At 32.1% G+C, this 144,179-nt stretch overlaps 3 protein-coding genes and 1 long non-coding RNA gene across 4 annotated transcripts; all 4 read right to left on the bottom strand.

Moving 5' to 3' along the window:
- Positions 1 to 12,889: 12,889 nt before the first annotated feature.
- Positions 12,890 to 40,408, bottom strand: LOC132734633 (uncharacterized). Its single transcript, XM_060721426.1, has 2 exons — positions 39,955 to 40,408; positions 12,890 to 15,296 (listed from the first exon to the last, which is right to left on the bottom strand). The coding sequence occupies exons 1-2, from the start codon at positions 39,958 to 39,960 to the stop codon at positions 14,325 to 14,327; spliced, it is 978 nt and encodes a 325-aa protein (XP_060577409.1). The 5' UTR covers positions 39,961 to 40,408; the 3' UTR covers positions 12,890 to 14,324.
- A 305-nt stretch (positions 40,409 to 40,713) lies between these two features.
- Positions 40,714 to 42,567, bottom strand: LOC132734634 (uncharacterized). The gene is made up of 4 exons (XR_009626349.1): positions 41,987 to 42,567; positions 41,368 to 41,445; positions 41,100 to 41,199; positions 40,714 to 40,876 (listed from the first exon to the last, which is right to left on the bottom strand). It is a non-coding gene; the product is annotated as an uncharacterized LOC132734634 (long non-coding RNA).
- A 19,367-nt stretch (positions 42,568 to 61,934) lies between these two features.
- LOC132734641 (nicotinamide phosphoribosyltransferase-like) lies at positions 61,935 to 88,940 on the bottom strand. Its single transcript, XM_060721432.1, is given in 11 exon segments — positions 61,935 to 67,632; positions 67,932 to 68,057; positions 69,831 to 70,091; positions 70,674 to 70,896; positions 72,311 to 72,441; positions 73,192 to 73,350; positions 75,298 to 75,426; positions 85,357 to 85,416; positions 85,419 to 85,523; positions 85,525 to 85,590; positions 88,884 to 88,940. Coding segments are annotated over 11 exon segments (1,443 nt in total). The 3' UTR covers positions 61,935 to 67,506.
- Positions 88,941 to 97,106: 8,166 nt separating this feature from the next.
- LOC132734640 (atrial natriuretic peptide receptor 1-like) lies at positions 97,107 to 120,359 on the bottom strand. Its single transcript, XM_060721431.1, has 23 exons — positions 120,089 to 120,359; positions 117,756 to 117,882; positions 117,071 to 117,237; positions 116,662 to 116,799; positions 116,200 to 116,335; positions 115,988 to 116,079; positions 111,917 to 112,052; positions 110,552 to 110,633; positions 109,141 to 109,243; positions 107,834 to 107,896; positions 106,891 to 106,968; positions 106,049 to 106,153; positions 104,859 to 104,930; positions 104,378 to 104,522; positions 103,784 to 103,948; positions 103,252 to 103,423; positions 102,290 to 102,442; positions 101,525 to 101,648; positions 101,122 to 101,190; positions 100,254 to 100,428; positions 99,521 to 99,619; positions 98,591 to 98,682; positions 97,107 to 97,517 (listed from the first exon to the last, which is right to left on the bottom strand). Exons 1-23 carry the CDS (start codon positions 120,356 to 120,358, stop codon positions 97,452 to 97,454), a joined length of 2,829 nt encoding a protein of 942 aa, XP_060577414.1. The 5' UTR covers position 120,359; the 3' UTR covers positions 97,107 to 97,451.
- Positions 120,360 to 144,179: the final 23,820 nt, after the last annotated feature.

A 144,179-nucleotide genomic window follows, 5' to 3' on the forward strand; every position in this document is an offset into this window, starting at 1 on the left:
GCGAACCCTGGTTTGCAGTACATGAGCATGGTGTGCCGAGGCCTTAAAAAGTACATAAAATTACTTCTCATGCTGAAAAGTACATGTGCTTTAATTCAGTGTTGCCATAAAAAGCCAAAAACAAATAAACAAACTTTAATTTCATGTTTTTTTCTTTGAATTTCTATAAAATGGCAATGAATTTTTTATAGCATTGAATTTTCATTCTTTTGAAATTGTAAATGGATTTTGATATGGTCTTTATAAGGATGATCTTTGTCACAGGTTTGACAGTAATCACCTTGAGGTTGTAATCTTTATGAAAATTGTCACTGCTTGACGAACTAGATATGCTGATTTACCTAGCAAACATTATGTATTTCATCTGTGTCATCAATAATAGTCCATTGCTGTGTAGCTGGCCAATAATGGTTCAACATTGTGGAACAGACTAATAACAGTCAAATATTGTGTATCAGGCCAATAATGGTTAGACATTGTAAATCAGTCCAATAATAGTTTAATACTGTGTATCAGGCCAATAATGGTTCAACATTGTAGATAAGACGAATAACAGTCAAATATTGTGTATTAGGCCAATAATGGTTAGACATTGTAAATCAGTCCAATAACAGTTTAATACTGTGTATCAGGCCAATAATGGTTCAACATTGTAGATAAGACGAATAACAGTCAAATATTGTGTATTAGGCCAATAATGGTTAGACATTGTAAATCAGTTCAATAACAGTTTAATACTGTGTATCAGGCCAATAATGGTTCAACATTGTAGATAAGACGAATAACAGTCAAATATTGTGTATTAGGCCAATAATGGTTAGACATTGTAAATCAGTCCAATAACCGTTTAATACTGTGTATCAGGCCAATAATGGTTCAACATTGTAGATAAGACGAATAACAGTCAAATATCAGGACAATAATGATCTTGCAATTGGTTTCATACCAATGATATTTCAACAGTTTTAACCAGACTATAATTTTGTATACGATCAAGTGTGGTTAACCATTGTGCACCAGACAGTAGGTCTGTCCTTGTGAAACGGACTAACTATTGGCCAATAGAATTTACCAGAGTGAGGCCAACATTGTTTACCATTGGGCCTATACTCATTGAATGTAGTGCAATTGACTTTCATATTTAGCAAGTTCTTTGGTTGTTTCTTGGCTTCATTATGGATTTTACATTGTCAAAGATTCGAAACTTTCTTGTCTTGTCTTTAGTAGACAAGTTAACTGTTAAAAAATTTCTAGCTGGTCTATAATGCGTTGTTGATTGAAGAAACTTCCACATGTTTTGCTGGATAGATTATTTGAATGATTTTTTAGACTATATAATAGGCAGAGTGAGAATATTTTATGTACATGTATACGTGTAGATTGGTGGTTGCAGTAGTATAGTCAGATTGTTACAACATGTATATCACTGTTATGTTTTGTTGTACAGGATTGAAAAAAAAAAAAAATATTATATATTCATATCATTATCATATCATTTATCACACAAAAGACATACTGTTGCATTGTCAAATAAAGAAATAAATCATGTTTTTTGAGTTTCCTTATTTTTCATTAGCTAACTTGAGCATAAAGTGCTCAGAGGTGAAATTTTGTGATATCAGTAAGTCCGTGGTCAGTCGTTTGTCACTGTCCATTAGTAATAGATACAGTCCTGGTTGTTAACTTAAAAATCGTCTTCTTTCATAGGTAAGAAGAGATTTCAGTAGGATAACCAACAAATTGTCCGAAAGGAAGTTGAGGATAAATTGTTGTTTGTCCATAAGCAGACAATTTTGAAGAAAATATGACTTACATTGGTATAGGTATATATACAACTAAAGCAACGCGATGAGTTTTTTTCCTTTTAAGTTCGCTATGAAAATTAAAAAGGATATTTAATTTCTGGAGAAATCTTGAGTTAATAATAGTAAAATTTTAACTCCTAATTATCATATATAATTTCTTGGGAAATCTTGAGTTTACAGTTTTTTCTTTTTTTTAATTTTATATATATAATAGAATTATTTCATGAACGTTTTATATGCACGTGGGGTATATTTCACACAGTTCGCAAATATAACATGTAACCTTGGGGCATTTTTTGCCAAATTACACATTTGATTTCTGAACTGACTTTGTATAATATCCTACTTGTAAAAGGAAATGTTAATTATGTGATAGCCTGCAGGCTTGAGAAGCCGGCAGTACTGAAGACCTTTCAGATTTGCAAACTAGCTTTAACCAGCTGAATTCGTGCAATGAACTTTCAAGTTGTCATTTTTGGATTTGTCCATTATCAATCTGGAAATATCAAGACAGAACTATAAAAGTAAGTCAACAGTACAGAGCCTGATCAGACTGCACGGATGTTCATTCTGGCTCTGCTATATACTGGTTAATGCAGGGTAAAGGTGAAGTATTACTTTGATCAAACGCATCGGACTTGTAATTTTTAATGTTTTGCTGACTGTGTGGGAAATATTTTGAACAGATACACGCGCGAGCGCGCACGCAGCAACAAAACATTTTCAACCCGCTCAAATGATTTTATTAAATCGGGAAACAAGTCCAAAATTACAGTCAGATATCTCTATTCAAAGGTAAGAACAGTTAGCAATGAAATTGACCTTATTTGTGAATATATAGATTTATCAAACAACTTAGAAATTTTGGATTGCTATCATCACTGCACCGATCTGTTATCAGTAGCGCCGGTAATATGCTGTGCATATGTTTATATGTAACTACCAAATTGTGTGGTTTGTTTGCATAGCATTATTCGTATATTAAAGAGGAATAAGTCATATAGGATACATCTGTACATTGTACATGTAGTTGTTTGCAATATAGATAGTTCAGCAATGTGTGCATGTATTATTGAATAGCTCCATTTTGAAGAGGGAGTTTATTCGGACCAGGTCTAATATCAATAATTCATCTTTGTTTTGTCTCATAACAGTGTCTGAAAATTGATATGTCTTTGTCTGGAGAATGTTTGACGCATTTATGAATTTGAACTACTTTATCTCGCCTGTCCTTATTACCATGAACTCCGGAAAATATCTTAAACCACATTTCTGCCGATGGCAAACAATAATTCAGTGAAATATAAACAAGAAACATGGCAATGCCATGAAACCAGGTTTTCAATTATCACCATTGTAGATAAATATGTTGAAGTTGAAATACAAATACAAGCAACAAAGAATGTAACTATGTGCAACGTAAATCATGAATAATGTAGGAGGAATTGCACACAGAAGAATTGTTCACTATATATTCTGTTTAGGTGAAAAAAACAAAGGGCCATAATAAGGTAAAAAATTATCCAATCACAAAACCCCGACACTATAACCAGGGCACTTGATGAAAAGCTTCTGTGAAAGTTAGAACAAAATCCATTGAGAAATGTAGGAGTTGAGCATAGAAAAAAATTGTTCATATATATATTCTGTATAAGGAAAAAAAACAAAGGGCCATAATTAAGTCAAATATTATTCAATCACAAAAATCCCGACAATATGCGCCAGGGCACTTGATAACAAAGCTTCTGTGAAAGTTTGGTCAAAATACGTTGAGAAATGTAGGAGGAGTTGCGCACAGAAGAATTGTTCACTATATATTCTGTATAAGAAAAAAAAAACAAAGGGCCATAATTAGGTCAAATATTATCCAATCACAAAACCCTGACATTATGTGCAAGGGCACTTAATTACAAAGGGCTTGTGTGAAAAGTTTGGTCAAAATCCGTTGAGAAATGTAGAGGAGTTGCGCAAAGAAGAAATTGTTCACTATATATTCTATATAAGGAAAAAAAAAAGGGCCATTAATTAGGTCAAATATTATCCAATCATAAAACCCCGACAATATGCGCCAGGGCACTTGATGACAAAGCTTCTGTGAAAGTTTCGTCAAAAATCCATTGAGAAATGTAGGAGGAGTTGCGCACAGAAGAAATTGTTTACGCCCGCCCATCCGCCCGCCCGCCCGCCGACATACCTCAATCTAAAAACCAGTTTTTTCCTTCGGAAAAACCTGGTTAAAAATGAGAATAATTTAAAAAAAAGATGATATGACCTTTGACTGCCAAATCAAGTTAAAATCATGTAAACAGGATTTTCAATGTTAATGTCACTGTGACCTTGACCTTGGAGCCAGCCATGCGGAACATGCGTTCTGCACGTCATCTTGATGTGGTAAACATTTGTCTGAAGTTTCATCAAAATTCTTCAAAGGGTTTGAAGAGTTACAGAGCGGACAGGATTTTCAATGTAATGTCACTGTTGACCTTGACCTTGGAGCCAGCCATGCGGAACATGCGTTCTGCACGTCATCTTGATGTGGTAAACAATTTGTTCTGAAGTTTTTCATCAAATTCTTCAAAGGGTTGAAGAGTTACAGAGCGGACACAATTTCGTTTGACCGCCCGCCGCCCATTCCGCCCAGCCGCCCATCCGCCCATCCGCCCGCCATTACCCCAATCTAATAACCAGGATTTTCAAAATTGAAAACCTGGTTAATAAAAAGAGTCAATTTCCACTAGCGAAGAAGATACTCATTGACCAATTACCTAAGCCATCTTTTCACCTGTTTCTTTTTGGCAGTATGTACAGTTATACTGCATAAGTATTTTGTTAGGATTTACATTTTGCTAAATTTAAGCTTTGTTTTATTTTGTTACTTTTATGACAAAATATTTCACATTTATTGCTACTCTTTTCAGGTAACAAGCATCTAATATTCTCTAAATTATTATTTTAGCATTTAAAAATTCATGTTTGACCTTTCTAAAAGGTAGAAAAAAATGCTTCTAAGGCATTATGTGTGAAAAAAAATCCCGGAAAAACTGAAACTATTGCTGGCTAAATTTGATTCAACTTGTTCCCGGACGTGAGTGGAAAGTGCAAATGATAGAAAAAAGGTACAAAAAAAGATTATTACATACATTAGGGCTATTAACGTCAAATGTAATTGAATTAAATTCCAAACTTAAATTAATAGTTAAAGGGAAAGACAAGGTTAAAATAAAAACTTGATTTCAGAAAAAGAATACTATAAATAATAAGTCTGCAAATTTTCTGCCGCCAAATAATAATATTAAACGAATGATAACAAAATTTAAATCGCTAAATCACCGATTTCTACAAATCGGTAAGCGCGGCCATGTTTGTGTATTGGCCGTATAAAAACAGGTGCGCGTGATGTCATTTCCCCACATCTTTTAGATTCATGATAAATCTAGTTGAATCGTAAAGAAATATTAATATAATAAAGTATTGATCAGACAATTTAATTTTCACAGGAGGTGTAGAGGAGTTTTTTTATGGTTCAAAATACGTAACAATATCAAAAAAAAAATAACAATAAAAAATAAAGAAACGTACGGCTAGCCAAAAGTTCTAGCCGTACGTGAGTCACGAACGACTAGCCAGGACGCACTGTATTGTCTAGCCGTACGGCAATTTTCAAAATTATATGGAAGTCGAACGTTATAAAATTGTTGATTTTCATGCTTATCATTTGTTGTTTAATTTGTATGAATTATTAAATCATTTTTGTTAATTTTAAGCACATGGATCGAATGAAAATTGATCGGAGTGGAATAAATAAATAAAAAGAACATTGAATGGGAAAAAACGGTGAAATGCAAAAATAATTATATAATTTTCAAAACAGTAGATAAATATCGAACATAAAAGCACAGTCAATCAATTAATTAGCCTTAATTAAAACCTATCCAGGGACTGACAATAGAATTTTAGAATGCCTTTCACGGAACATGCAAACTTTCCTTGATACAGTACCGTCGGTAATTGTCGCAATTATCAAGAGCCTAACAACAATCATTTTCAGTGTTTGTTGTTGTTGGTTTTTTTTTACATATAAAAGGTGTCGAAAATTAAACTTAATGAAACAAAAAAGGATTATTATCAAAAATTTGTAAACTATTTCAATTGGTGTAAATGCAAGCAAAGGCTATTTTTTCTCGACATCTTGCGATGACAAAGATCGATATATATAGCGATCAAGGCGATTAATCTCTAAAAAGTTAACATCCAAAGACAATTAATGCTGTTTCTTGGTTAAAATCCTCGCTTAAAGTCATAAAATAACATATGCATTTTCGACTTCCATAAAATTTTGAAAAGTGCCGTACGGCTAGCCAATACAGCGTGTCCTTGCTAGTCGTACGTGACTCCAATCTCCACACAGTGATCTCCCCTTAATTCTTCGGCGTAGATCTCTTCCACCAAGGTCCCAATATATCAGAATTTCTGATATACTATATTTTTTCAAAAATTGTTTTATCTACTGCTTTTATCTATCAGATAAGTTTTCTCTCATTTATTTAACAATGTTTATGAATAAATAATATGAATATTTAGAAATAATTTTAAAAATTATGAGATTATTTTCTACCGAGGCGATATTTTGATATTTTATATTTTTTAGCTTTTGAATTTATTTTTCGTTATTTTGTATACTTTCGATAATTTTTTAATAAACTATATGGAACGTAGGCACTAAAAGTAAAAAATAAAACAGAAAGAGAAAAATAACGTTAGATTTTCTTTGTAACGGTCGATATTTACATTTGAATTTCGACGTTACGTCATGTGACTTTCATCATCATGTGACGTCTTTGAAGGCAGTGATTACAATTCTGCCAAGGGAGGTAATCACTGTGAGGAGTTTGACGTGACTCACGTACGGCTAAAACTTTGGCTAGCCGTACGGGCCCGTACGCTAGCCACTTCCATTATAAAAACCCTACTAAAACGTGTTCTTAATAGTACATATAATTAATTTTTTGCAGTTTGATTCTGACTTTCAAATTTAAAGGTGTGAACATATGTTATAATATGTACACATTTCAAAAATATCAGCAACTGTTTTGAAAAGTAAATTGTTAACATGTCTGTCAACGTAAAATGCTGCGCATCGTTATCGTAGCCTAATATTAACTGCAGGCAAATCATTTTTATTGGCTGCTCAAAAATCTAATTTGCATAATTTATTCACACAATTGCTGGTTCTTACTACTTATGTCTAATACTGCGCATTGTCCATTTTAATTGTTCCTAATTTGCACCAAATGCTCCTGTCACACTGTGTACTGACGATTTTTATTGCTCCTTATATGCCTCTGTGCCGACAGACCTTTTGATCATGCACAATGTTGCCCTAATTGGTTAATCACCCTTGTCAAATATTCTAATGACGAAATAGACATCTATTTTTTTACGCTTCATCAGTGAACTGAATGACCTTAGGGGGAATTCGGTTCCACACCTGTCAGATTGTACTGTAGTAAATTACAGCACGTCATAAAATAGCAACACATTTTTTTTCAGTTCCCAATAATCATTTTAAATATTAAGTAGATTTATGATTTTTTGTTTTATTGGATTAAATTTACGGTAGAAGAAATGCGTATCTGTCGGGGAAAAGGAATTTGGTAAGTAGATAACGTGGAAAAAAGCTTTGGGGAACTGGATAAACCCGAGAATATGCGTAATTATAGGGGAATGGGCAACCTGTTGCTGTTGGTACCAGTTTTTGACTGGGTGCCTAAATAACTTTACGGACAGTTTTGTTTTCATACGATATAAGTCTGGCTGCCGATTTTCCTGCGCCTTTCTCATTTTTAGCGTCAATGGCGGAAAAAAACGCGTCCTCAGCATATTGGATTTAGTTGATATTTTACTTGAAGAAAGATATATGACCGGCGATGTACCCTATTTGGACAGCTTGTATAAGTTTCTCATAGTTACCCAAAGTAAATTGATGGTTTATCTTTGAAAATTAAGCAGTCATTGCTTAAATCATGTGGTGGGATCATCAGCAAGCTTGAGTATCGGGCAAATGATAATTTATGTCGCGGCGTCTTCAATTAATTAATTAAAGCAATTCAGTTCCATATGATGTTTTCATAAATAATATATAATGTACGCAATTAAATTAACAAGTTCTTCATCAAGATATATTTCAGTTGTACCAGCGTGTACAACTATACCGGAAGTGGGTATTACACGTCACAATCTCGGTCTCGTCTGTCTTGCGAGAATGACAGAACGCCAAAATGGCGGCGCCCATGAACTTATTTCTCAAGTAAAAAATAGTGTCTTTAAACACGAATTTCTCTCTTATAGGGTTGATGTCAATAGGGAAACTGTCATGGTTCCTCTTTTTAAATGATGAATATTTATATTAGTCAGACATCAATCCATCCATTCTTATTCCTTTAATCTTCTGATTTTTTTTATAAAACACTTGATTTAAAATAAAATATGGATAAAATAATTTTTTGTTTATTAAACTCTAAATAGTATATTGCTTAACTCATAGCCTGTTTTGGACAACAGTTTCTACCCATTTGAACAGACGGTGTGGATTGAGATCAGAATGCATACCACATCCGTCTGTACTGTTCGCTTTTCAAACTGTATATATTTTAAAATTATCACTTAAAGTTATGGCTTGTTTTGTCCACATTACAAGATAGGCAAGTCCAGTTAAGATATATAGCGTGAAGCAGGCTTACAGTCAGTCAGTCAGATTGTAAGCAAAGTGCTTGAAATATAATTCTTAAACGTGCGGAAGTTTCATTATACACTACATTGACTCAAATCGTATTTATTCACTAGTACTAATAATTTACCCTTACAACACAGCATTACTTAAATGAACTTATCCATCTTTTCATTAGGATACAACCATGTTTATTCTTGAGAAAAAATATTCATAACTGAATTAGTTACCTGGATCTCTGACATATAAAGCAGTAAACTTACCGGTATTCCGATCACAATTCTCTATAACAGCACACCCCCCTCATCGCCAAGAATATTTTGAATTTATGAGAGTCTAAAATTTGCATCAGGTCGATCAGAAGGTAACGTGTAACCTACGTTGAAAACAACATCCTAATATGTAGGACAACGCCATACAAACACTTTGTCAGCAAACCAAAGTTTTAATTGCCTCTTTGATCCATTTTGTGTCTAATGAATGTTTGATATACTGCATAGTTTTGTCCTCTGGAAAGGCAAAATACGCAACGCTTCTTTTGAAAATAGATCTTGTTCATTTCTTATTAGAAAACAGCAGAACTGAAAATGTATAACCTGATGTAAATAAGAACGAAAAGCGATTTCACGCTTTAAGTTTAAATGGAGCTATGAATCGCATAAAATTTAATTTTCAATATCAGTTTTAGTCTATTTCTTAATTTTATTTGGCATGTTTTGCCGTTTTAAGTGTCCAAATTGATCTATATAACAATTTTAAATTCTATGTTTTTAGATATTTGAATCTCAATGAAGCTCCATTAAGAACACTCTTCAGATTGAAAGCTATATGTGACAAATTGACGGATATGTTTGCAAAATTACAATTTAGAATAAGCTAGCATAATGTTTAAATGATCCTTAAAAGTCGTTCAGCACGACACAATTGTTGAGTTTGCTGTAAGTTTAGTTTCTTCTATTTGATCTTTTTCATATTAGATGGTTTCATTATTTCTTGAATTGAATCACGTTTAATCACCCTTACTTGCCTTAGAATATGTTGCCTGCTTTATAAATTTGTCCCTTGACGTCTGTCTGTGACATGCAGGTTTGATAATCTCTTTTCACCATTATCATGTTTAAATGTTGAATAACGTTTAAGCGCTTTGGCCAGTGTAGGGGCGTGAGCTGAGCCTTGCATTTACCACTTACGTCCATGAACTGGCTCTAACAAAAAAAGCCTGTAGTATATTAAATTTCCCATTTGAGGCGTTATTAGGAATAGTGTTCTTTCATTTTGGGTAAATGAGTATGCTTAAAGAATCGGCAAATGTTTGCAAATTAAATCATACTACGAGACTGAAGATATTTTGCGAAATATTCGCAAACTAGTGACAATATTTGCATGAAAAAATGCAATAGACAAGAAGTGTATACAAAAATCAATAAATTCTTTGTTAACTTTAGCAGTCAAGGTTCAGGTAAATATCATCAAAAGAACTTGCAGACGTTTTCTGTGACAGCAATTATAAAATATGCATATGCAGTGTTGCATATTTCTATGTTTTAGTCTGACCTGAAATAAGCAACGATTCACTCGTGAAATAATTGAAGTCATGAAGGTGAAATTTCATTTGATATTTCTAAAAATCTTTTACTTAGAATTAGTTTTGTGGTAACTATGATATTTACGACAGGGTTCTTTAAGGTTTTGCATAAAAGCCCCAAATTGAAGGAATGCGCAGCTCAAATTCGTTCCAAGGTAAGAAGAACAAATTATCATATTAATATACTTGTTTTTGAATTTAATTTTATTCATAAATTTATTAAGCAAGCTTTGATCATCATGTTTACTGTGCTGCATATTAAAAACAACCGGAAAAACGAAAGTGAAATCATAGTAAGTCTACTTATTCACATTATACTTTCGTTTTTTCCGGTTGTTTTTAATATGCAAAATAGTAAAAATAAAATGTCTAGCAGTCGAATGCTCTAATTTACTTTTTTAAATTTGATTTTAATAAAAAGTAATTTGGTCCGTTTACTTACCGTTTTTCTTGTTTCGGATATTGGGCGTTATTTTCGCACAATTCCTGGTTTACTATGGAGACATCTACGGTATTAACGAAAGTCCGAGATTAAACCAAGGTTGCATCGAATTGACCAATCACAATGATCCATACATGTATCGTACAGTCCGTATCGTTTTTACATTTTTTTATATGATATATTGTTTAAATCCAGAAAATTAATGGTGCATCTGAAGATAAATACGAGCATTTTTCTCCGTCGCATGAAGAAATGATGGAAGAAGGTTAGGGATATGCAATATTACACTCGAAGAACGAGATTTTCCAGCCATCGGTAGGTACATTTTGTTTTTTTTTACCAGTTGTAAGGTATGTTTCGAAAGATATATTGTTATTTATTCTTTGATGGCCTACTGTAGATAAAACTTATCATACAATGTTACATAATATTTCTTCATGGTAGATATTTTTTTCTTTTACACATTGCCCTTATTGTTTACGAAAACCGAATACCTAATATTGAAAATTGAAAATATTGCAGGCTTAGGAAACTAAGTATATATATAAAAAGAGGAGAAAAAAGGTTTCAAGAAAAAAAAAATCTCACCTTCTAAAGTGAGTTTGATTTAAATGCAAAATGATGTTCAAAGGTCAAACTATCAGAGAAATTTCAAATTGAAGAAAAACCTGATGCACCGATATCGGGCGCTGCTACTACTATAGCACAAAGTTCTACTATTTTTATCACTTCAACCATTCAATATGATTTTGGTAATGTTTATAGTTAATGTTAAATTTCCTGAATGTAAAACATTCATCGCTCGGATAATTTAGTTGAACTTCTAAAAGTCGAATTAACAATTTCAGCTTCACGAATTCAAGATTTCAACTTCACGAATTCACGATTTAAACTACTTACGTTTTTGAACGCGAGTCGTTCGTCTTCAACAATTGCTCAATACCTTTAAACAACATCTCTTCCGAAATTTTAACCAAACTCTTGAGTTGATCAAATGGTTGTTTGATTAGGTCAGAGAGCAATAAAGGAGTTTTAATTAAAAACGAAATTTCGCTTCCTTAAATCTACATCGCCAATATGTAGCATCATAAAGAGCTTCTCTACAACAGTTGTTCATTATTCCTTGTATGTATTAAGCAAAATCTTACAAAATCTTCTTGCATGAAAGTTTGATATTTGACATGCAACAATATTACCAAGACTGTTAAAATTTGGTCTCAGGATCAAATCTAACTCTGTGGTTCTTTTGCATTGCAATTCTACTCATCTACCTACAAACTGTCAAGTTGATACCTCTTGTTGTTTCAAAGTAATATACCTGACAATAATAGCAGGCGGACGGACGGGCAAAGCGGCGACTATTTGCTCACCCTTCGGGAGCATAAAAAAGGAATAAATGAACATAATGCGATTTCGATCCAAGACCTTTTGTTTCAATGCAGTTGACAGTATTTGTAGCATATCTAAATACTCGTCAAAGCGCTACATGCTAAATATCTAAGCTATAGGCATTGCGGTGTCGCACAATAAGTCTGAAATATGTTCCTCTATAAGTGTATATTTTTTGTTTATTTGTTTGATTGGGTTTTACGTCACACAGACACAGTATAGGTCATATGGCAAAATTCCAGCTTTACTGGTAAAGGAAGACCTCAGGCGCTCTTCCGTGCATTATTTCATGCACGAACAAGTAGGACCACCGGCGTTCCGTAAGCTAGCTGGATAGTTTCCTCACATGAAAGAATCCAAAGTCCCTCTCGGGATTCGAACCCACAGCGGTGAAGGGCAAGTGCTTTGAAGTCAACGACTTTAACCACTCGGCAACAGACGCCCCTGTAAGTCTATATAGATCAGATAACCCCTTGGGTGGAGCCAATGTTGAACCCAGGGACAATAAGGCTATATGCTAAGCTGTAGATATATTAATATCACACATTGAGACATGCATGTGTTTTAGTATAAAAGTCTATATAAATCAACTAATCCCCCGGGGGTTAATGTTGATCACAGGATGCCCAAACCTGTTTTTCTGCATATCGACTAATTATAAGTAATAATTAGTTTTTCTTCAAATAATTGTAATTTCTTTCTATTGGTTAAAAAAACAGAGTAGACACAGAGTAGACATTTTGGAATTAATACAAAATGACTAAGTTTGACCATGTCATGAGGAAGGTCAAATCTGCGGTCTGTACATCGTATCTCTATGGTCAACCTTTCTGCCAAGTTCATGTAGTTTTAATTCCCTTCCATCGGTTCAAAAGATATAGACAGGACAAGAAATTGGTTATTGACGGACGGACGGATCAGGTGCATAACAATAAATGCAAATTATTTTTTTATTAAATGTCTGAAATGATTTATTAAATTCTTTGAGGATCTGAGACATTTATGTCTAATTAGCTTTCAGTTATAGAACAGCTTTAAGGTACTTATCACTAATAGTTCTTGCAACTCTCCATCCATTCATCAAGGTATTTATTAATCTTTTCTCATGGAATCTCTAACATGGACCCTAGAACAACGACGCAATAATATAGATATGTCTCATTTTATATTCAGAACAAAATGACATTAAGCCCATCAAAGGGTAAACAGTGAGTAAAAAGATGAAAGTGAAAATAAGTTTCCATTTTAAATTAAAGAATTTACTTCTCATAAACGATAGATAACTTGCGTGGCCTAAGAAAAAAATCAGTATCCATCGGAAAAAAACAATAAAACTGTAACGTTCTGTTTACAAAGAGTAGGGCAGCCTTTTTAACTTTAAGGTAAATCATAAAAAAATCCCAATATTAACTATTTGTCAATCATCATTTTAACATTTAATCTTTTGAAATATATTGCTAATTCATCTCAACTGGACAATGAATAAATGAGTATAAAGTTACTTTAACATGACACAATTATGCATATCAATTAAACATGCAACAAGAAAACTTCTATATACTTCTAAACATAAATCAAAATGTATGCAAATAACTAACTGGACAATGAATAAAGGAGTATAAAGTTACTTTAACATGACAAAATTATGCATATAAATTAAACATGTAAAAGAAAACTTATATATACTTCTAAACATAAATCAAAATGTATGCAAATAACTAACTGGACAATGAATAAAGGAGTATAAAGTTACTTTAACATGACAAAATTATGCATATAAAATTTTTATAAATTAAACATGTAAAAGAAAACTTATATATACTTCTAAACATAAATCAAAATGTATGCAAATAACTGCAATTCGTCATAAACTATTATAATAACGTGGTTTTATTATTAATGTATCTCAATTCCAAACCAAAAACACCTTTACCAGAGAAATCATTCAATACATATAAATAATAAAGATATACAAATTTACACCAATATAACGAATATTGTCTTAACCATGTTTTATGATCATCTTGATTCCCATCACTTATAATACACACATAGAGAAAAAGAATACAAAATCAATTTTATGTTATACACATGCATTACAACACTTAAGGAGTCAGTAAGCAGTGATGCAAAAAGCATGTAAAGTAATTCTGCAAGGAATGTCCATGCAAATGATATGTGCTTCTATACAGCATAAAAAACAACAAAAAACATAAATACAAAAAAAACAAAAAAAAAACAAAAAAACAAAAAACAAACAAACAATCAACCTCTTTGTTCTCGACGAATTGAATTACCAAGTAAAGTGACGAATGACAAAAACGAATTTCCAGCAATAATGCACAAACAAGACTTCATTTCAATTATTACCTTTACCTACGGTTCCCCTCTCGCTTCTCTTATAACGGCCATTGAATATTGTAGCCGTGTCCACTTCTCAGCGTCTCCACCTTTGTCTGGATGGTATTGCAGAGCTAAACGTCTGTACTGTGAATTCACAACGCTATTTGAATCGTTGGATGATGTACCGAGAAAGGTGTATGCGTTTTCTAATGCCTCAGATTTTGGCAGGCCAAACACCCACTGTGTCAGCCGATCACAAAGTGACTCAGCAGTTGTTGCAGCAAGAACTCCACCTGCGACGGCACCAACAACCATTCCAACACCTGTTCCTATCGGTCCGAAAATGGAACCAACGGATGCACCAATAATTTCTCCTCCAATTCCGCCACCAATGCCTGCAGCTACCCCTACGCCACAATCTATTATATTCTTCGCGCATCTTACGCCAGTTATTTCCCCAGTCCACCATCGCTTTATATTCAAGATGACATTCCATGCAAGAACTACTGTCACAAGAGCAACTCTTACGACAGGTTGGGCCTTTCGTGCGACGGTTATGGCTCTGCCTCCATAAAGAGCCAATGGTCCACCCATTGCACTGACGGTAGTTGCCAGAGCTCTAAAACTTTCAGGAGGAAGACGAGAAACTGCTCTCATAAAACAAAACTGTGCAACAGTACAATTAACGTCTGATTGGATGGCTAACGCCAATCTTTGACCACCGTCAGGATCATTAATATCTATGTCTTTCAGAAAATTATTCCAAACGTCATACATCATTTGTCGATAATGTGGGTTTTCATCTGCAGTTTTTGTATCTTCAGCCATCCTTTCTGCCACTTTCTTGAATACCATCGCATTGGACATCACGCTCTGCAGTGACCTAACAAATGGCTCTGCACAATCTGAGGATTTCGCCAAAAAGTAAATTACCCGTGCACACGAATCAGCGTCATATTTAAATGCCTCTAGAAGGGCATTTGATATATCGTCTGGTATCGTCAACTGAAGAAAAGAATTATTAATGCAGTAATATCTTATAGGATACTGTATATCAAATTCAAAGAACATCATTCAAGAAAATTTGAATCTGGAATTTTCCTAATATATTAGAATTGAAACATTTTGTTAAAGTAGCGGTATCATCCTCAGACAATTCATTTTCTAAAATAAGTTTTAATGAAAGACAATGGTAAGTTAATTATCCAAATTCAACAAAAACGCAAAAGAAAGAATAAACATTGCCTAACATCGCTCAACCAAGATCTATTTTCAGAAAATTATTATAATTCTTGAATGCAGAAGTAGGTAGTGTGGTCAAGTTTTGGCGTTTCAATTTTGATCCCAGGGTTTTTAACTTATACAACTGCTATGTCAAATATTTTATGGTGAGTGATTTTACAATTCTCTAACTCCGCTAAATTGCTCAATATCTGAACATAAAATAGAGAAAATAAAAATCCATAAAGAAAGTTCAAATAGGCAAAATTGAAAGTGTTGCAGGCTCAGTTCTATTGAGCCTGTGCATGGACGGTACTGTCAAGTGCAAACTACCGTCCAAGAACCCTAGCACCGGCTTATTCAGAGTTCAACATTTTTCGTGTCATTCCATAAAAAGTGGCATATGGTCCCCAAGTAAAAGAAAGCGTTAACGAGAATACCATGAGCGGAACTAAACAAAATGAATTTTGAAAGGGGGTCACAGGTAAAGAAACCTGCATATCACAGACAGACAAACTTAAAAAGTTGGCAACATATCCTAAGGGTGATTCAACATTATTCAAGTAGACATATTGTAAGCACTCAAATAGAAAAATGCCAAAAATTAAAAAAAAACAAAAAACAACAAAACTAGGCGTACCACAAAAACAACGATATTGTCGTGTGAGCGATCTTCAAGGATCAGAAAAATAACATCTCTGATTGAATATATGGGGCAATTTTTACCGTCTCCACACGGCACAAACAACGCTGATGTGGTGATTGAATAAAGAAAATAAGAATCCCTAAAGAAAGTCCAAAATAGTCAGATCGGGCTATATATGATATATATGGTTTGGTTAATGCTGTTTCAGATAAGAAAACGATTATTATTTCTAAATATATTTATGGAAACAGAAATACGACCGTATGGTCATATGCCTTATGTGTTTTCAGCGAAGGTCCATTTTAACATGTGGGTTGGGTCATATTACAAAAAGGCAGCGATCGATCAATGTTTATTGTTGAAATTTGTTAAAACTGATATGTATTACGTTCATGGGTTATTTTTAGATGGGGTCATAATTAAATGTTACAACGGCGCTTTTTCGTAACATGTTAAAATCTTACTATCATGAAGGTGTTTATTTATGTAAGTATAATGAATAAAATGTTTTGATCTTAGAAACACAATTTTTTTTTAATTTTACTTAAAAAATGCATGCATCAATTAAAGTGATAGTTGACTAGAACTAATCAGCATGCGGAAATTGACACAAGCGTTTAAATCCAAATTCTAAATTTTATTAGTGTTTATTCTTTTAGTTGAAAACAGCTTCAAAGTCTAGAACATGTTTCGTAACTGAGCTGAGAAACTATTTAATATCAGTAAAAAGAGAGTGAAAAATATCTTAAAAAGGTGATCCCTCGGAAGCGTTAATCACAACAGAATTACAAAATAACTGTACACTCGGTTTGATTGAATCTGTATATGAAGGATAATGAAAAGTGCAACAGAAGAGCATGGGGCCATTGGCTCGAGAAAAACTAAGACTGAATTATGTTTCAGCATAACTAAAGATTTGAGAGTAAGCCATGAGTTGACCAGTATTCAAATTGTTATGTGAACATTGTGCCACATTTCTGACCCTACAAAATATTGGGGGAGCTGAAAGAAAAAAAAACGAGAATAAAGATCAACAAGACAAAGGCAATGTTTACAGGACGTAGCCCGTCGACACACTCAAGTACAAAAATAAACAAGAGGGCCTAAATGGCCCTAGATCGCTCTCCTGTCCCATCGAATTCAACCGAACAAGGTCTTAGACAAGCATCCTGACCACGTTTGATGCCAATTGAGTAAAAAAGTGACCTCTAGAGTGTTAACAAGGTTTATGCATATTTGGGCAGTGTGACCTAGTTTTTGACCCAAGAAGACCCATATTTTAATTAGGCCTAGAAATCATCAAATCTAACTTGCAGACCAATTTCAAAGATATTTTGATAACAGCAGTAGCCACTAGAGAGTTCACAAGATTTTGCTAATTCTAGCTACAGTAACCTAGTTTTACATTAGATATGACCAATGCTGGATATCTTCAAAGCAATTACCTAGATAAGCATCTTGACTAAGTTTGATGACAATTGAGTCAAAAATGTTACCATTAGAGAATTAACATGGCTTTTCCATATTTGGGCAGTGTGACCTAGTTTTTGACCCCAGATGACCCCTATCCATATTTATAACTTGACCTATAAATCATCAAAAAAAATTTCCTAATCGATTTCCAGGATATTTGGATCAAAACTGCAGCCACTAGAGTGTTAACAAGAATTTTTTGCTATTTTTAGCTCCTATGACCTAGTTTTTGACCTGAGACGACCAATATTCGAACTTGTCCTAGAAATCATCTAAACAAATTTTCTGATAAATTTCCAGAATATTTTGATCAAAATTGCAGCCACTTAAGTGTTAATAAGACTTTTCTACTTTAAGTCCATTTGACGTAGTTTTTGTCTAGAGATGACCCAAATACGAACACTACCTAGAAATAATCAAAACAACCGTCCTGACCAATTTCCATGATATTTGGATCAAAACTGCAGCCACTAGAGTATTAGCATGTTTTTTCCATATTTGGGCAGTGTGGCCTATTTTTTGACCTCAGATCTAGACATCATCAAAACAACTTTCTGACCAATTTCCAGAATATTTGAATTAAAACTGCAGCCACTAGAATGTTAACAATATTTTTTTATATTTTTAGCTCCTTTGAACTAGTTTTTGCACTGATATGACCCATATTCAAACTTCACCAAGAAATTATGATAACAACTTTTCCGACCAATTTCCAGACTATTTGAATTAAAATGCAGCCACTAGAATGATAACATTTTATTTGTCATTTTTAAGCTCCTGTGACCTAGTTTTAGACCCGAGATCACCCAATTCGATTTTTTCTGTATTTCATTCAGACAAACATTCTGACAATGTTTGATTATGATACAATTAAAACTGTGACTGCTAGAGTGTAAACAACCCAAATGCTGACGACTCGCGACGCACAAGGCACGATGTACGACGACGGACATAGGCCTATCACTATACCTCACCTTGACCACTTCGTAGTCAGGTGAGCTAAAAACGCGATTCTGATTTTGTATTGTATTTTTTTCATCTTCCGAAGAACATTCATGTATTACTAGAGTTACTCTCAAGGTATTTGTGTCTTGCATAAGGTATTTGTGTTACCAGCCATAAGGGGAAAATTGAGCACTTTCATTAAGTCATTATAAGTTAGGATGGAAATGGGAATACTAAGTGACACGCGCTCTTGTGCAGCAGGAACGAGGCAAATGATATTGAAATGTTCATTGTTTTTTTTTATTTCAAGTAACTGTTCGTGACTATGTTCAATACCTAGTTCTTGAATCTAATTGGTCAACTTGATATTATTAGTCTTGACTGAGATTAAAAAAAACGAATCTTTTTGTCGAATATCGAGATAAATTCATAACAATTAAACTAACTTTTTTCATGTTTGTAGTGCAGTATGCTATGCTTGTACTTAACTGATAGCATTACGCCTTTAACCAGTAACAATTGAAGTAACTTTTTTATTATACGCTCGAAAGGATTTCGGCGCATATTGTTATGCAACTGTTGTCCGTCCGTCCGTCTGTCCGCTCATGCGTCTGTTAGAACCGGTGAAAGGAAATTGAAACTACTTGGCAGAAATGTTAACCCTAAAAATGCGATGTGTAAAGCGCAGATTAACCTTTCTAAATTCATGGTCAAGGTCACGCTTAGTCATTTTGTTTCAATATCAAAAGTGTGTGTCAGCCCTGTATTTTTGAACCGTGGAAAGAAATTAAAACTATTTGGTAGAAATGTTAACCATAATTACACTATGTGCAGAATGCAGGTTTGACCTTTCTCATGTCAAGGTCATGTCTCATGTCTCATTTTCTGTTGGCAGATATGTAACTTATATTGACAATTTTGGACTTTCTATGATCTAAGTTGGCCCCGCCCCGGGGATTAATTGTTTATATAGACTTACATAGGAGTTTTCCTGTGCGGTCTGTATCTTTTGAACCGGTGGAAGGAAATTGAAACTATTTGGCAGAAATGTTAACCATAATTAGACTTTGTGCAGAGTGGAGGTTTGACCTTTCTCATGTCAAGGTCACACACTTAGTTATTTTTCTAATTTCAACATTTTTTGTCGACCATTTAAACCGATAGTATGAAATTAAATCTATTTAGCAGAAATATTTTTATTACTGAGATGATGTACAGAGCATCGTTTTGAACTACCTCAGGTCAAGGTCGATTTCTCCCAATATATGCGTATTTCTCCTTTTAGTTTCCAAAATCTTTTACTTTATACTGTTTTTTTTAATCAAACTTCATATCTTAAGATTATTTTTCCTCTTAAGACGAACATAGTTGAGGAGTTTTTATAGGTCTATATGATTGAATTATTTTGAAATAAGACAATCTTATTATTTGACATTGATGTTACTTAAGATATTTCTTAATTCTTTAAATAACAATAAGCTGTAAATGAGTCACATAAAAATTATCTTTTCAGGTAATTTATTAAAACTTTGGACATGAATACTGTTTTGCTATATTGCGGACATTCTCATTCTAATTGAAAGACTGATATTGGTTGAATGGCTTATGTAAAGTAGCCGTACATTTTTATTATACACTAAAACAAATTGCTTACTTTAAACAATGAAATTTTGTGCTATATCACATTTGTATCAGTCAAATATATTTCATATATGTGAAAAATAAATATGAAATATAATATGGGCGGAGTCAAAATTCATATTTATTTTCAGGGACCCCTTTCTCATGTTTCTGTCTGCTCCATTTCTGACAGTTATTATTTCAGTTATTCACTTTATTATAGAAATAAAAACGAACATAATTTGTAACATAGCATTTTGATTTTTTGATTATTTTTAGGGCATAATATTTTGTGCTTACTGGTATAGTTTTATTGATATGTTTCTTTGATTTTTTATCATTTAACTAATTTCTTCATATTGGCCATACAATTATGTCATTGAATGAATAAATGACATAAATGAACTCAAAACTTCTTGATTTGTGTGTATCATAGTAATCCGTTACGTTTCCCTATCTAGTAAGAAAATTACGTTAATAGAACCAATTTTTTCATGATGAATACGTATAAGTTACTTTTCTCTATTTAAAGTAAACTAAATTTGTTGGAAAAGATCTTTAAAAGTGAACTCAGGAAACAGGTTTTAGGAATGGACAGACAGACGGACTGAAAGACTCTCCGAGGGTAACTCTTTGTTATCCGAGTATAAGATTTTTAAAAGCAATTTTTAAACAAAAGAGGGGGTAACTTATATTAGATATTTTAAGAAATAAAGAAGTAATAAAAAGGCAACATTTGTCATAAAAAAATCAAAGTTCAAAGGGCTAATTCTGATATTTTTGTGTGCAAGACTTGTAAACCTTGCCGTTTGATGATCAGAAACATGTATTTGAAGTTTTAAGTAAATACCTAAAGAAATAAAGAAGGTATAGGCACGAGGAAATACAGGACTTTGTATAGTAATACAAACGAGTAATGGCGACTTTTGAGCCTCGGTAAGTTCATTATTTTTTATAAATTTAGGATTGGTGAGAAACGTTTCATAAATCCAAACTAGATCAGGTCTATCATAATTATGCAAATTAACTTTCTTCAAATATCAATACCAAGTGCATTGTCCTACTTTTATGGTTTTTGAGAACATTGTTTGAATTTTGCAAAAATTGAAAATGCAGCTTAAGTAAGTTTCACGAAACAGTATAATTTTGTACCAAAATGAATGAAAATTAGTTTTCTTCTGCTGGTGCAGATGTATAGTAAGTAAAACGAGCAATGTCTTGACAGTAAGTCTAACGAAATCAAAATAGTAAGTTTCATGCATGGTTTCTATTTTTTAAATGTAAATTGAAAGGAAAAAATGTATAAGTAAAGAGTTAAGAAATATTATTTTAATTCATAATCAAATTTCTTCTTTTGTTTCGTAATAAGAACGTCGTTTTTAACATGTCGTATCGATACATCGTTTTGGGACGCCATTGTTGAAAATTATGCGATACATTCTTGAGATTTATCTCCTTCATTTCTATGTTAAGTTAACGCTACAATCAATTTAGATAAGTCCATAAGCTTTTATATTTACAATTAGAGATTGTTCTCAAATTATCAAAAGTAAAAACAATTTAACAGGAAGGTGTGTTGCAATCCTACTTAGGTGGCTAGAAGTATTTAAAATTGTTTACTATAAAAACAAGCAATTATCACAGTATTGCAAGCAATCCATAAGTCCCCTACCGGTTAGAACCCCAGCAACATTCTGATTTCAATTTTACCAGTGAATAAATGACACGAATGAATTTAAATCTTTCTAAGTTTGTCTATTTCACAGTAATGTGTTAAGTTTCCCTGCCTAGTAAAGAAATTATGTTTATACAACCTTGTCATATTATTACAATGTGGGATTTTAAAGTGAATCCTATCAGGAATGAAGGAGTAAAAATACAATTTCTCGAAAAAAATCTAAGTTCAAGGGGAACATAACTCTGGAAATAGTCTTGCTAAAGTATTTAACCTTCTCAAAAATGGTGAGTGATAATAAGAAACATATATATGAAGTTTGAAGTAGATACATTAGGAAATAAAGAAGTTATTTAAAAAAGACGGTTTTTTTTTCATAAAAATTCTAAGTTCAAGGGAGGTAATACTGATAATTTTTGTGCTAGAGTTGTAAACCTTGTCACATATGATGTGGTTGATGACCAGAAACTTATATTTAAAGTATGAAGTAAACACCTTAAGAAATAAAGAACTTATAGTGAACAAGCTGAAAAATTTAAATCCGAAATCTTGAAATTCAGGCTATTTGTTGTCATAGCAACCAGAATTTTTATCATAGGAAGAAAAGAAAAAGTCGTGCATAATCTGCAGACTGCTATCTATCCATATTTCAAGTTTCATAAAAATATTTCAATACTTTTTGAGTTATCACTGGATCCAGTTTATGTGTTAAATTTGCCATATTTTCAGACTATTTGTTGCCATAGCAACCAGAATTTTCAACATAGGAAGAAAAGAAAAAGACATGCATAATCTCCATCATTTGTCCATACTGCCATCTACCCATATATCAAGTTTCATAAAAATATTTTCAGTACTTTTTGCGTTATCGCGGGATCCAGTTTTGTGGACGGACGGACTGACGGACTGACAGACGGACGGAGGGTAAACCTAAAGTCCCCCTCCGGTTAAATCGGTAGGGGACAATAAAGACATATTGTGTTTTATTTCTTTGTCTGTAAAATAACGAAAATGATGGGGTTGTAGTTCAGTTTTAAATTCTCTAAATATACTTAACATATTTTACATTGTTTTCAGAATTGACTGCCAGTACATTTGCAAAGTTTCTCGATAAGGATAAACAAGTTTGTCAGAGTTATTAGCGCATTAGAGAGAAACACGGAACCTTAGGGTTATGTGCCCGCTAGTTTAGCATATGGTGTCTACGTTGAAACTGTTCTTACAACCATAATGCGCCAAATGATTTACGGACACAGGTTAATAGGATAAAAAACTAAATGTAATTTTGTTCTTTTTCGAATAAAATGGTGACCCATACATTTAATACACATGAATAACATGTAGCGTATAAAGTCTGCATTTATAGTCGTCAAAATAAAGTGAAACTGAACCTTAAAAAAGTATAATTTTTGTTCTGACAAAATGACAGAATAGAAAATACTCTTTTCTCGAAAAAGCAGTAAAATACAAGTGAACTTAGAATGATTCATAATCAAATTTTAAAGATCTATTTCAAGTGTCTTATTGGTTTTGTGATGTTGCACATGTCTGTGTCTGCTGTCGTTGAGGCCGACTCGCGGCTTCACCAGAAAGTAAATGGTTCGGTCGCATACACATGTGACACCTGTAACATGAGCATTTACACAATAAAATTATTTGAAGACTTCGCGGTTATGAACGATGAGGAGAAAAACGACAGGTCTGTGTGTGAACCTCAAACGCATGTGTTGTTTCTTTCCCCTTTGTGAAAAACTACGTGATCTTCAAATGTTTTTTTTTCGGTGAATGTTCATGTTGAAGGTTACTCTTGTTTATGCTGCCGACCAATGTAAATTTTCTAGTGAACCAGCAAGTTGGTTAATCTGCTTCCATAATTGCAGACGAACTGCTTTATTTTTTTCTTGTGTTAATAACCCCTGCAACATCACAAAATAGATAATTACTCTATATATAGAGCTATAAAACTTACTTCATAAGCTTTTTAAGTAATCAGCGGTATTTGACTGCTACTACTTAACTATTCTATTCCGTCGTTTGTATTACTTAACAGTCACGTGATTCCCTCCCGAAAAAGGCGTAAAAACTTATCTTGACGAGGTCGCCGACGCTTGGCGAGACACTCGGATTTATATCTCAAAACGCATCCTATAGTCAAGATCAGAATGATGTGTATAATCTCCATACTATAACATATCAAGTATCATAAAAATATTTTCAGTACTTTTTGCGTTTTCACAGGATCCAGTTTTGTGATAGACTGACGGAAGAAAAAAAACCTGAAGTCCCCTCCGGTTATACCGATTGGGGGCTAATTTAAGTTATAAAAGGGCAAAAACTTTTCAAATCATAGGATTCAGATAAGTCGACGATACGTACAACTAGACTTAGCCTCTGATCCCCTTTCAAAATTACATATTGTGTTTAGTTCCGCCATTTGTTTTCTCGTTTAGGACATACGCTTTCTATTACTTGGGGACTATACGCCGCTTTTCATGGAATGGCACGGTAATGCCACATTGAAGGTACCAAGATAACCGCCGTATGAACGCATCTGCGGATGATTCTAAATTCCAAATTTTACCATTTCATATTTAAATGTTGAATTCTGTTTAAGCCGGTGCTAGGGGGCGCCGGCAGTAGGTTGCTATTGACAGTACCTACCATGTACAGGCTCAATCAAACCGAGCCTGCAACATTTTCAATTTGGCCATGTTGGGCTTTTTTTAGGGATTCTTATTTCTCTATTTGGTACTGATCATTACTGTATGAAATTGCAGTTTGGATGAAAATGCACCAGAAGTTTTTGAGGAGGACGGACGGCCAGACGGACGGACGGACAGACAGACAGACAGACGGACAGACAGATAGATAGGAAGACAAAAAAGAAGCAATTCTTATCAGTTTTGGCTATTTTGTAGCATATGTATCAGCTACAGTGTAGCAGGCACACCCAGAAATCTTTAATTGGCCAAAACGCCTTATAAATTTATTCAAGGGCAATTACTCAAAAATAATTCAACCGGAAAACCTGTGTGATATGCGCAAGTACTTAAGGGGGCAGGGGACCTAGAAATGAAAATTTTTGTATTTCAGTGTGACCATAAACACCATAAACACAATTCCAAATATTTCAAAATCTGTTTCACAGGCAGATAACCAGTTGCACAGCATTATTCAATGCTATATGACATACATTGAAGAAAATAATAGTTTGCATGTATTGCTCCTTCGAAAAATGACTGACAGCAATTTATATTTACCCCCACCCAGCCAAAATCACAACTAAAATATACCAATTATATGGGCAATCTTCATGAAGGTACATCATACTCCAGAATTCGCCCGATTCCTTTAAAAATATCAGTAACACGCAGTGCAAGCTATGGCATTTTCAGAAATGACCAATAAAGCGTCTGTCATACGTTTAGATTTTTCACAACATTTATCTGAAATTTCTTACTTGTTTGGCCCCAACTGTCAAAACTTGATTTTTAACTTTTTCACCTCCATTCCGAGAGTCAGAAATACATACAAAAGCTACCAAAATGCTTAGTTTTTCGGGTAAAAAACCCAAAAATACTTCTCATTTCCTTCACACAACAAGAAAGAATTACTAATGACAGAGAAATATCAGAAGTTATCATTACCTTCAAAACACCATGTCTGAGTTATTAAAAAATTTGACCGGGGCCATCATTCGAATATGTCCCCTGCCCCCGTTAGATATCAATCCAATCCTGTTTTATATAGAATATTTCGGTCTCGTGTAAACAAATAGTAATAACTGGGAGTTGTCCAATACAATTAAAATAAGTGGATTCATAGATACAAAAGCAAACAATACATTATGAAATCGTAATTTATATCGCAGAAAAATTCGTTTGTATTTTATTAGTAACCATCACCAATTTCTTTAAGATATTTATTTGAAGCCTATACATGTACAGTAATGTTAATTAATCTGTTCCATATATTTGGAATTTACATGATCGTATGACTGCACAATAAAAGCAGCAGGCGCGCAAATTGTACACTTTCTTATGGGAAGGGAGATGGCTTGGTTTGATTAAGTTAATTGTAATAAATCACGCAAAACCCTTTCATTCTTTGAAATGCGCGCTATTGACAACTTCTATACATTATTATTTTATTTGAAATGGAATAACATTTGTAGTTAAATACTGCAATACTTATATTATATTCTTTATTTCTTCCCTTACCTCCCATGCACCCACCGGAACTAGAAATGAGATAAATAACTTCATTTAACTTGGATATTTTGTATTTTAATGTAATGGTCTTTTGTAGTCTTTATATATCACATTGGACTTTATCTGTATAATTATGTTTCCTTTACTTTATATTTTTGCATATTATCATTTTGTATTCAAAATGCATCAACTTAACTTTTATGTTTATCAGCAGTAAACAGGGTTTGTAAAATATTTTTCAAGGATGTAGCCCTACATCAAGTGGTACTAGTCACAAGATAAAAGGGCAAAGGTTTTTAGACTATGGTTCTTCCTGCCGCCTGGGCGAGTCGCCCATAATTTGCAAAATAATTTATGAACAGTAGATATATATATCTTTTGATTATATCATAATCTATTCTTAGACAATAAAGACGTCTGGCGGCTCTGCCAGACATTATCAATCAAAGTTCTGTGTTTGTATTAAATCTACTGATTATGACACAAATTAACAAGAAAAGCATTGATGCAAAGCATCAAAGGGCGACGCCAAAAGAATTTGATCCAGATTTGCACCTAAATACTTAACAAAAGATGTGTACTTTATAGCAGTACCATTACATGTGACCTGGAGGCTAGGGCCAGTTTAAGTTGAAACTTAAACCAAAAAAGAATAGACTCTGTCTTGCCAAGATGCAAAGACAATTTATAGTCAATTAAGCAATCTTATAAGACTCATGCTATAAGAAAGAATTTCTTCAGATTTATTTTACGAGACACAAGGATTCCTGAGTCATCAGCATATAATCACAGGCACGAGTATCGGACCTTGGAAGAAAAAATATGACCAGATGACCAGATTGATAAAAAAACTGTGTTTATAAAAACCAGAAAAAAAATGTAAATAATGATCCCCTTTAAAAATATACTATCAACTTGAAGTATATTTTTAAGTGGGGTCATTATTTACATTTTATTTTGGTTGTTGACACTTTTAAGATGAACACATGTTTTTTATCAATCTGGCCATATTTTTTCTTCCCAGGTCTGATACTCGTGCCTGTGCATTATAATAAAAGCTTATTGCTTAGGGTTGAAGACATGTCATTGACATATATTAGACATAAAAGAGGACCTTAAATGAACATCAGGGGGACACCATAGGTACTCAGAGCAGTAGTAGAATGAGTACCAGCCACATCCACCAGCTGCGGTCTATCAGAGATAAGACTTAAACCATGTAAGAAGGTCATTATATATGGCAGATGCTTGAAGTTTCATGAAGAAGAAGAAAAACAACTTCTTCATGTGCAGTATAATGTGTTCAACTGTATCAAATGCCTTTTGTAGATCTAAAAGTATCATGCAATACTGCCTTTGTCCATTTCAAATAATGCAATCTGTTAAATGAATCAAACATGTGTCAATTGAAAAACCACTTCTAAACCCTGACTGAAACTGCCTGACCATGACTCGAACCCATGACTTTCAGAAGACCAACTGAGCTATCCGGCCGGCTACACATTTTCTCTTTAATAATGAAACAGTTCTAAACCACAACATATTTCCCCACTATATCGATTTGTGTCCGTGAATTTCTTATGTTACAGAGCATAGGTAATTGAACTCATGCTTATAATTGCAGTCACAGATTGAGAAACACTTTGAGCTTGACCAGAACTCAAACCTGTGACCAACATAAGAAATTTTATGAAGGCTGATTTGTATTTTGCATCAAGGGCACCGGGCAAAAACATGAAAATGCAACAAACAAACCAATTTGTGGTAGATTGTATTTTCATGTTTTCATCTGGCGCCCGGTTACTTTTTGTACTATGTTGGTTTTCATGTGGCACAAATTACCCACTATAAATTTAGTGCACAAATTTATTCAAGGGCAAGTAACAATCTACTCTATGTAGTCTGTTGTCGGGTTGACTCAGGAGACCTGAAGGTTGAGACCGGTGTCCCTTCATTACAAATAGATAAGACAGAAGCAGTCCTTTTCAAACTATGCACATGTTAGAAAAAAAATAGAATAACTATTCAGAATATGATTTTTTGAGACTTTATTAATTATATTGCTTGATCCAAGTTTAACTTTAAATGAAAGTCTCATCCCTTTAAAAATAATGACATAACTGTATCTCTTTAAATGCAGAAAAATTATAAGTCTCAACATATTAATATACTACAGTCTAAGATATAAATGTATGCACATAACATTAATAATTCCCAGTTTATATTAAATAAATATGAAATCCTAACATTAACATTAACATGCTTTTGATGACCTTACAACTGGTGAATTATATACAACCAAAATAGTATTATAAGTAATACCTAAGATAGACAGAAAACAACAAATAATTTAGTAAACATGAGTTACTTCCCCTTAAAATAGAGAAAACCTGAAACCCAAAAAGAACACCCTAAACAGCAAAATTATGAAATGCTGCATGCTCAGTTTAATTAAGCCATGCAAATTAATGGTAAAGTATTCATAAAAAATAGATGGCCATGTGACAGCAGTAATTGCAGAAAATCGGATAGCTTTCAACATCCGGATACTGGTACACTTTGTAAAAACAACCATTCTGCGCAACAGATAAATGTAATATGGATAAAATCAATAGGATAATCGTTTACAACAGTTCCATTACCTATCCTTATACTCAATTGCAGGTGAACTTTCTTCTTGTAGGAAAATTTTGAAAATGTATAAATGAATGAATGAACTGATACGGTCTCAATCTAGACCACAACGATATTCGAAATCCGGGTTTTAGTATTGTCAATAAAACTAGGGGACAAGCTGTTAAACTTAACCTGCAATTTCGTGAAAATAATATCACAATGTACATGCTTTTTACATAAATTTATTAAATACAAATATAACAACACATTTGTTTACTTGATTTTTACGAATCAAAATAAAACTAATTAACACAACATGAAATTAACTGCTAATAATAACAGATCCTTCCATAGGCAAAAATAAAAAGCATTCCATAACAGACGACGCCGCTCACCGGCGTCGCCAACAAGGAGGAACAGTGGTAATAGTAAAACATAAATATATATATATATATATATATATATATATATATATATATATATATATATATATATATATATATATATTATATATATATATATATATATATTATATATATAAATAAAACAAAAAACACAGTCCATGAGTTAACTTATTTAATTATTTGCCAACCGGTTTCTCTTATGATCATCAGGGCAAATGTGACGTCGTCGCATAGTAACGACAACGTTTTTGTGTACACATGTGTACGCATAATCTAAAAATAGTAACGTCATTATATAGTATTAAGTTTTGGATTAAAAACATCAATAAAATAGCGTTCTTTAGATAACCTAGCTGAAACGTTTTTACTGTGAAATTTATAAAATGGGAAAATACAAAATTTCGGGTCTTTTTTAGAGCATTTATCTAAATGCTCACTTAAAGGTAATTGTCTGGTTGATGGGTCTCTTATCTGCTTAGCATGAACAGTTTTTTCTGTTTCTGAGTTTGTCACCTGTTTGGCCTATGTAAAATTCTTTGCAGCCGTTGCAAACTAAAACATATAAAACATTTTCAACAGTACAGTCCATATTTTCTTTTGTATGAAATGTTTTATCCTAAATATTTAAAGAATATCCTTCTATTAAATAATCACAGAGGCCACACCTCTGTTCGTTGCATTTTTTAACACAGGGCATTATATGGATGATCATAAGAGAAACCGGTTGGCAAATAATTAAATAAGTTAACTCATGGACTGTGTTTTTGTTTTATTTATATGTGACTTTTTTCCGGCACTTGTTTTCATTTTTTGTATATATATATATATATATATATATATATATATATATATATATATATATATATATATATATATATATATATATATATATATATATATATATATATATATATATATATATATATATATATATATAATCATGGTTGCTGAAACCGAAAGTACAAAATGCCAACTGTTGGCATTTACTCGGATTTGTTTAAAATCGTACATCAGTGGTTATATTTAAATAGAATATTTGGTTCATTACACGTAAAATGAATGAATGTTATCATTAAACCTGTAATATGGTTTATTGTACATGTACTTAAAGAACCATGTTATAAATAATGTACGATACATAAACAGCAAAAAAAAATCGTATAAGCCATTTAGAAATTATTCATTTGATTAAAAAACAGAATTTAAGTATCAAAACAAAAAGCAATTTATTTTTTTTTAAACTTTTTTTTATAGAAGAAACTTCAACATTGGTTTCCCCCCAAAAACCGAGGAAACCATACAAGCTCAACATTTTCTTTAACAAATGTTTCTTAATACTTGAACCTTCGAGTGCCTCATGTACAGCTATAAATAAATTCATATATTTGAGGTTTTACTGAAAACCATTTTCTGATATTTATAAACTGATTATGTCATAATTATGTAGACCAATTTGTTCAGGTTTAATAAATGAAACTAATCAATGGGATATTTTAGAAAATGGGGCTAGCAAGAATTGTCCGGAACTATAGATAGTATATCGAATATAAGCGATAATTCTTCAGATTTTAAATGATAAAAAAATTCCTTTATATGCAAATTTACGGATAAAAAAATACATTTAAAATACTGCAATATATATTTGAAGTCAACGACCTTATCCATTTGGCGTCGATAATCTTCATCATTACGAAATAGTCTTTTAAAAGATGTTAAGTTATACCGCGTTAATGTACATTAATTGATGAAAAGATTCATATCATTTTTTTTTTAAATTTTATCTTAAGACTTAAATACGAAAACAGCTGCCAGTCATCATCATTTGTATTTGGAGATGGGGTGCATCGTAAAATATATTATTCTTATAAATACAATCAATTAAATAAAACACCTCGCCGACTTTTCGTAAGAATCCCGGAAAAAATACACATGGAAAGAAGTTCTCCGTGTCACTTTTAATGTAAACGAATACAGAGGGTTTACTAATTGCATAATGAGTTTCAAGGTATATGTATATGTTAGTGTTCATCCGTGCTGTTCTACAGAAATTAGAAACTTCGACGGGAGCGATACAAAATCAGAAATATCGTCCAGAGGTATACATAAATTATGAATTTCTTTTACTTTTACCGTCAGTAGCATCTGATACACACGAGATTCGAGTTTCAAACATTTACACGGTCTTTCAGTCGCTTTCTACGCCATTAGTGAAACGTTGCGATTTTCGTTGCTTTTGGCCAATCAGAAGACTCGTTACAAAATATCGAACAGCTGATTGACAATGGCGTAGAAAGTAATCTAAAGACCATGGAAAGGTTTGAAATTCGAATTTTGCGTGTATCAGATGCTACTGACGGTTGTGAGTGGTCCAACTTAATGTATTTAGTAATATTATTTAGTAAATTCAAGTGATTTTGACCCATACTCAGCTGACATACATGTATTAGTCTATGTTTACGTATCGAATTGCTGTGCCGCAATTCTGTCTACCAAGGATTTTTAGCACGGATTCGCTCGTTTCCTGATAGATATTTAATGAACGGGAAGGGCTAGAGACTTGGGGTTGGTCTCATTTTGAAGCTTAATATAAACGTGAAATAGTGATAAAAGTTTTTTTAATTGTCTGGCCAATTGTTTTCACAACGGCCCGGGAAATGAATCCCTTGCTCGTAGGCTCGAATCTGGAGTTTCCGGCCTTCTCTAAACTTATAGTATATTTTTAAAGGGGGTCATTATTTACATTTTTTTTTTGGTTTTTTGACACTTTTAGGATGAACACAGGTTTTTTATATGCCCGAAAGAATTTCGGACATATTATGTTATACCCCCTGGCGTCCGTCCGTCTGTCCGTCCGTCCGTCCGTTAGCAATTTGGTTTCCGGAGCATAACTTAAGTTCCATTTGGCCCACAATATTCAAACTTCATAGGATGATTGTCCATATTGGGTAGAAGACCCCTATTGATTTTGGGGTCATAAGGTCAAAGGTCAAGGTCACTATGACCTTAAAACTGAAAACGTTAGCAATTTGGTTTCCGGAGCATAACTTAAGTTCCATTTGGCCCACAATATTCAAACTTCATAGGATGATTGTCCATATTGGGTAGAAGACCCCTATTGATTTTGGGGTCATAAGGTCAAAGGTCAAGGTCACTATGACCTTAAAACTGAAAACAGTTTCCGGAGCATAACTTAAGTTCCATTTGGCCCACAGTGTTCAAACTTCATAGGATGATTGTCCATATTTGGTAGAAGACACCTATTGATTTTGGGGTCACAAGGTCAAAGTCACTATGACCTTAAAACTGAAAACAGTTTCCGGAGCATAACTTAAGTTCCATTTGGCCCACAGTGTTCAAACTTCATAGGATGATTGTCCATATTGGGTAGAAGACCCCTATTGATTTTGGGGTCATTAGGTCAAAGGTCAAGGTCACTATGACCTTAAAACTGAAAACAGTTTCCGGAGCATAACTTAAGTTCCATTTGGCCCACAGTGTTCAAACTTCATAGGATGATTGTCCATATTTGGTAGAAGACCCCTATTGATTTTGGGGTCACAAGGTCAAAGGTCAAGGTCACTATGACCTTAAAACTGAAAACAGTTTCCGGAGCATAACTTAAGTTCCATTTGTCCTACAGTGTTCAAACTTCATAGGATGATTGTCCATATTGGGTAGAAGACCCCTTTAGATTTTGGGGTCACAGGTCAAAGGTCAAGGTCACTATGACCTTAAAACTGAAAAACAGTTTCCGGAGAATAACTTAAGTTCCATTTGGCACACAGTGTTCAAACTTCATAGGATGATTGACGATATTGGGTAGAAGACCCCTATTGATTTTGGGGTCACAAGGTCAAAGGTCAAGGTCACTTTACCTTAGAACTGAAAACAGTTTCCGGAGCATAACTTAAGTTCTATTTGGCCCACAGTGTTCAAACTTCATAGGATGATTGTCCATATTGGGTAGAAGACCCCTATTGATTTTGGGGTCACAAGGTCAAAGGTCAAGGTCACTATTACTTAGAAATTGAAAACAGTTTCTTGAGCATAACTTTAGTTCCATTTAGCCCACAATATTCAAACTTCATAGGATGATTGTCCATATTGGGTAGAAGACCCCTATTGATTTTGGGGTCACAAGGTCAAGGTCACTATTACCTTAAAACTGAAAACAGTTTTCGGAATATAACTTAAGTATCATTTGGCCTACTGTGTTTAAACTTCATAGTATGATTGTCCATATTGGGTAAAAGACCCCTAATGATTTTGGGGTCACAAGGTCAAAGGTCAAGGTCACTTTTACCTTAGAATTGAAAACAGTTTCTGGGACATAACTAAAATATCCATTTGGACCACAATATTGAAACTTCAAAGGAGGATTGTTATTTGAAGGAGGTAATACTTTATTTTAGTTCCATGTCTTACAAATGCTTCATTTTTACTAAAAAAAAAAAACACTTTCGGGCATATAATGCTCCGCCTGGCGGTGCTCTTGTTTATCAATCTGGTCATATTTTTTTCTTCCCAGGTCCGTAGTCTCAATTTTTCGACGGCAAGACAGACCGATTTTATAATCTGATATTTCATAGATGTCTGTCTTTACGTCTCAACCAGTTACGATCAAAACTGTGTCGGAAATCAAGCCGAGCAAAATTTCAATTTTTTCACTGCAACATGAAAATTTTCACACTGGCATGTATATTTGTTGTTATAAACCATACATTGTCTTTAAAAGAATCATAAAATGACAAAAAATAACTTAAATTACCTAAAAAACTTTAAAATGGTACCTGTCGCTGAAATGTAAACAGCGAACGTGATAACCAATGACATTTAAACATATTAGTACACCCGAGGAGGCTGCACGCGGTAAACACATACAAAAGCGCTATATATCGTAAACATTTTTAAAGGTGTTATAGTAAATATTTTGAATTCATTTAGATTTAGAAACCACTGGTGATGAATATATCCTTCAAAATTATATTTTCGTACGCTTGTCGCCGAAAAAAATCACATAGTTTTTATTGCGAAAACCCGGAAGATCCCTCCGACAAAATTTCAGCAAAAGAATTAATTGACATCAAAACATTTATAATAACAGTCCACATAAATGATCAGTATTATCAAAATAAAAGTATCTTTAAAGAAACAAATAAATAACAGGCAGATTCTATGAATGTGCCTAACTATAATAGAACGACTTAAGTTAACTACGCTCTCTCTTTTTTTATCCCGACCTTTAATATACGTACCTGTCCCGACAGAAACATTTAAATATTAAAAATTTTGTAAAAGAAAATTAAAGCATGGTCCAAAGTACCTAGTATTCGTTTACCCGGTTGTGATTTAATTCAAGAGATGTTGTAATCATATTGAATAGAAAAAACAAATGAAAAACAAGCGCCAACAAAGTGCCCTTTTTCCCCCTTTCCTTCCTGTACAACTAGAATTGAAGTAGTCAATAGTTTAATGACAGAAAGTCATGCAGATCCTTTTGTCTACAGCGGTCAAATTTTGTCCAGAGCAGGGAAATAATTATTTCATGCGGAGAAAGACGTACAGAAATGAATGACGCTTGCTTTGTTCTAGCGCAACGTATCGTAAGTTGATCAGATAATAAAATCGGTCTGTCTTGCAGTCGTAATTAATATCTAGACTAAGTCCATCTGTGATAAAAGTTATGAAATTCAAATCTTGGATACATTAAATGAAAGAGAAATTTAAAGAATAATCAACTAGTTTTTTTTGTAAATATTAAAAGCACATGTATACAACATGACTTACAGTCGAGGATCGTATCGTATCGGGGGAAAAACACAGATGGTTGTAGTTATTCGCTCAGCGCGTAAATTGTTTACGGCATGGCTTCAGTCATGCTTTAAATTATCAACAGAATTTACGAAAATCTTTATAATTTTTAGGTGATATTTGCCTGTGAAGTGATTGATGTTTATAATATCTTTCTTCCAGTCTAATTTATTGAAATAAATGAAATGGAAAATTATAAATGAAAAAAAATCGCCGAAAAATCGTATGTTAGAGCTCTTGAAAGATAAGCAAAGAAAATGTAAAATTTCTCCGCATAATCTTCGTTTACATCAAAAACTGGAAAAAAAACTCCGCTATTTATAACACAATTCATAGAACTTATACTTTGGTTTTCTTACATATATGCGGAAAATGATCAGACGTAAATGATTGAGGGGATATTCCTACGTTATCGCGTGAAAGAGCGGATGAAATTACCGATCGCGTTACTGGAAAAAATGTATTTCTAAATCACGTTTTCTTGATATTAGGAAATGATATTCTAATTTTAAAATGTTTATTATTATTTTCATTTCCCTGTAATGATTTGTAGATTGTGTAAGAAAAGAAATAGATATTAAACAGCAAACTCCTTGATAAACGAAACATTGGAGGTTGATACACTTTGTGAAATATATAGTTATTTATCAAGTTTCAACAGTGGTTTGAAATCTTCGTATTAATAATGATAATAATAATAATTTTAATTAAAATAATAATGATAAAAGGAAAACGTGTATCTTTCCCGGGGATCTTTTATTTTTAAGGTTGTTTTGTTGTTGTTCTTTTTGTCTTTTTTTCTAGTAGCCCCATTCATTATGTTGGTACTTTTTACGAAGTGACATACAGTAACTAACAAACTTTCTAAGAAATATGTATACATTCTCGTCAGTTTTAATATAATATACATATAGATAGCAATTGCAAAATGACAGTATCAATGCCCAGGACGCGTGTATTAATCTATACTAAACGTTTGAGTTATTGCCTGGGTACCCTAGTTAATTTATTCACTAAAGGACTAAATAAAACATTTGCAGACGAAACAACCACAAAACCCGTTTTCATGTGTACAACGGAATTCCCGCAGTACATACTGCAAGCTAGTGAGATTTATCAATACACTACCGTTAGGTAGTTTTAGCGGTGTAAAACAAAAAACGTTGATATGAGTAGGAATTTGTAACCGTTGTCAGGGGCGTAACTAGGCGTACTCCTGTACGCCCATGCGTACAAATCAGTCCTGTATTCCGAAAACTCACATGCGCTAAAAGTTCTAAAAAAGTGATAAAAACAGAGGGGGTAGTGTGGTCGGGCAACATATATTCATATAGGCCTACTAAAATTTATTATCATTATATAAAAAAAATCATAACATATACAGTATTTAATATTATACCTCATTTGCATACGCCCTTCTATATTTAATATGACGTCATCCGGTCCATAAACCGCATACAGACCGGGGGCGGTCCATAATTTTATATGGACCGGATGACGTCATATTAAATCTTAAAGTTCGTGTTTTTTTGCCTGTTTAATTTGATTAACAAAAATTGAATAACAAAAGAAGAGCATGATTTTTTTTTTGCTGTATCGCTTGAAAATAATTATTCCGACTAGGGTTTGAAATATTTCACACACTGAACAAATAAATTATTATTTGAAAGTAAATTATAGTAAAAATGTCAGCAACAAAAGGGATGAAAGGATTTAGATTCGGAAGGTATATGTCCCTCAGCTGCGCTTCGGGCCATATACCTTCCTCAGTCTGACCAATCCGTCCGTAAACTTGCATATTGCCCTCAAGGCCATGCATTATTTGTTAAATATAATTAATATCTTTTAAAATGATCTATATAGCGATATCTTATACAGATTCAGCGGAGAAAAGTTACGAAAGGCTTAAAGTGCTTGGTTCAGCGACGACTCTTGGCCAAGATATTCCCCGAGCGTTGGCGGCATATGTTTTGCGCATCGTGCTTCTTTTATTCGGCGAGCAGGTCGCCCGCAGTAATTTTTCCAAAACCCTTTACCCTTTATTTCCCATATTGGCCCTTTTGTGTTCTCTATTGGTTTTGGTAGGGTGCTTTCTGGGTACCCTTTTTGTGTGGCTATATTGTGTAGGGAGGTTGCGTTCTGCCAACGTCGCCTTGTATGTTTGATTTATTTCTCATCTTTTAATCAGAAAACATGTAACAAATTCTCAAAGTTAGGAGATTTTAAAATATCTTTGCGTGTACTTTTTGATATATTAGCGGCGATGTCTATACGCCGTATAAGAGGGGAAAATAGCCATTTTTTTGCTATAATATACGGTTAACGCACGTTTTTCCGTGTTATAACGTCTGCAGAGTCCCGAGGAACGGTAGTAGTATTTGGATAAATACTGTTCAAGCACAAGGATTAAATTTATGTGTTTTGTACTTAATATATATCATGAATCTGTTTTAATATTTTATGTTATAATAGCGTCAACGTACGTTTATTTCGTGTTATAAAGTCTTCAGAATCCCTCGGAACGGTTGGAGCCCTCGTCCTACAGGACTCGGGCACCAACCGTTCCTCAGACTCTGCAGACGTTATAACTCGGAAAAAAACGTGCGTGAACCCTATATTAAAAAAGTAATGAAACATTTAACAGTGAACTTAGTCACAATTTCACAATATTATCATTCTTAATACAGTAAACTTCACTTATAGCGAACACGGTTATAGCGAACTTTCGGTTATAGGGAACAATTTATTTTGGCCCGAATTTTGCCCTTCTTTATTTAATATAAAAATATGGTTATAGCGAACACGGTTATAAGGAATTATCGCTTATAAGGAACTCATTTCTTAGTCCCAATCTAGTTAAAAGTACAGAAAATTACACTTTTATAACGAACTCCAAAATATTGGCTTTTCGTTTTCATTGGCACGGATTAAAACTCGGCAGAATGTACCGTTTATCGTTGTATGAACTTCAATACATCTATTAAAATGAATTTGTATAGCTTTCTATTTAGGATATTTTTAGCATGAGCTCTTTTCACCAAGATAAAACGGTTATTTATTTATTTTCGTCAATAGTTTTGCTCGCGTAAAATAATTATAATAATCTATAATCGGTTTTCAACATAATCACGCATGCTTGCAATCTGCAATGTACGCTTGATTTAAATGAAAAGAAATCTTTATCTTCCATAAGTAAAAGTCACCCTTCAATTATAATAGAAGATATTCAAAATCTTGTTTATTCTCAATCATGGAAAGAAAACGAAAAGACAGCCGTAGACAACTTTGCATAACAACAAAACAGACGTCTAGTGTTTGTTTTTGTTTGTTTATTTATTCATTTATTTTTAGTTTAAAATTTATTGAATACGGGAGATTTTTTGCTAAACATCATTTTGAAGGTCGCAAAATAACAAATTTGTGCTGCAAAATATCAATTATAAATATAAGAAAAGTTTTATGGTATATATACGTATTATACATATTTTAAAATTTATAAAAATTAGTTTGAAATCATCACCAATATGTTGTCAATGTAGCCTCTAGATAGTCACGAAATGCCAGGATATCGCTCCTTTTTTCAAAAATTTTCTCGGGGGAAGCATGCCCCCCAACCCCCCTAGTTAAGGAGTACATAGCAAAATAGCTCAGTTACGCCCCTGGTTGTGCATTAAAAACATATAACTTTCTGATCAATTTTCTTTAAATTAATTCTATTTTGAATAAGCTTTGCAGGTATTGTAATTTTTTCCAAGAAATGTTGAGTTTAAATAAATATTTGAAGCTGTCAAAGTTAGCGACGAGATTCTGGTCGCTGGCACATACACAAAGAAGGAAAACTTTCCGCATTGTTTTGAATCGTAAGTGGGTTGTGCGCGAAGGGCGACCATCTTATATATAAAAAAAGCCCTAAAGCGCACAATTTGTTGGGCTACCCAGGTCCGATACTCGTGCCTGTGGTTTTAATTTGTAAAACTGAAGACTGAGACACTGTTGTTATTTTTGTAGAGCTGCAAATAACAATTTCTTGCTAATGTAAAGGAAATGTACACTCTGCTCTAGCTAATTTCTATTTAATGCTGAGAATTAAAATCGAAAATGAAACAAGTTTAATATTATTGAATTTTGCGAGTCGAAACCGAAAGCATCGTCGGATACCCACGATTGATAAACATGTCACATAACATGCATGAATGATAATGGTTCGGCCGTGGGTATCCGACGATGAACCGAAAGAAGCTGACATTAGATCTATCTGGATTGTATGGCTAAAGATAGCTTTCTCAGGAAATCCAAATAATTATGAAATGAAGCAAAACAAAAAGATCTACATGCAAGATGAAAAAAAATGTAGATCTGGACTTATGATTATATTTCTTAGATTCCCTTTGCATATTTTTCTAGGTCATTTACCTGAGTTTTCGGGTATTACAGCTTTAATATGTCGTCATGTGATGTATACACAAAATATAGAAAAATATTGTTTTAAAAAAGTGAACGAAACTTAACTATGGACATTTTTTTACAGAAGTGATTAAAAATTTGTTTGTAAATTTTTTTTTTGATTTGTGAAGATGCAGATATTTTAAGTTGGAAGAAAACGGAAACCGTAACCAGATTATAATAAACACATACATTTACTCAATTTGGAAAATAGTTTGCCGAAACCAAAAATACTTCTATACGATTGTAAATTGTTGTTCGTGTAGACCTTCATCAAATGGAACATTACTTTTGAAAACTTATTTTCAGCCCTGTCTACGTAAAAAGCCTCAGTGGAGTATCTTTTATAAGATAAGCGCATTTTTAGCTCGAAACTTCATTTACAGTAGCATAAGTATGAACAATTAGTATTTGAAAAGTTTAATCAAGAGTTCTACTCCAAACTTCCAAATTCTATCTTGGAAGAGTTAGACGTAGGATTTGCCAGATTCTATTTAAAAATAAATAAATAAATAAATAAATAAAAATAAAAAAATGAAGAAAACAATTAGATCATAAAAATTAGATTAAGAGTTCATAGAAATATAATGATACTTACTGCCATTGTCGATGGTGGTCGTTTATCTACTCAAATAATCTCAAACGTTCTGTTCACAATGTTATATATTTTGAGCATACCCTGGAATATAAGACTAGGATTCCCACAACCTTCACCTGTTGCGCATTATTGTGAAACCAGGCAGTGACGTATACAATCATACAGGGGCGCTCACAGGGCAAAAATACCAGTGCATAGCTAGACCGGGTAGATGTTTGAAACATGAAAGTGAAAGTAGACATTATGTTTTTGTAAAGTACATTACGTAACAACCTGTAAACACATGTATAAATCATATAATATATAATGTATTGGTTACTGAGTATGAATTGTCCAACGCATAAAAAATGTTTGTCCAATATCGAACAAATGAAAACTGGCATAAGTCATATGACATTCTCCATAATACAAGGGTGCATGCGTTTTCGAGCGCAAAGTGATGAAAACCGTGCATATTTATAAGGTCAAATGTAAACCCACCATTCAAGTAATTAAGCGGCAGACTAGTAGCCCAGCAGGCACATCAACGTTGTTTCAACGTTGAATTATGGTCAGATTTCAACGTTGAAATAAGGTTGAATTTATATTCGGATTTGAAAGTTGAAACAACGTTGAAATTTCAACGTTGATACAATGTTGCAGCTACAACGTTGGCACAACGTTGAAGTTTCAATGTCATTTTAACGTTGAAAACCCACCATACTTTAATTTTTGGATATAAAACAAAGTAACCAAGTTTAACAAAATATCAAGACAAAATTAAATACTTCAGATATTTTATTTCAAAAATACAGTTCAAGTGCAGCTTAAATTCACTTTAATAGTTTTAACAATTAAACTACAATCTGTTCCAATCTTTTCTTCTAGATCTTTCTGGGTATGTCAAGTGTTTGAGTACTTCTTTGGCTGTCTCTTACTGCTTCTGCAAATAAAAATAAGAAGTTTGTAGTAAAAGTGACTTGGTCAATCTCAAATTATACATATAATTACTCAACTTAGTGATTTGTTTTTATCTTAAAATGCTTTTCTCTAAGATTTACATCATAAAACAGCATAGAAATTGAAACATAGCTAAGTTTCATATTGACAGCAAATACTGTATATAAGACAACACAATTTAAAAAGAAGCTATTTAAAAGTCTCACCTATGATTGGTAAGAAAAACTGCTCCCTGTCAGTTCCTTGCAGCATATTCCCAAGAAATTAACAGTATAGGCTCTAGCTAAGACCATTTTATGCAGCATCCTGAAATCAACAAACATGTAAATTTTATATAAATAATGTTACACGAATATTCCAAAAATAATATATTTTAAGACAAGATAAATATCCAGTAGTTGAAAAATTTATACTTTGTATTGTAAAAAAATTCAAATATATAAATTAATAAGAATAAATTTCAATTTAACGAACCTGACAGTCCTTTTCATGCTGAATGTATGGTATACAGGCTACAGCTGCAATACTCTAAATTTCAACCAGGACCAGGATCTAGAATATAAAATAATACATTATAAAATAGAAATAGATTTATTATTCCCCATAAATTTACGACTATTGTTAAAGTTTAACTCTCAAATTTGTTATTTAACTTGATAATAATGTATTTTTTTTCAAACTTATTAACACTGTATTATACTTTCACTAAAATATAAACATAGTTATATATATTAACGAATCGTCTTGGTACGTAAATTATGTGGGCCGAACTACTTTATAGGTTACAATTTTATAATTGATTAAATTCTAATTAGGATATAGTACAGACAAATGTTTAATAATATGATAAATAAATTTAAAAAAAGACAAGATTTGTAACATCATAAATTGCCAAGGACATCAATAACTCCATGCTTACAAGGCCTACCGATCCCAAATCTTTCAATTAGGTCGCGAAAATGTGTCAAATCAACTCAATCATGTGTTTTCATCTCTCATTTAATTTATAAAGTAAATTAAAGTAGAATTTTAAGAATAAATAATAATATTTTAGAAAATAATCAGTAAACTAAATAAAACATTACGGTAATACCTCCGAAATCCAAATAAATTGCCAATCGTGTTGTTTTCAAATTTTCCAAACAGCGCCACCATTTGCACGAACGATAATCATAGACAACAAACAAAATCATAGACCGCAACAATTACTTCCCCTGACCAGCGTTATTTTATAAACAGGGTTTTGACTAATATCAATTTATTAATTAATATTATTCATAAAGAACTAAAAAATAAAACAACAAACAACAAAACATATTAACTAATATTTAAAGCGTTATTAGAAAGTGAAAAATTATTTCCAACTTTATTTGTTTCAGCGCTAATTTTGAATATATACGGAAAAAGATTGTAACGCAAATTTTCCTGACAAAAAACACTTACAGACTAATTCAATAAAAAAAAAAAAGGAATAATAACACAAAATTAGTGGTATAAAAGTTTATATAATGATTAAACTAAATGTAAAACTTCGACCATAAACAACGTTGAATCAACGTTGTATATACATTGGCTATATATCCGTATGGTCGTCCATAGTTGAATATTGGTTGAACAACGTCACGACCATATTTCAACGTTGTTTCAACGTTGAAACAACGTCGAGTGCCTGCTGGGAGTGACGTAATAAAGTGAATATTAAAGAGGCCAAATAAAGTTTGACACTAAATATGTTATTATTCATCTGATTTTGTCATTTGTAAAATCATTCTTAAGACAATTGTTTGGATACTTAATCAAAATATTCTGGTATTTTTCGGCAGTTTTGTACTTTTTATACGCCCGTTTGAAATACATGGTATTTTACTAGTCAAAACATATTGACGTGCCCAAGCTTGATTCTCAAATATTTTCGTTCTGGGGCAGAGGTCAAAACCAAAAGGAGACCTTTCTGTGGTGATATGTCTGCGTCTGCAATTTTGGAAGCACACTTGCCGTTGAGGCTGACTCGCAGGTTCACCAGAAAGTAAATGGTCCGGTCGCATATACATGTGACACCTGTAACATGAGCATTTACACAATAAAATAATTTGAAGACTTCGCGGTTATGAACGATGAAGAGAAAAACTACAGGTCTGTGTGTGAACCTCGAACGCATGTGTTGTTTCTCTCCCCTGGGTGAAAAACTACGTGATCTTCAAATGTTTTTTTTCCGGTGAATGTTCATGTTGAAGGTTACTCTTGTTTATGTTGCCGACCAATGTAAATTTTCTGGTGATCCAGCAAGTTGGTTAATCTGCTTCCATAATTGCAGACGAACTGCTTTATTTTTTTCTTGTGTTAATAACCCCTGCAACATCACAAAATAGATAATTACTCCATATTTAGAGCTATAAAACTTACTTCATAGTCTTTTTAAGTAATTGACTGCTACTTCTTAACTATTCTATTCCGTCGTTTGTATTACTTAACAGTCACGTGATTCCCTCCCGAAAAAGGCGTAAAAACTTATCTTGTCGAGGTCGCCGACGCTTGGCGAGACACTCGGATTTATATCTCAAAACATCCTATAGTCAAGATCACAATGATGTGTATAATCTCCATACTATAACATATCAAGTATCATAAAAATATTTTCAGCACTTTTTGCGTTTTCACAGGATCCAGTTTTGTGATAGACTGACGGAAGAAAACAACCCTGAAGTCCCCTCCGGTTATACCGGTTGGGGGCTAATTGAAGTAATAAAAGGGCAAAAACTTTTCAAATCATAGGATTCAGAAAAGTCGACGATATGTACAACTAGACTTAGCCTCTGATCCCCTTTCAAAATTACATATTGTGTTTAGTTCCGCCATTTGTTTTCTCGTTAAGGACATACGCTTTCTATTACTTGGGGACTATACGCCGCTTTTCATGGAATGGCACGGTAATGCCACATTGAAGGTACCAAGATAACCGCCGTATGAACGCATCTGCGGATGATTCTAAATTCCAAATTTTACCATTTCATATTTAAATGTTGAATTCTGTTTAAGCTGTAGCTAGGGGGCATCGGCAGTAGGTTGCTATTGACAGCACCTACCATGTACAGGCTCAATCAAACCGAGCCTGCAACATTTTCAATTTGGCCATGTTGGGCTTTTTTAAGGGATTCTTATTTCTCTATTTGGTACTGATCATTACTGTATAAAATTGCAGTTTGGATGAAAATGCACCAGAAGTTTTTGAGGAGGACGGACGGCCAGACGGACGGACGGACAGACAGACAGACAGACAGACAGACAGACAGATAGATAGATAGGAAGACAACAAAGAAGCAATTCTAATCAGTTGTGGCTATTTTGTAGCATGTATCAGCTACAGTGTAGCAGGCACACCCAGAAATCTTTAATTGGCCAAAACGCCTTATAAATTTATTCAAGGGCAATAACTCAAAAATAATTCAACCGGAAAACCTGTGTGATATGCGCAAGGACTTAAGGGGGCAGGGGACCTAGAAATGGAAAATTTTGTATTTCAGTATGACCATAAACACAATTCCAAATATTTCAAAATCTGTTTCACAGGCAGATAACCAGTTGCAACAGCATTATTCAATGATATAAGACATACATTGAATAAAATAATAGTTTGCATGTATTGCTCCTTCGAAAAATGACTGACAGCAATTTATATTTACCCCCATCCAGCCAAAATCAGAACTAAAATATACCAATATGGGCAATCTTCATCAAGGTACATCATACTCCAGAATCCGCCCGATTCCTTTAAAAATATCAGTAACACGCAGTGCCAGCTATGGCATTTTCAGAAATGACCAATAAAGTGTCTGTCATACGTTTAGATTTTTCACAAAATTTATCTGAAATTTCTTACTTGATTGCCCCCAACTGTCAAAACTTGATTTTTAACTTTTTCACCTCCATTCGGAGAGTCAAAAAGACATACAAAGCTACCAAAATGCTTAGTTTCGGGTAAAAACCCAAAAATACTTCTCATTTCCTACACACAAGAAAGAATTACAATGACAGAGAAATATCAGAAGTTATCATTACCTTCAAAACACCATGTCTGAGTTATTAAAAAAATTGACCTGGGCCATCATTCGAATATGACCCCTGCCCCCGTTAGCTATCAATCCAATCCTGTTTTATATAGAATATTTCGGTCTCGTGTAAACAAATAGTAATGTAATGCTGGGAGTTGTCCAATACATTTGTATATCAAATAAAAGTCCACTTAAAATAAGTGGATTCATAGATACAAAAGCAAACAATACATTATGAAATCGTAATTTATATCGCAGATAAATTCGTTTGTATTTTATAAGTAACCAGCACCAATTTCTTTAAGATATTTATTTGAAACCTATATACATGTACAGTAATGTTAATTTATCTGTTCCATATATCTGGAATTAACATGATCGTATGACTGCACAATAAAAGCAGCAGGCGCGCAAATTGTACACTTTCTTATGTAAAGGGAGATGGCTTGGTTTGATTAAGTTAATTGTAGTGAATCACGCAAAACCCTTTCATTCTTTGAAATGCGCGCTATTGACAACTTCTATACATTATCATTTTATTTGAACTGGAATAACATTTGTAGTTAAATACTGCAATATACTTATATTATATTCTTCTTTCTTCCCATACCTCCCCTGCACCCACCGAAACTAGAAATGAGATAAATAACTTCATTTAACTTGGATATTTTGTATTTTAATGTAATTGTCTTTTGTACTCTTTATGTATCACAATGGACGTTACCTGTATAAGTTTCCTTTAGTTATTGTTTTACTTTATATTTTTGCATATTATCATTTTGTATTCAAAATGCATCAACTAAACTTTTATGTTAATCAGCAGTAAAGGGTTTGTAAAATATTTTTCAAGCCTGTAGCCCTACATCAAGTGGTACTAGACACAAGATAAAAGGGCAAAGGTTTTCAGACTATGGTTCTTCCTGCCTGGGCGAGTCGCCCATGATTTGCAAAATAATTTATGAACAGTAGTATATATATATTTATATATATACTTTGATTATCTCATAATCTATTCTAAGACAATAAAGACGTCTGGCTTTGCCAGACATTATCAATTTGTATTAAATCTACTAATTATGACACAAATTAACAAGGAGGAACATGAACCATGGTAATAGTAAAACATAAATATATATATTATCATGGTTGCAGAAACCGAAAGTACAAAATGTCAACTGTTGACATTGTTTAAAATCGTACATCAGTGGTTATATTTAAATAGAATATTTGGTTCATTACACGTAAAATGAATGAATGGTTTAGTGTATATGTACTTAAAGAATCATACATAAACAGCAGAAAAATCCTATAAGGCAGTTAAAAATATTTATTTGATTAAAAACAGAATTTAAGTATCAAAACAAAAAGCAATTAAATAATTCGTGTATTTTTTAAAGTTTTTTTTATAGAAGAAACTTCAACATTGGTTTCCCCCAAAAAACCAAGGAAACCAAGCTCTACAGTATCTATAATTAGAAACTATGACAAATGTTTCTTAATATTTGAACCTTCGAGTGCCACAGATTTCAGATAAATAAATTCATATATTTTAGGTTTTACTGAAAACCATTTTCTGCTATTTATAAACTGATTTTCACTATGTCATTATTTTGTAGACCAGTGTGTTCAGGTTTAATAAATGAAACAAATCAATGGGATATCTTAGAAAATGGGGCTAGCAAGAATTGTCCAGAACTAAAGAATGTATATCGTATATAAACGATAAATCTTCAGATTTTTTGTTTAATAAATATATTAAATTATAAAAAAAATCCTTTTTTTTTTTACAAATTAACAGATCAAAAAATAAAAAAAAAATACATTTGAAATACTGCCATATATTTGAAGTCAACGACCACATCCATTCGGCATCAACATTTTTCTCGATAATCTGAGTGTACAAAGATCGAAATGTATGTTCTGCACGAGCTAATTTCTATTTAATGCTGATAATTAAAACCGAAAATGAAACAAGTTTAATATTATTGAATTTTGCGAGTCGAAACCGAAAGAAGCTGACATCAGATCTATCTGGATTGTATGGCTAAAGATAGCTTTCTCAGGAAATCCAAATTAAATGAAATGGTATGAAGCAAAACAAAAAGATCTACATGGAAGATAAAAAGAAATGTAGATCTGGACTTATGATTATATTTCTTAGATTCCCTTTGCATATTTTTCTAGGTCATTTACCTGAGTTTTCGGGTATAACAGCTTTAATATGTCGTCATGTGATGTATTCACAAAATATAGGAAAATATTGTTTTAAAAAAAGTCAACGAAACTTAACTATGGACATTTTTTTACAGAAGTGATTGAAAATTTTGTTTGTAAATTATTTTTGATTTGTGAAGATGCAGATATTTGGAAGAAAACGGAAACCGAAACCAGATTATAATTAACACATACTTTTACTCAATTTGGAAAATAGTTTGCCGAAACCAAAAGTACTTCTATACGATTGTAAATTGTTGTTCGTGTAGACCTTCATCAAATAGAACATTACTGTTGAAAACTTATTTTCAGCCCTGTCTACGTAAAAAGCGTAAAAAATAATCTCAAACGTTCTGTTTTCACAATGTTTTATATTTTGAGCATACCCTGGAATATAAGACTTGGATTCCCGCAATCTTCGCAGCTCAGTCGATCTGTTGCGCATAATTGTGAAACCAGGCGGTGACTTATACACCGTATGGAACGTGTTACAGTATCGCGTTTTTCGGTTACAGTATAGAATTTTCAAGATGGAGGATTATTTGTTGGGAGGGCAGGTAGGTGATTTTTATTCCGGTCCATACTACAAGTAGTTTAGTTTCTAAAAGATGTTTTGTGCTTTACTTGGAAGGAATAGAATCCGGTATCTAGTCATATATTTCTTTAGACCCTGCACCGCAGATTTATCGCTATATTGTCTCATAAATATGCAGATTTGACAGTTTGAAAATTTGAATCGAGAGACCAACGCATTTTTCTCCCATTCCGACATTATTTAAGCATGCCTAGATAAAATAAATCTACAAAACGTTAGTCCTTTATGTTTAGAAACGTTTATAAAAGTAAATGAACAGTTGAACCTATTTTCCTGTTGGTAAAATGCGTTTGAAAAAATAAACAATGTTACAGTATAGAGCGAGGTTAATTTTGAAGGGTTACAGCATAGACCTAGCGACTTGTATCCGATTTTGTTACAGTTTATACCCAAATTTCTGTTACAGTTTAGATATTTGCCAAATTTCAAACAAAGTTCGTGTATCCATTATTTTTATGAAATAACTCATACATTTCTATTTAATACATTCTTGAAAGGCTGTATTACTATTTTTCAGCAGAAAAGTTATAGTTTGCTATTTTTCTTACTTTAAGTTTCAGATTGAGACTTTTTGCAGAATAAGTAATGTCCTAAGTAAGAACTGTTTTCACGACAATAACAGTAACTTTTATCGAATTGTATTGAGAGAAGAAAGATTATTGCTTGATATCATTACACATTATAATAATGCCTATTGGTAATAAAATAGAGAAAAATAATCCTTAACAGAAGTCCAACACGGAAAACATGAAAATGTTGCAGGCTCCATTTGATTAAACCTGTTCATGGACGGTAGTGGTAACTGCAAGCTACCGTCCACGCACCGGCTTCAGCAGAATTCACATTAAGCATGAACTGGTACACTTCAGATTTTTTAACATCTGTGGATGTGTTCATATGGCGGTTATCATGGAACCTTCAATGTGTCATGTTATTGCCATTCTGTGAAAAGCGGCATAATACCCCAGGTTAAAAAGTGTGTGTGCCCTAAACGAGAATACAATGAGTGAAACTAAACAAAATGAAATTTGAGAGGGGATCGGAGGTCATGAGGCTTGCATACCATAGATAAACTGTCAAAAGACACAATTAACAGGCAGGCAATACCCTAAGAATGATTAAACAGTATTTAAGTGAGCAATACTGCAACCTTAAATTTTATTTTAAGTTGGAATTTCCATCTACCATAATGTATTTTGTAAGTATTTAAAAGGGTTTATGTATATTTTCAATTTTGTTGTGTTGGAATTTCTTTAGGGATTCTGTTTAACTCTATTTTGTTACGTTTGGCTTTCTTGGATTTTAAGTTTTAACGACACTGAAGTCATGTGAAAACATTTCTGCTTTAGTGTAAAGAAAGACCCCAGATACCCTTTGTGAAACATTAAAGACACGAGCAGGCACCTGACTAGAACCACCAACCTTCCGTAAATTAGCTTGATAGATTCCTCACAAACAAAGAATCCAAAGTCATGATTGGATTTCAACTACAGCAGTAAATGAAAGATGATTTGAAGTCGACGGCCTTATCCCGACTCTGCCAGTATTATGTACCCCCATCAGGCTCACTAGAGAAAATATTGTAATTGTCTGACCTTAATTTATACTCTTTAACTTTCAATATTATTTTCTTTTTCAGAAAATTTAAAACTGCTATACAGGATGTATAAAGAAAAACGACTTTTAATTTAATAATGACAAAATAATCGTAACTTCAACAAAGACGCATTCGAAATGACGCCATGATCAAGATTTGATTCGAATGCTTTTGGTTCGAGATGAGTAGGGTCTTTAAACATTGCCTTTTTTCAAAATCTATGTTTTGGGTTTTCGTGTCCCCGATTGCAACCGAAACCATTTGAACAACTTAATTGGTAGAAAGTCATGTAAATGTCATCACATTTAGTCAAGTAGTTACTGAGCGGATGAGATTGCACACACATATGTACGACAGACGGACGAATAGCCATCAGGCCAATAAGCTCACAGAGATTTAAAAGTCTATGTAACATTCATACATTTACCTAGTATATATAGAAAATATCGAAGTCTAAACTGTAACCGAAATCTGGGTATAAACTGTAACAAAATAGGATACAAATCGCTAGGTCTATGCTGTAACCCTGCACAAATTACCTCGCTCTATACTGTAACATTGTTTATTTTTTCAAACGCATTTAACGAACAGGAAAATAGCTTCAACTGGTCATTTACTTTAATAAACGTTTCCTAACATAAAGGACTAACGTTTTGTAGATTTACTTTTTTTAGGCATGCATAAATAATGTCGAAATTGCAGAAAAATGCGTTGGTCTCTCGATTCAAATTTTCAAACTGTCAAATCTGCTTATTTATGAGACAATATAGCGATAAATCTGCGGTGCAGGGTCTAAAGCAATATATGACTAGATACCGGATTCTATTCCTTCCAAGTAAAGCACAAAAACATCTTTTAGAAACTAAACTACTTGTAGTTTGGACCGGAATAAAAATCACCTACCTGCCCTCCCAACAAATAATCCTCCATCTTGAAAATTCTATACTGTAACCGAAAAACGCGATACTGTAACACGTTCCCTACGGTGTTATACAATCATTGATAAACATGGAAACAGGGGCGCTCACAGGGCAAGCAGACCAGTGTTATAGCTAGAAAGCAATCGAAAGACCGAGTAGATGATTGAAACTCGAATTAATTTCTAAATTAATATTCAAAACGGCCCACGAAAGCGCATGTCCAAATTTATGCAAATGACTTTTTTTACATATTTTCTTCCGAATGGGTCACGTGTGTCTATTTCGGTAGACAGAAAGTGAAAGTAGACATTATGTTTTTTGGAAAGTACATTACGTAACAACGTGTAAACACGTGTATAAATCATATGATATATAATGTATTGGTTACTGAGTATCAATTGTCCAACACATCAAAAATGTTTGTCCAATATCGAGCAAATGAAAACTGGCATCAGTCATATGCATGACTAGCCTAATTAATTTGGCGTGAACGGTTTGACCCATTTTTCAGACTTTTTTTTATTACTGTCAAACCGTTACGCCTAATTTTAACTGTCATTTTAACGCACGGAAAATATACCGGCAACACTAGCGATAGTTTGGACTGATTTTTACTGTTTTAACCTGAAAGTAACTTCAATATCCTCTACAGATCAATAGAATATAAATTCTAGTACTAACTTCTCCTAGAAAAAAATATTAGATTGTACCTGTCTTAACGCATACATGCGATTTATTTCAAATTTGTACTGTCTACTCTATCTTTGGTGGACATGTTATGACGTCATCGTAAAAAATCGATTCCGTGAAAGCTGGTAGTAGCTACCAGTGTGTCTAGCAGGTAAGTGTGGGTTACGCATGGAAAATTAAATTAAAAAAAAAATATCGGGGGAAATAAATCTATTCATTATTTTTTAATAAATGTGTGCATTATTAAATACTATTGAAAAGTATCAATGTATTTAACCTAAAATGCAATGGTAGCAAATAGGCTCCGTACATGTACTGTTGTTTAATATTTTTTAAATATTTTAGTACATGTACTCAACATTTATCAATAGGTGGTTTGCTGTTCTTGTTTACTGCTAAATGACTGCCAAATGTCACTCTCGGATACAATACTGACTTCATTTATACATGCATATTTATATGACAATTGAGAACGTAAAAGAAATATTGAAGGAAACTATTTGAAATACACTTCAAATTATTCAGTATTTGTACAAATATTTTAAGAGTTCTTTTTCACCGATTGCCGATATATAATACCATATTAAACTTACTGATAAAGTTTAATGATTTCTTGACATACTTTATTAATTTACTATAAAGGAACTTTATTGTGATCCAGTCATATGCTGTGTATATATAAGGGAAAGGTCACATATTTTAATTGAAATAAATTTTATGTAGAGGATATTTAAAAAAGTCATTGAGAAGATCAGAATTTTCAAATGAACAGATTAATTTTTAAAATTAAGAGACTTATACATGTATAAGGTGTATGTCTTGTTGTTTCATACCGTTTTGTATCTTCTTTTTGCCCCTAGTTTTATTTCTTTATTTCGCCCCCTCCCCCTTCCCCGAATTTCCTTTTCCTTCCCCTGTGCCATTTTTCTTAGTGGTCCTATTAATCATTCATTTATATTTTTTCTTTGATTTCCTTCTCAGTTACATTTTAATGATAAGCCTGACCGTGCTCTCCCTTGCGCTCTGGTCCGTTTTTGTTTAGGATCCTCCTGGGCTCCTTGCCAATGGTTCTTGTTCCTGGGTCGTGAGGGGGTTGCGTTCATTGAACGCCGCCTTTCCTTGTTCATCTTGTTTATCATATTGTATACATGTATACCGAACCGTAACAAAACAGATAATGATTATCAATACAAGGTTCGGCAAGCAAGCAAAGAAATGTAAAGAAAAACAGAAAAAACTTATCCATATATCCACCCGAAAAAAAAAACACCAAAAAAAACGCCTGAAACTTCAAATTCGAAACATAAATACACACGAGCTCCAAATACGGCTCTGGTAGGTGCAAGTGCTCCCTTCCGCTGGTTTAAACAGAATTGATCACTTAAACATAATTAATGTTGAAATTTTTTATCAACACCCACAGATGTGTACAAATACGGCAGTAATCATGGAACTTTCAATGTGGCACATTCGAGGTGCCGTTCAATGAAAAGCGAGAACTAGATAACATGGAATTTTAAATGGGTCAGAAGTTTGGTGTCCTTTTGCGACAGTCCGTTCTAACATTTCCCCATCTGTCTTACATTGTTATTCAATTCTACGTCTAAATAAGGTATGATAAACAAGATCAACAAGGAAAGGCGACGTTCCCCCATATGACTCCAGCAACAATTAAGAACCAATGGCAAGGAGCCCCAGGCGGACCCCAAAACAAAAACAGGACAGGGCAAAGACAGAGCACGGACAGGTTAATAATTAAATGATAAATAATTTGTAACTGATTTAGGAATTCAAAGAAAATAATACTAGGCCCACTAAGGGGAAGCGGGAACAGGAGGAAGGTGGGCCGGTGGGGTAACTCAAAAGAAATAAAACTAGAGTAGAGCAATGGGGGAAGATACTTTACCGTAGACGATAAAACAACAAGGGACACAAGCAAAAGTGTCACCAAAACAGTATGAAACAACATAGACATACATCTAAGGAACACAGTGGGTCACTAAATTACCACTTGCTGCGTTTTTATCATAAACCACGGATTTATATTATGTAATATAAATCCGTGCATAAACCCAGTCAAATCTGTGCGACAATTGCATTTTACTGAGGCCTGTCTGAAATTCCATTTTATACTATAGTTTGAAATTATAAGATTTTTTTTTCTCAGAATTTTAAGTTATTTGTGGTTGTTTTGAACTTCTTCCCCTACACAACTGTCCCAATTTTTTTTATAGATAATAAACTAGAAATTGATATGGATTTTTATATAAATTGAAATTCTTCTTTGCTTCATCATGTATAGTATAATTATAATTCATTAAGATGTACCTACAATTACATTGTATTTTCATATGTGCGAAATCATAGCAGGGTTATAAAATAAAAAGGCAGTTCAGAAATTTCACCTAATGATCACAGATGTTAAAAAATCCGACTTTACAATTTCTAATTTGACAATTTAAATGGACATCATAAACTATTTAATTTGTAAGTAAGGTTATCAGAATTTCCTTTTCACATTTTATTTTTAATGCTGAAATATTCGTGTATGAATAAAAGAGTTATTCCTGCAATAATTCATATAAATAACTTAAACAAATTGTATAATAAAGCTTGACAAATACAATCGATTGCCACCGATACCTGTGTTACACCATGGAAATTTTAAAATTTACCATGTCACCGCTTGCGTCATTTTTCAAAATGGCCGCTTTCAATGATTTTCAACGATTTAAAAAGTTAAAGTGGAATATTTAGACTTGTGTTCGATTTTGAAGTATGATAACTTGGAACCTTGCATAAAAAACGGTTCTCTTTCAGGTAATGTAGACCGTTTCTTCGAAACTTTTTTAGTTTTCGCTCCCAACAACTTCTAATTGGGAAGCGTCCGTGCATAAATATGCAGTTCGTGGTTGGACTTGGAAAAAGACAGCGCCCGTCCAAAATTATCTCGGTGTCTCTTTGACAAGTCTAATTTGTTGGACTAATGCATGACGTTCTCCATAACACAAGGGTGCATGCGTTTTCGCGCAAAGTGATGAAAACCGTGCATATTTAAAAGGTCAAATGTAAGTAATTGTTTAATTAAGCGGCGGACTAGTAGTGACGTAATAAAGTGAATATTAATGAGGTTAATCAATCAAGCAATAGACTATAGTGGGGCCGAAACGTCTCGCGGAAAAGGGCCGAAACGTCCAGGGGCCGATTTTTCGACTGGGGCCGATTTGGTTTGGGGCCGAAACGTCCTGTTTGCCTTTTTAACACCCGTTTGAAATGCATGGTCTTTTACGAAGAAATACCATTTTTGTTATCTATATTATTTGAACACAAAGGAGCATATCTCCTACAGCCATTGAGGAATTTTAATGAAACTTAGAACTTAGAAATGTTACCCACTATGAGAAGCCGTGCCGCACGCCTGAACCAGGCCTCTTGGTCAAAGGTCGCACGTAGAGGTCATTGAAAAACGCTTGTCCGGAACAAAGCTTCTACATGCATAGAGGGATTTCAATATCCCAAACAAAAAAAAGATAGGAATGAATCAGTATAATAAATGATAAACAAATTTACCATTTATTCCCAATTTATTATAGATGGAAATGACATGCAAATGAGCCAATGTATTATGAATAAATTGTTAATAAATCAGTGAAATGAATTGGTAATGAATTGGGGTCCAGTTTTACCAACTTATTATAAATTGTTAATAAATCAGGTTAACAAATGGGGTAATGAATTTGGTCCTTTTCTTGACTTAGTCAATGAATTATCAAACAAATCAGGTTAATCAATTGGGCAATAAATTAGGTTTGCTGACCAACTGATTCATTAATGAATTGCAAATAAATTGTTAATGAATCACTAATAAATTGTATTTTTCTCTTCTTTCCATAAACCGAAATTCAATGTATAATGAATCATTAACAAATCAGGCTTGCCTGCTTATATTCATCTAAAGGATTTTTGAATAAATGCAGGTCCCAATGATGGTATCAATTCCGGAGAAAAATATGAAAATAATAATAATAATAATAATAATAATAACAACATATCTTGATAAATTTTAATTTATTTTTCTTTTATTTTTTACAAACAAAAGCTGACTAGATTAATCAAGAACATTACAACAAGATTAAAATTTGTGAACAAATCTATGCCACCACATCATAACATTGAAAAAAATCATAATGAACGTGCATAGCTCATTTCATAAATATCCCTGCAAATAAAACAGGTAATGTCAGGTAAACAAGTAAAGGGTTATAATTCTGGAAATATTTCGTGCTTGCTGTTTGGATATATATTTCTAGTTTTAGAAACTATATATAGGGCTTTATGTCAGTCTGAAAACATCTTTGCCTTCCTTTTCAGTAGTGTCTGTCTGGAGCTACACCTTTTTTATTCCTATAATCATTAAATGTTGAATTTCTATACTGAGGCAATGAATGGCATACTCTGAAATAGAAAAGAAAATTCTCATAAAAAGTATCATATTTATAAATAAAATTTAAACTTAGACTTCTCACATATCACTCTGAAAAAAGTATAATATATTTTTGTTCTATTTGCAATACAATCTGAACTGAACTTGAATTTCAACTCGAGCCAAATACACTAAAGTACTCAACCACTTTGGACTGTACATGTTCTATTGAATAAAAACCAGCAGTATATTTCACAAAGTCTGATGATAGATAAATATTTGTCGATAAAACAAACGGGTGAATGTTCGATTTCATTTTCAACAGAGGAATGAACAAATATTTTGTAGCAAGTCCAGATTTTTACCATTTGCTTCAATTAAATTTAAAACGAAATTGAAAGGCTATGACATTGAATTACTATATGTACATAAACAAAATTCAGATTGAGAAGTATTATTTTTTATCATTTACTTAATATTTAAAAAAAACACATTGTCATTTTTAAAATTATTACTATATGTAGCCCTATACTTACGCTTCAAAGACTCATATATGTCATTTCCTTGGAATGCCCTCGTCCCATAACTAATAGCAAACTCTTCACGATCAAAGAAGCCGTCCATCTGCATTTTATTATCTCCCGTTCATCTGCTTTTTACCATCTCATCAGAGTTGCTGATTTTTACGTTCTGTCCTTTCTTTGCTGCTCTTTTCTCTTGTTACCTTTTCAGTTTTCTGCGAGATATTAAACTAAGTAAAAGAAAAATAGTCTTCTGAAGTCACTTAAAATAAAAAAGAACATCATTTTTCAACGCATTCAAATGTGCAGATGAGCTCAGTGTGAAACAATGCAGATTTATGTTTTTAAAATAGGCTGTACATAGATATCCTCATAAACAATGCATGTACATGTGTGCATATTTTAAAACTTGTATCTTGTATAATAAATATTTTTCAATCCAAATCAAATGAATAAAAAATGTTTAAATTAAGGTGGTGCCATTAGGGTGGGACGAATCGATCGTCACTAAAATGGGGCGAGTCATTATGGGGCGAATCGATCGTTATCCTAATCTGCACATTACTCCAGTAAATTTTATTTTTTGTCAACTTACATATGATATAGATCTAGAAGGTTTTTAAAAACGCTATGTAGAACAAAAAGAAAATTTTGAACTTACAGTCTATCAGTAGTCTAGATGCCTTGATATTGTTTTTTATCCATATTTTTGTGTAACACCACAAGTTTTCATCTTCCAAAATAACCGCCTTTTTCCTATGCATAGAATTAATGCAAACGAAATGTTATTCCTAGCTACTATATAGTATTGTATAAAGTTCCTAATTTTGCAGCTGCAATGACAAAATCTGTTGTAAGTTAGTTTGTTTCTGACATTAGTTATATCCAAAAGAAAGAAAACTGTTTGTATGGTAAAATATCTTTTTTCTGAAATGGCAAAAAAATTTCGTTTCCTATTAATCTTGTTCTGTTGTCGGCTGATAGGGGGCGCTCGATATGCTGCAGTTCCCTGCAAGATCTTATCGTTTAATCGCGCGGCTGGGAGCCATGCTGTTCAAAACAATAAACTAACAACAGATGTTAAGTCCGAGAGAATTAAGTCGCTTTTTTACGACATTTTACCTTTTTACGCATATACGTTAATCTATTCGACAGTTTTTTTTAATGATAATGATAGATCTAATCATAAAAAGCCGTGGGTATGGATCAGATTGCGTATTAACAATAAAGAAAGACAAAAACTGATCTTGATCACTCAAAAATAAAATCTACATGCAAATTAGTTAGACATATTTAACAGTAAAACGAGATTGTATAATTGACTCTTTTTTACGTTTTGCGCTGAGCATGGAATTAATAATATGGTGATGCTTAAACTAAGAGACTTGAAAAACCCATATATATTTTCCAGTGACTGATTAAAAACAAGTACGGTAATGAGTAAAGGGAAATTAAAAAAAAATATTTGTATAGTTGAGAGGGGTTTAGTTGTTATGAACAGTAAAACAAAAGGACCTACATCAATGAAAATTTCTGTTATAATTAAGCAAATTATGAACATCTGAAGTACAATGAATATGTTATGAATAAATCCTCGAAAATCTCTGATTTTAATGAATCATGAACAACTTGTGATCGAATATCTCAGAACTTTAAAGTGTAATGAATTTGTAATAAATGGTATTAAATGCAGTCGGGAAAAGTTCTATTTCCAATAAATCATGAATAAATTGTATACATTCCAGTTCAAGTGTAATGAATTTACAATAAATTGTATTGAATATATTTCATGTTGGTAATCAATGGTTAATAAATCTGTCTTTTGTAATGAATCTATAATAAATGGGGTCTTTTCTTTCCAGTAAAAGCACAATTTATTTATGATTCATTTAATGAATCATGAACAAATTGTATTAACAAATCAGGAAAAAAATGATTTACCAGATTTTTTCACAATTTTTATATAATTTTTTTGATTTTTTGTTTGGGGTAAATTTTCACATGTTTATATGTGAAGGAGTATTGGTGAAAAAAAAAAAAAAAAAAAAAATAAAGTTTTTTTTTTCTAATTTAATTGTATCAATTATTAATAAACTTACCAAAATTTATCTATATACTGCAATAAAATATTTTTTTTTATTTATATCAATTATTTACAAACTTACCCATTTAGTTAACATCAATAAAGTATTTTTTCTCTACTTTATATCATTTAATAATAAACTTACCCATTTATGTAACATTTAAATACTTCAATAATAATGTATTAATAAAAATATAAATGGGGAGGAACTGTCTGCTTATTTGCAAATATGCAGACGGTTCTCCCCCAAAATAGGGAGAGAACCGTCAGAGAGGAAACGTCAGGGCAGGAACTGGTAAGGGAGAGAATAGTCTGACTACCCTTGCGACCTAGGTCAAGGTCACACATAAGGGACAAAGTTCAGATAAAAATATGAAAATGTATATTGGGACCATTTAGACGGTCTCACTAAAAAGCGTCCCGAAGAAATTTAGTGTCCCGAAGCGTCCTGAAGCATTATTGTTAATTTAAACAGTCAGAATATGTATTGTACATGAGCTATATTATTACGTACTGAGGTATTTATGGTAGAAAAAAATAATCTTAATTAACATTTTTTCAATTTATATAAAAAAAAACTAACATACCTTCGACTCCAGTTACTTATATAAATATCCAGAGCATATCTCCTACACATATGGAGAGATTCTAAAATAAACTTCATACAAATGTTCACCACTATTAGAATCCATGTCGTGCGCATGAACAAGGCCTCTAGGTCAAAGGTTAAGGTCACACTTAGAGGTCATCGAAAAATGTTTGTCCGGTGTAAAACTTCTACATGTATAGAACGATTTCTATAGAACTTGGCGCTGATGTTCACTATTGCGAGGCAGTGTCGCGTGCAAAATCCCTGTAGGCAAGGTCACACATAGGGGTCAAAGTTCAGATAAAAATATGAAAATGTGTATTGGGACCAATTAGTCATTATTTATTGAGGGATTGAAACACAAATGGAACCGCCTCCGTGGTCGAGGGTTAGAGTCGATGACTTCTAATCCAGTTACCTCTCTGGCGTGGTTTCGATCCCCGGGAGATGCTTTGGTAGTTTAGCGCGGAAGAAGGTAGTCTAGTACTGGTATAACTCTCGAGGAACAATGGTTAGAAAATTACCCGCCTATATGACTGAAATACTGTTGGAAAATGAAACAAACAACAAACAAACAAATAAACGAAACACAAATGGACATTATCATGACTACTGGTGTGAAACATGTAATTTAGTTCCATATTTCTACATGCATAGAGGGATTGCAATATAACTTGGCAAAAATGTTCACTATTGTGAGGCGGGGTGTTGTGCGCAAAATTTAGGTCCCTTCGGCCAAGGTCAAGCTAGGTCACACGTAGGGATCAAAATTCAAATAAATAATCACTTAATATGATAAAATATCGATATTTTCTGGATATTGCCCAGATAATGTCTCTTATATGCTTATCGTTAATGCCCACATTTCTGTCAAAAGCTTCTGTGATGGGCGTATATTGCGACAATGTTGCTCTTGTTCAACACTGTTTTAAACCGAAAATTATAATCATCTTGTAGGCCGCTCAGAGTTGGACCAACGCCATTTCATGCGCTTTTATTAGCATGGCATAAAGTAAAAGGAGTACTGTAGCTATGTGTCACTGGTTTATAGGGTTTTATGGAAAGAAGTAGTTGCTATGGAAGTCACTGGTTGCTTTGGAAAGTCGACACTGTTGCATTATTGGTCACTGATTGATTTGTTAAGTTAATGATTGCCATGGACAGGCACTGGTTGCTATGGAAAGTCAGTGGTTGCTAAAGAGGCCTATGATTGCCTTGGAAAGTCAATGGTTTCTATATAAGTCATTGGTTGCTATGGTTAGTCACTTGTTGCTATAGAAGACAATGGTTGCTATGGAGTCACTGGTTGCTATGAGAAGTCATATACATGTTTAACGAAAATCTATGTTCCCCGGGGTGATGGCAATTTTTACACTAGAGTTATAATTTTTGTTGAGGTCCACCATACTTTGTTTTATTCGTAATATCTAAGATATAACCCTTATCATTTTCAAGAAGATTTTTTACGTAGAAAATATATATGTAAAAGCCATGACTCCTTGGGGAGGGACCAATTTTGACCCAATGGTAACAATTATTCCCAGACAAACAAACTGTTTCGGTACACTGGAGTCAGCTGGTGGTCGGTCCGTTGCAGATTTCTTGTGCGGGACATAACTCAGAATGAACAAGAGATATCAACTTTAAATTTTGTAGGTAGATAGATCTGAAGTAGTAGAAATGTGGTGCATCAGACGATAACCCATCCTTCCCTAATCTTGGAGTTATTGCCCCTGTTCATTTTCACACTTTAAAAATTTCCGGGACATAACTTCGGAACTTTTAAAGGTATCAACTTAAAACTTTGTAAGTAGATAGATCTCACTGACTAGAAAGGCTGTGAATAAGAACAGTAACCCTCCCATCCCAAATTTTAAAGATATTACCCTTTGTTCATTTTTACACTTTTAACTTTGTCCCGGACAAAAGTATGAATCATTTTCATAAATAAATGACACAATAATTAAAAATCAGCAGAATTCAATCATTTGACAGTCAAGGTCATTTTGAGTTCAAGGTCATAACAAAATTATTCAACATGTTTTTTTGGTCACTAGTGTTGTTTTGTCCACATATAAATCAAATTAATATATCAATAACAAAATTATGACAACTTCACCAAATTTTAATAATTTGACCTGGACTGTAAAGGTCTTTTAAAACTCAAGGTCAGATCATTTGTTTAGAAGGTTTTGTCAAAAAAGTTGTTTTGTTCAAATATGAAGATAATCCATTGTTTAATTACAAAGTTACAGCCAATTACAGCAATAATTAGTAGAAATTCTATAATTTGACCTTTAAGGTCAAGGTCAATTTAAGTTTAATAAACATGAAGGTCTTGACCTAAAAGGTGTTGTGCCTAATATGAAGTTAATCCAGTTATAAATAAATAAAGTTATAACCAGTTACGGAAAAAGAGCATTTCATTAATTTAACATTTAAAGTTGTGGTCAATTAAAGATCAAGGTCACATCTAAATCATTCAAAATGTTTGTTTGGAAACAGGTATTCTTTAGTCCAAGTATAAATCAAATCGTACATAAATAACAAAATTCTGACAATTAAACCAAAATTCAATAAGTTCAACATTTAAGAAGGTCTTATCCTAAAGGATGTTTTGTTCAAGTATGACCATAATCAACTTATAATTTTCATAGGTACAGTCAATAATACCAAAAATCAGTCAAATTTCAAGAATTTAACCTTCAAGGTCAATATCATTTTGAGTTTGATATACATGAAGGTCATATCCTACAGAATGTTGTGTCTTATCAAAGTTATAGCCAGTTACAGCAAAAATATGAAAATTTAAATACATTGACTTTCACGGTCATTTATGAGTGAAGGTCAAGGCCTGTCTGGTTAACTTAAAGGTCTATCCTAGAAGATTATTCTGTTCAAGTTTGAAGGCAATCCATTCTAAAGCAACAAAGTTATAGCCACACTAATAACAAATATCTGCAAAAATTAAGCAAAATTTAGACATTTTATCTTGAAGATCAAGGTCATTTACAAACGAAGGTCAAGGTTAGTGTGGTCCGCTTAAATGTCTTGTCCCAAGGGTTGTTGTGGCCAAGTATGAAGACAATACACTAAGAACTTAAAATGTTATGGTCAAGGTTAATGTTTGCGGACGGCAATGGCAACGCCACCATTGACTGTAACAATACCTCTATATTTTTGTTTTCAAAAAAAGTAGAGCTAAAAATATATATTATTATAAAACCTCTGTCTTTGACATTCTCTAAACTCCATGGGAGCTAGCGAAGTAACAAATTTTGTGACTATGATTAGCTATACAGCAACATCTTAAAAGTCAATCTCATGCAAAAGAAAAACAAAACAAACAGACAAACCCAGTAATTAAGATTAATTTTATTAGCATAGAGGTAATCGCCTAACAATCTGAGAGACGGAAAATGTGAGTATCCTATATAATGAATCTATATTACACCATAGGCTACAGAAAATAACAATAAAACATTTTTTAACTATTTAACTGATTTTAGGCAGTGCTGACAAAATATTAGTGGCAAGCATACCAATTTTGGTTTCCAAAAATCAAAAGCATCATATTCACTTTTCTGCACTTAAATGGAGTTGTAAGACCTTATGAAATAAAATAAAGACTTCAAGAGCCTAAATAGAATACCAAAGTGTCACATCTGTACTTTTTAAGGAGCTCGCTTCCATATTTCTGTTAATTTCAATGGAACTTTATGAAAATTGTCCTCATATGTAAAATTTTGTACAATTGAAGTATTTTAATATAGCCCAATGCACTGACTACCCTAAGAAATTAGACGAATTTCTTGCAAGAAAAACCTAACTCTGTCAGTAAAAGGTAGAATCATAATAGATTTTGGAATATTTAGATATTTTTTTTCTAGGCTATACATATATTTTTCTTCAATTTGATTTTTGAAGATTTTAACTAAAAGTGTACTTCTTTAAAAGTATGTCATAACATGTTAACAAAACAGTTCAGTAAACATATATCATACAATTATGAGAGTAAATTGTATAAAAAAATAGGAAAAAATATTATAAAAATGTGTATGAAAATAGAGAAAAAATAAAATAAAATACATGTTCAAAATATTTTGAAATTTAACTTTAAGGCAAAAAGAAACTGTTTGTTTCAACATTCAGAATGCTCCTATTTCCATATCCCTAAAATTTTACAACATCATATACATATGTTTCAGGAGTTCAAACTATTTTTTTAACCCAAATGTTCTTAAAGGTACTCCACTGAGGTTCAAAAGCATAAAAGCATAAAATTTCAATTTCTTACACAGATCAGCTGGGGTACTTAAAACAGACAGAAATGCAAAAGTTAATAAGAAAAATACTAAAAAATAAAATGAAAATTGTATTGTTGTGTTTTTCTAAGCCCAATTTAAGTGAAAAACATTGCAATGCTTTTCAATTTTGGGTCATTTTTCATAATAAAAATAATCATTCTGGAAAAAACAGAGCGAGTAAATATTCTGAAATTTTGCACATAAGTTTTTGGTTTTGATCTACATCAAAAGGAATATTGATCTCAAAAACAGTAATTCCAGTCCTGTCACTTCAAAAACCTCAGTGGTGTCCCTTTAACAAAAAAAATTATATCCCACCCTTTTATTCTAATTCTAATACATAAAAAATGGCTACAGACAGATTCTTTTGGCCAACAGTTAATTCTGGTTACAAAATGTGCAAATACATAGAATAGAATGTGTACTTTTGTCATAACTTTCTCTAACCAATTATATATATAAAGGCAAGTATTTAGACAAATATTACACAAACATTTATACATCTCTCTATTCTTTATAACAAATGGAAATATATTAAACTTTTATATTATTTCAGGACATAAACTCCTTACAAACATAATAGAACTGTTCTAAGCACTTCAAACTTAAACAATTAAGTAACATCGGATATACTTAAAATATATATTCCATGAAGTGGTACATGTACAATTTTGTACACTTTCAAGTTTTTTTTTAAAAACATTATTAACACATACTTGTCCTTTTCAACTAGGAAAAAATGTATTTATTTAACAGGCACAATGTGCCTTAAATATGATCAGTTATTAAAATACACACACATATATATATATATTACTATAAATTACCAAATATATACAATAAATAGGCTATCATATTAATTAGAAGATGGAAGAATTTTGATACTATTTCTGTGGCTAAGAAATACGGCTATGTTTGTAGGACTTCACAAAAATATATATTCAAAACAACAATATATTCCTGCACACCAGACCTCTCAGATTACGTGATAGTTAACTGATAGATAAAAAATAGATATAAGTTGACAGAACAAAAACAAAACATAACTCTGCATAGTTTTTCCCCTTTACTTTCATATATAATATTTGTTAATGTTGTTACTTTCATAGTTAATGTTAGTTAATATTTTTACTTTCATAGTAAATGTTGATTAATATATTTACTGTCAATTTTAGTCAATGTTTTCATTTTCTTTGTTAATTTTTATTGTTTTCATAATATTCTTCACTTTTTAGTTAATTTTCTTTACTTTAATAGTAAATTTTCCTTGCTTTCATAGTAAATTTTCTTTACCATAAAAATTTATGTACTTGACTTTCGCAGTTACAGTTCCTTCTTTTATTAAACTAACAATAAAAATTAGAGTAACATATATCCAAAAATTACAAGTCTTTACCCATTCATGAATAATTTTTCATTTCAGGAATGTTATACTTGGAAAAAAAAGCACAGGAGTTATTTAACCTCAAAAATCAAATAAAGGCCCATTATGCCTCATACATTCTTTTATTTCTATTTATCAAAAGCCTTTTAATGTTGGTGAACTTTTATTCTGTTGCTTTATGGCAATTAAAGTACATTTTAGTGATTTAGTATTTTTGCACGGAAGTCAAAATACTACTTTGTTTACATTTTGCTACTTTATTGACAAATTATTTCACATTTATCACTAATTTCTTCAGGTAACAAGCATTTAACATTCTCTAAAACCGTGATTTAAACATTACAAAATTTATGTTTGCCTTTACGAAAGAAGTAAAATAAATTAGTTTCCGAGGCATAATGTGCCTTTAAACTGTGCTATAAATGTATTTCAGGTAAATTAGTTAAAAAAAAAAAAGATACTCATAACTAAGGTAATAAGAAAACATAAAGTAGATAACTAACATAATATATAAAGTAGAACTTTGTAAATTCAAAGTTGAAGGTACTTGCTGACATCAGGCCTTCGACTTATGAATTCAGGTCTCATCTCAATGACAAAATCTCACGCCATCAACATTTACCAGTGAGTTACAAAAGGCATAACAAAAAAAATCTTCTAATCAAAGTTGGACACATAGAAGTTCTACTGTATATAAATAATCCATCTAAAAAAGACCCTGTCAACCTTGTAAAAAGGTTTAAACTAACATCTAACGATTTAAAACAATGTAATATTCAAGCTATAAAGCCTTTACATTTTACTTTCTAGATGTTCAATTTTCTTCATGGTAATTGGTAATGTAAGAATGAAAACAATATTTTCTTCAGGCATCGTACTAATGGCGTGTATACACACATGCAAGTGATATATAAATGTACAGTTTATGATTAAAAAGGGGGGCAATATAATATCTATAATGGCATATTGCAAGGTTTGGACATGTGAACTACAGGGTGCTGCCATATTTTGAGCATATGATAAAAAGACGTGAAACAACACAACTCCAGATGTGTGTCGGGACATTAGTGACAGGAAAAAATCTGGTGATAAAAATACAAAATTCTGTCAAATATTTTAGATAATACAGTCGAAGTTTTGCCTGAATTTTGAATATTTGTCAAACATTTCTTCAATCTCATTAAAATCAGATCATCGTTTTTCGCTCCGTTACTGTAAGCAAAGTGTAGTGGAGCGACAATCATGATTTTATGATTTTAATTAGATTGACATTTGTAAGACTGTAAATAATATTTTTCTCAAAGTGATTTTTTCGAAGATTTATTTTACACACATCTGGAGACTTGCTGCTACATCCAGCAATATCTATCTGACAATGTTTAAGTGTAGAATGATAACAATGGCAGGGAATTTTCAATGCAATGGTAGGAGGACTTTAGAGCAAATATACAAAAAATACACTTTTCACCACAAATATGCTTAACAAAATAAAATTACTTTGAATTTAAAAGCTTGTTTGAGGCTTGTTGTTATATCTTGGCCGTGGGTCCGCCTAATTGGCTTTCCTGGATAACTGACCAGTAATCGCCAATTTCTCTGCAAGTGACAGCAACAAATCACATGCTCTCAATATTATGCTACGCACATGGACAAAATTGTCTAAACACAGGCAATTTTCCTCATTCGTTCAACAAAAAAGAACCTTAAATGGTAAGCATTATTGACAGATTTTTATTTTATTGGCCTTTCTTCACAGAAGGCTTTTAGAAAAAACAACTGGTCATATTTAAGATCAATATAGAAATTTATTTGGAGTGTAACAAATGACAAATTCTTATCTCTAGATGTCCCTGATAGTAGCAGAATCTCCAAGGAAGTGCAAAACCACAAGTCCGTACAATGAAAAGAATGACACATATATGCGTTTGAAAATATATCATAATACATGTACATGTATATGAATTTATAAATATATGGCTTTTTATTTGTAAATAAAACAATTTATGATTCATAGGCATTTACTCATACTCACAAAGGCATGGTGCTCTTATGTAGTTGGTCCTGAAAGAGATCTTCACAAAAGTGCTTGCAGCAAGACTGCATTACTAAAATTGGAAACCAGTCTCTTAATGCAGCTCTACTATTGGCCAATTTCAATTCAAAATTCAAAAATTAGCCAATCAGCTGCTAGAATTTAAGACTGGTTTTCAAATTCAATTTATATAACATTGGCTCTTGTTAATGACAATAACTATATTCTTCACTCACTGTTCAAGAATTTTTTTTTCAAAAAAGACAACAAAATATTACAACATGTTTTCTACATACCATAACAACAAACTGACATGTACAACAACAGTAGTGTCTGTATACTGGTCAGTATCATAGCAGTACTAGATTATTCATACAAGTTTATTCATACAATAAAATTCTTTATACTACAATTACTATTCACGTGTTACTATAATAAGAAACAAACATTTTTTCCTTATTATTCTCTTAAACATTTGTAACAACTCTTTAATTTTGAATTTTAATTACTTTCATTATTTTGAAGACATTAATTTTGCTTTTTAACCTGAACAAAGATATTTTTTACTTAACTTGCCGATATGGTAAAATAAGAAATTTTCGTAAGGGATTAAAATTTGCTAAATTCACAAACTGAAGTTGCAAAAAAAGTGTTGATAGGTATTTATGTTTCATATTAGTGTTTGATTGGTATTTATATTTCATATTAATTTAACTGAACTGTAAGTAGAAATTTGCCAATATTTGACCTTGTCAATAAATCAAAAATGTTGATTTAACACAATTTTGACACCACAAAAATTACTTATTTTACAGTATAAATGAATTTTGGACACCACAAACAGTTACTTTTTCTAGATCGCTTCGAGATGTATACCATATTTTTCAAAGTTCATAAAAGCATAAAAGCAACAGTTACAATATATATGTATTTGAATAGAAATTATTTTCAGAAATCTAACTTAAGAATTTCATCCTGAAAGGGTAAAACGTTTTCCCTTTTGTTGTACTTGTTCTAAAAGCATGAAAAATTTTGCATCCAAAAGTGATATGTTTTGATATTGTTTCACATTGAATAGGGCATGTTTCAAGATGGTAGTTTTTTCTTCATTCATTCATAACTTGTTCACAATTTCTGGCATACAATCTGTTGATCTCTACATGAGTGTGATGTTACTATCAAGCTATCGAGGCATCATTATATAGCTTGTTATTGACTGTCCGACTTTTCTTTCTTTCTCTGGTTAACTAGGTCAATCTCGGCGTTAGCTCTAACTTCATCAAATGAGAAGTCTTTTAACAATTTACCATTCTCAAATACAGTTTCTAGAATATCCTGGAAAAGAAAAAACAACAATTTTCAATCTTAACTAACATTCTAATATTTTGATTTATTAAACAAATATATTGTTAACAAAAAGATCTTACATACAAACCCCCCTTTTAAATCTCATAAATGTGCAGTTAGAACAAGGAACCAATGTCAACCAACATAAAGCTGACCTTGACCTTTGACCTACTGACCCAAAAAAGGCAAATATGGACCCCTCTACAATTATCTAACCAGGGTAACCACTCTATGAGTTATATAATTTATTTACGCACAAAGTTTTACAATGTATGTTTACACAATACCTTTTTGACATCTCCTGCCCCTTCTTCTACAGTGACAAAATTCCCATCCTTCGTCTTCTCTAATGTCAGACGTCCTTTCTTGCTCTTCTTACCAGGATCAGTAATTGGAGCTTTGTAGACGTTCACCTATTTGAATAATACAGGTAAAGAATATATAATTTATACTGGATAGACAAGAATAATCTATTTCTTTTATTTTTATTTTTTTTATTGTTTTGGGGTTAGGTTTCAATCCACAGCAACACTATTAAGGCCAACTTTCCAGCTATACTGGTTGAGGAAGATCTTTGGAAGATCTCAGATGCCCCTCTATGTATAATGTAGGGAACAACCAGGCACCCAAATAGATAGCCAGTTGGACGGTTTCCTCATATGAGAGTATCAAAAGTCCCTGGCCGGAGTCCAACTCATACAGCTGTAAGGGCTAAGAGATTCAAAGTCAGTGACCATAACCTTTTAGTCTCAGCATTTTTTTATGCAATGAATAAACTGTATAACCTCTGCAAAGCAGTCTTCTTCAAAGTAATAACCTCCTTATGACAACAACAGTAATATTTCTTCCAAAAAAAACATTCAGATTAAATTTAACCTCTCTAAAATTTAACCTCACCAAACTTTAACCTCACTAAAATTTGACCTCACTAAAATGTAACCTCTAAAATGTAACCTCTCTAGAGCCACACCTCTCAGAAACAACCAAAGTCTTTGTCTCCCAAAGGATGTTAATCTACACAGGTTATACTGTATATCATAAAATCCAATTATATTATTTCACTGCCAATAAGATGTGTATGCTTTTACCACTCAATATACCATGCTAATCTGTATGGTAATGAGGGTATATACCCATCTTTCTAATAAAAAATTATAACATATAACTTATTTGGTTTTATTGGGGACATTTTAATCATAATTTTGTTTTAAGGTTGGAAGAAAAAATCAATTTTGTCTAACCATGATACATTTTCTTCAAAAATAGTAAAGATTTTCTATATTCTTTAAACATAAATTGAAACATATGCATCCAAGTTTAATAGTAAATTCCTGGAATTCCTGGAAATATCTCAGGCACATAAAATGTAAATAAACAGTTAAGCTCTGGCAGAATGATGCTTAAATGAATTAATGTTTATAAAAATTCTTTAATTAATAACAGCAGTCTTTATTGATGTGAATTGATCTATGAAATGTTGAAAACCATATTGTTTAGACAAATATCATATCAAAGAAATAAATTGGATCCACATTTACATTATATTCACTACTCAGTGTAAAAACAGACACCAATTTTTTTATATTTTTTTATCAAGAAGCATCATAAAGAGAGCCTGACACCTCTCATTTGTATTATTTCTAAAGGGAAGCAACTCTTCATTTTTTTGCAAGACTTCTTTAACAATTTAGTAAGAGTTAAAGTACTTAGATATTTTTTCATAGTACATTATCTTCACATCTAGACGTCATAACACTATTGCAGCTATTTACTGGTTGAGGATCAACTGGACACGTTTTTAAAACATTTTTCCAACCAGATTTCACAATTTTAAAGCATTTGACAAATAATAGCTAGGTTCTTCTTCTAACTAAGCAACTAGTTTGTTTATTTCTGACTATGTTTACATTTATATCTGAGGTTCATCAAGGAGGGTATCAAAATTACCTAATTTGTCCACACTTCAGTATCATGTGTCCAGAAAGATATGTACATGACATTGATTAAATCCAGATAAAAGCTTGGGTGTTCTATTTTTTATTTTTAGCCTGATATGGAAAATTTTAACAGCAAATGCTAAAAATTAAGATATTTTATTGTTTACTCAGCAAATGATTATAGAATTATTGTCAAAAGGCCATGGCAAAAATATCTTCATATCAAAATAATCCCAAAGTATACCATACCTCTTTTCCATTACACACTGCGTAACTGCATTTAAAAGCACATTTCTGTGTATCCCTATCCAATCTTTGCAGCAATGCTCCACCACTTCCAAAGGCAAGATTCTCTGCGCTCCATTTATTTATTTTCATGTTCTCTAAGATAGCTCCCAAAGTCTCGTAACTTATCCCATCTCCTTGTATCACACGAATATATGGCGGCAATAAATAGTAACCCTTCTTGTTCAGCGACTTTCCGAAACATTTCGCTAGTATATCTAAAACCTGCAAAATTATTTTGATATAATACAAGTAAAGACAAACATATGACAAAACCTATCCAGTAACTAAAGTCACTGCATTTTAAAATGGTAAAGCATCTAAAGCCCAAATGCTGTAAATTCAAAAATATTGGGTTTTTTTTGTTGGGTTTTACATCACATAAGCACAGTATAGGTTATATGGCAAATTCCAGCTTTACTGATGGAGGAAGACCCCTGGCAGGTGTCCTACTTTGCATTATTTCAGGCATGAACAGATAAAAAAGATCCAAAAGTCCCTGTTGGGGTTCGAACCCACAGTGGTGAGGGGCAGGCAAGTGGTTTGAAAATGTGTCTAGAAATATCAAAATCTTCAAAAGCAATCTTTTAGCAAATTCTAAATGCTCCCAATTTAGGTTTTGCTCATGGTTAACTGTTTTATTAACCATCATAACTTTATATTTTAAGGCTTATTCTCCTTCAAACTGTCCATCATTTAACGGATTTCCATATCAAAATAACAACTAACAATACTTAATGTTGTTCTTTACCAAAATAAAGTTGTAATAGGGATTCCCAAAATCATTTTTCAATAATTAGTGCTTACCTGAACAACAACGGTTGGAGGGTCACCAGAATCGGGGCGCACCACCAGGGAACCATTTTTTCGCTGTTCAACCAAGCTCTTCAGTTTACCTCCCCAAACTTTCTCACAGGCATCCCAGATGTTGTAACTGTCACTTACACAGGCTACCAAACCATCAGGAAATCTTGTCAACATATTGCGGAATGCTTCAACTTCACCATCTTTACCCCAAGTAGTAATAGTGCTGAAATACAATACAACTAGTGCTGTAATACAATCATATTTAGTGCTGAAATACAACAAAAATAGTGCTGAAATACAGTCATATTTAGTGCTGAAATACAACACAAATAGTGCTGTAATACAGTCATATTTACTGCTGAAATACAACACAAATAGCGCTGAAATACAGTCATATTTACTGCTGAAATAAAACACAAATAGTGCTGAAATACAGTCATATTTACTGCTGAAATACAACACAAATAGTGCTGTAATACAATCACATTTAGTGCTGATTCAGAATCTCATTTATGAAAATTTAGTATGTGATAGATTTAAACAGCTGTTTCAATTTTCTGTTAGGAATATAAATTAAGGTATAATCGAGTGGCACTTGACAAAATGCTCAACTTTGAAGCACTGTCTCACTGAAATATCTTGACTACACTGAGGTTTTTTGACATGATGGGAGTAGCGATAATTTTCTAAGAATAATGTTACATTTGATGTAGTTCTCCACGTAAAATTTCAGATTATTCACTGGCTATGTTTTTCCAGAATAATTATTCTAATTTTGTAAAATGACCTTAATTAAAAAGAGTTGCAATGCTTCTCACTCAAATTTGGCTAAGAATAACACAAATATAGTTTACAATTTTCAATTTATTTCTGAGTAATAAACTTCTAAGAGACTGGATCATATTTATGCTGCACCATCATACCAGTGAAGGGACACTACCCTAATTTAGTCCTGATACTAAATCTATGTAAAATATTATATCATTTTCAAAAATATCATTTTCTAGCATAGCAACAGCTCACACATATCATTTAGACAGGGGTCAGATGCCTAAAAATCTATTTTAAGGGTAATTAAAAACTAATACAATTTTCATCACACTTATATTGTGAAAGTTGTATAGGTCACTTTCCAGCTTTTACAGGTAACCAGCCAGCATATCCCTGCAGTCTGACCAGGGCAGCCCTACGGCCCGAGTTCTGTCCTAAATTTCAGGATTTTCATCGTTCAGTGAGTGTTCTGTGGCAGTTTCTCATCAATAAACTACTTCAGACCTGAATTTGAGCTCTGGGAATTTCTTTTATAACCTTGGATCCAGGTTGTATACTCTTTGTTGCTCAGTTTTTGTATATTGATATTGAAAGTCTCTAAATCTGATAGTAGCAACTGATTCGACCCACTCAAACAGTGCAGACAAAGGTCAACCAGCACATCTGTCCCATCTGATGATAATCTACACATTTTGTTATTCTCATTCAATACCTATTATAAAAACTTCCCTTAAATGATAAATGGTTTAGTCATGAAGGAAAGATGGAAACAACCATTTAAGATTGAATGGACTGTTCCAAATTCAAAACTGGACAAATCCATTACACAGATTTAGCAGGTAAAAGGGTAAGAAAGGGTAAGAAACCTGTGTTCAGCAGCTGGTATAGAGAATCCAGCGATGTCACAACCGTAATATCTTCTGGCCGTAGTAATCCCAGCTATCGTATCTGTGCCCATAAAGTTTACTAAATGTGAACACCCTCCGATACCTGCAGACTGAAATATATACATAATTTTTTAATCAGTTGTTAGAGATAAAATTGAGCCGTGTCATGACAAAATCAACATAGTGGGTTTGCGACCAGCATGGATCCAGACCAGCCTGCGCATCCACGCAGTCTGATCAGGTTCCATGCTGTTCGTTTACAGACCCTATAACAAGTAAAGAAACTTATAGCAAACAGCATGGATCCTGATCAGACTGCGCGGATGCGCAGGCTGGTCTAGATCCATGCTGGTCGCAAACCCATTATGTTGGTTTTGTCATGGCGCAGCTCAAATTATCATTTGTCTCGATGTCCGAGATGACATAAAAGAAAAATGTTGTCATGCCTGAGGATTAAATCAGCAACCCCTCGAATACTTTAATACTAATCCCATGCTCACCCTATACATATAAGGAACCTAGTATTAGTAACAAAAGCATGAACATAAGTGTCAGAGCAATGTAATGTCACTACCTACTGACGTTGCCTACTATGGTCAAACTGAATCAGTGAGTGTCTAAACCAAGTTAAATTTGTGTACTGTAAAATCAAACCTGTGTTTTTCAGAAATACCCGTGACTCCTAGAAAATGTATCATAAACAAAATGAATTTTTAAAATGAATGCATTCCAGAGCTTGTCAAAAATGTAACAAATTACACTTAATTACAATCAGATACAACTAAACAATTTTATTTACATGTATATCCAATGCATAAATAAAATATCATATAAATACTATTCATAATTCATGTATATACCTCTACAGAAGACGATCCTCTGAAACCAAAGTCATGTAACATAAATGGCAGTTTCTCGAGAGTTTCAGCAGTTTCATCAAGGTATTTGGCAATGATCTCTTTCTGGTACCTAGAGTTGGTGGCAACAGTCATCGGGTACCAGACCTGAACCAACAGTGTCTAAAAATAGAAATATCATAAAAATCCTTCAGTATTTGTTCATTAACATTTTTAGTACTTAATAAAAGGGGCAGATAATGGTACATGTCTAAACAAAGCAGACAAAATAATCTCAATATTAAAGGGACCCCACTAAGGTTAAAATCGAACTCAGAATAGCACAAAAATAAGATTTTGAGCTTATTTCTGATATCATTTTCTTAATTATCTTTTGCATACCTTATTGTTTTGAGTGTCCCAGCTGATTTATGTAAGAAATTCAAATTAAATATTTTAAGGCTTTATTAAGACCTCAGTAGAGTTCCTTTACAAAGGTTAGTCAAAAAACAACTTCAATTTTCTAAGAAATTAAAGGGTAATCTTAACATTACCATGCTTTATATTTCAAATTGACCTGCCCATCTTTCGTATCAAACCATTCATCATTTTAAGGGAAAATTTCAAAATATGAACTAACTGTTTGCTATCAATTCAGTCAGTTCATATTTCAAAATTTTCCATAAAAATGTATATTGGTTTTGTCCAGAGTTCAAGATGGACATTAGTCAGTTTAAGAAATCTAGCATGGTCAGGGTTAATATTATTATCCCTTGAATTGAACAATGATTAGAGAAGGTAAAGCCCATTATTTATTATATACTTATATTGAAATATTGATGAAATAAAATGCACTTTTTCATTTTTCAGTATTTTCATCGTAAAAATTAATTTTTCTCTGCAGTGAAACATATTATTTTCCGTATTTTCACTGGAATCTTTCCAGGCTTACTTTCTAATAAATTTAGCCAAAACACAAAATGTACGGCGTTATGAGTCTTTCAAATTAAAATGTCAGAAACTATAAATACATGATTTATTTTCATCTAATGATATGAAAATTATCATATTTACACTCGTACTCGTGGCCTACTGCCACTGGTGAAATATTTATTTTCATACCACTCCATGAAAATAAATCCTGAATTTTAAGAAAAAACTTGAATATCCTCTACTGTACATATATTTAATATTTTTGTAAAAATATTTCAACGTACACATATCTTTGGAACAGTCTGTATATATCAAGGTAAGCCGTGAACCACAGTAATTGGAAAATCATTTCAATTGAACATGCAAACATCAAAGACATCCCTGTGCAGTCCAATAATTACTTCTTGCAATCAGGCAAAAATCAATGAATTTCTAGTCAAGGACATTGACAATTCCATACAGTACAAACCAGTATTTCACTACTCCGTACTTGTACATGTATATTAGATTTTCTAGAATAAATGCAGAATGATACAGTGTTTGCCTATTGACTTTCTTTTTCTACAAGTTTTGACTCTTGGCTGAATGAAATGGTAGTAACAAGAGTTAATATTGACTGCACAAGCAACAAGAGTTAATAAAACAAGCAACAAAGTAAATAATAAACAACAGTTAATTGCATCACAACACCGACGTCAATTTCATTGAGACGGGACATTATTACTTTTGAAAATTGGGGGAAAAAAATATTATCGACAAATTATCAACAAGCTGGTAGCTCAGTTGGTAAAGGTGAGGAATACATTATGTTTAAATCTTGGTATTATGCTGGGGCTTGGTTGTAAATTGCTGCCTATTTTTGTTCACCCTGTGAATTCTAGAGCCCAGCAAAATTAATGACCTTGAAATTATAATACAACTTCAAGACTGTTTTCGCTAAGCTCAAGAATTTGGAAGCACTTCAGGCCTATGTAAAAAGGAATGGTCTGAAAAGGGGACAAAAAGGAACTATATCTTACAAAAAATACACGCAAAAATTATTATATACATGTATATAAAACATGTATATCCTTCCTCTGTTGAAGCAAAATGCACTTTTTGTCTCACATATTATATTTCAAACCAATTCAACCCATTTTTATGACTAATTCATGCATAATTTATAACTGGAAAAAAACAATGTCACAAGCAATTTACCTCAAAGTAATTTGTTAGCCAATGGCATTTAGGATCTGTATTTTCTACTGTGAACAGAACATTTTTATATGGGACGACCATTCCTTCGGGTACAGATTTAATCCTTATTGGTAGATGACCGTCGTATGTCTGAAAGAGACAAAAATAGAAAATAATGCAACAAGACCAAGAAAATACAAGTTTAACACAACAATTGTCTTTGCAAACTGGGCAATATTTCTTTTAATGTAACTTCTTCCTCATCTTCTTCTTATTCTTCTTCTTTCCCTATTTAAGGTACATGTAGTTAAAAAAAACATTTTCTGACACAATGGAAGATTGCTATAGTTCTACAATTTCATTAACATGAACTGAATAATTTCATTAACATGAACTGAATAATTTCATTACATGAACTGAATAATTTCATTAACATGAACTGAATAATTTCATTAACATGAACTGAATAATTTCATTATATAAACTGAATAATTTCATTATATAAACTGAATAATTTCATTACATGAACTGAACAATTTCATTACATGAACTGAATAATTTCATTACATGAACTGAATAATTTCATTAACATGAACTGAATAATTTCATTAACATGAACTGAATAGTTTCATTACATTAACTGAATAATTTCATTACATTAACTGAATAATTTCATTACATAAACTGAATAATTTCATTATATAAACTGAATAATTTCATTATATAAACTGAATAACTTCATTACACTAACTGAATAACTTCATTACACTAACTGAATAACTTCATTACACTAACTGAATAACTTCATTACACTAACTGAATAACTTCATTGCACTAACTGAATAACTTCATTACACTAACTGAATAACTTCATTACACTAACTGAATAACTTCATTACACTAACTGAATACATAAAGTGCAGAATAGTTTCATTAAATACAAACTAAATAATTTCATTGCATAAACTTAATAATTTCATTGCATAAACTTAATAATTTCATTATATAAACTGAATAATTTCATTATATAAACTGAATAATTTCATTACATTAACTGAATTAGTGTTATTTTGTTCATGAAAACAAATGGTCCCTATCCTCAATCTGTAAAAAAAAAATTGTAGAGAAATTTCTGGAATTTGAACATTTGACCTTGAAGATAAATGTCATTTAGGGGCCAGTATAGGCTGGGTACATCAAGTCCATAAATAGACAAACAGAGGGACAGGTAAACTTAATTCAGGTATTAATAATGACATTACTATGGGTAGAGCCATTGATGTTGGCAGACTTACGTTAAAACTATAATCTCAAAATCACTGCAATCTACATATTTGTAATAATCAATTAATCATACATTGCAGAGTAATAAAGCTTCAAATAAAATCTGAAGGTGAACAATCAAATGCACTTGGCAAGTAATGCTGTAAAAATCAATAAGAAATCAATAAACTAACAGATCAATTCAAATTACAAAATGTATATTATGAATTCATCGTATCTCAAAGCAAGAACATTTAATTTACAAGATTAATTTTCTCGAAAAACAGTTCCTTTCAATTTCAGAATGCAACTGCAAGTAGTATTTTATGGACGCTATTAGGTCAACCAAGTACAAAAATTACATAATTAATATATAGTATGCAGTTCATTTGTAACTTTAAAATTGCACTTAGACACCATCTGAATAATTCTAAAAATTAATTTATACCCAGGCACCTTAAAAGCATAAAAGCAATCTTTTTAGCACTCAAGTTGTAAAAGGTGCAACAATTCATATGGGTTTTTTTGTTGTTGTTGTTTTATTTTTTGGTGAGGTTTTTTGTTACGTCTCAGTTATTTGTATTTATTCTGAAATGTGTATTTTATTATGAAATCCAGACTTTGTTAGAGCTGTAAACAGTTGATAATATTGTAATACATAGTAGATTAACACATTATTATATGACAAAATTCTTTTAGTAATATTCACATTTTATGTCATATATAGTAGCAATAAAATATTATTAAAGGGGCTCCACTGAGGTAAAAAAAGCCTAAAAACATAAAATTTGAAAGTCTTACATAGATCAAGTGAAGAATTTTAAGTGACATTATGCTCATTTTTTCCATGAGCAGACTTAACTATATATTTCAAAACACCAACAGTTTAATACTGTTATCATATTGATTATGACCAACAGTTGATATTGAAAAATGAGGAGGAAAAAAAATATAAATCTCAGACAAGAATATAAAAAGACTGTCCCACTCTTTTAAATTCTGATGGATATATATGGGCCTCGCGGGTCGTTTATCGTTCATGCAAAATAAATCATAAAATTGAAAAGAATAATTGCAAATTATTTTGACTTTCACCTCTTGACACTATTAACCCTACGAAGGGCGTATTAATTGTCACCTAAAGGTGGAAACATCTGCAAAAGGATAATTAAGAAATATACCCAGAATTAAATTGAATACTGAATTCTTGTGCTGACTTCTTAGCCTGATCAGAGTAAAAAAGTCAAGTTACACATTTTATTATCGGGTTACTTGGCACAATAAAAATGATTGTTCTGGAAAACTAGATCTGAAAATAGGCACACAAGTTATTTGTCTAGACCTACATAAAAATTGTACATAAATCTTGGAAAAAGATATTTCCAGTCATGTCATGTCAAAAAACTTTAGTGGAGTCCCTTTCAACTACAGGTTCAATACACTTTACTAACTTAACCTTTCCTTCTTTAAATTGTAATGAGTTTACAATAACCTAAAAGGTTGACATTGACTATACACTGGCGGATAATATTACAGACTGTAAGCTTCTAGTGAACCATTCCAGTAGTCAACTGTTCTCAAAGGAATAACTAATTCAAACAGAGGCATTGGCTAGTGCATGATTTCACAAAAATACGTAGGGTATATGTTTTGTTGCTGAATTTGTGTATTTGATGGGATTTTCCAGTCTTATTTCCTATCTTTAAATTTGGAACTGTCAGTCCATTCAAATGTTCAGGGATTTCAATACTTAAATAGATACTGCATCAATTCACAAATGAAACATATAATATCAGCTTTTAAGATGCAACAGTATAAAATCTGCAGGTGAGACTGCACAGCCGTGGTATTACTCACTTAATAAATGTGAAGAGGCCTTCGCCTCTTGAGGAGGCCTTCGCCTCTTGATAAATAAGGCTTCTTGATTTTGGGAAATATTATCACTAAAATTGCTAATTTTGGAAGTAAAAAAGCGTCTGTAGGTTCAGATTTTATGGACAACTGCATGATTTTAAAGAAAATTTCAATTGGGAAGAGGTCACATTAAGAGATTAATACAAGGCAGAGTTAAGGTTTCATATTGTGACAACAGGGAACGTGTTTATATGTTTGACTATGATACAAAAGAGAAAGAACATCAAAACACTCGGCAATCTGATTAATACTCGGGGGCTATGCCCCCTCGTACAAATCAGATAGCCTCGTGTTTCGGAGCTCTTTCTATTACCTATCATAATCAGTTGAAATCATACTATATAATATATTAAAGGAGGAAAATCACTGCATGGATGTGCTGATTGGCCTGGCTCTATACTGGTTGACTAAGGCTTAATTCACATCTTGTTCAGGAAGTTTAAGGGCTTAGAAAATTTAAGATGCAACCATTTCACATTGAAATTTTTTTTTATCATTTTTTTTTTTTGGTCAAAAAGTGGTCAATACTGCAGTAGCTAATGTTTAGAAAGAAACTGTGTAGATTTACATAAAGGTATCTTCTTAATAAATGTTTACTAAACAAGGTATTTGATGCCAAATGATATTAATCATATAATAATCAAAAAGGGATAATACCATCCAAACTAATATCTACGGAAAAATCTTTGAAACAAATACTAATACCCGTTTAAATGGGAAAACGAAATAATATTACACTTAATGAATGACCTTACATTGAAAGAAACAGTTTAAGCTTTTTGATTTTGTATACATTTACCAAAGACGATCATAAAATCAATATTCAATAATGTCTACTTTAGAAAGTTTACAATATATCGGGTATCTTACAAATCAATATTGAATGGAACAGTGTAATATTACGAGGGTGCTTCTTATTACACAATTAAACATAATTGTGATCTGCATTTTAACCATACTTAGATTACACTCAATTTTAGACTTTCGATGGTTGTATATGTAAAATGGACATATAATCTTTAAAGCTGCATGCCCCCTGATGAGCCAAAATATCTCAAGAAAATCAAACTTGAGAAAAATGACACACTACTAAAAGTTTAAGAAAAGTAAACAGATTTAAGATTCAAGCGTTAAATTACATGTTTATATGGGTGATAAAGGACTGATTTTGAAGTATTTATTAAAATATCTCTACTACTGACTGTTACTAAGCCGCTAGTAAGGTAATCAACTAACGCAGTAAGGGGCTTATCTTGACCACTTTTTGGTAAATTACCTGGATAGCAAGTGCTGTTTGCAATGTGTAAATTTTTCCTTCATCATTTTATAATATATTATAACTTTTAAATACATTTTTAAATTTTCATGAAAAAAGCATGAATTTGGAGGCATGCTGCTTTAAAAGCATATCCCGTTACTTTTGTATAATGGATTTGTCATGTTTTTAAGTTGAAGTTTTGAACATGTCAATTGGTAATTTGAGCGTCTTAAACCCTTAACCATTTAGCAATAATTTCATGGATGAGCCATTCTTTCCTAAGGAAATATACAAACATATTTCTTTCATTCAAGCATTTCAGAATTTTTTTTTTTTTCAAAATTAAAACAACAATTTTGTTCAGTAACTAAAAATAACAGATATATAGCTTTAATATTAATAATTACTTTAATGCAATACAAATGTATTATGACATTGAATAAATAAATGGTCAAACAAAAACTATTACCAAGTTTCAATAAAAATTAGGTCTGACAGAAAAAACACTTAAACTGACACTAAATTATTTGAAAAAAAAAGGAATTTTCTTCAGTGACAAATTTTCAACCTGTCTGAGGCATTTTCAACCCGTCCTATATCATTGATAAACCACTGTAGAACACTTGATAACCATTATTGGACAATAACTTTCAACCACCCATAGACTTTATGACTAGCTTTAGAATTAGTTCATCATAAAAGTTTGTTATTTCAATAGGTGAAAACCCTTTGCCATTACAAAATCAATTCAATAAATACTTCTGAATAAAATTTATTCACCCATTTACATGTTTCCTGTTTGTAACCTTGACTTTTGTTTACCACAAACTTAATATAGACACACTTCTTTTTGTGTTCACATACCAGTTCATTATTCTAGGCTCCTCACATTACATAACCGGTATTATATTATGCATGCTAAAGAATTGGGAATGCATAGGATTTGTAATCAAGGGTCGCTGGTTTAATCCTTGGGCAAAGGCGAAATTTCTTCATGACAACTGATCTCAGACATTATGTATAATGGTCATTTTTCTCTCACAGCCAATTCAGACATCATGAATGATGATAATTACTGGTTAGATTGACCGAGCACAGAGGTATGACCAAAAATGTGTTAAAATCAGGAAAAATCGGAAAAACAAAGGAAATACTGCTCCAGAAGAAAATATAACTTAAGAGTCTGGATATCAGATTAAATTAAAAATTTTCCTTGCATCTAAAGATCAAAATATTTGATAAATAAGTAATATTGAATATCTCTATTCGCAGATATGACCCTTTGATTTCTTGGTTCCCCTGATCTGTGTGCATTATGGAAACTTAGAATTGTTAGACAGGTTTTTAGACAGGTTTTGAAAGATAAATGGTATTGTCCAGATTGGAAGATGGACCAGTCCATTTTTGATATTTAGCATGGTAAGAGTAAAGTTGGAAGTTTAGGTCATGTTGACACTGACACGGTCATATCTTCCTCAAGATGAGCAAAGAAAATTTCAAACAAAAAATCAAGTCTCAGAAATATATATATATTTAAAATATACATATTAGTTATGTATAGCTTAAATTTTGTCAGAATTTTAGATTTAATCACATTTTAGGTACACTTGGCATGATTTTCACTCATTAGAGCGGGGTCGGGCATTTCCGAACACCTAAGGTTCGCTGCTTATAATAAGGAGCAGATGTCTAATTCCGAACTAATAATATTATGCACACATTGTCTGACCTTTAACCTTTCAAACAAGACATATGGCATTTGCTCATGATAAACAGTAAGTAGGAAAATCGCGCTCAGAAAAACTCTTGTGACTGCGTGCATTTTCCGAACAGTGCGGGTCACTCGAACACAAACGGTGTCTATTTCCGAACATGACGGGCTTTTTAAAAATAACTAATTTATCTAATTTCGTTTAATCTAAACAATTTAAACAAGATAATTCATTCAATATCTTTAAACATAATTATAACAACAATATTTTAATTGTCTTAAACACAAACGATGACCTCGGAGTATGGATGTGACCAAACACAACCAGAGACGATATGTATCTATCAAGTTCACTGTTTTTCGATCTCGTGCAACTATTTTTCAGCAGTACAGACACTCAAATGGGAAACTTGCGATGTCTTCCTCGTCCATTCCACTGAAATCAATGTCTGTGCATTTCCTGTGGAATAAACGAGGGCAGTTGTCACACGAGATCCATACCAGCGGGTTATCGTCATTGTAAAGTTCACCGCACTTGAAACATTTCATTCTGTCAATGTCACATTCATATTCCGAGTCGTCATTCGTTTGAAAATCAGACCCCGAATCGGAGCTGCTAGATACGTCATTTCTTTTTCGTTTTGCTAAATGTTGATTTACTTTTTCTGCTAGTGCCTTTCTTTTTAGTTTTTCTGCTTTCTCAATTTCTCTTTGCCGCTTTTTTTCCTCCCTTTCTTTTTGTTTCCTTTGTTTTTCCTCATCTCTCTCTTTGCGTTTTCGTTCACGTTCTAGTTTTCTTTTCTTGCTTTTCGCGTTCATTTTGCTCTTTAAGTGGCTTTCTTTTCTAGCATTATCTTTCTAAATGCCTTACCAGTAACTGCCTTCGGCAACTTAATTTTTTTTAATCGTTTTCTTTTCAGTTCTGGGTTTTGGCATTGCTAGGTGTTTCGAAAATGGCGATTGCTGCAAGGATGTCTGTGGGTTCGCGACAAACTGTAGATCTATCTGTTCGTCGGGCTGTAACAGCTTGACTCACATCCGGCAGTGCAACTTGCTGCACTTCCGGTAGTGCAACTTGCTTCACTACTGGTTGTACAGCTTGCTGCACGTCCGACTGTACAGTTTGCTGTATTTCTGGTTGAACAGCTTTCTGCACGTCCGGTTGTACAGCTTGCTGCACGTCCGACTGTACAGTTTGCTGCACTTCCGGTTGTACAGCTTGCTGCACGTCCGACTGTACAGTTTGCTGTACTTCCGGTTGTACAGCTTGCTGCACGTCCGACTGTACAGTTTGCTGCACTTCCGAGTGTACAGCTTGCTGCACGCCTGACGGTACAGTTTCCTGCACTTCCGGTTGTACAGCTTGCTGCATGTCAGACTGTACAGTTTGTTGCACTTCCGGTTGTACAGCTTGCTGCACGTTGACTGTAAGGTTTTCTGCACTTCCGGTTGTACAGCTTGCTGCACGTCCGACTGTACAGTTTGCTGCCCTTCCTGTTGTACAGCTTGCTGCACGTCCAGCTGTACATCTGGAGGTAAGTCAGGCTGCACATTCATTTGAACCCCAGCAGGTGTAGCTTTTGGTGCGTTAAGCTTTGAGCTGTAGATTGTCGATGGTTCCATTTTTGCTGTTTTCAGAACAATGTCTCTATTTAAAGGGAAAAGGCCGGCATACTTAAATGCCAATATTGCGTTCTCAGTGGGTGGCTGACCCGTTCCCAGGCGCCCTTAAATACTTGAGCAAAAGTCCTCTTCGTAACTGTATTCGGGATATTCTCAATTTGAAAATCTCTCACAGCCTGACTCCAGTTTTCTTTTAATACCCCGAAAACCCGAAGATCAAGCGGCTGTATCAAAGTGTGAGGCGTGCTCAAGTAGACAAAACACGTGAATGCCATTTGCCTTACACACATCCGACACCTCTAAAGACACATGTGTTGAGTGGCCGTCAACCAATAGTAAGATTGGACGTTTGACTTGACGCTCGTCTAAGTCGGGTATAAACACGTCCGTTATCCAGGTCAAAATAATTCAGACTCCATCCACCCATTCGGAGAACGACCTATTGCAGCCTCCTGAAAACCTTCAAGAATATCAGCCCTCACACGCTCGCCAGGATATACAATCATTGGCTTTTATGTAGTGTCCAATAGCACTAACACAGGCCAACACAGTTATTTGAGTTTTATTACTACTTGAACAGTTATAAACATTTTTTTTGCCCCTTTCATGGCAATGATTCGTCCACTTTTAGGACATAGTGGAAACCCGGACTCGTCAGCAATTATACAAACGAGACGGATCAGACAATAGGCATGGTCATTCAACTCATTGTTTACAAAGAACTCTAACTCTGAGAACAATTTGAGATTTTTGATGGCGTTATCACTGCTCTTTTCTTTCCGAGCTGCATGGGCGCTCTTTCCGTCAGCTCAGGGTGACGCTTGACGAAGCCCCTGTACCAATCTTTGCCGGGTCGATTGTCTTTAAAGGGCGTCTTACGACCATCGTCATCAAGGATCTTCTTTACCGTGGTCAACAGTTCCTGCCTCGTCCTCCATCAGCCGATCCTGGACATGCTGACTGCCCATTCTGCCCAGGCGGGTCTCCTCAGCCGGCGAGGACAGTGCGGGGACCTGTTTCGTTTGTTGCGTATCTTCCCTAAAACAAGTAGGAGTGTGATATGAACAAGGATAATAAACAATAGTGCACTGAGAACCATTTTCATTAATGATAAAAAATTAATCTTTTACTGTCATTTATAAAACAATAATAATTAAACGACATTTAAATGGGCGTTTGAACAAATTACTAGCTAGAATTAGGAATTATATTAACTGGCCTGCTTTGTTCGCAAACTACAATGACCCGATGAAACGTACTTATTTATTCATAAAATTGTTCTAAAATACCTTGATTTTATCATTGCAGAGTCGTTTTCGGTATCCCGTACGACTTGGCCGCACAACTTAACGTAAGGCTCCCACCCTGAACAAGCTTGGCAGCCTCTGCCAGCACATCCGGGGTATACGACTTTGCACCGATAGAACGGCTCATGTTACCTGTGAGATATGAATGAATGAGTTAATTTATTAATGAATTATTTTTTCATTCATTAACCAACTTTTTTGATTGTTTTAATTTATTTATTGATTAATTATTTATTATTTATCTATTTATTTATTTATTTATTTTAGATTTTATTTATTTATAATTTACTTAAACTATTAAATACAAATTAGTCCTCTAGCCTTTTTTGAATGTTTTTGTGTTTTCTTATTTGTTCGGAATTAGACCCTCGGGTTAAAAAGTGAGAGGATAATTCCGAACAACCACGTGGCAAGATCTACGTCTGTCTATTCTAGAACATTCTAATTTAGATGGGTGGGGAAGGGGTACATCTACATACTTTCATACATGTTTACATTTAAACACAAAATACAAAACTTTGCATCGCTTATCTACGTCAGCATTTCTCCTTAGCATGTACGGCTAAATATTGACAAAATTTATAGGACTTACCTCGATGATATCTTTTGCTTTTAAAGATGACAGGACGACCTTGGAATTGTAAACAACCGGAAGCAAACAATTATGTTCAAATATTTCGCGCCAAAAAACTTTAAAAAACGCAACCTTACTGTTATTTTTACGACCGCATATATATTGTTCGGAAATAGACATCGTTCGGCAAATGACGACCCCGCTTTTTCATGAAAATTGCAAAATTCTTGAGGCATGTTCCTTTAAAGGTGAAGGAATGCCCTTAACATGTATGTCACTAATGTATAGATCCTAACTTGACACAATTTAAAGTCCTAGATGGGATGTAAGTTAAAAGTGATTGAAGATGCCGTCTTCCTCTTCTCGATAACTTTATAAGATTCATATTCTTGGTTCAATTCAAAACTACTTAGATAATTATTTTCCTTACCTCTAAAATATATCTCCATCCATCAACATTAAAATGATCTTTCATAAAGTGTTTATGGTATATAACTCCTTTGCTTCCTGGATTTTCTCTTCCGTAACAACCTTACCACACAACCATCGCTTGATGATGTACTGTAGACCGAAGAAGACGGTTTTCTCAAACTTCCCCGCCACGACTTTCAAAGTAGGAGTACACATTTGTAGTATTTGGTGGATATTGCATATGATGTGTAACCTGTAAATGAAATATTATTGATGAATGACACCGCCCATGCCCGGGTGAGTACAAAAGCTCTCCCTGTTCTGCCAACAGACAAGCTAATAATTACAGTTTAATGAGGAAAAGAAGAAACATTTATTTTTAGCCATTTTGTTACTTTGACCCCAAATGAATGAAAATATATACTCATATATATACCGGTAGGTCAATAGGTATTAGGACTTAATGTCTAAGATATAAAGACTCTATAAAGTAATGCAGAAAATTCTAATTATAGCTTCAGTGTCCTTGACCCCCATCTATACTCTATGCAAGCCTTGAGGTCTACACAATGCCCCTGTGTCTAAGATATTGTTCAATAAATAAAGGCTTGCTTGAGAAAGAAAAAAATGTCTCCATAGCTAGCTTCTGTGTCCTTGACCTTTTACCTTCCAAGAGGACCCCATATAACATTGGTTTCTGTTGTGAACATTTATCATCAAATGTGCCGATCACACCTGTGATTTTCATATCTTTGCTTCTCTAAAGTTGAATGTAAGGGTCATAATTATCAAACCCCTTAAAGAAGACATAGCATAACACAGCTCTGTGGATTTATTCTTCTTTTCATTCAGTTTCAAGAGCTGTTGCTAAAAAACAACCCTTTCCTGACTTTTACTTAACTTTTTTTAAAAAAAACCCTTTTTTTTGCTGATATGCAAAAAACAATTTTTTCCCTTTGTCATTGATATGCTGTTCATATTCAATCATCAGTGAATTATTTGAATTTAATATATAAAAAGAAAAAAAAACATGAACATGGCTTTGCAATTTAAGAAAATAAGTGCACCGTGTCAAACGTTGGGGAATTATTTAGTGCAAGTTTTCAATGGATTTAGTCACATTTTATGTCTGTAATGTCATTGATGAAATGATTAATCAATTTTATCATATATGGCATAAAATTTTGACAGAACTGCGATCAATAGAAACAATACTGATGCATTAATTCATAGAAATTTTTCTGATTAAGATTAAATTTTTTTATAATTTTGACTCATTAAATAAAATGCTTAGAAATAAAGAAAATTCACCCAAAACATACACAGAACCAGGTGCCCTGTTAAAATGACACATTTTAAAATATGCCATATTAACATCTTATCTTTATTTTGGTTGGGTTTTACATCGCACCAACACACAAGACTTCCAATGGTAACTTTCCAGCTTTACTGGTGGAGGAAGACCTCAGATGCCCCTCCATTTCAGGCACCTTAGAGCAGAACTCATTATGTTCATTTACATAACTATTTCATAGTAGTAATGATAAAACATGGTCAGAAAAAATGTTTAGATGGCAGTCATACATGTTAACAATTCACAATGTCATTATACATTTGTAATTTTATGAAAATAACATGTCTCTTACTGCTATCATTAAAACAGGTATAAAAGTTAAACAATGATAAAACTGCAAATTCAATTGTAAAGCGTTTCAGAATTTTCTGGTATTTACATCGTTATTATGTAGCCACCACACCTTACCATTGGTTTTTCTTTTAAAAAAGGTCACAAAATAACTTTCTCTGCCTTCTGGCAATCTCCTTAGAGAATAGTCAGTTAATTTTATATTATTAATGTGCTGCAATTCAGTATGTTCTACAGATATAGAATAACTCCGAACGAATCAGTTATTGATCAGGCTAGGGGTAAGTACATGTATATAGGGCTATTCATTGTACATGCTGTGTCCAATCTGACTAAAGTTCAGATCTACTGATTCCTTTTATGTAGATCTGATGACAACCGTATATGTTTAGCCTTCTTTATAATTCAGATTTCCTGAGAAAGCTATTTTTAGCCATGCACTCAAACCAGTTTTTACACAGGCATTAGAAGAAATATCGGTATCCTTGGAAGTTAAACAACTTGTTGATTTTTGTTAGAAAAAAAATGTTTGAAGTAATTTTAAGCAAATTAACTTGAAATAATAGTCAATTTTTTATGGCTAGATTGTTTTGCCAGTTTACCTGTTGGCTATATCAGTATATTGACAACGCCATGTTTGTTCTCGAAATCGTGAAAAAGACCTACTCAGAGTTGATTTTTCCCAGGGTTAAAATTAGAAAACACATGGCTTCAAAATTATGAAAGCGCGCCAATGATTGGATGTGTAAAATATCACCAGAAATGACTTTGTATTTGGTCACGGTCACATATAAAAGCAGAGCTTTATTCAGGGCTGATTTTAATCAGATTGATGTTGCTGCATATTAATTGAGCATGTTCACTATAAACTAGTCTAACTAAATGTACTGCGCGACGAGATATTGTGCTATTTTCGTGTCTGGGCAATATCTTGCCTCCAAAAGCGTGATTCTGCCCCGGAACGAAAATATTACAGAATCAAGCTTTGGCATGTCAATATATTTTGACTAAGTAGACTTATAGACAATCAATGGTACAAATTAATTGCTGCTTGCTTTGAATCACAGAATATTTCAATGACACTATCATACAAAGCTCAGTTGGTTAAACCACTGATTATCACTCCTGAGTTCCCAGGTTCGATCTGGGGTTACACCCTTGGGATTTTTCAGAGACACTTTCAGAGTTTCCCACCTTCATGTACCTAGAGGTGTACGTACTGGTAAGAAATCCAGGTATTCCTCACATGTATCAGTGCTATACACTGGGCATGTAAAAGAACCAAGGGGTCTATTCAATACAAGCGAGGGACTGGTTCCCGGATTCCCTTGTATCTCATAGCTGTCTCTTTAATGTACAATGTACAATGTATACCTGCTTAGAGTGATCGTAAACGATTTTAAAGCAGTATGATGTAGAAGTAGAAGTACATATAAATACATTGCTTTGAATCACAGAATATTTCAATGACACTATCATTCATATAAATACATCAATGTTACACAGATCATCAAATGCAGAGATATCTAGATTTATGCTATGTGAATGCATAAATTTTCTACTTTCACTTTCATGACGCATTACAACATGTAGATTCTACAATCTCCCTCTGAGTAGTGAGTAACGATTTTTTTTTCACTATAACGGTATTATCTTTAGATCAGCACATTTTGATACAAAAAGTACTTTCTTCGAAAAATGATTGAAAATTAACTTATTATTTTGCCGATGCAGCGGAAAAGACAACAAGTCAAATCGAAAGTTTATGAAATTAAAATACTTAAAATAGGAAGAAAACTAAGTTACATTACTTTAGAAAGGCATGACAGTTACAATTATCAATACAAAAAATCATTAGTGTTATTTTGACGATATATGGAAAAGCAAAACACGATAATTACCTTGTAAGAATCGGTTACAAGAAGAATATTATCTGTTCCTGCCGCTTGGTACGCCATTTTGTACGCTTCAGTAAAGTACTTGTGACGTCATAGCAACAAATATTAATCAGGGAGCGTCTCAAAATTGATACGGTATTTCAGACGATACAGGTACGTTCCAAATATTTGGTCAATTTCTGTGGAGTCAAGCGCAAGCGTGTCTACGTTTTTCAAATTCCCGATTTTTTTCCTAAGCGATTTTTTTTCTTCATTATCAATATAGAACATGACTTAAAATTACATTTTATAAAACAAAATTAAGTGGAATAAAGGGGTATAAACAAGCCCACATAATCACGAACATTCAGATTTTTTATAATGGCGCATTTAAAGTGAAATACAATCAGATATCGATGAGATACCTTTTTAATACCAATTTACGTACCGGAAAGTAGTTCAAACAAAGGAAATGACTATCGGAATAAATTACAAGTATAGCTAAGTCAATATGATATTTGCTGCTTGCTTGTAATCTATTCGTAATGATATAGAGGATATTTGTTTGTTTGTGTGTTTACAAGATGAAATTTTATTTCATCGAGTGGGCTTAAAAAACAGTATTTTAAAGTTCACGAGATGAAATAAAATTACATCTTACACAACGAACAAACAAATTTTCTTTTTATTTTATGCTTAAAAACAAGTTAAAACGAAATTTCCATAATATTAACGTTAATATCAAAATCTGTTTCCCCATTGAGAGCCCCATTTAGTCGGAATTTCTCATTAAATACAAGAAGTCTTGAGCTGAAAAAATAAGTTCGACAATCAACGTTAAATGACGGTGATATTTTTCATTTAATTACATAAATATGAATGATCGCTTGTGATAATAATAATAAAAAAAACAATTCTTGTTAATGTAGGAGAAAAAGTCAAACCATCCATCCATATTTCTGTTATACTTATACTGCGAATTTATATTAGACATGGCTTTGTTAAATGTAAGCAGCAGTCATTTTTTAAAGTTGTGTATTTCACAGGAGGAAAATAATTGTGTTTGATTCAGAGGGATTTCATTTGGATTTGTTAGTCATACACCTTTGTAAAAGAAAGAAAACTTATTTGAATATTGTAACAGACAAAAAATAAGTGTTGAAAGATGTGAAAAACCTTTAAAAAGCAGCAAGGAAAATTGAAAACTTCAAAACGCTGGGTTGTTTACTTATTCTTCCGGCTGATGGCTGTCATTGCTTTTCAAGTTTTCATTAAGTATACGACAGTTATTGCTCGTAGGATACTTGAATATGCCCAAATGTCATCAAGAGCAGTACGTTTTGCATGTGGAAATATATTTTTCAGACTGTAAAAATGAAACAATGATTTAGAGACGAAATTTGGTGATTGGAGTTTGAATGAATAGAAGTAAGTTTTCTTCTTTTTATTACTTTTGACATTTAAGCTATTAATCAATTTCAGCTTTGCTTTTCTTTAAACAGCGTGACATTGCCAGAATTGTCAGCAAAATAAAATTGAGGTACCACATGGGGAAATTTTAAAAAAGAAGTTTCATCATTGAAAAGTGTGAAATTATATTTTGATAATTTTCACTGTGAAATTATTAAATATAATTTTCACGGATAAATCAGTAATCCACTGAAAGCATTAAATAAATGTGCTTAAGTTATATATCATTATTATTTTACAGCTTTTATCATATGAAAATTGGTCCTCTTAATCAGTTTCTTTATAATTTTAAACAGGTTGTTTGTTTGCATGTTAAAGGATAATATGTTATGTCGGAAAATGGCGTATATAGCTAATGTTATGATGTTTGATTGCAACCGGCTATAAATAAAGATTATCTTATCTTATCTTAATAAGATTAATCTTCCCGAAAATAATAATTGACGAAAATAATTATATCCCCTGAAAATTACAATTGGCAGATGTAGTTTAAAGGGGTGTAACTGTTGAGATTTAAATTAAGTCCATAAGAAATTTCTCCCCTGATAATTACAATGGTTGTAAGTAATTCATTCGATGAAAATTAATTGGCGTCCGCGCCGAAGCGCGACGTCCCTTATGGAATGAAATCAGATATTGTGAAAGGGTAATTGCAACTTCTCGGGCCTTTTCGTCATTCGTGTCGCACTATGGTAATACATAACGAACTGGATAATTTTGCAGGAAAGAAATGTAAAAAGTATTATCTTTTTGAAATTGTCTTTTCCGTAGATCTCTCTGGTTTTCTTTTTTACGGCCCTGATTGCACTTATGACATTTTTACCTTTAATATTTAAATAGACCTAGTTCATAACTTTAAATGTCGCTTTTATTTTGGCGTTGTGCGACAGTTATACTATAGTTCAAGTCTAACTGTTCTATATTTTTGTTTGAAGGCAATCGATTTTATGGTAGTTTGAGTGGAATGTTCACTTGCCGAATATTGTGACAATTTAACAACAGAAAGTTTTGTCTGCAATTTTAACATGAGTTGTTATGGGTTTATTGATAGGAATGTAAAAACACTGGTGGGTCAGATGAGGTTTTTGAAGTAATTCATTAAAACAGTAGATTGACCTTCCACAGACTTTGTTCATTTTAACGACTATTTTGTATGTTCCAAAGAAAATACTACATGAACTTAAAATTCTATCAAATAACCAATATTAATGATGATATCCAAAAAAAAAACCCCTATATAATATAGATAAACTTATACCATATAGGGGGTATATTTTGGATATTATAGACCTGTATATTTTGGATATTATCGTTAATATTGATAAGATTTCAAGTTCCTGAGGGAAAAAATATTCTGATCTCTAGCATGCCTACCAAAGTTCATGATTAACAATGTCTTTCGTCCGCCCATTCATAAATGATATACAAATCTGGTAAAAACCAATTAACCATTTGAAAAGTATATACATTGTATAAGAATATCTGGTCATCGGATGTCTTCTTTGCTTGAACGCCCTTTGATGCTTTGCATCAATGTTTTTCTTGTAAGGCTATTAGAATAATCTCTCTGGATAGTAACGAATGGCATAACTGGTTCAAAGTAAAGTGACTTTTTGGAACAAAATAAAAATATCACATGTAATTGCTTAGCAGGTGGGTAACTGCTTAATTTGTTTTTGTTGTACTTTTTGTTATTGTTTGTATTAATGATCAACATTATTTTTTGTCCAATCACATTGTTGTATTTTTCAAATTTCTGCTAAGTCTAACTTTAGTTAATGCGTACTAACTAAATAAAATTTACTTAATCTGTCGTCTAACCAGTCTAACAAATTTAAATAATGCATTATATTAGGGAGGAGTTAGAGGTGTGATTTGTACTCTGAATTGTAAAATATCTAGGTTAGCAAAACAATGCCAACGTAAAAAAACAATTAAGCGAGGTCATGTGTTTCTAAATTTGAGGATATACAATCAATTAATTTATTACATAGATAATACATGTGGGGCATGCAGAGACAAATGATTACATAGTAACTTTTTTATATCCTTTTAACTCTTTTTTTATATCCTTTTAACTCTAAGAAAAATGTCTGTTCTAAATTGCTGACTGTTTTAAACTTCTTTTATTTCTGGAAAAAGTAACCAAAACAGAATTTTCTTTCAGTTGATTTGAATGAACTGCATTAACAATCCTTGATATTAAGAATACAATAATTACATTTTTGGGCTGGAAAACTCATTGTAAATGGACCCCTCCACCTGTAAACCTAGATTGACACACAAAAAAACTTTTTTCAAATCTATAGGGATTTTAAATGTTAGTGAATAACTTAATAACAAATTTGTATAAATTATTAATCTAATGTATTTTCTCACATTTTCCATTTATTTATACATTTATTTGTACACATTTCATTAACTCTGGACATTGTTTTTACCTAATTGCATCATTTTTCTTCCATAGAGACATGATAGTCTAACTGTAGATAAAGGTATAAATTCTGTGACATTTCATTAAAATATGTGGCTGATTATTTGTCGATAGGGCCATTTATTTAGCTTATCTAAATGTGATATGTTAGAAACTTGACAAGGTGTAGACATCTTGTAGAGCGAAAAGGCGGAGATATCGGTGATTTCGTGAAATGCCTTGTTTTTGGTTGAAAAAATAATGTTGATCATTAAATAGGTTAATGTTTAATAATATGCATTAACAAAAATAATTGGTCGCCTGCCTATGGCAGGCTTGACCAATTATTTTTGTTAATACATATTATTAAACACTAACCTATACTTGTTTTGTCTGTCTTAATGTAGTCTCTAATTGGATCGATCCATTTATAAAAATAAAATCGATGAATTTCCATAACATCATGTTTAGATCTTAAAAATACAAAATGACTGTTAAAATCATACGCCTGCATGTCTTTACAACAGATAAAAAATTACCATTTCACAACGATCAACAAGTCAAGACAACATGTCGATGCATGACAGTTTTCAGTGATCAAAAATGTAATATGTATCAAGCATGACGTTTGTTTTAAATCAACTTGTTATTTTACTTTAATTTGAACACAATTTCTTCTTCCTTCACACTTCAACGCAGAATTAATATTATAACCTTAAAGCTGCATTCATCCAAATGGTCCAAAATATTAAAAAGAAATTTGTTAAGATTTAAAAATTAAAAAAAGAAAGAAAGAAAAAAAAAGATTCAAGTAATAATTTCCATGTTATGTGCAATAATTGACTGACTGCAGTTTTTATCACCATATTTTTACGGCGAACTACGCAGAAAGGGCTATTTTTTCCTATTTTTTCTTTCTTTTTGGTTTATGTGGATTATAAGTGTCGTTTGTAATGTGCAAATTACTTTCTTTGTTCACTTCATTATATTATTTTTACTTTTAATACATTTTTAAAAATGCTCATGAAAATTAGTATGAATGTGGAGACACGCTGCTTTAAAACAGACAGCGTTTACAACGCTTGACGGACCTTTGTACGGAATCATGTGTCATTTTAAATGTTATATGCTGCGCATAGGGTAAAATTGTCAACGGGGTCAAAATTCAATGGTATACCGCCCTGCAGGAAGCCTTTGAAGTTAGTTTTAGTTCTTACTTGATAAGCTGACATTTCAAAACTGCCGTCATTTACTTTACATGTATGATTTAAGACAAATATGAAATGCCAATTTCAACAAGAATGTATGAAATTTTTAAATAGGACAAAAAGATTAAAAAACAACAACAACAGCAACAAAAAACCCGAGCACATGTTTCGCTTTATTAGCTTCATCAGTCGATTAAACAACATTTATATTACATTTAAATCATGAAATTTTTAAAGTCAAACGGAAGAAGGTGAAATAATGATACATTACAGGATGTTTTTATATATGGGCACCAACCGTTCTTCGGGACTCTGCAGACGTTATAATACGGAAAAGCGTGCGTTAACCCTATATTGTAGCGCAAATGAAAAAAGCAAATTATATGAGGTGACAAATACGATTGTAACATGGATAAGAAAAGTTTTACTGACATCAGCTTTATAAATTATTTGCAATGAAACAAAATTGATCATGCAAATTTATGTTAACTTTCATTAATAATTATTTCGTGGTTTGTGGTTATATCTATTAAATACTAACTACGGAATTCTTTCTTGTATTACAGACCTTCCATTAGAGACCATTTATAAGATCCGCCGAAGACGATTAAAAGCTATATATACATCCACAACATACTGATAAATACCTTGAAAGGATTCGAGTGATAAGTTCTGTGCGATTCACCAGCTAAAAAGTTCATATTTGTATAATGTAATGTATAATTGTATCACTTACAATCAAAATCAATATATAATTCGCTCGTGGTTTGTTTTTACTTATGATACCAAATGCTATCAACATAGCTTTATTGTAATAAAGATCTTCCGTCTTATACCAATTCACTTTAAGCGAAAAATGGTTGTCATTCACTTTTTTTAATTATCTAGACTAAGTGAAAAGAATAATAGGGAAAATAGATTTAACTCACCTTAGCTAAATAAATGATGTCAAGAGTAACACTATACTCTTGTGAAGAAATGTTTGAACGAGGCTGTATTAACTACAATGTCTTAAAGAGAACATATTAAAAGAAGGATTCGTTTGTTCTTTCAGTCTCAATTTTGGCTTATGATTAAAGAATATTGTTCAACGTGGCTTCATTCTGTTGGATTTTATGACCTATGTAAATAAGGGTTTTTATTTTAATTGCATAACTTATATATATGTTTGTTTGTATGTTCCTTACTGGTAATGCTGTTTAAATTGATATTTTGATCGTGAAATTAAATATATATGTCTATAAAAACTAGGGAGAGGACTTGCATTCTATTAAGAGAGTAAAGAAATAGAGGATATGTAAGATGAAATTTTATTTCATCGAGTGAGCTTTAAAAACAATATTCTCACGAGTGGCGTAGCAACAAACAAACAAATGTTCTTTTTATTTTATGCTTAAAAACAAGTTAAAACGAAATTTCCTTGATATTAACTTTAATATTAACATCTATTTTCCGAACTTGTAGCCTCTTTAGTCGAATTTCTCATTAAATACAAAAAGTCTTGGGCTGAAAAATAAGTTCGACAATCAACGTTAAATGGCATTGATATAATTTATTTTATTAAAATAATATGAATGATCGCTTGTTTTCATAATAAAAACAAACAAATCTAGTAGGATAAAAAGATAAACCATCCATTCATATTTATGTTACTTACGGCGAATTTACATTAGACCTGGCTCTGTGAAATGTAAGCAGCCTTCATTTTTAAAAGTTGTGTATTTCACGGGAGGAAACTAATTGTGTTTGATTCAGAGGGATATCATTTGGATTTTGTTAGTCATAGAAAGAAAACTTAATATTTGAGGATTGTTACAGACAATAAATAAGGCTGCCTTACGTTGTTAGTAACGCTGGGTTGTTTATTTATTCTTCGAGCTGATGTATGTCATTGCTGTTTAAGTTATTAGGCAGTTAGTGCTCGTAGGATACTTAAATATGCCCAAATGTCATCAAGAGCAGTTTTGCATGTGGAAGGAATTGTATTTTTCAGGATACTTAAATATGCCCAAATGTCATCAAGAGCAGTTTTGCATGTGGAAGGAATTGTTCTTTTTATTACTTTTGAAATTTCAGTTATTTACCAATTTCAGCTTTGCTTTTCTCTAGACAGCTCTGACAATATCAGAATTGTCAACAATAATTGAGGTGCCGCATGGGTAAAATCTTAAAAGTAGTCTCATCATTGAAAAGTGCGAAGTTATATTTTGATAATTTATACTGTGAAATTATCAAATTTGATTTTCACGGATAAATCAGTAATTCACTGAAAAGCATGAAATAAACCAATTTACAAACATTTAAAACTACGATTTATTGTTCAAAACAAGAAGAAATTACCAAGATTGTTAAATGTCATTTTTAAGTATTTACAATTACATTTTTATCACGATTTTTTCCCATGTAAGACAAAACTAGCTTAATTGTACATGGTGTGCTCTCTTGTTCGGAAAAACCTATAGCTGTCATTTTTTTCAAATTCTAGGAGAAAAATCTTAACACGTCAGCTCTTTCTGTATACTTCGGATAGAAGGCATTGTACCTAGAAAACGAATACACATCAACGTAATTTACCCGGCTATAACATGTATAAGGTTACGTTCGAACGCGAGAAACAAAAAACCAAATGACATCTCCCTCAGTATTTAGAGTATTTCTCTTTGTAATACCTTTTTTCCTTTGGCCCGTGTCACATTGATGGAGAACAAGAAGTAATCCTTTAACTTCAAAATATTACAACTGACATCATAACATAAATAAACAATAAGACGGAATAATGTGACTGAAGTAGTTCCAATGTGTCACCGCATTAATAATATGTCTGAGGTCTATTGTGAAGCCTAGGAGACCAGACTGACTGACAGCTTGCCATTGTAGAAAATTGTAGACATAAGAAGATTTACAACAATTTTGGGGAGGTATAGGTTTCGCCTCGGTATTTCCAAACATGTTGTAGGGTAACATTGTCCTTGTTAAAGGAACGATTGCAAACAAAAGACATGTTGCGTATTTAATCATTGTCGGCGAAGATATTCTTTTAACGCTCATATTATTTCAAATGCTTGTATTTACATTTTTATAAGAATAGCCCTATAGATGTAGTATTACAAGGCAACTTATAATCACTTATTTTATGTGTTTTATGTGCACTCCTTTGGATGAGCTATGATTGTCGTTGTAAAACATAACCGATATCTGTAAAAATATATGCTAACCTCAAGATGACAAGGACATTAGAATATATCATTTTAATGGTTAATATGTATTCAAACATATTGTCATTTTGTATGTCTTTACAAACTAATGAAGTGTCTCAATATGTTTTGCTGCAGACTATTTCCGTGTATTGTATCCACTTAAGATACTTAAAGAAGCAGTCCGTGCTTAATTTTGCCGAGGTAAAGATCAATATTTTTAATGATATTGTTAAATTCTGTTTTTAGAATGCTAAAAAAAGAAAGAAAAAAGACAACAAGAAAAAAGAACACATGAAACAAGTTGTCATGCATCTGCTTCTTTTGGATGTTGTGCTCCTAGTAGCCAGAATGTTGTTGATAATCCTTTTCCCTGAAAATACAACGATTGTCCATAAGTTATTGATACAGCAGGAATTATCATTAGAAGCAGGTGACAATCCTAACTAGCATAATACACGTAATTGAAAGAGCATCAAAACTCTGGATTGTTTGATTTGTACAAGGGGTCGTTATCCCACCTGGAAAGAAATCAGATGTCGGGGTGGGGAGGGGGGGCTCGGAATCCCCCGAAAAGAAATCAGATGTCCGGGTGTTTTAATGTTCTTTGTTTTATTATCTTTGCAAAGAATAAAACACATTCATGGTTTTCACTATATGTAAACCCCATAACTATGTAACCAATCTGCAAGCATGTAAACATGACTACTCTGTATTCAACCCCTTCTCTGTCGTCACAATATGTAAACCCCATAAAAATGTAAACAATCTAAGAAAATGAAAGATTGACTTCCCGACAGGCAATGCAGTTACTGGAATACAATTATCATATAAATACCTGAACTCTAGTTAAGCCACTAAGAACGTATGGGTTCCTTCAGCTATGATACAACAAATACTGCAATGTCTGCTCGAACCTTTCCTTTTTGACAAATTACTTACGTAAGTAAGGAATTACCTATCAAATGTTTCTCTTACATCATTATTACAGGAATAATCCTTACAATTCGGAACCTCTTGCTCATTTTTCATGACAACCTCGGAGATTAAAAGTAGTTCTACCACGTAGCATTTGATGTTAACTAAGACAAAGGGTGTACTCATTGTCTAATTAGGAAGAATGTACTTATTTGACATTCATGGGAACGTTACAAATATCTCTGACAATCAGAATCATAGAGTATGTTTCGCTAATGCTAAACAATGTAATTGAACAAATATCTTTGACAGTCAGAAACATTGTCAGAGTGCCTATTGACATACAATGATAGAATAGCCCGCATTTATACAATTGGTATATTCGTGTGTTTTTTGTTGTTTTTTTTGTTTTTGTTTTTTTAAAAAAAACGCAATAAGTAATATCAAAATGAAAAATACAGAAAAACATTTATTTGTTTGAGAATAATCCAATATTTTTACAGACATGGAAGACAGCCGAAATCATACCTTAACATTTATGGTTCCTCTTTCTTCTATTATAAAATGCCCAAGTAAACTTAAAATGTTTTTTGTAGACTCACTCATCTGAATCTTCATTGCTAGAATTTTTAAGAGAAATCAATTACTTTGAGCCGCGTCACGACAAAACCAACATAATGGGTTTTTCGACCAGCATGGATCCATACTAGCCTGCGCATCCGCGCAGTCTGATCAGGATCAATGCTGTTCGCTTACCAAAATCTATAACAAATAGAGAAACTGATACATGTAGCGAACAGCATGGATCCTGATCAGACTGCGCGGATGCACAGGCTAGTCTGGATCCATGCTGGTCGCAAACCCATTATATTGGTTTTGTCGTGACGCGGCTCCTTTATTGGTTGGGTTTTACATTTAACTAAACACAATACAGGTAAAATTGTAACTTCCAAGCTTAGCCGATGGAGGAAGATTCATGTTGCACTGATTGAGAAGTATCTTCGATTAAATCTTAAGACGATATCTTTAAGCATTGTAACTTGTCGAGGACTTTCGTATTGACATGAGAACTTAGCTGAAAAAAGTATAATATTATAAGTAATGATATAAAAATATTTTTTTGAAAAACCCATTATAAACACAATTTCTTATACATTATTCTCATTCCATGTTTTAACATAAAAGACCATTGGTTACAAGCCGGACAGAAAAGCTGAAATAATATTATATGTTGATTAAAATAGTATGTATGAAAATAAATGGTAGTAAAATATCTGATACATTTCATGGCAAATACAGCAAAGCGTACACCGAATCCTTAATAAAACAGCATGAACAATAATGTGCTTACTCTTAGTTACATACATATTTAATGCATGATGGTTTTGATTTAAGTACAAACTAAGGTTTTACATAAGCAGTATTATAGTATGTAAGTGAAAGGCAAGATTTCTTTACATTCTCCCGTCGATTCCATTCGACTTGCAGTATTGACTGTGTCACCAAACAAACAATAACGTGGCATCTTCCTCCCAACAACCCCAGCACAAACAGGACCTGATTTATAACAACAAATAAATAACATTTAAAAGAGAAAAAAGAATCTAATTCATTTACGGCCAATATCTGGAAGAAATTTTGACCTGAAAAGTGGCGGGTAAAAAGACGGGACACAGTTTTCAGCAATAAATAAAACAGGCAAAGGAAAAGAACGCGATAATGAGGTGCCAACGACTAAATTATGTACAAATTTTGCTAGAGTCAGAGTAATATAATGATGTTATAATACTATACTATATATTTTATGATGTATTCTTTAAATGTTATTATAATGTCCTATAACTTAATAATATGTCTTACCTATAGAATTGATCAGGAAATGTGCCACGTGACATTATATATTATCAGTGTGTCAAAACCTAATTGCAATTTCAAAGAACGTTATAGAAAATCAATGAAAAATTTGCCAATGTAAAATCTTCTGTTAGTAAGACTCTAAAAGATTAGTAATTTAATATGAGCGACGTAGGAGTGACTGTAGCTGTTAAACCTGTGTAGTCTTTATCCATATTTATACGCGACATTTTCAGGACAAATTATGGGAAATAACTGTCAGAAATTTAAATTAAATTTAAATACAAGCATCCTTCATAGATGCAAAAGTTGGACAAATACCAATAAGGTTATTCACCGGAATGAATCCCAATGCGAGCTCTAAGTGGGGTATCTGGTTGGTGACGTATAGTAAATTTAGCAACATTACTGAGGATATCTAACGCCATTGTAGCAATATGTCGCGCATGCTCAATGCCATTTCTTTCCGGAAGTCCAGATACTACCATATAAGCGTCTCCGATAGTTTCAACCTTAAATAAAATTTGAAAATCAAATATGCCTAAAATGAGTTATCATGATGTTCGAGAAATATTTTGATTTGATGGGTAATGTAACGATTCGCCACAATTACTATTCATTACATAACAATTCGCCACAGTTAAATAACGATTCGCGAAGGCGTTAAATTACATTTAACTCTCAATTATTTGATTGTTATTTGGCAATTTGCATCTGAATTTTTAAAATTGTTGAATAACAAGTAAAACCAAGTTACAATAATGAGTCAGGTAAAAGCATTACGCCTCAGAATTATAGCTTGTTTTGAAAAAAATGTGTAAGAATAATATCAATAAACAAAAAAACAAAGTAATTTAAGACAGCAGATCAGAGGACACCTTTTATTCACATAAATACCATAATCTGTCAATATAAAGGGAAAGGAATACTTGACACAAAACCGCTGATTTGACTTGTTGACCGTACACTGCCTTGAAACACAATACTAGTACAATGCGTATTTCTTTTATAAGAATAATTAATTTATTTACTGTAAGTAACATATATCATGTTTTATTCAGATATACTCCCTGAAGTTTGAAATCACTTAAATAATGATCATTTATTTACCCCACTTCATTATGTTTCGGCAATAAATCCGTGCAGCTTCACGCGATACATGATTAAATAAATCACTTATCAGTGTGCTTTCGAGAGATACATACCTTGTAAACATCATAACTTTCGATGATTGTGTCAAAACACGTATACAAATCATTTAATAAATCTACAATCTGAAAATAAAACAAAATTATATATTTGTACACAAGAATGAAACATTTAGATTAAACATGATTATAAAAAGGAGGTTGATACATTCAACAATATTATCTAAAACTAAGTTGAATCTTTTCAACGTTTCAAATAAAGCTTCAAATTGCAATTTTACATACTCTTAAAGACATACACTTAGCTTGAACTCACATCAAATGTCAAATCTTCAATTCAAAATATAAAAATAGAGCAATTTAACGTTCTTTGATAGCAGGAATTAAACATCAAATGCAGAAATCTAACTCAACTCACATGCAGAAATTTAACTTACCTTAATATAGAAAACTCACTAACCTCAAATGCAGAACTCAGCGAAGCAATCGAAGTAAACCCAACAATATCAGAAAAATAGATGGTGACAGAATCAAATGCTTCTGGACAGACAGTATTTCCCACCCGTAACTGGTTGGCCACAGTTCTAAAAGAGGAACTGTCTCATAAAGTCAAAGTATCTAGAACAATAATGAATTTGGAATTATTATTTGTTAATATCTAATATATTAAGTATTCATTTGAAAATGTAGAGGCGGGGGGGGGTGGTCCGCCTAAACTCACTCTATTCCCTTCACAATTGCAATGTCACGTTTAGTCTTTACACTACGGTATCTACATTCTGCGGTAAATGAAGGCTGAAAACAAGACTGCGTCAAGTCATGCTTCCTAACTGATCAGGGGAAGTGACTACTGCATAATAAATGAAACGACTAAAATATCGCTCTTCGAGAAATCGGTTTTATTATTGTTACGCGTAAACATTTAGTTTCATAAAAACCTTACCATGAAAGATTAATGACACATTACTATTTCTAGGAAATGTTTGCAATGAACGGACATTTTACCCACTGCAACGTCTTTATAACAATATAAATTGAATGTATTCCAATGGTATGAACACGCTTTAACTTCGACCGTTTTTATCATGTTGAATATAAGCATAAATAAAACAAAATCAAAAAAAAAATCAATTAGGTAAGAAATAAAACAATTTTTCAAAACCTTTTACAACAAAAATATAAATAATTTGGATTTTTTTGCGAGTCAAAAAGGACAAAATGTTACTTTGGAAGAACTTGGTATAGAAGTTCTTCTGATTTTTTCTTCTCGTCAAGAAATGCCTGTGTCCTCTCTTCAACTAAGCCTTCCAAATTGTTAGCATACTGCTCCATACGCTTCAGCAAAACATCTAAAACATTTTCTGCTGGATTGATGTTCCTGTCATTGAATACATTAAATATTTTAATTTTAAATTATGAATTTTCGAAAGATAACAAATTCAATTTTACAACAATCGTACCTTAATAATAATGTGTTTTTATTTTCTGTATCAAATAAGCATTTAAGATAGAATATTATGTTAAGACTTTTAAGTACCTATTAATCATTCCATATATAAATTGAGAAAATAATCTATGTTTACAGAGTAAATTTTACCTATGATGCTCATAAGATGTAAAATAATAATAATCAAAACTGTCAAAATTAATATAGATATAAAAAAGTAGAAAAGAAATGCCAAACCGGTAATCAAATAAACAGTAACTGTTATGGAAGCTTAACCAATTTTAGTGGTTAAGAACTGAAACACTGCTGAAGACAGAACTGTTTTATTTTACAGTAAAGTTGTAAGATTGCCATCGAGATTCAATTTTATCCAATCACTATTATCTCTTTATTTTTAAATATCTCTCATTCGGTTATATATCAAACAGCTATCTACACTTTATATCGATCGTGCCAAAAAAAAAAAAAATAAAAAAATTCTTAGATACATAAAAAATAGTTTCGTCATTGACACTTCAAATAACAAATCTTAAATTTGTTTTATGGCTTGCCGTAGAGATGAGAGATGTTGCACTGTTACACTCGTATTTCTCATGAACAAACATTATTATTTACTGAGTCTCTAGTTTTAATATTATATTATTGTCACTGCTTCCGAGTGAAAAAAACATTTTCCAGATTTTAACTAGATTTATATTAATGCAAATTTTGTCAGAATTTTATTTTCATATAAACCTAACCTTTTGCGTTTTGCAATTTTTATCAGCTTCTTAATTTCGTAAAACGGTGGCCGATCTACGGGAGGATCTGACCAACATTGTTTGGCCAGTGCTGCAATATCGTTGCATGATTCAGAGTCAGTAAATGTTGGTCGTGTTGGGTGTTCACTTTGAAGTATCTTGTCGATTGTGTCTATAATAAAATAAAGCATGAATGGTTAAATGGTAGAAATGAAGAGTTCTTGATAACCATTACTTTTATGCTACTAGAAGTATTGCCTGGCACGTCAAAATAATTGTAACGGTATTTAAACTGTTAAGTTAATTTGGTTTGAACCTAGAATTTATAAAACAAAAATGCCGTCTTTCCCGTTGTAAATAATTCATTTCACAGAAAATTAAGACGCTTGTATCAATTTAATAACGTTATGTAAAAGAATGCTTGCATACGGAGCATGAGCTATATGAAGCATTTTTTTAAAATATCATAACCCCAGTTAAAAATTTCAATGTTTATTTGTTGCATATGAAAAATTGCAAAATAGTGATATACCATTTACTGAAGTATACCATTCTTCGTTGACGTAAGGTTCATTTCTTGTGCACATTTCATAAAGAACAATACCAAAGCTATACACATCACCCAATTGAGAATATTTTCTTGGCGGGTACGTGCGCACGTGCTCAGGTGCCATCCATAAAAGGCTCGGGGAATAAGCTAGTGAAAGTAAATAAAGTAAAAGAAGTCAACAACAGCATAAACAGCTTTAGGGAACCGATTGCTTTTCTTTTCAATTGATTTCACAATATTGTTTTTAAACTGAAAAAGGTAAGTGCATTTTTTTTAAATATGAGCAGCTACAAAATGTTTTCTATGACATGAAATATGTTGAATTACAGTTACAATTACAGAAACATATTATTACCAAATAACATATCATGCCATGTCAAGATATTTTGCTTTTTCATTTTAAATTAATTAATACACTTTGTAAGAATATAAGTATGCAACTGTTTTGCACTTTGTTGCAAATGACATAAAGTTCTTGGTATAAAAATTGGATTAAAGCTTGCAGTGGTACGCCATATTGTTTAAAACTTTAAAATAAAGTATTAACTCAGTTATTAACTATTTTCGAGATTTAACCTTGAGCTGTCCGTTCCACTCTTTCCCTTATGCTCTTTAAACCGAATCCGGTAATTTTAAGAACAAAGCGGCTGTCTATCACACAGTTGGAGCTGGTAAAAGCACCATGTGAAACAATTGGACTTGAGTGTAGGTAAATCATTCCCTGTAACAAAATTTTAAAAAAAGTTCCGTTGCATTTAATTTATGCATTTTAACAAATTATACAACACAAATATAATTAAGTATATTTATTATCTTTATTTTGTTTATATTACTTTCTTGTTTTGTTTGGCTTTACATAAACACATAAAAGGTCATATGGCTTCGCAAAACAGAAAAGACAATTTTGCTAACCTCGGGTGTTACACACGTTTTAACAGGTGTAATTGAAGTATTATTCAGGCCAGATTTCGTCTATATAATTTAAGTAACCAGTCAATAATATTTGTTACTGCATTCAAAATTGTAGCAAGGTATTATACGATGACAAAAAAAATACCTCCACTATATCATTAATAAGAGATATACGGAAATCCCAGTCTAGCTTGATCGATTCATTCAGCAACATCTCCTGTAGTAATAAATAAACTCTGTTGATCTCATTGGTAAAACGAAAGCTTCATTATTCTGTGACAATTTGGAAGTATAACTCTAGTTCTTTTGAATAAACAATGTGATACAAATTGTTATGAGATTCCATGGGCAAATGTTTAGACCTCATGTTACATAGTGCTAGACCACATGTTACAGAGTGCTGAGATCAGTTTAACTTTAGAGCCATGCTAGTCTTTAATGTTTTCAGAAAGGTATCATGTGGTCCTATGGTCGGATTGCACCTTTTGATCACCCCGTTTTAATTACATTCGCAAAACAGCAAAGTGACAAGAAAAGCATTGATGCAAAGCATCAAAGGGCGTCCATGCAAGAAATTCAGCAAGTGAAGATGAACTAGAAGACATCATTCTGATGACCAGATATTCTTATAAACTTTTAAATGGTTAATTGTTTTTTACCAGAATTGTATAATATTTATGAATGGGCGGACGAAAGACATTGTTCATCATGAACTTTGGTAGGCATGCTAGAGATAAGAATATTAATTTTTTTCCACAGGAACTTGAAAATCTACCAATATTAACGATAATATCCAAAATATACAGGTCTATAATATCCAAAGTGCAAATAAGTTGTTTCTCCAGTTCGTAATTTATAACTATAGCGCCACACGAATGACCGTTTCGTTAAACTAAAACTACTTTTTAAAATAAATTTTTGGACTTTCACAATGTTAAAGTCATTATTCTATTTATAGGTACAGCAATACATAATAACACACTGTGTACTATTACACAAAATCTGATTTCATTCCATAAGGGGCGTCGCGCTTCGGCGCGGACGCAAATTATAATTATGTAATGCACTGAATTAACATGAAAGGAAATAGACATTTCCGTTTTATCTAAACAACATGAATACAAAACAAATGAGGTCATCTTAAAAACAAGTAAAGTAAGTATCTCTGCTTGCACAGAGAGTGATAAACCTTTGCCATTACTTAAGATCCGTCCACTGTAAAGTACATCCGTCCAAGCTGACTAGGCTCTATACTATTGACCAAATTCAAATGTGTAATTGGAAGAAATTAAAGAGATTAAGTAATAAGCAATGCAAATAAACTAAAATAATTACCTGCAGACTTCCCCTTGAACAGAATTCTGTCAATATGATTATATTGTTTAAATCCGGGCAAATTCCAATAAGACGGGTGAGATTTGGGCTTGTAACGTCACGCATCTACGGAAAACCATGTCATTAATATTGGTTTGAATAAAATATAACATCTATATAAAGATTGTTGACAACGAATCAAATCAACTAATTAAATCATTGTTTGCTCAGAGACTATATTAATGCTATTTACACATGAAAGACATTGCACTTCAGTATTTTTACAAAATCAAGAAATTATACAAGCATGTACATGTATTCGAAAATCCTCGTCATTTTCCCCTATTCAAGACTTTGTAATGTGAAATAACAAAATTTTGTGAAACTAACGTTCAAATTGACTAGTATTTAATGCGGAAACAGGCAAAGCATTCCGAATGTTCACGAGCTTGTTTTTGTATTAATTTAAAATCACGTTTTTCAGTATTAAGTTTAGAACAAATTTAGAATATATATCAACGCAACGAGTTTTGCAATAATTTTGTAAACATTTTCTCAAAAGTACTTGTAAGTTTCGACATTGTTATAAGATCAAATTTGTGTAGCACAATGTTTTGAGCCAAAGCGTTTGCAAAACTTATTATTGTTGATAATGAAAATGTGCTGATATTAAAAAAAAAATAATTATCATCTATTTTGCAAAAATGAATAAGTGAGTTTAGATCGGAAATTGATTTTAAATCATAAATACAAATTTAATGAAGATTGCAAAACTGGTTGTGAAAAAAACGCAACACAATTATGTCATCGTAACGAGTTTTGCAATAAATAGTTTGTTGCAAAACCGGTTGTTACACACCTACCTGTTTAAGTTCTAGTAAAAGGCATCGGTCAACATTTAAAGTCTTTATGTTTGGTCGCTTTATGTGCACACGGGTACCCTATATATAAAAAAATAAATTTAAAACAGCATGTCTCCAGATTCATGCTACTTTTCATGAAAACTTTTGAAAACGAATTAAAAAGTAAAATATTATGAAATGAACAAAGAAAATAATTTTTACAACAATGTAAATAGCACTTGCAACCCATGTAAATTACCAAAAATTGAAGCCAAAATATGCAAAAATAGCCTTGACTGCTTGAGTAACCTATTTGAAATATGGTGAAAATACGACAAACGGCCATAAATCGCACAAAACATCAAAATTATTACTTTTATCTTGAATATTTTACGGGTCTCAAATCTCATTTTTTATTAAGCAACTTTATCAGTTAGTTTAATACACATTTTCATCAGACAGTGTTGCCGTATAAATAGCAACATTTATTCTAATGTAATCTCTTAAATATGATTATAACGCTAAGAGTCTTTGAAGTTTACTGTCTTTGTTTAGTACTTACGAATGCATTTAAATAACAATAATTAGTACAGTAAGTACCAAATTGTAAAGCAGGACAAATCTAATTTTACCATGCAAAAGAGGAAATAACAAAATGTTGCATAAAGTTAATTATGTCCATGACTAGCAGTGATAATGCAAGCAACAGTCCATGTTCCCTAGCACCGGCTTAAACAGATCGCGACATTTTAAAAAGAAAACAAAAGAAAGCAATTTAGAAATATACGAACATTTTTGCTCACAAGACAATAGGCAAAAGGACACTTTCTGTTCAATTAACAGTGGTGCATTGTCCCAAAGAATATCGTATAATAAGCGTGTTATCTAAACAAAGAGACCTAGTGCAGAACTACACAACGTGGAGTATTTGAGAGGAAATTTAACGTCATGTAACTTAACAAACCTTATATATGCTTGTACTCTGTAAATTTTGCTCAACAGCTGGTATTGACATTGATCTATTTCGCTGAAAGACAAGATAATCTAGTAAATAAAAAGGAAATATTTATTTAAGTAAGTTTAGGAAAGAAGCTTCAGTAAACATGTATTTGTTTTCTCCTCCATCTATTCATTAAGCCTTTATCTAATGATGTAATGCATTTACAATTCTTTGAATTTGAAACGGTTTATTAAATTTAATTGTTTTATTGATAACAAAATACAACAAAGATGCGCAACTATCCCAGCCGAATCAAATGCATTCATGCCAGACTATGCATGTGTACAAAGGCTAATGTTTTTTATTTGTTTGGGTCGTCAGACCAAACAAATAATGGTAGCGAAATTTCAGAACCTGATGCTGTTAATTGCAAATGCCGAAAGTAGTCCGCTTTTTTGAAGCGGTTACTTCCCTTTATATTTACACTAACGCCGAAAAATTCAGGGGAGATCACTGCGTAAAGATGGCCAAATGACAGGCGCATTAAGTGTCAAGCAAAATAGTTCCCGAATAGTCGAAGATTTCTAATATTGTTTTATTCTTTATAGATAAACATGCTTATAGTAAGCTCCATGATTATTTACATCTGTGTTAATCAACAGTTAGCGTCGAAATAATAAGGGTTACAAACCGTAATTTAGAATAAAGTGGTTTTCTTCAGGCCGTTAACATGTATCTTCACCGTGGCCGAGGGGTTTTGCGAGCTCGCTTAGGAAGCGAGAGGTCTGGAGTTCAAATCCCAGTTAAGGCAACTCATTTTTTTTCAAATTGTTTAAGTAAAATAAACATTGAATTGAAAATCAGTGTTGCAATAAGTCCTATAGCCAATTTACTACAATTAAAACGCTGGAAAGCATTAGTGGCAATATACAAAAACAAATTGGTTTATGATCTCACAACCTTCACCTTTCTGACATTCTGAGACCGACCGAAACAAATTCAGCGCCTTCTGTGCTTTGATTTTTATTCTGGTAGGTCATTCATTAATCATAGATTCTTCGGCGTGGTCGCGAGAAATGAATGGTACAGCTCTCCTACTTGGAATGTTATAGAGGCTGCGGCCATTTTTATGAATTTTCCTAATTCATTGACAATAATAAATATATTATCAGTATTCTAATCAGCTTGAATATTTTCAATCATTTTTCGTCAATTTTATGAATGATTTTCTTTTAATGCTATTTTTCTACAAAAGTATAAAACATACAGATACTATATTTAAACAAACTTGTGCAAAACAAATGTTGAATGAATTAATAACAGATATTTACCCTGCTTCCGAAAGACTGCATTGATTGTATTGTATAAGTTTGAATATCTTCTGCTTTGACTTTCCACCAAAGACTGTGTATTGCGACTTCAAGTTTTTGACGCCTAGTATATCAAAAGTAATATAGGGATTATCGATCAAGGAGCAGGACGTGAAGTGGTTGCACACTTGGTTCAAGCGAGAAAATTGTTGCAAACTTGACAAAAGGGCTATTGAGTCATAAATATTTACATATTTAAGACGTAACTTTAAAAGAAAGACAAAACAACGGATTTCGGAAGGATATTTCTGAACATATGCACGTCCAAATTAGAAAAAAAATCTAATTAACTATCGGAAACAAAGTTTCAAAATTTATCAGATATTTGAGATTTTTGAGTAAGTACTTCCTCCCAGTTATTATTTCACATTGCTGGTAAATTTAATTAATTATCTAGTGAATAGCTTATTCAACACAAGACACCAAATTAAAAGAATCCATTCTTTATGTTTAGTGTTTATAATAGAATATTATTATTGATGGGTCCAATTACAAATTTCAAAATTTTTGTTATAATTTTGCATATTTATAAAAAAAGTTATAAATGTGCAGGAGAAATATGCTAGTGTAGGGCTCATTTACTGAAACACAACAGCTTCGTTAAAAAACATATCTTGCAGTGTTTCCTTGATTTAAACATTAAAATGGTATGACATAACTCCAAAATATCCTAAGCAAGTAAAAGCAGTTTTTCTTCGTCTGATTATCTTTTCTTAAATTTACGCCCTTGGAGTTTTGTTCTTGCGTTTTCCTGCAAATAGACTCATATGGCTTGACATCATATTATAATATAATAATTATATTAATATATAGTCTCGTATACATGGCTGCTGGCAATTTAAGAAGAAATCACACTTTTTCCTCTTAAAAGGAAAAAATATGATAAACAAGATCAACAAGGAAAGGCGGCGTTCAATGAACGCAACCCCCACCCGACCCAGTAACAAGAGCCAGTGGCAAGTAGCCCAGGAGACCCCAAACAAAAACAGGACAGGGCACAAGGCAGAGCACGGGCAGGCTAACCACTAAAATCATCAGCAACTGATAAGGAACTAAAAGAAAACAAATAAATGATTGAATAATAGGCCCATAAAGTCAAAGGGCACAAGGGAAGGGGACAGGAGACCCGCGGAAGGGAGGGGATAAATAAAATAAATAAAAAGTAGGGACAAAGGGGAAGTTATAATAAAGTTTGCTGTATTATTCATTCGTTATAAAGATGCCTGACAGGTTATAAGGCGGTTATAAATGGTTGTTTGCAATATAAACCTCACCTAACAACCGTTTATATAGCGCTATATGACTTGTCAACAATCTTTATAACTAATAATATGAACCGGAAAATTAGCTTGCATATTTTATTAATACTTACCTATAAATTACATAGCCTACTACAAGAATGATAAATATTCCGCAACTCAGACATATTGCGACAACGGTAGACTCTTTCAATCCTGTAAGGTAGAAAGATCTTAGATTAAATAAGATAAATATAAATCAGTATAAAAATAACAGACACATTATTTTTAAAAAGTTTTAATTAAAATGTCGTAAGTTCAATGGATTTATCTACAATGTTTTTCGTTTTTCATTTAACGTCGGTCTTTGTCATTTTTACTTTCAGAAAACTAATTTTACCATCGTCTTACACTCTTAAGGGAACTTTGAAATGTAATTTTGAATCGCAACGAAAATACTTTATATGTATTTTAGTGTATTTCAGAATTTAGAAGCTAACAAATTTTATGTATATAAAAAATCAATATATAAATTCTAGATACATTAATATCAATAATAATTAATATTATTCTTTACTCAAACAGCTGATGTAAATGGATATATAAGGTTGAAATATTCGATCTCATTTTGTAACAAATTCCATTTTTAGTTATATATCACTTTTACTCATATTTTACTTTGTAGCAAAATATCATTTGGAGGAAGACTTTCCATATAATTTTTGAGGTTTGTTCGGTATGTAATGTGCATTGTGTAACCACAGTGCTCGGTTTCATAAATATTGATACGCCTGAATAGCTCTATTCAATCGTTCAAAATGGCATAAATACCAGCCTTCAGTTAAACACAGTTTATTGTTATTCCGCATTATCTGCAATGTTTGATTATTGTTCACTAATCATGTGTCCAAAGTGAAGGTAGGACAATTTTCGTATACAGACAAAGTCTACAATGTAAAATGGTGAACGGACAATTTGCAATTACACTTTCAAGTCTATGATTTAAGGACTAATATCAATAAAATCAAATATCATAACCAAAATACAATTGATCTGGTTGTCGGTACAAGTCAGTGTGTCAGGTCTACCCAAATCTGTGTAATGTGACACGTCTCATTACTGAATTCAAAATGATCACAAGTATAGCAAAAAGGATTTGACGGTTTGAGTCGAATGCTTTTGAAATATCCTACAATGCATATCATATATATCGGGCAACCCTCTATAGTTTAGATCGATAATCGAAATATCAAGAATCTTTTAAAAACACAAATTAAGCGAACAAAGGTGAAAATTTTATTCTTTTGAAACGAATGAAATTTAAAAAAAAATAGATGTATTACATTTTCACTATATGATATCATATTAAAATAAGGCCGACAAAATCAACAAAATGACCGACCGACTGCCATATCAGTTGGACGTTAATTGATATATTGTATTAGTTACAAGCAACAATAACAGTTACAATTGATAAACCTTATAAAGGTAGTACTAACGGAAGGTCAAACAAAGCTCGCCACGAAAACCGCATACTGGCTTATTTCTTGGAGGAGAACCGGAACCTGGCCAATGTATGGTAATATTTTGGATCATTTCTAGGTTTCTTTTCCAGCCAAGATACTGGTACACTACCTAAAAGTATAACATAAATTGAATATAACAATTAAAACCTTGTTAAAATGTCTAAAATCTGTTTTTTTTTGCGAGGCCAACATTTCGATAAAATTTGAATGTCTGAGTAATTGTTGAGATTAATTTTTCGCAAACTTTATACGATACTTAGATTATGTCATCATTGACAACATTTAATCTTTTGCTAAATTTTCTGATTTTACTGTGTGTACATTGAAATGTTTCATTATTTGATGAACCGACCATCAAGCCCCCGACATGCTATTATTTTTTATTCTGTCTCGGCCTTCTAGTTTTGGTAGTTTTCTGTTTCAGTTTCCGAGATTGTACTCATTGCCAATATTATAGCTGAATATTTATTTAATTTAAGGACTCTTGTTAACTTGAAGTGATTAAGTGTTTTGCTAATGTTTACGTTTAAACCACTTATTTTCCATTCAACCCTGCATTCTTCACGTGATCAATTATAAAAAAACAAACATTATAAAACATAAGTTAAATTGTTAGACTTTTAAAGAGAAGCGCGCAATAACATTTTAAACGATATTGATAACATTAAAATAATTAAGTTAAAATGTTGAGTCGGACATGAATGTGTGCAGTCACATCATGGAGAAAATAGTTTTAATTTTTAAATACTGGTAGAAATAAAAAAATTGTCAGTGACAGTGTTATACAACAAACACCTATTCCAAGTTTTTGAACACATCTGTCGATGTATCTAAATTCTGAAACAAACGTCATGCTAATATTTATATAAGTTCTGCTAAAGTCGGTGCTACGGTGCGTGAATGGTCGATCACATTTTGTAAACAGACTCATTCAAACTGTCTTGGCTACATTTTCTTCTTTGTCGTTGTTGGAATTCTTTGGAATATGCATATTACCTTCTTTACAAAAATTGTAATGTCATTCTTTAGAAAATATATCTTGTCATTATCATCATTCGATATAACACAGCCAAAATACATTGACAAACGGCAAAATCACTTTTTATATAAAACGTTGCAGTGTCGAGAAATATACCATGGTTTTATTACACTTAAACTGGCAATTTTATGTATATGATATTGTTTACCAAATAATAACTAATATTCAATACGACAGGAAATAATTCTAAAACATGCAGATCCCACGAGAGATGAGAAAACAAAACAATTAGCTAAGTGATGATTGCTGTATCGTTGTAATCAGTCATATTGAGATCATGGTGATGACGTATAAACCGACAACTTTCCAACAGCCATAAATCTTTCCGACAGGTAAGGATATTATATTAACTAAATGCCTACATATTTGTAAAATATTACGAATTTCAGATCACGTTAAGGGCAGTATTAATAAAGGTATCAACACCAACTACCATATAGCTGCTCAAGCCGGTACTAGGGGGCGTGAGGGATGTTGCACATATTCGTTACCCCTCATGTACAGACTCAATCAAACCGAGTCTGCAATTTTCATGTTGTGATTAATGGTTTCGAGGGATCACTTTGTTTCCAGATTTCTGTCATATATACAAAGTATGAAATTTAGAAAGATAAATTTAAAACATAAAAATTATCTATAAAAACATTATTTAAAGCATACAAAGATCTCTTTCGAGAAATAAATTGGAACACTGATTTATTAAAAGCAATGTAAAGAAGACACTAAGATATTTCAAGCAATGAAGTGGCGCGTCTGATTTATTAAAAGCAATGAAAACTAGGCCCATATTTCAATATTTGTAAATTAAAAGTAGATAAGACATTTTTTTATAGAAAAATGAGGATTTGAAAACCAATTAGTGAAGACTAACACCAATAATTTATCCTAACCATCACTTGTTCGTTAATTATTTCCCGAACCATCACGTGCTCTTTAATTAGTACACACTCAGGAGATAGGTGTATAGTATTATTGCGTGTTAATATTTAATATCTTTCTATTCTATAACAGTAAGGGATTGTCTGTATTGCAAACATGCTGGATCAAGTTTTCATTTTATTGTGAACATCATTTTATAAAACTGACGACAGGTTGTGTTAATGGAAAATTGCTGTAGAGCTAATATTATGTTCCCAAGCGGGTCATTACAGCTGTGCAGTTTAAATGACGAACCATATATACATATCCATATAATTAAATCTCCTTGACATTTGTTATCATCATTATCATTAATTTCAATTCTTCAAGCTGTATTTTATAACATGAATGCTTTATTACTTCCAATGAAAAACATAAAATGAGACATCAAGTACTGCAAATTTGTGAAAAATAAGCAAATCACTATTTTTCACTATTTTTCAATTTTCAACAATCGTTTACCTTTTGTAAATGTCAAACATTTAAAATTTCTTAAACATTATACTGGTGATTATACATCACCGTCAATATTCAGTAACGCAGGAATCTTCAAATAACCGTAAAGGTATAAAGATGTATCCACCCTAAGCTTGACAGTTTAATAAATACGATTTTTAAAAACCACTTTGCATTCTATTGACAAGCAATACCATTATGCTTTTGTGTTTTATGTGAAAGTATGGCCATATGGGGCATGATTGCAACATTCTTTACTACAAAATATATCAATGTTTCTTTATACACATGGAAACGTCACATTATCATTTAATAATATTATATAGAGGATATTTGTTTGTTTGTGTGTAAGATGAAATTTTATTTCATCGAGTGGGCTTTAAAAACAGTATTCTCACGAGTGGTGTAGCCACGAGTGAGAATACTGTTTTTAAAGTTCACGAGATGAAATAAAATTACATCTTACACAACAAACAAACAAATTTTCTTTTTATTTTATGCTTAAAAACAAGTTAAAACGAAATTTCCTTAATATTTACGTTAATATTAAAATCTGTTTTCCCCATTTAGAGTCTCAAAAAAGTCGAATTTCTCATTAAATACAAGAAGTCATGGGCTGAAAAATAAGTTCCATAATCAACTTTAAATGGTGGCGATAGTGTTCATTTTGTTAAAAAAATATGTCTGATCGCTTGTTTAAATAATAAAAACAAACAATTCTAGTAGGAGAAAAAGTCCAACCATCCATCCATATTTCTGTTACTGACTGCGAATTTATATTAGATCTGGCTATGTTAAATGTAAGCGGCCGCCATTTTTAAAGTTGTGTATTTCACTGGATGAAAATAATTGTGTTTGATTCAGAGGGATATCATTTGGATTTGTTAGTCATACACCTTTTTAAAAGAAAGACAACTTATTTCAGGATTGTAACAGACAATAAATAAGTGTTGACAGATGTGTAAACATTCAAAAAAGTGGATAGGAAATTGAAGAACTCGGAAGCCTTACGTCACGAACGCTGGGTTGTTTACATATTCTTCGACTGAAAGCTGCCAATGCTTTTCAAGTTTTCATAAAGCATACGGCAGTTATTGCTCGTAGGATACTTAAATATTCCCAAATGTCATCAAGAGCAGTATTGCATGTGGAAGGAATGTATTTTTCAGACTGTTAAAATGAAACAAAAAATTAAAGAGACGATATTTGGTGATTGGTAACTTGAATGAATAGAAGTAACTTACTGTAAGTTTTCTTCTTTTTATTACTTGTGACATATAAGTTATTTATCAATTTCTGCTTTGCTTTTATTTAAACAGCCTGACATTGTCGGAATAGTCAGAAAAATAAAATTGAGGTGCCGCATGGGGAAAATCTTAAAAAAGTAGTTTCGTCATTGAAAAGTGTGAAATTATATTTTGATAATTTTCACTGTGAAATTATCAAATATAATTTTCACGGATAAATCAGTAATCCACTGAAAAGCATAAAATAAAGTTATCATTACATCATCATAAATCTAATAAAAACATCTTGTTTATGTCATATAATCCTGCATAATCAATACAGCTATAATGTATTATCTATATAATCATATTTCTGATACAGTATAATTTTGAAATCAAACTCACGATAAATTCTCCAGTTTCAGGGACCATGTCTAGAACCGTGTAATCTATTACTCTGTCGCCATTACTATTAATGTAGAAAGGTCCACCAATTCCTATAAAAGGACAATATAAAAACATTTATGAACAGACGGGGAGCAATTAATCTTTACACGAGAACCGCATATTTGAAAATTGATATCAATTACGGGAACTAAAGGATATATTTTATTTACCATGATATGTTTTGTTCCACATTTCTTGAACAATCGCTTTGCCGTCACGAGGATCTCTATTGGCAACCAAACATTCAATTAAGGCATAAATGTAGAGAATAAATGAGTCGTAAATACCGTATGTATACACCATAACCTGACAAGAAACCAAATATATTTTATATTTTTTATAACAGTGGAACAAATTAATTTAATCTTAACTATTGAAAAAAAAACATACGAGTATATCTCATATTTAAATCACATATGTTTATTTAACCTTTTTGCCAGCGTATTTGAATGCATGGAGTAATTAATACGCCGAAGAATTTTTTCTCGTGAAATTGTTGACATTAAATCGAATACAATTAATCTTTTAACTGAAAATGTCATTACGAGTATATGATGTTTTTTTATATTGATTCACAGTTCTATTTAAACGAAACGAGAAGAAGTTTTAATGAAAGTTGAAATACAATGTACCTCAAAACCTTGTTTCCATGTATAGTTATATTCTGTGAAAGCTCGCTTTTTCATTTCTTCCTCAAACCTTACAAACTCAGTATTTGTTGGCCTCCGAGGTCTTATTACGAGTAAAGATTCATACCCTCTCCTGACGTCCTGAAATATAGTCTTTGTTCAGAAAAAGCATATCTGTAAAACATTTCTGTCATCATTTGTTTAATTTGGCACAGAAGTATATTATGTGAGCCAAGATATAAAATAATAGTTCCCTTAAAATGAGTTATGGCTTTAAGACTGATCTGAAAGGAAATGTTCAATCTATAAACGACATCTGCAGGGCAATCATTTTGTTGTACTACAATAGAAACAATCCTTTCCAAAGTAAAAACAGTGTTGCTTTGTTTTATATCTAAAATTTGTTGAATACCTGATTATTTGGAGAATTTTCCCTGTACCAAGTATATTCTCCAAATGTTGAAGAGCCATGTCCTTCAAACATATAAATCAGTGCATACTCGCCAGGCAAAAGTCCAGACTTTCCAGCAACAAGCACCAACTCCCTCAAAACGTCACCGTGACAAAATATTAGGAACACTAAATAACAAGAAATCTTATTTTAATGATATTAAATTTAGAATGACACTGTAAATTTTTTCGATGAACTGCTTCATCAAGGAATGTTATGTTTATTCTAATTTGATATATTGCTGAAATTAATGTTTATAGTCAGCCAAATAACTCATAACACAGGAGAAGCGGGAATAGTCTTTACTCTGTTTACTCTGCTGGAACCAAAAAAAAAGAAAAAAAGAAAGATTTTTTGACATCAGTATAGTGTAAAGCCAGTGTCTGCATATCCGTGAAGTGTTACCAGACTCTATACTTTCGGTAGCTGAGTTCTTGTACTTCGATATTAAAACTTTCAAACAGGTTAAAAGATAAAATAACCATTAATTAAGACAGTGTGATAATTATGTCCTTAGAAAATAATGATGTGAACAGATATGTTACATTTCGACAAGTAATATTATATTAAATAGTTACATTGATACAAGTTCAATGATAAGAGGACATCGTGAAAAATTGACAATATTGATATATAGATTGTTTACCTCTTGCATGTCCCATAGCTTTATCAAATGCAGACACTAATTCTTTATTAAGGTCGTCAGCTTTTGCATCAAAAGGTGCAGCAAATGCTGTTATATGCGTAGTCTCTTGATTAAATGTTTCCTGATAACAAAATAAAAATAAAAAGAGCAACACGAATTTCATTCAAGATCACAAGACATGCTTCAGAATTTTATAATTCTTCAAAAATTATCACTGATGCCAACAAAATAAGTTGTTTTAGTGCTCGATGAACATAGATTCCTTTGTTTGGTTAATGATCATTATTATTATTATTATTATTATTATTATTATTATTATTATTATCATTATTATTATTATTCAGATAAGCTATAAACTGTTTCATTATATTTTCTTCCTTTACAAATAATTTTATCAAGATTCTTGTATTATTTTCTTCCCTAGCATAATTATTGTTTTATTATAGATTTTTATTTTCTTTCCTAACAAATAACTTAATTGTTATGAATTTCTTGCATATTCTTTCCCATAAATAATCTTGAAAATTAATAAATTCTTGTATTTTATTTTTTGCAAATGATTTTATTATCATGAATTCTCGTATTTTCTTCCCTCTTCTGTCACAAAAAAAAAATTGTTATGGATTCTTTTTTATTTATTTTTCTTCTCTTAAAAATAATTTTGTTAATGATTACTTGTATTATTGTCTCCCCTCACAAATAATTTTCGTTATGGTTTCTTGTATTTTCGATCCTAACAAATAATTTCATTATGGATTCTTGTATGTTCTTCACGTACAAATAATGTAATTATGAATTTAATTTCATTATTGATACAGGAACATTGTGTCGGGACTTTGAGTTTGACATGCTCCTTCAAAATAGAAACATCAAGATCGATGGATCGTTATCAAAACGTTAAAAAATTCAGTGCGTTTGTTCGTCTGTTTATACATAGATTCTTCATTTCAACCTTTATTTTTTGCAAAGATCTGTAATCTTGAGCAACAGACATTTGCTAAATATTACCCTATATTGATCAGAATCTCTTTTTCAGAAGTATTTCTTTGTGTCAGTAAGTAAAGATGTTTCAGATGTACTGCGCGAGTCAGTAACCTAAACTGGTGTTACTTGTAGGACATTATACATTATAGGACATTAAAATATCAACCCGGTATAATTGTTTACTCGCTAAGATTAAAATAACTAATTGTCATCATGATTTATTAATCATATTTTGTTAAAAACATTAATATGTGTTCACAAAGATCAAAACTGTTGAACAAGTGTACGTTGCCCTTACGATATCTAGCAACAATGGCACACCGGGAAGCCAAGTAAAAAAGAAAAGAAAAACGATTAAGGGCGGAAAATTATTGAAAGTTTATAACTCTTTTTCTTTTGTTTTCCTATTTTCATTATAAAAAGCATCTATCATGTGATTTGAGATATCATAATATTAACGTTGATATTACCATGAGTGTGACATACTTTATTTGAAATACAAGTCAGATATACATGATAAATGTTATATCATTCCATCGGTGGTTGTGATAATACGTGACAATAATAATATGTTTTCTGAAATTGTATTTGTTTTGCAATAAACATTTTTTATAGATTAATGTAAAGTCATACTTTACCATTCATTTCATAATTGTTAGACGCTCCTAAATAATAAAGCTCTTTTAAGAAGTCTTTATTTTCAAATAAAAGTATGCAAGCTTTCCTACGAAAGTCAAAACGCCTTATTTACATAGACTGGAATTCAAACAATCTGATTTATATCAATTTATGAAATTATGTAGACAGTTGGGAATATTTTAATGGGAATTGCGTTCATTTATTCCAACACATTAACTAAGTAAACTAAGCAACTATTATTGTACTTTTGTATTCGATAAAATCTAAGTCGCTATTTAGAGGAAGTATAACAAAAACACGTGTTTTACTGATCTCTTCTCTTTTTGAACTACCAGAAGATTGTCTTGTGTTTACAGACTACCTTTAATTTAATTAATTTAGTCATATAGCTCTATATTAAATTTCAAGCTTTATAGATAACAATGTACTCTTAGTGTTACGCACAAAAATAAGACGGTCACAATGGAAAATCAGGCATAATGAAAATAACTGAAAATTAAAAGCCTATAGACCATTGCTTACATAAAATAAAGGATGAAATTACCATAATACCAGTGTTTCTGCTTTTAAACTTAACAGAGCTAACTGAGCTACTATAACTTGTATACATAGAATTCTCTTCTTTGCATTTAAAAATAATGAAAAGAATATAAAAATATGAGGAAAAAAATGGTAATTAAAAATCTGAAAATGTGCAAAAACAAAATAACCTGCAAATTTGCCCCAGTCATATTGTGCACAACCTTTGATATGTCGTAAATAATTGCAACATTTGTCCATCCAAATTCATCCAATACCTCAATGTAAACCTGTGTATGCGCGTTCACAGTGAGGCCAGTGCGTGTCAACATCGAAAAAACATTTTTGTTGCCAAGGAATTCATCCGAACCGCTGTATGTAATATGAGGAATGTTCCATGACACCGCCATTCTAGATACTGGTTCAACGGCCAAGGAACAACCTAATAACAAAACAAACATCTATATACAAAACACATGAAAAGAAATTGAACGAAATGAGAGGTTCAAAAAAGGTCAATCTTGTTCAATTATGCTCACACATGATACCGCCATTCTAGATACTGGTTCAACGGCCAGGGAACAACCTATCAACGAAACTAATATTTGAATAAAAAGCATATACAAAATGAGATTTTACGAAACGGGAGGTTCTAAAAAGGTCAATCTTGTTGAATAATGCTCACACATGACATCACAAGATCCTGATCAAACAGCTAAGGAATACTAGTAATCTATCAACGAAACACACATTTGAAAAAAAGCAGATTAAAAAAAAGACATTTCACGAAACGGGAGGTTCAAAAAAGGTCAATCTTGTTGAGTTATGCTTACACATGACACTACTATTCTAGATACTGGTTCAACAGCTTAGGGACAACCTATTAATGAAACAAACATTTGAGAAAAGCAGATTAAAAAAGAGAGAGATTTCACGATACAAGAGGTTCAGAAAAGGTCAACCTTGTTGGATTGTGCTCTCAAATGATATTGACGCTGCTTAAAGAAATTGTGATATCCAATATTCGAGATTCCTGAAATCGCTGAAATTAAAAGAAATTGCTCAAACTAGTACGATGTTCCGTTTGGACATTCTTAAATTTTTATTTTACCGTAGACTGTGATAATACCATGGTGCCATGTAAGGTGAGTTCACTATGTGAGCTATGCTCCGCTAGTAAGTAGTGCTCACTGAATTGTGCTCACTTTGTGAGTATGTTGTGTGAGTTGTGTTCATTGAGTCAGGTATGTTATACTCAGCGAGTTGTGTTTTATGTGTTCACCCAGAATTAAATGGTGACGGGATATTTCAAGTAGTAAGTGTTTGATGTGTTAGTATTGTTCAGTGTGAATGTGTCCTGTTTGAATATTTGTTCGATTTATGAGAACTGCAGATGCTGTGGTTTGTAATATGTAGCCGTTACAGAAATAATCCCATTACAAAAGAAACAACAATGTTTTTAAACATATCCAATGTGTTGGATAACCATTACAAGAGTCCCCTACTTGAAAGTTTTCATAAACATTGTTAGTTCGTTTAGTGGAGTAGCGGGGGATCCAACTCGCAACCATCACTGCACCACATAGGCCGCTCTTATTAAAAACTATTTTGTAAGTCCCTTTATTCATTATCACATTACAACGTATCAATACAAGGGTTATTTAATTTATTTTAACGCCTTAATGGTTGTCATAGCTGTAAAGTCCTTTTAAATATAATGTAATACAATTACAAGCATTCGTTTCCTTGATCGAGTGATTACAATATAGAAAACATGACAGATCTAATCGAAAATAAAACTATTGAGCCCGAAAGAAAGAGGCTTATTTTCACTAAATATGACAAAAATTTAAATATAACCATTAAAATAGATGCAGCCAATAAGTGTGTTTTTTTCAACTTTTACACACACACAAAATAAACCACCGAAACTCACTGACAAAGATTCTGAAAAAAGGTATGTTTCCTTCACACTTACACCACAGCTTTCGTTTTATTATCTTATTGCATGTGAAATAAATGTGTAAAATTGTCATACCTGGTCCAATCAGAACATGTGGTCTGTATTGAAAATACATTTCAGCAAATGCCACGCCCCATTTCATTGCCGTGCATGTGGTTACATCAACGGGGATGACAACAAACTCCAAATTAGTTATGTTGTTCATAATTTGACGGGTATGATTTTTGGCTATACTGATTAATCCATGCGTTCGATTTATAGAAAAAGGAAAATCCGCATTAATTGATCTCTCCATTAAAAGTCCTATTGTGATGTTCGTACAACATACTTGTAGAAATTGGGACACGAAAATAAGAAGTGAAACACTTCGTAAATATATCATTGTTATATTTTGTCCTTGAACATCTGATATTAAATATCAGATATAGTAATGCTTTTCATTTGATATTGTAAGTGATTGTGGAAAATCTGGAGAGAGCATTGGCATGTTCGTTTAATTATGATTTATGCCTAAAGACATATTTGTGATTTGAAAGCAGAATAGTACAATGAAATGAAATCACCTTTTGACAGACAATACTATTATCAATTAATCAATAAATCATCGTTTTATGCGCTTTTTATGAGCTATGAGTTATAAAATAATCTAGTAAATTAACAAATTTTATTAAAAATCTCACAACACGTTTTTAGATAACTTTTGATAGATATTAACACACATGTTTTTGATGTTATTGTTATCTGTTTCTGTTGTAGGTTTTGTAGATTCTGCTGTTGTTACTCTTAATTTGGTTCTGTTAAAATCTCATCTTGACGTAAACATTGCACTGAACACAAATAAAAACAACAAATGTACAAAATTATCAAATAATTAAACGAAATATTCCAAAAACAAAGTAAAAGTTCATTAATGCTCTTAGTTGGTGACGATTCCTTTAAACATATTGTTTATGTCTTAATAAAACATAAAAGTTCCTGTTAAATCACGTTCTAGTTATTGTCAACTTGAAACCAAAGAACTTTGTATTAAATCTTATTAGTTGTATATCCTTTAAACCTATCACAGAATATTCTGTTAATGAATATTCTGTCTATTTACGATTAACACCGATAGTGATCAGGTGAATACATCACAAGAAACATCTTGTTAAAACAGCTTATCTCCCAATGTGTATACCAATTATATTATAACATCCTCGAACCTCAGTTTTAATTGCACGCAATCGTTTCTTTTTGAGATTTATGTTATATATCGAGAAATTGAATGCTTCTAGAAAACTAGCACTTTAAAGGACCAATCAGAACAAATATTTCCTTGACGACATTTATGTTATATCTATTGCATAGCAACAGAAAATCCTTCCAATGTTATAACTAATAAATCAATAATGAGAAAGGTCCGGGTTTTTGTTCTCTAATTGTAACGGTGGAATTTGAACGAATGGGCATTTCTGTTTAATCTTCCTTTTAAGGGGTAACCTTTTTGTATGACTTACTTCTGACATGCATATTTGCGTTACAGATGACTATATTTTAAACACATTGAAATATCGCCTTACAGAATACAATTTCTATAATTATTATAATTTTGCATTCGGCCATGAATAATATCTGAAAGGCTATTATGACGAGAATAGTTAATTCAAAGTAAGGCACTATAAGAAATTGAAAAATTGACAACATAGCTTAGATATATACCTTCAAGGACATCTTTATGCAAAATTTAAACAAACTTTGCCGTACAGAAATCGAGTTATGGGCACTTTTCTGAATTTAATCTTTGATGTTAGAAGGGCATTCTTTCAGAAGTAAGGAACCTTTAAATAATCTACAATACCATCCAATTGTTTTCCTATTAATTTTTTGTGACAAAAAATGTAATATTCAGCTAACAATCCACAGAAGCAAAAGGATTATTTTTTACTCAAAATTAATGAAATATGTATAAAAATGTTACCCTATCCCACCCATTTTACACGTGTTTCACCAAATTCCTACTTAGAGAGCCTTGTAACACCGCACTTTGGGGTCGAATATACTTTAGGGTCCGACCCAAAAGTGCTGTAATCTTTACGGTCAAACGCACTTTGGGGTCGGACTCGAGAAATATACCCCCAAAAGCGTAAATATGTTAAATATCAATGCACTTTGGGTTCCACAGTTCTGAAGGTATCAACTGATTACTACTTAAATACTTTGATCTGCAACATTGAAATATTTGAGATGGAGTTAAGATGACGGTCGATACTTATATACACATATATAATGTGGCACCCATCTAGCAGAAATCTTTCTGACTTTCAAATGCTTCTTTAAAATAAAGTGAACCGTTGATAGTGATATGCCTACCTTTCCTGCAATATCACGAACTGTAAATTTTGGCATCTCCTTCAATGATATCCTTTATTTTGGAAACGATTTCGTTACGAGATGCAGATTTTGGCCTACCTGATTTTGATGCATTTTTGATGCGCTCTACACCAGACTCAAATTTCTTTTTTCCATCGCCTAACTGTTTTATAAGACGTACAAGAAGGAGAGTTCAGTCATCAACTGATTCAAAGAGCAACCCAGTTTTGAGCGGGCTTCGATGTAAACCCGTATTTCATCTTTTTTGTCGACGCTTCTACCAACCATTTTTTACTACAGTGGTCAATGACTGCGTGTATTTAAATGGCAAATTGTATGTCTTACATTAAGTCTAACATGTACATTTATACACCGTTGTGTAGGTATTGAATTACCCTATACAGGTATGTATTGGTTTTATCGTGTCCCAAGCGGATCACGGGATAGAGGACAATAAGCAATTCTTTTTGAACAGCCCTCGTATTCTCAATTTTGGATTGGCTCTTAGTGACTTTTAATCTCAAGATTTTAATGATTTGTGAGTATATTGTTAACAATCATAAAAAGAAATGCATTGTACAAAAATGCATGGACCATGTACAAATATATATGTTGTAAATAAAAGAAATAAAAATGAAAGGGTAAAATTCAAGAAAACAATTTAATTACAAACTATTTATCGCACTCATGAAGAGGATCCTACGTTTAGAATACTAAAGCTCCAAATGAATGGGCGGAAGACACAACTTTGGACGGCTATCAACAGGATCAAAACTGACACTACGACAATAGCTATGTATCACATGGAACATTTATGTTGATCAACAGGATAGAAATGAAATCATTATTTATATACTTATAAATTAAAAAAAATTATGTCCCCGGTCATTTTAATTTCAAACAAATTTATATATATTTAGCTTTTATATCTATTAATTTATGTAACTTTTGTATAATGTTACTCTTTAATAATGATTTTACATATAATTTAGTAGGTAATGCTCAATAAACTTGTAATCTATGTGCGCTTTAAAATCTGTAATGTTCATGTTAAAATAACTCTTCTGTGACACAAAAATGTTAAGATTTTTATTTTATTTTGTATGATATAATGCTGTAATACGTTGTTTAAAACATTGAGAAGTTGATATAGAGTATGTTTTGCTCTCTGTGTGATATGAACTTTATGACGCTCATATGACCCACTGATATGCGGTTCTGTGGTATATCAAACGGGTCAAACACGCTAACTTCCTTCCACTTCATCATTGAGCAAGGACCCACACGATGTTGTATCACGATTAATGTTGCCATTTTGAATGTGTAGATATATTGGTAGCCTAATATTAGACAAATACTAGTAAGACATGGCTGACGAAATGTTGTTATCAACCTGAGAAATGGTAAATTACCCCGAAGCGCAGTTTAAGGGTAGACACTATGAATGATAAATAGTTAGTGTAGATTTAATACTAAATTTATTTCAAACAAATTGAATAAAATCATATTATGCGAGTTTCTTGCTAAAATAAGAACAGATTACAGATAAAAAGTGATTTTTTTTCGTTGACTCTATGTTTGTAAGTCACGACAAATTGTTATTACACTTGTGTAATATCTTTTATATTAGATAGATTAATTACATGTACCGTTCAGCGCCGTGGCTTATGTGATAAATATAAATAACACAGGGCAGTCGGTGTAATAGTGGATAGTATCAACCAAAGTACCGATACACTACGGGTTGACAATATCCACTAGTCAGCGATTTGTTATCTATCTTGTAAAAGAATAAAAAAAATTGACAAACCTACACACACACACAAAGAAATATTTGCAAACAATTTTATGATTTTCTTTGGAGCTGTCTTTTGTACAAGTTTTACTAGAAATATAACAAACAGTTTAGGGGAGTTAAAAAGTACAATACTGAATACAAAATCATGTAGAAGTTATGCACTCGAGGGTGATATAATCTCTAGAATCACACTACTTTCGATTCAGATATCGTTGCATCGTCTCATTTTTGTTGTTGTTGTTTCGTTGTTGTTGTTTTTGTGGGGAGGGATGATATTTCTGTCTGGGATAATTGTATGGTGATAATCAATATGTGATAATTTAGGACTTTGATCTCTTTGTGATATAATCTGTTTGATTATTGTTAGTAGAAATACAATTTGTGGTTGATTCGTAAAAATATATATTATATATTTTTTTTCAATTTTGTATGAATATGTCGCTGTGATATGTGTATTGCAGATAAGTTATATGACTTGCTTTTAAAGGGAAACCTAGAATGCCACTGAGTCCAGTTTACATTACGGAATTATAATTGATAAATTGTTTAAGAAAAGTGCAATTAAGAAATATCATGCCGTTGCACCACAAAATAATAAAAATCTGGAAAAGGGTAGATCCTTCGGAAGCAATAAAACAACAGTATGACATGATAATTGTCAAAGTTTAATGACAAGTGTGAAGTTAAACGGAATGAATTTTATCTGTTTTTAAATCGCTATAGAAATTGTGAAGTATGGCTTGTGCAAGGAGTAGGTAATGTTAATGTTTGTATATACATATTTTGAAATAATGTTTTCGTGAAAACAATGTTCAATTATGGCACGGGCGTCTTAAAAATTTAATGATTTGGATTGTCACTTTCTTCGTTTAGAAATGTAGAATAGCTTTTGCTCTTTAAATACTTTTAAAATGGAGTCCTGCAGATCGACAATGATTTTTTTCTATTAGCAGATGGGAAATGTACTTCTTGTTGTGAACTTTAAGATGAATTTCACTTAATTTAAGAAAGGTCATGTTTTGAAGATATATTTATGAAAGCAATATTATGAAGAAACATCTTTACTGTCTTGGTGTTCGTGTTTTAAATACGAAAAGCTTTTAGTTACGCATATGTCAAAAATGAATATGTAGCTCTGTAATATGTTTTAAAGAAAAATATTTTTGAAAAAGTGAAGTCGCATTTGAATTTCTGACTGTTTTAGGACAAGGTTTCACTTGTAATAATCTTTAATTATTGTTTGCTTTACGTGAGTGTCTGTTTTACGTACCTGTTCTTTGATACTTATTAATATGGCCTTTTTAATTTTTGCATGATGTAATGCAAACATGTGGTAATTATATTATTTAGAATGTGATACATTAGAGTTTTTTTTATGTCTGTGTGATATAATCTCTTTTTTTATTCATGTAACAATACCTATTATTTGATACTTATTAATGTCATTTAAAAAATTTGTATGATATGATACTGAGATGTGTTTATAATATTATTCAGTGATGTGGTTATAATATTATTAAGTGTGTGATACATTAGAGTTGTTTTGTCTTTTTTATCTCTGTGTGATTCCTTTCACATTCCTGTTACAATTAATACGATTTGACGTAATAATAAGGCGTCAAATGCTCGTGTATATTCAAAGTTGATGTCTGGAAGCAGCAAAAAGTGTCAAACACCAAAAATATTTATATCTAAAAAATGCAAACTAATAATAATTATAATTATAGTAATGTTAAAATTAATGATGATGATTATTAGGAGAAAATCAAGAAGAAGAATAAGAAAGAGATAAATAAGAAATATAATAATGACAATGATGATGGAAAATAAATACGATGATTATGATAATGCCGATGATGATGCTGATTATTCTCATTGTTAATGCCATTTTTACCATTTTTATGCAGTACGATGTGTTCTCTTCTTTAAAGTTTGTAATCGAACCATGTTAACCATTTCTCTCGATTTAAAAAGCATTCGCCATGAATGTTATACTGGAATGCATTCCCCACAAATGTCAATATGATAATATGATAACCATTATATTCTTTGATTGTGGTCTTACCTTGAGCTTTCAAATTCTGAAAAAAAATCCAGCAAGGAATAATAACATATGGCTTGCCTTCAATACTTGTTCTGTATTTCATTTTCCCACCAAAAGACCATGTACAGTACAATTTAATATGAATGCCAATACAAAGTCAAAGTTACATTTTGGTACATAAGTCATCAATTGTAACATAGATCAATATTATATGTGCAGATGTCTATATACTTTTCTAACTTTAGCGATGTTATAGGCATGAAATACAATAGAAGCCATTTTCTTTAGTTTTCGAAATGTCATTTACTGCATGTCAAAGGGCGTATTCAACTTTAAAAGAGACCAATGTGAAATGAAATCTTGAACGGCGAATTAGGTGTTAAATAAAATTACAAGCGCAATAACTATTGATGTTTGAGAGGAAAGAGGAACATGGTAACTGGTGAAGTGTCCTGGTAAAACAGTACAGTTTTATTTTGCCTTTCCTGGGTGCTTTATCAAATTTTTAATGTTTGCTGCTAAAGAAAGGACGCGTAACATGCCATTTAATCATATAGTCATATAAAAGGAGCTCCGCTGATGTAAAAACACATAAAACATAAAAAATGAATGCAACCATTTGCAATTTTGTGTCTTTTATTCACAATAAGAATAATTATTCTGGAAAAAGGAGTTAGAATATGAATTGAAATTTTGCGCAGAAGTAATAGGTATAGATATACATCAAACGGATCATTAATCTCGAACAATTATTGACAGTCACGGCACGCCATAAAACCCAAGGCCCCGTGTTCACTAAGAAAAGATCAGGATCAGGATCAAGTGATCCTGATTTTATTTTCATTGTTTAATGTTACTAAAATTATTTGTGTTTTGTTGAATTAAATTGTAAATATTCAAAATGTAAAAATATGCTGATTTGCAAAGAAAACAAACTATTTTTGGATAAAATCAACAAATAATAAAACAAATACAAAAATATTTGGATCAAAATAAGGATCAATTTTAGGATCAGGATCAATATTTGGATCAACTGTAAAATGCCCATATCTTGCAAAATTAACAATTAATTTATTCTAAAATTTCATATACTTGCTATTTCAAGTCCAGTTTTATCAAATTTATAATTAGATATTTATCTATGAGGATAAACAATAAAGAATATTAGGGTTTTTAAATTTGATCTTGATCCTTAAATCTTTGTGAACACGGGGCCAGAGGAGTCCCTTAAAGCCAAAAGTTTTTTTTTAAATTTAGTTTAAATTAAGTCATAGCTGTCACAAAAAACATTATGTTAATGCTTCCCACATTTGACTTTGCCTAGAGTAACTAGACCACAAAGAAGACGAAAATATATAAAAGCACGACACTTATAAACAAATAACAACAGTAAGCTTTCAATTTAATATTGATACAAATCTTTATGTAGTGGTTGTAATACGAGTTCAAATATTTCGACGATTAATACATCTGTAATATTTTCGTTAAGAAATAATTTCAACTGGCGATATAAAACACATACATTTTGTACTTACTCATAGTAACAGATATACATATATAATTTATTCATCAATATAAACCAATGATATAAAAAGTAAATTAAACAAATGCGAATAATCTGCAGCACCTAAATTAACTGATACGCAAGTCCACAGATGTATTCTGTACACACATAAGTTTTTATAATAAATGATTTGACTCAATGTACTCTTGTAAACGAATGTAATGTAATTTCTTATAAAGTGTCAGATATTATCAGGTTATGCCTTTAGGAATTTTAGATCAACAGCAAATGTCAAGTACCGTGTGATAGCTGTAACATTTTAATAGTTTGCTACGTACTTCCCTTCATTTTTGTTCTATTCTCGCGCCCTTCAGGATCAGGATCAGCACATTAATTTTTTAATTTTTAATAACTCTTGAGCCGGTACCGGGATGGGGGTCGGGGTTGGTGATAGGGGACGTGAGGACTGTGGCACTTTTCCATAATACGTCTTGAACAGACTCAATCAAACCGAGTTTGAAATTGTCATGAAATTTTGTTGTTTTCATTTCTTCCAAGGGATGACCTTTTAACCTTTTTTGTGCAAAAATTGTTATACTGTACATGTTTATTGAATACATAAACAATTATGGATATTCTAGTAACATCAAAACGTTGTTGCTTATAATCATTGCACATTTGTAGAAACAATAACAAAGCTATGCAAAACAATATTACCCCATTTGCTTTTTAATTGTACTTTATATCAACTATCTAATATATTCAAGGTGATATACAAAGAGTGTGTGAAAACTATTTCGCCAATACAATAGAATGCGGGATAGACTAGATGCCATTTGAAGCGGGTATGGACATAAAATGTATAAAATAAAGTGAAACAAAAACATATTTACACAAATAAAAAACAAGAATTTTATATAAATTGTCAGTAGCGTATAAAGAATCATATTTTAAGTAGTTTTGAACATTTTTTTAAGTTTTATAATTACTGACTTTTGATAAACAACCGAATTTTAAATCATAAAGAAATCTACCTTTACTGTAAATGAAATTGAAATTCAATATAATATAAAATCAGTTTATTTTATACATTTCAAACATGACAAAATAGCTGCCACTGAAAATATGACTTAATTTTATTTAAGTACAACTGTTTTGTACAGAAATAATATTTAAATATGGTATTACAGTGTTTTGTATAACATTAAAACTCTGTTTAAAGAACTGTTCAAAGTATAGTTATTATCAAATATTGTTGTCTATATCTATAATGATGGTCCACCTGAACGAGTGGTTCAGATTGCCGAAATGACCCCTACCTCAGAGTGATCCAATTCAATAAGAGATTTAATATTTCTTGTGTAGAAGCCTGTGTAGAAGATCTCGAGCTTGCTAACCCGATATCGGTATTTCTACTAAGGTTCCCGACTGAGCTTAAAATATCGTACAAAGGGCAAAGGGAAACATGATATGTAATCATTAAAATATATGCATTCATTTCTTACCGAAAGAATTGACTTAAACTTTATAGAAAATAAATTTCTCATTACCTCCTTTTATTAATATGAAATGTAAAAGTCGGAAATATATTTATAAATAATGCTTTTTGGAACTTACAATATTGATAAATGTTCAGTTGAGCATTATATTTATGATATAAAACCATAACAAATCGACTTACAGGATCTTGAATTTGATGGTGCATTGATGTTTGTGAATATATCAGTCTTTCCATTGTAGCTAGCACAAGGCATAGTAGAATATTACGATTCCTTGAAGACAGTAATTCTTCTGAAATTCCGTCAACGTTTCTAAATTGATGACACTCTTCTGCTAACTCAGACATGATTATTTCTACATCACTATATCTTTTAAAGGTTGATACTGCAATCCCGTATAGATATCCAGTTGCTCTATTTCAAAATGACGTTAAGATTGTTAGTCAAAATTTGCTCAAACTTTGCATTTTTTTAAAAAAATAATTATGTTTTATATTGTTTGTGACCGAAATATCCATGAGCATCACCTAGTACGTCTTATTTACCGATTTAAGCTCTCCATTACCTTTTAGACTGTTTTTTTTTACAGTTCTATTTCCTTGTGCTACATGTCCTGTATCAGTAATGTTGTCAGGTGGTCCTCCACTGACTGCAATATTTCCTTTTGTATTGTTTGGCATTTCCCGATGTGTTTTAAGAAGATACTCCATCTCAGGATAGTGAATACCACTTCATGTCTCATGAAAACGTGTAGATGATAAATTTTTTATCACTGTCATCTTCTGGCATGTGTGTTTCCTCTTCGTTGTAGATAACAGAAAATCGTCTTCCAGACAATTCTACCATTTCAACTTAACAACAAATTTATAACCATTGTACATGTATTATTCATATATACAGGCATGTTTTATTTATTTATATATGTGCAAAATGAACATTTTTTTTGCTTTACCAATATGAACATTTCTTACTCATTTGGAATGCTGATTCAGTAAAACTATAACTAAAATCAATGACCAAATTAGTAGCTCTTCGAGCAAGATATCTTACTTTTGGAAATAAAACCGTTAAGAAACCTACAAATTGACTTTATTTGCTCCGAATTGTATATCATTACAATTAACTATGTCAAAATATTATAAGGGTATGGGAAGTTGATATTTAAATCTTTGAAAAGGTTTAGAATAATTTATATCTGTCATATGTTGCGGTTCAGATCGGAATATCCGTCCTGAGGGGACCCCGAGGCTTGCCTGTGAAGCATGTAACAGCGACTGTGACAAATAATCCTCTTAGAACACCTTATATCACCTGAAACTTTTTATCATACCATAACTCCTGTTCTTTTGAAGGAAGCGTTTTCGGATGTAATTTGGATACTGTAATCGGCATATAAATTCATTAAGTAGATCAAAGATCACTGTCTCGAAAACTTAAAAATCAAGAAAAGAGTTATTCCCTCAAGAGCAATGAAATGAAATTTCAGAAAGTAAAATTGCAAACATTGTTTGATTAAATCTCGTAAACAGACTTTACTTTTAGTATTTGATCAATAGAATCGTATAGTTTCATTTTTGAATTTAATGATTTCTTTGGATAAAATAATATTTTGCTCGCCTGAGGCGCGCATAATATAATTTTATTCAACTCGTTCAATAGGTTAAGTATTGAAAATACAATCATTCAATATGCTGTTGTTGTTTCTAGATTATGATAAATGTTAACCTTTTTCTCCAAAAGTGGTTGCAATTTTTCACATAAATAACATGTAACCGAATTGTTACGGTGGAAACATTTGCTAATCATAGAACTTTAGCTAAATGATATGTGATCGCGTAATACTTATAATAGCTAACCAAACTGGTTCATATCAATAATATACTTACTGAGCATTTGTTTAAAAATTCATTACATGCTGGGTACCAAAATATTGAGTGTACCGGAAAAAATGCTATTTAAAGGTATATAATAAAACGGGTGTCACCCAGTGCAACAACCGTCAATAAAAAATCGTGCGATATGAAATGCGTAATTCCAGTGCAATAAATCTGTCATTATTTTTATTGCCTTTAAGTGCGCCTGTTAGTCTATGCAAGGAGATATAAAAACAATTTATGATAACAAGATAATCTACCCATCGGCTTCCAAATAAAAATTGCGTTTGCATATATTTAATGTTTTAAACGCTAAAATATCTATCTGGGAAACAACTGTTTTTAAAATTATACAAGAAAAGCATTGATGCAAAGCATCAAAGGCGACGCCAAAAAACAAATTGATCAAGTTTTGCACCTAAATACTTAACAAAAGATGTGTACTTTATAGCATTACCATTACAAGTGCACTGGAGGCTAGGACAAGTTTAAAGAATAGACTCTGTCTTGCAAAAATGCAAAGAAAAGTTATAGTAAATTAAGACTCCTGTCATACATGTCATAAGAGAGAATTTCTTCAGATTTATTTTACCAGATACAAGGATACCTGAGTCATCAGCATATAATAAAAGCTTATTGCTTAGGGTTGCAGACATGTCATTGACATATATAAGACATGAAAGAGGACCTAAAATGAACCTCAGGGAGACACCATAGGTACTCGGAGCAGTCGTAGAATGAGTACCAGCCACATCCGCCAGCTGCTGTCTATCAGAGATAAGACTTGAACCATGTAAGAATGTTATTATCTATGGCAGATGCTTGAAGTTTCATGAAGAAGAAGAACTTCTTCATATTCAGTATAGTGTGATCAACTGTATCAAATGCCTTTTGTAGATCTAAAAGTATCATGCATACAATACTGCCTTTGTCCATTTGATATTTAATACAATCTGTTAAATAAATCAAACATGTGTCAGTTGAAAAACTATGTCTAAACCCTGACTGAAACTGCCTGACCATGACTCGAACCCATGACTGTCAGAAGACCAACTGAGTTATCCGGCCGGCTACACATTTTCTCTTTAATAATGAACAGTTCTAAACCACAACATATTTCCCCACTATAATGATTAGTGTCCTTGAATTTCTGATATTTACAGAGCATAGTGAATTAAACTCAATGTTATATGCAGTCACAGGATGAGAAAAACTTTCAGCTTGACCAGAACTCCAACCTGTGACCCATAGAATAATGTATCGCGGCTGTAGCGATTGAGATATCTGGCCGCTTACACATTTTCTCCCCTAAATATTGGACAGTTTAAACCGTGACAGATACTTTTAGATTTTTTAATTAACAGGTAGATTAATTCTTAATTAAACAAATGAGAAAAAAAATACATACTCATAGTCAAAATAACAATTTATATATTGTATAATTATTTTCACTAGAAAGTTATTGGTTGTGCCATTATTTATAACAAGCCTTTTTGAAAGTGAACATAACTGTTCTTTTGCATGTACAATATCTATTTTTTGTACAGATAAATACAAAACATTTTTCTTCGATAAAATTTTTTATGGAGGCTGATTTGTATTTTGCATCAGGGGGCAACGGGCGAAAACATTAAAATACAACAAACAAACAATTTTGTGGTAGATTGTATTTTCATGTTTTCATCTGGCGCTCGGTTACTTTTTTTTACTTTGTCGGTTTTCATGTGGCACAAATCACCCACTATAAAATTTAGTGCACAAATTTATTCAAATGCAAGTAACAATCTACTCTATGAAAAGTCTGTAGTCGGGTTGATTCTAGAGACCTGGAAGAGACAGGTGTCCCTCCATTACAAATAGATAAGACAGAAGCTTTCCTTTTCAAACTATGCACATGTTAGAAAGAATCAGAATATGATGTTTTGAGACTTTATAAATTATATTGCTTGATCCAAGTTTAAGGACATTTTCTTCCCTCAAAGGACCAGTACCGACCTACTAGCACATAGAATGTGGAATATATATCTATATGATGTTTTGAGACTTTATAAATTATATTGCTTGATCCAAGTTTAAGGACATTTTCTTCCCTCAAAGGACCAGTACTGACCTACTAGCACATAGAATGCTGAATATATATCTATATTGCCATGCAACCGTAATATCTATATTGCCATGCAGCCGTCCGGTAGAATTGCACCATGGACCCTGTCATCAATAGTAATGGGCACTAACTTAATCTTAATTATGGATAGGTCATTATGTAACCTACCAAATCTCACAAGTTCAGAAGATAAACCACAACATCCAGGCTAAGTCACCCTTTACAATATTCCTTTAACTCTATTATAGATACTATTATTAGCCAGCAACATTGGGTATAAACCTTTAACGTGTAGACTAATCAATACATGTATTATCATTTATATTTTTAAATGAAAGTCTCATCCCTTTAATTATAGTGTCATAACTGTAACTTTTTAAATACAGAAATATTATAAGTCTCATCATATCCATATACTAAGATATACATGTATGCACATAACATTAATAATTCCCAGTTTCTATTAAATAAATATGAAATCCTAAGATTAACATTAACATTGGTACTAATGGGTGGAATTCAAAATCTAGTAGGAAGAAAACTATAATGTATAAACTCTATTATAGATAATATTATTAGCCAGCTAACACTGGGTATAAAGACCAATAACCTGTAGACTAATCAATACATGTATTATCATTGATAAACTTAAATGCAAGTCTCATCCATCATAACTGTAAGTCTTTAAATACAGAAATATTTTAAGTCACATTATATCCATATACTAAGATATTCATGTATGCACATAACATTAACAGTTTCCATTAAAAATAAATATAACATCCTAACAGTATAATATGATATTGGTACTTCGATGTAATTCATAATCTTGTAGAAAGAAAACTATAATGTAAAAAAGATCAAATAGTCTATATCATATAATAAAGATTGAGTTGTGTGAGTGTCTAAACATTAAATGCAGATCTCTTACAGTACCAAATACTATCCCTCTTTAAACCTTCCATTAGACTTTATTGTATAACTAAATGCATCTTCAGGACGTTATCCAAAATATGGACATGATCGAGCGCCTTTATGCATAGCTTTAATTTTCTACCTTTCATTTTTACCAAATGTTATTTTATTAACAATTTATATACAAGCACATAGAAAATAATAATTAGTTTCACATAGTGATGAGAAGATTCCTGTAGAAGAATACCTGTAGGTATGTACTAACTGAACAAACTAGAAAAATCCAGGTATGTAAAGCCAGTAAAAAAATCTATCAGTATTCAGTTCTCAGGGCCTCAATGCTTTTGATGACCTTACAACTGGTAAATTTTAAACAACAAAAATAGTAAGTAATACCTAAGATGGAAAAGAACAAATAATTTAGTAAACATGAGTTACTTCCCCTTAAAATAGAGAAAACATGAAACCCAAAAGAACACCCTAAACAGAAAAATTATGAAATGTTGCAGGCTCAGTTTCATTAAGCCATGCAAAGTAATGGTAGAGTATTCATAAAAGGTTAGATGGTCATGTGACAGCAGTAATTGAAGAAAATCGGAAAGCGTTCAACATCCGGATACTAGTCACTTTGTAAAAAATTCATTCAGTGAAATGGATAAACGTAATATAGATAAAATCAATAGGATAATCGTTTACAACAGTTCCATTACCAATCCTAATAATCATTTTCAGGTGAACGTTCTTCCTGTAGGAAAAGTTTGAAAATATATAAATGAATGAAAAAGAATACGGCAAAAATGTAGACCACAACGATATTCAGAATCCGGGTTTTAGTATTGCCAATAAAGCTAAGGGACAAGCTGTTAAACTGAGCCTGTAATTTCGTGAAAATAATATCACAATGCACATGCTTTTTACATAAAGTTTTTAAATACAAATATAATAACATATTTGTTTACTTGATTTTTACGAATCAAAATAAAACTAATTAACACAACATGACATTAGCTGCTAATAATAACAGCTCCTTCCATAGACCAAAATAAAAAGCATTCCATAAGAGACGACGCCGCTTACCGGCGTCGCCAAAAATGAAGTGGGCGATATTGCATTTCAAAAACGGTTTTATAAAATGTCTTGGTTATTATAAACACCACATAATATTTGTAAACTTATTTGAATTTAAAAGTCGAATTCCTCAATAACTATAAAAATAATTTATTTAATGTTAAAATACACGTGTAACAATGAAATACATTCTCGAATAAGGCTTGTGATTATACTTTTTTCCTTGATTTGCCATTTGAGAAATAAAGAATTACACGAAACAAATGATCGGACTAACATCTCATAAGACTATGTAGTGTTTTAACAAGATCAGAGCCTCGGATTGGCCTCATATTTCCAAAAGAGGTTTTCTTTATAATCAAACAGTAGTAGTATATTTCTTTGGTTTAATCTAATCGCACAACCAACGCATTTAGTGAACTACAAATATATGACAAGCATAAAAGAAATGCGCAATTATGGTGAAATATGTCAAGCCATTTATATCCCTTAGTAAAAGAAGAAAAAGTCAGTTTTTGCATATAAAGTAATTTGATGAGCATTCATATAACTCAAAATCAGTTTATGCTCTTTGCAAATACTTTATTATGCATCTTGGATTCCGGTACTAAGTAAGTTATGTCCGATCTTTTAATCTACTTTTATCACTAATTCGTTTTAGAAATATTAATTTATTGCAAGTTTTTTTATTCATTTTTCTAGTTTGTTCGTTTTTTGCTCGTGTGTGTGAGTGTTTTGTCATTTAATTTCATGTCTTCGTTATCTGTGACAATAATCTGTTTACTTTTAAAAGAATGTATCGGTAAATAAACTACTTATCTAGACAACAATAATGTTGAAGCCCATGTTAAAGAAATTAATGTCTTAATATAAACATTATCTCATAGCTGTCTAAAATCTATAAAGATCGCCCACACGTTTGCCCATCCTTGATATATTTATATCTTGCTTATGTTTAATATCATTACCATAGCCTTAAACGCCAAATCATCTTTACTTGCAAAATCACTATGTTTTATTTATCACCTAATTTTTACCAAGTAAGTACCAGGAGTAAAGGTTAGATATGCATATTTTAGCCCTTCACCTATATTAATGAAATAGACTTGTCCACTTTCCATATTTTGAACTGCCTATTTACCATTTTTGAGAATATTATGATAAAAACTAGAAGTTGCTCAGACTCCACTGATGTGCTGGCTAGACTTACACTGTAATGGTCCAATTTAATGCCAGCGGGTAAAAGGCTAAAGTCTTGGCGGATAAACTTATCTATCTCCAATCATTATGTCCCATGATTAGCCTCTACTGACGTGACATCGTTAAAAGCAAACAAAACTCCTTATTATAAACGCTATTGTATGGAGGAAAACGTAAGAATGAAACCATTTAAATAATCTAAAAACAAGACTATACAAAAGCAAGATAATACGAATGCATGATTTTGTCAGTATGTAGAAGGCTTATCCGGTTTGCTGGGAAAGTGAAACTCGCCGAGACACACACTCGCTTATCGTCCGACATAAACCATGTATTCTCTATAACTTATTTTAGGTTATTTATGTGAATACTGAGTGCCTCAAGTACATTGTATTTCTTAATCATTATTTGCACATTTGATGTAAGTAAACTGATTAAAACATTTTTTCCTCACATAAATCTGAAGACGTGCTGCTACAAAATCAGTTCTTTTTGTTATATACAGTATAATATTGAAATATATCAACGCAATAAAATAGATGAAGTCTACCTTCTTCAAATTTTTTCATTTACTTTTGAAAAACCAAATCATTGAGAATAAGTCATAAATGCCAAAAACTTTGATTTACTGAAAAACAAAAAGAAGTCACAAGAACGTTAAACAAATTATCTTTAAAAATACACTTCAAATACCAACGAATACTTTGGGCTGATTTCAATTGCCAAGATTGCTATAACTTGAAACATATATAAAGTATAAAAGTACTCTTAAGTCCCTGGGTGCCGTTTTATCAACAAAGACGGTCGTAACTGCGATCTTATCTTACGACCTATACTTACATGTACGACCGAGCTTACGATTTAAATCAACTTGTCGAATATACAGACATAGGTACTTTAATCGGACATATTGGACCCAAGTGCCATGATGTGGAAAAATGGCACGTCTTACACGCCATGCAGATTTTTTCAAAAGTTTGTTTTGTATGTAATTTGACGTAAGGTAAACTTTGTTAAAAGATTGATATTCGAATATATAAATAACCTTGTCAAGTATACAAAATAGATGTTGTCATTTTATGAATAAGCGTTTAGTGCTGTGAATTCGCACAGTGGCATAATTTTGTTAAACACTTAATTATCATGATAATTCGTTCTTTTCTATTTATCTACAGTTTACAGAGAGTGTTCAAGAGACATGTATGAAGCATTCCGCTGTATCTAGTGACATTAAAATTAAACTAGTAAAACACACTATTATATACAATCTTTTATTTGACATTATACTGCATATAGCATATAGCCATTATTAACAAAGCTAAAGTGTAAGACATTGTTTTAATTATTAATTGTTCCTTATACAGTTCAAAATGTTTTCAGAGCAGTTATTAACAATTATAGATCTTCATGTAGATTCAGCATTTTCTACAAATACAGAATATTTTCGGATAATTATGTTTTATTTACGGCATGTCTTTATGTAGGTCTATTACTAAACGAACAGAACAGATACTTTATTTAAATTTGTACATTGTACATCATTTTTAATACAATACTATTCACAAACATAAGGTCAATATAAAGGTAATAGCAATCATGATCTTGCCTCATGTATGACCTTGACCTTGAAGTTATTATTAGTAATTATTTTATTTTCACTGATTATCGCTAAAATTGGCTATAACTTTGTTATTTTCATAATTACACAAAACAACCTTTTTGACAAAGCGTTCTTACAAATTAAACTGACCTTGAGCTCTAAATTACCTTGATCGCCAAGGACAAAGTATTGAATTTGGCTAAGTTGTAACTTTGTTATTTATGTACGGATTTGATACATATGTTAAACAACACTTGTGACCAAAGAAACGTCAGGAATCATTCAGATACGTTATTGACCTTTAATTGACCTTGACTGTCAAATGACTGAGTTTTTATTCTAATTTCTCAATTTATCATTTATATATGGAAAGGATTCCTACTTGGACAAAACAACATATGTTAATTGACAGACCTATTGAATTTTTAAAAAAAGGTTAAAAAAACTATTTTTTTATCTATAATTTTCTTTATAAATATATGTTTAAACTGTTTATTTGTTTACTTTTAGAAACAGAAAATGATGGTCGAGAATTACCCTTGCCTATCGGTTGCTGTTTTAAAGAAATTTTCTAGTTGTCTCCGCATGATGATATTTGTATGATTTCAATGCCAGTGCTTATTATTTGGCTTTCAAAACACTTAGCCATCTTTAAAATTCTTAAAGAATATTAATTTCTTTGAATTATTCAAAAAGCATCAATGTTAACTACTACTGGTATTTTTCATTGTGCTATTTTGATTGCATTATTTTGATGAACATTAAAGGTATCCAAATTACCAGATTAGGTCAACCAGACAAGGCCCTTTTTCAAAGTGAAAATGGGAAAAAAACCGGAAAACTAGATGGCACAGTTATATAACTTGGCAATATCATGTACTTTATATTGATAAGTAAGTGTGGAAATAATGAAGCCAATAGTATAGATAAAACTTTCAAACTTGGTTGTTAAGGTTAACCATTATTCATTTTCTAAGTGCTGAAAAGGGCAATTACTTGGTTAATATGGAAGCAAAAGCTATGTAACTTGCCCAGATCATGCACTTTGCATTGATTAGTAAGTATGTAAACTTTAAAGCCATTGGTACAGATATAACTTAAGAAACATCCAACATGCCGTTCTAGGTTAACCTGGTACGAACAGACGGTCGGACGGATGATTCCAGTACTATATGCTCGAGGGCATAAAAAGCACAACAACAAAACTTATTCTGTTCCATTAGATAATTAATTATCCAATATCCCCTTACCTTTGAAACCTTGTAACATATACTTTAGGAAAAGGCCAAAGTTGTCCTCTAAGAAACGTTGAACATTTATATACTTTACCACTAGCTTTCAATTATTAAGGATATTTAATGCTCTTCCAGACGGAACATTTCTAGCATCTTTCCAGCGATTATTCAAAATTGTGTTCGTATTGTACTTAGAATATTCAATGCAGTTCTCTTTGTTACAAACGAGCTGTACACCAATAATATAGCTTTGAAAGCTTTATGACTGTGTGAAAAAATAACAAATTAATTGTAGCACATTTTACTCAGCTAGCAAGAAATGTTCTTTTACAGGTAATTTCGGTATATAGGCAAAACAAAATTTTACGTATTTTTAAAAAAAATAAAGTTGAGTGTATCATTAAAGAAAGAAACAAAAATATCTTGTCATGAATGTCATTAACTGCTGATTGATACCAAATATTCCTTTATTATTCCATTATTATCTTTATTATCATCATCATGAATATTCAGCATGTTTTTGTCAAACTTTTATGTGTTTAATTTCTTATCCACTTAGAATACTGTGATGTGATATTCATTTATTACATGCTTTTCGGAGGTTTATAGAAATATATTAGTGATATAAAACTGGTAATTTCACTGTTTTAAACTGTGAAATTATCAATTTGATAATTTCACTGTTTTGAATTTAAGTCCCTTATGTTGTTTCAGTAAAAATACCAGCGTGCACAGTCCTGGGAACCAACTTAATGACGTGACGTCGTAAATGACGTCACGTTGTATAATTATTTGGCTCGCTTTTCATTCAGTATTAGGTTTAATGTCTTTTTAAAACGTTTCTTTGCATATAATAAAAAGAAAATTTGTTAAGTTAAGTGTAAGATCGAAATATATTTCACCCTGTGAACACCAAAAGTTGATATTTCACTCGTGGCTGCGCCACTCGTGAAATAAACCTTTTGGTGCTCACTCGGTGAAATATATTCCGATCTTACACTGAACTAAACAAATATCCTCTATATAAACGTGATAAAATCGAGTGCTATGATTCATTAATATACTTATTGCTGTTATAGGAAGGGGCATTTATAAATAGTCATACATCCTGTTCATTCCTTTCATGCTGTAAAATACTATGTAATATACATTAATAAAATATGTTTATACTTAATGGACTAAATGCTTAAACTTGCAGAGACATTTACAATTCGGCCACGAAAACCTCGTTGATAGTTTATGACATTAAACATAATCTTTACTGGAAAGAAACAACGTAAGAATTCTGACTTATCACGCAAAAAAATACATATAATGTCCGACCTAATCAATTCCAAAATGCTTGCATGTAGTTCGAATTGGTACATTTATGCATGCATTAGGTTAATAATAATTTTTTTTAAAATATAAATTTTGTTTAAGTATCAATTCAAGTATCTTCTGCGCATATGCGTCAAATAAAGAGGATTATAAAATACTTAAACCTATCCCTTGGCATTAGAGACTTATCGGCCAATAAAAATTTAACACGTTTATACATGTATGATATATTATATATAGACAGTGAGCAATACTATATATTGTGTAAATTCAGTCGAAACATAGCATTTCAATTTATAGATTTAGATTGATATGTTTATTGTGTTATTTAAAAGTGAATTAAACAAGAACGTAACTGCATGGTTAGTATATAATTTATATAATTATTTATTTATTTATTATTTATTTATGTAATTAATATTACTTCCCGTTGAAACCTTTGTGACTTATGTATTTTTACTCTATCAAGTGAACATTTACCTTGAAATATAAACTGTGTTCCTCTGGATGATATCTTAATTAACATCAAAGTAACGGAACTAGAGTGCGTTATGTGCTTATCATGTGTGAAGAAGCAGCGCTGGTAGAAATATTTTAACATAAAACAGAGCTTAAAACAAGAGTCTTGATAAAATTTCAATATCGATTTTCTAAATCAACTTTCCGAGTGGTAAAAGTCGTTGACTATAAATCGCATGCCAATCACCTATGTGGGTTCGAATCCCGACAGGGACTTTGGATTCTTTCATGTGAGAAAATTATCAAGTTAGCTTACATAACGTCGAAGCGTTCGTGCCTGACATAATGCATGGACGGGCAAAATCAAAGCGCTAAAGGTGATTCTTCATAATTTCCCAATCAATAAAAAACTTTTCCCTTAGCTTACAATTTGTCCTGGAATTAATCCGATGGAAATTATAATTAAAAAAATATGAGCGTGATTTCTGTGTATATGCAAGCATTACATCTGAAGCAGAGTTTTTTTTTAATTTTAAGGTTTATCAAACGATAATAAGTTAATGTCATTTTATATATCGGTTAAATATGTTTTTTTAAATATCATCAATCTTACTTCACAATGGTGAGCTATTTAAATCTTTATCAGATTCAATCAACTGAATGACAATTTAACCATTTTATTTATTTTAATCTAAAACAAAATGCAATAGGAATCCAGAAAAAAGGGTGACTGAGCAATCACTTGTGAGTCCGCCCGGTACTGGTGTCATTTGAAAAAAAAACATAGAGGTGAACATAGTATATCTCGAAGGTTGATAGACACTAGGATTCAACTATTCTCAAATTTTTCACTTTTAATATTTAGGGAATATTTCAAATGCGTAACAATAAATCAGATATTTGATATTTGGCCATGATCGCTTAAGATCATCTCTGGTTTGATAATATGTGTTATAACCACGAAAACTTAAAGCAAAAACTGGTTAAGCTTTATTACCAATTACTGCAATGAGAACCGTTTCATAAACCGTAATTATTTTGCGGTAAAACGCTTTTATTATACTGCGATTCCGAAGCTATGGAAGATTTAAAGCTCGTTTATCAATATCATGAACTTAGATATTAAGAGGATATTTTTCGTTTGAGTGAAATATTGAATATAATTTCATGAAACATGATAGAATGCCACATTTTTTCACGACCCGGGACGGCGAGTAAAAATATGTAGCATTTTTTCATGTTGCGTGAAATATATACCATATTTCGCGAAAAACGAAACATTCTTCAAACCTCAGCAAAAATATTTCCATGATAATATTTAATTTTCAAGATTATTCGTAAAAATGACGA

Source organism: Ruditapes philippinarum, unplaced genomic scaffold (genome assembly GCF_026571515.1).
Source record: "Ruditapes philippinarum isolate M1 unplaced genomic scaffold, ASM2657151v2 ctg1892_1_1_1_1, whole genome shotgun sequence".
In the NCBI taxonomy this organism is placed as follows: domain Eukaryota; kingdom Metazoa; phylum Mollusca; class Bivalvia; order Venerida; family Veneridae; genus Ruditapes; species Ruditapes philippinarum.

Bases quoted from the DNA above. Each gene is read 5' to 3' on its own strand.
- LOC132734640 (XM_060721431.1), bottom strand. From the start codon at position 120,358: ATGTTTGTTTTGTTATTAGGTTGTTCCTTGGCCGTTGAACCAGTATCT. The intron at 100,429-101,121 runs GTATGTATCTCT...ATTTTATTTAAG, and splicing joins AAAGTTATGATGTTTACAAG to GTTGAAACTATCGGAGACGC. The intron at 98,683-99,520 runs GTAAAGAAATCT...TAAAAATTCTAG, and splicing joins AATGGAATCGACGGGAGAAT to CAATGAAGATTCAGATGAGT.